This window comes from Phalacrocorax aristotelis, chromosome 6 (genome assembly GCF_949628215.1).
Source record: "Phalacrocorax aristotelis chromosome 6, bGulAri2.1, whole genome shotgun sequence".
Taxonomy (NCBI): domain Eukaryota; kingdom Metazoa; phylum Chordata; class Aves; order Suliformes; family Phalacrocoracidae; genus Phalacrocorax; species Phalacrocorax aristotelis.
The window spans coordinates 14,347,919-14,484,804 of record NC_134281.1 but is presented as its reverse complement, the minus strand read 5'-3'; the positions used below and the strand labels follow the sequence as shown (position 1 = coordinate 14,484,804).

At 52.5% G+C, this 136,886-nt stretch overlaps 5 protein-coding genes across 20 annotated transcripts in view; all 5 read left to right on the top strand.

The window, feature by feature from the left end:
- The window catches only part of IP6K2 (inositol hexakisphosphate kinase 2), a 24,213-nt gene extending 17,638 nt beyond the window's left edge, over positions 1-6,575 (top strand). For 6 of the 7 annotated variants that reach the window (XM_075096063.1, XM_075096065.1, XM_075096064.1 and 3 more), the window contains exons 3-6: positions 1,285-1,507; positions 2,283-2,458; positions 3,779-3,954; positions 5,792-6,575. In XM_075096063.1, the coding sequence (XP_074952164.1) occupies positions 1,285-1,507; positions 2,283-2,458; positions 3,779-3,954; positions 5,792-6,289 (1,073 nt within the window). In that variant the 3' untranslated portion in view covers positions 6,290-6,575. Of the gene's footprint in view, positions 1-352; positions 1,176-1,284; positions 1,508-2,282; positions 2,459-3,778; positions 3,955-5,791 lie in introns of those variants that run through there. The other variant, XM_075096069.1, reaches the window with a different exon arrangement.
- Positions 6,576-16,386: 9,811 nt separating this feature from the next.
- On the top strand, positions 16,387-70,736 carry NCKIPSD (NCK interacting protein with SH3 domain). Of its 3 annotated transcripts, XM_075096060.1 has the most exons (14): positions 16,398-16,639; positions 17,948-18,005; positions 38,702-38,814; positions 39,585-39,786; positions 44,156-44,243; positions 46,376-47,004; positions 54,724-54,894; positions 56,083-56,169; positions 57,840-57,978; positions 63,347-63,427; positions 64,697-64,825; positions 66,706-66,798; positions 68,286-68,458; positions 69,027-70,736. In XM_075096060.1, exons 3-14 carry the CDS (start codon positions 38,768-38,770, stop codon positions 69,228-69,230), a joined length of 2,043 nt encoding a protein of 680 aa, XP_074952161.1. In that variant the 5' UTR covers positions 16,398-16,639; positions 17,948-18,005; positions 38,702-38,767; the 3' UTR covers positions 69,231-70,736. The 3 variants fall into 3 exon arrangements, with proteins under 3 accessions (XP_074952160.1, XP_074952163.1, XP_074952161.1); XM_075096059.1 differs by lacking the exon at positions 17,948-18,005 and having other exon boundaries at positions 16,387-16,639; XM_075096062.1 differs by lacking the exons at positions 17,948-18,005; positions 44,156-44,243; positions 46,376-47,004 and having other exon boundaries at positions 16,390-16,639.
- Positions 70,737-75,679: 4,943 nt separating this feature from the next.
- Positions 75,680-110,693, top strand: CELSR3 (cadherin EGF LAG seven-pass G-type receptor 3). Of its 8 annotated transcripts, XR_012661037.1 has the most exons (37): positions 75,683-78,939; positions 86,949-87,581; positions 89,179-89,401; positions 89,850-89,965; positions 90,801-90,889; positions 91,308-91,465; positions 91,681-91,844; positions 92,301-92,426; positions 92,596-92,765; positions 93,004-93,189; positions 93,359-93,469; positions 93,739-93,907; positions 94,167-94,308; positions 94,499-94,619; positions 94,930-95,113; positions 95,207-95,308; positions 95,938-95,952; positions 97,584-97,678; positions 98,465-98,674; positions 99,166-99,349; positions 99,854-100,003; positions 100,205-100,382; positions 100,678-100,845; positions 101,171-101,297; positions 101,474-101,680; positions 101,787-101,961; positions 102,509-102,621; positions 102,926-103,005; positions 103,653-103,779; positions 104,440-104,553; positions 104,723-104,859; positions 104,954-105,060; positions 105,893-106,066; positions 106,214-106,414; positions 106,595-107,675; positions 108,338-110,280; positions 110,373-110,693. XR_012661037.1 is itself a non-coding variant. In XM_075096055.1 (36 exons), the coding sequence occupies exons 1-36, from the start codon at positions 75,822-75,824 to the stop codon at positions 108,363-108,365; spliced, it is 9,411 nt and encodes a 3,136-aa protein (XP_074952156.1). In that variant the 5' UTR covers positions 75,682-75,821; the 3' UTR covers positions 108,366-110,693. The 8 variants fall into 8 exon arrangements, 6 of the variants coding, with proteins under 6 accessions (XP_074952159.1, XP_074952156.1, XP_074952158.1 ...); XM_075096055.1 differs by having other exon boundaries at positions 75,682-78,939; positions 101,859-101,961; positions 108,338-110,693; XM_075096053.1 differs by having other exon boundaries at positions 108,338-110,693.
- A 2,558-nt stretch (positions 110,694-113,251) lies between these two features.
- SLC26A6 (solute carrier family 26 member 6) lies at positions 113,252-119,681 on the top strand. Its single transcript, XM_075095402.1, has 20 exons — positions 113,252-113,344; positions 113,736-113,893; positions 114,198-114,337; positions 114,435-114,545; positions 114,821-114,996; positions 115,094-115,258; positions 115,382-115,534; positions 115,717-115,799; positions 115,899-116,046; positions 116,154-116,267; positions 116,371-116,448; positions 116,595-116,690; positions 116,818-116,924; positions 117,010-117,079; positions 117,248-117,340; positions 117,443-117,547; positions 118,130-118,315; positions 118,442-118,496; positions 118,787-118,908; positions 118,990-119,681. Exons 1-20 carry the CDS (start codon positions 113,252-113,254, stop codon positions 119,011-119,013), a joined length of 2,277 nt encoding a protein of 758 aa, XP_074951503.1. The 3' UTR covers positions 119,014-119,681.
- Positions 119,682-119,765: 84 nt separating this feature from the next.
- On the top strand, positions 119,766-128,943 carry UQCRC1 (ubiquinol-cytochrome c reductase core protein 1). Its single transcript, XM_075096051.1, has 13 exons — positions 119,766-119,913; positions 120,318-120,458; positions 120,941-121,027; positions 122,025-122,154; positions 122,963-123,161; positions 123,758-123,837; positions 123,982-124,097; positions 124,509-124,652; positions 125,392-125,552; positions 126,580-126,665; positions 127,168-127,256; positions 127,796-127,871; positions 128,704-128,943. The coding sequence occupies exons 1-13, from the start codon at positions 119,842-119,844 to the stop codon at positions 128,766-128,768; spliced, it is 1,446 nt and encodes a 481-aa protein (XP_074952152.1). The 5' UTR covers positions 119,766-119,841; the 3' UTR covers positions 128,769-128,943.
- Positions 128,944-136,886: the final 7,943 nt, after the last annotated feature.

Sequence of the window (136,886 nt, the reverse complement as noted above, 5' to 3'; positions counted from 1 at the left end):
AAAGTTATGCTCCCTGCATGCTTACAAAGATTTTTTGACACTTCTAACTAAAGTTCTGTTGGACTGGAAGAAAATGTGATCTTTGAATGATACTTCTCAATGTAATAGAACAATTGTACTAGTGTATATGGATTTGTGGGGAGGGATATAGGGGTAAGGGCCTCACTTGGTCCATCTTCTGTTATTTTTTTCCAGGATAAAGCCAAAGGCCATTTGCTAGCTGGCTCCCCCCTTTTTTCCTGTTGTCCTTTCCTTTGTGGCAGCAAGACTGTCAGTCAGAGCTTCTGTGCTCCCTGCCCCAGCTACTGTAGGTCTCGGAGCCAACTGCCCAGCTCAGAAGTGCCAATCTCTCGCCGAGACCTCTCCCCTCTGGCCTAGTGATGAGCTGCAAGAAAGAGAGAGGACTGAAAAATAAGATTAAAAAACATTTCAGACAATTGTTACGGCTTCAGTAACTGCTGAAACTTGCTAATGTAGCACTGAGCGCATCTGTGTTAAAGCGTTCCACTAAGACTCTTAAAATGCAATGCAGTGCTCTAGAGACTATTGAGGGGAGGATGAGAAAGTGCTTTCAAGGTTCACCATGCTTCTGTACAACAAACGTATTTGTTTTGTATTGCATTTTTGTTACTTATTTCACAAGATTGCTGCATACCCAGTATCAATAAAATATATTCTGAAAAGGAGAAGAAAATGTATAATTAAACATGGTGATTAAGTGGAAGATTTTGGACTAGTTTCTATTGTAATGTGACATTTTCCTTGTTTTGCTCTACTTGCAAATCTTTTCTTTCCCCTGGGGATCTAATAACCAAATCTTGTTTCGATAAGTGCTTTTTGCTTTGCTGTCATGCAAAACTTAAAGCTTTTGGTGTCGGGGATTTTTTGTGCAGGTCATTCTTGACTGCAAGATGTTAACAAATGTTTTACATCTCGCTTAGGGTCAGACCAGTCAGGTTTCCTAAACTAATAAAAACTTCTATTAATTGAAATTGTCTCCTGTTATTATTTGATTATTTCTTGACTGCATCAGAGAAAATAACATTTTTGTATCGTTGTTTTGTCAATATGATAAATTGTCTTTTGTGAGGTGTCATTTTTGTCTAGATCTTTTGATATTTGTTAGGTTGGCAGATGAGGTTTGGCCTGTGGCAAGATAGAAACTAAGGACGAGGGTAAGAGAAAAAACCAAAAGTTGCTATATTCTTAGTGTAAAATCATGTATTCTAAAAGGCTCGCTTGTCACTTCAGCAATTCATAACTGTGTGTCCTTTCTCTCTTCAGGTGTGGTGTCAGTGAGCTTTGAAGAGGATGAAGATGGAAACTTATGTCTAATAGCATATCCATTAAATGGGGACCATGATAACTTAGAAAACTTAGATAATTCTGACTGTGAACCCAAAAGTAAACTATTGCGATGGACTAACAAAAAGACAATGTTGTTAGAAAATGAAAAGATATCTAAGGAATGGGTCCGACAGCACAGGAAAGAGGAAAAAATGAAAAGGTAAGTTTGGTAGGGGAACTGGAATCAGAGCATTGAAACATAACAGATTTTGCTGTCAGACCAGGATCTGGTCTCCAGAATTCCAGTGAATTCACTGGAATTCTGGACTTTCATTTTCTTGTTTTTTTGTTTTTTCCTCTTCAGTGCAGGCAGGTTCAGTAGCGAAACGAATATGTCCTCCCCCCAGTAGTGTGTTTGAATCTTTTCAGCATTTTTTTGCTGTGTTCAATTGAAAAAGGATTCCCAATGTTATTTTTGTCACTTCCACAAAAAAGAAAAAAAAATCCACCTGCAAAAGCACAATAGTTGTATAAAAACAAAACAAAAATATGGTATATTTCTGTAGGAGTCCTGCTTTATGCCTGTTATTGACATTTTTCCCCTTGTTCATCTGTGTTATTTGTGCCTGCTGTAAACTGAACTGTGATGTGCTAAAACCAATGATGTTAGCAAAGGATAAATCTTCCTTGCTACTTCTTGCATTACATCTATGGAAATAATTCACATAGATAAAGAATATAAAAATAGAATTACTGCACATTTTGTAACGTATTTGGCTATATGCTAATTTATATTAATGTGGAAGTGGCTTTATAAAAGTTGAAATATTACTGATGGGGCACTTGTACAGTTGTACAGAAAGCAAAATAAAGCTTATGCTAGCTGTTAGTGAAGATGAGCAAAATAGTTTGTAAAGTTAAATCCACTGACAACCCCTTTAAAGTGCTTATTTTTCTACTTGACCTCTAATTTATTGCTTTTTTCTGTTTTCTAGTCACAAACTGGAGGAGGAATTTGAGTGGCTGAAGAAATCTGAAGTCTTGTATTGTACTGTAGAGAAAAAAGGAAATGTCAGTTCACAGTTTAAACACCATAATCCTTGGAGCATGAAATGTCACCAGCAGCAGTTACAGCGGATGAAGGAAAATGCAAAACACCGGAATCAATATAGTATCCTTTCCTGACATTAACTCATAACAGTGGAATGAATAGGGTTCTGCTTTTTATTTCTTAAATATGCCAGATAGAAGTACAGTGCAGGCTTAACTGCAATCAAGTCTCCTGAAGCCATGACTTATTTGGTGACTTTGAAGGGCTTGCCAGCAATTTCCAGAGCACAGGCTTTCCAGCATGTAATAAAGTAGCTAGGCTAGGAAATTCAGATAACTTAATTCCAATCTACAAGCTGTGGGTTAGTGGAAAGGTTTTACAGCATACTGTGTTTGGGATCTTCCACAAAAACAATCTGCTAATGTAAGCTTTCAAAGGAGAAGAGTTTTGTTGCTTTTTGTTACTGTTCTGGTATTAGTGATCTTAAACTAGTGTCATCTTTTGCTCTTCAGCAACTTCTTAATGTTGCCTTAAATATAGAGACGATTCCAATAGCTGGATTTGTTGACTTCTAGTAGTCTGTATTCAGTGAGCCTTTTTGATAAAGAAAAGCTGAATGTAAACTCGTGTAGGATTGGAGTGTGAGAAACACAAAAACAGCGACCAAATCTCTGAATGCTGAAGCACACTGGTTTTGAGCTCTGGAACTGTAGGCAAACATCTCCACCCTATGCATTCTGTGGAAAAAAAGACCTTGCTGTATGCAGGCTTGGATGCAACCAATACATCCTGCAAAAATATTAATATCTATATACTTGGGTAAACAAATTCCTCATGTGTGAGGAGTTTTTAGTGAATGGATTACTAGAACATATCTGACTAATAAAATTGTTCAAAACAATGGCAAGCATTTCATGGCTGGTATCCTCACCACTTCACTGTAGAGGATTATTAAATCATCTAAGAAGTGTGTGGTATCTCTGGAGCAGTATTACTCCAGTATTACTGTTGTAGTATGGTGCAGATGTTCTGAAATGCTTTTTAAGTTCTCTGTTAGTGGTGTGAAAATGCTTCACTTTTTCTGAATGGCAAATGAAGCACACAAAACCTCTATTTCCCATAAGAAAATGTCTCTTGCTAGACAGGAAATACTTCATAATTCCAAGTCTGTGCCTCAGATGCCACAGTGTGTTTCTGTAGGACCCCAGTTGCCCCCCTCCCCAGATGTGGAAATTCACCTGTGCTCTCTAGAAACCAGTAAAACTGGAACTAGATACCTCCTCTGCTTTATGTCAAGTTTACGTAACTAATTTTTGATAGGCTGCTATATACCAGGCATGTTTTGGGTATGCTTAAAGTTAAGACTATGGCTATTAAACCTGTGATAATGGTTTAAAAACCTGTATTCCTCATTGTGAGGGTTGTTCCTTAACTAATCAGAATTCATTCTGCTGGAAAACCTAACGTCTCGCTATGAAGTACCATGTGTGTTGGACCTTAAGATGGGAACCCGACAGCATGGAGATGATGCATCAGAAGAGAAGAAGGCTAATCAGATTCGCAAGTGTCAGCAGAGTACATCAGCTGTTATTGGGGTCCGTGTTTGTGGCATGCAGGTGAGAAGAAAATTAATTATGAGTAGGGCAACAGACGCATTTCTGTTAGTGGGGTTTTTGGATTAGATAGTCATCCCACGTGATGCTATCCTTGAGGTCATAGGGTTGTTTAGGTTGGAAAAGACCTCTAAGATCAAGTCCAACTATTAATGTAGTGCTGCAACTCCACCACTAAACCATGTCCCTGAGTGCCATATCTACATGTTTTTTAAATACCTTCAGAGATGGTGACTCAACCACTTCCCTGGGCAGCCTGTTCCAGTACTTGACAACCCTTTTGGTGAAGAAACTTTCCTAATATCCAATGTAAACCTCCTGGTGCAACTTGAGGCCATTTCTTCTTGCCCTATTGCTTGTTACTTGGGAGAAGAGATTGACACCTACCTTGCTACAACCTCCTTTCAGGTAGTTGTAGAGAGTGATAAGGTCTCCCCACAGCCTCCTCTTCTCCAGACTAAACAAACCCAGTTCCCTCAGCCGTTCCTCATACGACTTGTGCTTCAGACCCTTCACCAGCTTAATTTCCTTCAGTGAGGGGAATGAGGTTTTTGAGTATCACTTACCAGTTGGAGGTGGCAGCATCTTCAGGAGTAACCTGCCGTGCATGTTCCACATCAGTGAGAGTGCTCTCTGAGCACAAAGTCTCCTGCACAATAGCAGCAATTCAAAAGTGTATAGTAAAATTACTGATTTGATTTAACATTTCAGGATAGTGTAGGAAACAATTAAAAGGAGGGTCTGCCAGTACATTAATTTTGAATAAAGCATGTGGAAAATTGCCAGAGTATTAAGAAGCAATCAGTTCTGTCTTGTTGACTTTGAAAAGCCATAGATCTTCCACTGCTTAAAGTAGACTTGTTGCGAAGTACAGACAAGAAGTGGCTTGGTAAATGTGGTAGGACTTGTGGTCAAATAAGGAGATAGAGTTGCATGGACTTTCACCTGAGGTTTTTGTTTACCTGTTTCTGTATTCCTAGAGTGACAGAACGGAAACAACTTGTTTGTATTTGAGGCTTTTCTGAAGCCTTTCTCCTGCCATCCATTATTATTCCAGGAATGCTAGCAGTGTTTGCTAGGACTTATTCCACAGCATGACTATTGGCATGTTTGGTGTTCATCTCACTATTTAACCTTGAAAAACACAAGGCAGAAATGGAAGTGTGGGAGCTACATTTTGAACTACAGTGTGCTGGGATTTGAGCGGGGCCTGCTTATTGTTCACTTTCTAGTATAGACCTGTGCTGAAAAACAAGGAACTTTGGAGGCACCTGCAATCCTTATTTCACCTAGATGTTCAGGCATTATTGAGCTGTGTGGTGTGTAGACTACTCTCCTATAGGAAGGAATCTTCCTGCAGGATAACCTCTGACTTCTTTAAATACTGAGGATTATGTGGCATTATATAGGAGCCTTTGCTGTCACTTAGAGCTCAGCATTGTGGGAATTGACTGGTATGCTTGTGAGCAGAGGCAGGTAACGGGCTGAATGAGTGGTTCAGTACAAACTGTAGCTTGACGTTGGAGATCTTGGCCGCAGATTTCCTCGTCTCACTTAAACTCTGCATTCTTACATTCCTGGTGGAAAAGCTCAAATCTAAACTGAAGGAATTTTCCATTTCCTCCCTGCCTCCGAGTTCCATAGGCACTGCTAGATCTGTTATTGTAACCATGTGAGAGCAATTCTGAGTAGTATGTCATCTTGTAAAAGCTTTCTGCAGCCTGTTGTTTTGGGTTTGTTTTGGGTTTTTTCCCCCTTTCCCCTTCAAGGCTTTGCGTCAGTATTACCAGCAATTTTAACTATGCCTTTTCTCTTGTCTTGTGTGTATTTGTATGTGCAGGTCTACCAGGCAGGCACTGGCCAGCTCATGTTCATGAACAAATACCATGGAAGAAAACTCTCAGTCCAAGGATTTAAAGAAGCACTTTACCAGTTCTTTCATAATGGCAAATACCTGCGCAGGGAACTCTTTGAATCTGTTATTAAAAAACTGACTGAACTCAAGTCTGTCCTAGAGAAACAGGAGTCTTACCGCTTCTATTCAAGTTCCTTGCTGATCATTTATGATGGAAAGGAAAGGCAGGAAGTTGCTGTTGACTCAGACCCAGAGGACTTAGAGGACCTTTCAGAGGAGTCTTCAGATGAGTCAGCAGGAGCATATGCCTACAAACTGACGGCTAGTACTGTTGATGTCCGTATGATAGACTTTGCCCACACGACCTGCAAGTACTATGGAGAAGATAGCGTGGTGCATGAGGGCCAAGACACGGGTTACGTTTTTGGACTTCAGAATTTAATAGATATTATTAAAGAAATAAGAGACGAAAGTAGTGAATAAACAGTGTGAATGCACATCAGTAGAAAGCACTATCGTGACTCTTTGTATTCCAAAATTATTGGCCACTTTCTGGTGGTAGGAATCTTTACAGGCTCTGCAGGGATGGTCCCGGCAGAGTCACACTTGTTCAGAGGGCATTTACTTAAATTGGTGCTGGACCTAGCACTGGCAAACTTGGTATTCTTATTTATTTTAACTTTCTTAAACATTCCGTATTTGATTACTCAGATACCTCTGTTACCCCTGTGTGTATACGTTCCAATAAAATTCTTTTCGTTCATTTTAAGTTATGCTTCTGTGGTTGCTCGTGACTGAGCAAGAGAAGCTCAGAGATCTTTCTGGGGGTGTAGTGCAAGAGCAGCATATAAACAGCAAGGCTTACCTGCGTTTTGAAATGGCGTGTGGCATAGCACATCTGTCCTGGGCCTCCCGTCAAGAGTGATGAGGAAGTCCAACAGAGCCACCAGGCTGGCCAGGGGCTGGAGCATCTGCCCTTTGAGGGGAGGCTGAGGCAACAGGGCCTACATAGACCAGGGAAAAGATGGCTCAGAAAGGCCAAATGGCAGAAGGTTGGCTGAGAGACCGCTGGAGGTCCCTTCCAACCAGAATGATGGTGTGACTTTAAGTGAGAACTTGTCTCTTAATCTCCAACAACCTACATCCTGTTTCAGGGTCTTGTAAATAGATCTCATGCTGTGTAACCCATTTCTAGAGAGCTATGACTTTTTTTAAATCTAAGCTGAGTCAAAACATGCATAAAACTACAGGATTAGCTGCAATGGCAGTGACAGTGACTAGGGGAGAGCTGCAGAGCCTGAAAGATATCCTAAGCAGCTTAAAATCTTTCTTTGGACAAATAGATGGGAAGGAAGTGTCAGAAAGTGAGAGGACAGTGAGTAACTGAAATAAAAATAGCAGAGTAACTCCAAACCGCTGGCTCTTGTTTTAAGAGGAACATTTGTTTATGTAACCATTTTCAGATAAATTATTTTTCCCCTTGAGAAGTTTGTAAGTCATTGTGACAGTGCAGAAGAACAGTGGGCGTGGAAGTGCTGAGGGAAGTGTGGGAATGTTGCTCCTAACAGTTGCCCAGGATAAAGCAGCAAGTTTATGTAGAAATGAAGAGTCAGGGGGGGTGGGGGGAGGTGATGCCAGGATCATCCTGCAGGCACGTGGAGGAGAGGTGGGGTGTACCAGGAAGGCTGCAGGTCCGCTGGTGGAAGGTCACCCTCTTCAGCTGGCTATGTAGCCCTGCAGCTTTGGTTTCATATTCCCCAGCTGTTGCTATCAAGTTCTCCTGATCAAAGTCTCCCTGATGGCTGTCCTGTGCTCTTTTGTACTTTTTGAAGAGGTTTTTTACCTTTGCTCTTATATTAGTGTTTGGTTGCTTTTTTTGTTTGTTCCATAGTGTTCAGGCACAAAGTGAGGTCAATGTTGAACAGGTGTTTTTACATCTTACAGTCACCTCACTATTTTATGCCTGCACATGGGGGATTTCCCCATGAAGCAGGTTTGTCCGTCCTTAACTTGCCATTTGTTGCTGCTTCTTGAGTCTCCGGTGCTGGGTGCAGTTGATGAGGGCCCCATGAGATGTCCCTGAGCTGCTCCTGGCAGTGGCTCTAAAAGGCCTTCCGGCAGAGGATGGGGCTGTTTATTCTTGGCACTTTCGATTGCAAAATGCTTTGGGCAGTGATCGGTGACACCTCCTGCCTGCTGTCCCTGATGTGCCGTAGGTGTGAGTCAGAGTGCCCGGAACACGGAGAGTGGTTGTGGCTGAAACGTGATGTTTCCTTTTCAGTTCTCCTGCTTAGGCTATGATGCCCTCTGCTAACAAGCTAATGACGAGCCTCTTAGCAGGCATGATGCTTGCCTGTCACTGGTGCTGCATATAAATGAGCCTGCCTTTGCAGATTCATCTGATGCATGGTTTGACTTTGTAGTCTGAAATTAGCAGGGATAAAGTCCTCTAATGTACTTGCGTTACATAGGAACTCTGGAGGGAATTAATAAAATCCGATGAGAACAATCGCATATGCTCTGATACAAGTTGCCTGCAGACAAGTCCTCTTTGTTTTGCTGGGCCCTGGGTACAGGTAGGGAGCTGCCCTCTCAGGAAGGTCCACTGCTAGCGGTGTAAGCTTGGGTCTAGACCTGATCTTAGACCAGTATGGTGTCGGCACTCAGACCCAGAGCAAGTAGGGGTGCATATGTAATAATAATAAAGCCCCAGGTGGAAGTGGTGCTGCTGCTGCAGGAAGGCTGGAGGACAAACCTTGCCCCTGTGGGCCCTGGCCTGTGCTGCTGAAATACTTTTTGCCAATATTGTCTGAGGATTACTGGAGGCTGTGCCAGGGCTGCAAAGCAACAAGGTGGTTGGGAGCTTCCTGGGCCTGCAGCAGTGGGAGAGGGGAAGCAGGACAGAGGTGACCTTTTTTTTATTTAGTTGTTTTAAAATGTGCAAGAGCAAAGTGTCAGGAGGAAAAAATTTCCCTCATCTGATGTGAACTGCAGGCATCCTGGCCCAGACTGTGTCCTTAAGGGTTAAAGAGGGGGCGACCCAGATGCCAAGTCACTCTGAATGACATACTATCTTGCAAAGTTCAAGAGCAGGTTTGTTTTCTTTCCATGCTGTTCTGCACAAATCCCTCTAAGCAATTCCTTGTGTTTCTGGAAAGGCAATTGTGTAACTGCCAGCCTGGGACACACTGGGGTGGGAGCTGGGCTCCCGTGGCCCCCCTGCCTGCGAACAGATGGCCATCACCCCTGCGCCTGGGCTTCTTGGAAAACAAGGCTGAGATGAGCAGGTTATAGGTCTTGGGGGGTGTGTAGCTGCCATGGGGCCAGGGGGTTGCCTGCCTCTTGGGGCATGGTGAAGGAGGGAGTGGCTGGATAATGGCAGAGCAGCAGCTGGGCTGGGGAAGAGACTGGAGGGCTTTTCTGTTCCTGGTTTTCCTCCGCCAGCACAGGGCCACTGCTGGCAGGCAGTGCTAGGCTGACCTTGGAGGCAGATGCTCTGGAGACGTCCCTCCTGGATGGGGTTGGCAGCAGGGCGGTGGCAAAGCAGCCTGGGCAGCAGCAGCGAGGATGGGAGAAAACCTCCTGCAGGCTCTGGGGTGTGTGTGCTGCTGGAGCTGGTGCTTCTGCCTCTGGGGAAAGTGCTTTCCCCTCTGGGGATGAATCCTGCCCTTGCTGTGCATGCCCTGAGCATGGCTCCCCATGTCTCTGTTCCTCCCTGTGCAGTAAGCTCCCCACTGGTACTGGCTGTGCCACCAGGAGCCCTGGGAAGGTGCACCTGAGCTGGCTCTTGCCAGTCTGTCCTGGGACACACTGAGCCCTGGCAGAGGCACCTCCAAAGGGCATCCCTGCAGCTAGGTTGGGGGGACAGGGACCTGGGGCAGCCTGCGCCCTGGCAGAGGCACCCCGCTCTGCAGCCGCTGCAGCCTCTGCTCCTTGGAGGATGATGCTGATCACGTCTCCCTTCCTCGTGGCTCCCCCATGTCTGGTCTCCTCCCTGGCCACTGCTTCCTGATACTCAGAGAGGACCCACCTTTTCCTGCCAGCCTGGCCCCAGCAAGGCCACCGCCCAAGGTGGCTGCAATGTGCTGGGCCTGGCCCTGCACTGGGGGCTGTGCAGAGGCTGGATGAGTGGCAGCGTGTGGTCCAGCCTGGTGGGCCCAGGAGCCCCCAGCCCTGCTTCTCTGCAGCCTCCCCTGCCGATGCTCTGCCCTCGCAGGGAGATCACCTTATGTAAATAGGTCATTTCTAGCCTAAAACTGGGGCGGCTGCCGGGAATCGCCACAGGTCAGCTGGCCAGAGATGAAATGCATTCCTGTGTCTGGTGCCAGCTTCTCCGGTGAATTGAGCTCCGTTTTGATGGCAAGGTGCTGGGAACCAGGGCAGAGGGCTGAGTGGGGGTCTGTGGACCTGCCATCGTGCTGCCCAGGGCAGAGCCTGCGAGGTGGCCAGGGTGCAGGCTTGTGCTCCTGGGGAGGTGAGAGGAGGTTCTGCCAGCACTGGCCCTGTGCATGGCATTGGGGCTGGCGTGGGGAAGGAGCCTGGGACCAGCTGGGGCTTGCCCCAGTGGCCAGGGTGTTTTGGCAGGTGGCTGTCCTGGCACTGGGGCTGGGCAGGGCAGGAGCAAGAAAAGGCCCACGGTCCCCCCAGAGGAGAGCACACTTGTCCCCATCCTGTGCTGCTGCCTCTTGAGTAGCTGCTGGATTTCTTCCCCTGAGCTGGGTTACTGCCAGTGGAGAGGGACACACAAATGGCTTTTGTTGAGTGAAAGCAAAATATTTCCTTGTGGCTGGGCAGCAGCATCCCCGCAGGGTAGTGGCACGTCGCTGTGACCCCTGCACAAGGGAGAGTGGTGTGCTCCCCATGGCCCCAGGCTGCAAAATCTTCTGGCCTCAGCAAGACACAGGGCATGTCCCACTGTCCCAAGCCTTGCTGGGGGCAGAGGCACCCTGTGCCCTCACAACTCTGTGGCGCCCACTGCCTCGGGGATGGCAGGTGCTGTGTGTGGCTGAGCAGCCATGCCTTCACTGTTTCTAACAAGTTTGTGTAACTGGACACTAATAAAACTGGTTTTAAGCTGTTTCTATGTTGATGCCATAGTAGGGCTGGAGGTGGGTGTCCGTCCATCCTGTGCATGGGTCCATCCCTGGCGCAGGGCGCCGAGGGTCCCAACTTCCACTTGGCCAGCTGCAGCAGTGGCCCAGCCTGGAGCCACAAAGGGCAGGGCAGAGGGGACTGGGAACAGCTTTTGTCCCCAGCTGGGAGCTGCTGGAGGGGCGAAGCCACCTTCCCTGAATTGTATGGAAATGAGGGTTGGCTAAGGGGCCTCCTGCAGCTGCCTGGCCTTCGCTTACAGCCTGCAACTCAGCCGCCTGCATGAGAGCAGAGCAAACCCCAGTGGGGTGCCTGGTGCCAGCCCCCGCCACGCTGAACATCTCACTCGTCCAGTGGGGATTCCCATCCTGGCACCCCTCGCCTGCCACAGCCACCCCCTGCCCAGGGTTCCCCCTCAGGCGAGGGATGCAAGCAGGGACGCTGTCCCTGGTCCTCCTTTCCCAATGGACAGTGTGGACAGGAAAGGGCGATGCTGGCAGGCAGCCTCACACAATGCAGGCTGATGTTTGCCATGCCGGGCTGCCAGCTCCAGATGGGGCCATGGGGTCTGTCATCTTTTATTTCTGGTATTTGCACCATAGCAATGTCCCCACTGGCTGAATGTGACAGGCTGTGCTGGCCCTGCAGGGTCTTTTCCATCTTTCCATTTTCCCCAGGGAAGTGGCTGACTCGGCCACATTGGACACACTTAAGATTTGGCTAGACAAGGTGCTGGACCATCTTGTCTAGTCTGTGCTCCTCCTAGAGAGGTTGGACTAGATAGATGATCCCTGAGGTCCCTTCCAACCTGGGATTCTGTGATCTCTCTTTGAAAGGGGAGCAGGGGAGCTCCTCCAGCCTGCAGGGCCAGGATCTGATGCTGCATCCCAGGCAGCCCCTTGCTTTGCAGCTCTTCCCCAGCTGACACATGTGCAACAGGGAAAGGATGTGAGAAGGGTGATGTTGGGCAATGCAGCATTGGCTTAGTTAGAGGTATGAATCCAAGAGCTGGTCTCCTTTGCCCTTGCAGCAGGAAGGACAGTGCTGGGAGCCCAGGTCACAGTGCTGCACCTTGCGATGCACCCTATGATCTTGCTGCCAAGCGCTTCACCCCAGGTCTCCCCCTCTCTTCTTTCACCATGCAAATGCCTTCTGCCTGCACCCAGGTTTTGCACCACAGGCAAGGTGCTTGGCTGCTGAGCTGATGGCAGAAAAAGCGGTATTACCCTGAAACGGCCATTCCCACAACGTGGTGTTGCAGCCTGCAGAGCTGCCCCAGCAGGGGAGAGCTGGGTAGGTGCTGTCCTGTGGCTGCTGGCCATACCAGCAGGCAGAGCGTACGAGCTGGCAAGGGACTCGCCAGATCAGGATGTGAGTGGAGAGCTTAACGAAGAACAGGGCACCGCTGCGCAAAGCTGAGGAGCTTGTTTTCCCAAACTGGAGCTGCAGCGCAGGCTGGGCTGTGTTGTTTGTCATGCAACCTGCAGCCTCAATCCTTCCCGCAGCATCCCCAGGCCCCCTCACTGCCATCCCTCAACTCGCTTGACCTTCTGTCTTCTTCGTTTCCAGGAAACGCAGCTGTTGGCAGTGACTGGCTGCTCCTTCCTCCCGGCCAGGAGGGGCCTGGGCCCCCGCCAGCCCCGCTATGGGCTTTGTCCGATGGGTTGCGCAAGAAGCCCTGCAGAAGCCCCAGCCCTTCAAGCAGGCAGAGTGGAGCAGGTCCCAGAGCCAGCCACCACTGCCTGAACAGCTTCGGCTCCTTCATGCTTTGGGCTCTGCAGAGAAACAGCTGCTGGCAGAACAGCCCCTCGCTGGTGTTTTTGGGCTGAGCACAGAATGCCATGTCCCAGTGAGATGCAGCAGTGAGGTTTGCCCCTGCCTGGCAGAGCACACTTCCCCACTGCTGGCAGGCAGCACTGCTTTTGGGGCTCCTCCCGTAAGGGAGCAGAAGTAGCTGTAGGGGTGAGATCCCCTGAAAGCGGTGCCAGTCTGTGCACTGCACAGGCTGGATATGGGGCTGCATTCCCAGCCGCCAGCCACCCCAGCTTGCTCGGGGCCGTGTACATGGCGCGGGGTGCAGAGCTCCCCAAACCTGTCCCTGCCTCCTGTGTGCGTGCCCAGCTCCCTGTCTCGCTCGGGGGCAGAGACATGCATGCATCCTGAGTGCCAGCCGCCATCGAACAGCCGACCAACCCTGTGCAGTGCCCAGCTGCAACATGTGCCACAGTACGGGTTGGCCTGGCTGTGGGCAAGTGAACACAGTGCAGTCCCATGCCTCGTGTAGCTCGCCCTCCTGCTCCCCTGCATGGCTACTTCTGGTCCATGGCAGCTTTGGCAGCTCTCCCACCTGCAAATCTCCTTCCTGAGAGGAGGTGGCCAGACCAGCTTCCAGCAGAGTCGCAGGAGCTGCTGGCAGCATCCCTGGAACAGGCGAGGGCACGTGGCACTGCCTGCAGAGGGGCTGGGGCTGTCCCACCCTGCCAGTTTTGTCCTGAGATTGGAAGAGCTAGGCAGGGTTGCCCCTCCTGCCTGTAATACTGGCAGGGCACTGTCCCCTCCCCAGGTGGCCCCACTTCCCTTGGCAGGGTGGCTGGGGCCAATGCTGGCAGGGGGGGTGTCTCAAGGTATCTGGGTGGTGGGGGGGGTCCCATACTACAGCCTTTTAATGAAGTTTTCCAGGAGGGAGAGCTGCCAGGACATCAGGAAATAGAGGTATGCCCAAGGCACATCCCAGTGCCTCCCCATCCCACTCACAAACAGCCCCAGTCCCTGTGGGGCACACTGGCATTGCTGTTCCCGGACCCATGGGCCCACAGCATCTCCCACCCCATATGACTTTTAGCCCAGAGAGGGCTGGCGAGAGTACAATAATATTTGTATACCTAAAAGTAGAACGATTGATCCCGCTGCTGTTTTGCAATGTGTTGACGACCAGGCGGTGAGAATTGTATAAGTGTACGTGGAGCTGGCAAGTTTGTGTTTCAATCATATGAGTGCTGTTGTGCAACACTTCCCCTCCATGGCCCCCAAGGAAAGTGGGTGCGTGGGGGCTGCTAGTGCTTCGGCAGAGGCTGCCCTGCACGTGCTGAGCCCTTCAGGTACTTATGGTGAGCCTCGTCCCCATGGCTCTGAGGGCAAGGGATGCAAGTGTTATTATCTGAGGTCTCAAGTTTGGCTTTAAAAGTGACCTGCAAATGATGCAGTGGGATCCTTGCTCATTGCTCCTCCCTGTCTAAGATAAATTGCCCCGCACTTGAAATTTGGAGCCAATTCCTCAGCAGCAGGAATCTGTCCTGGCCTCCCAGTGCCCTCAGAGGCTCTTTGCCCCCAGTGCACTGTACCCGGCTGCAGGAGGGTTTGCACGAGCCCTTGCAGAGGAAATCCAGGCCCCTTCCTGGCTGCTGGCTGGCAGAGCCGGCATGTTGTGCTGAGCAGAGGGAGAGGCCAGGGTGCTGCCACCGTGTGTGTGAGAGGTGGGTGCCTTCATCCCCCTCAGCTGCCTTTGCCTCCCAGCACAGCCTGTGCTGGTGACTTCATGGAAATAAAGCGCTGTTATCCCAGTGCAAACAGGAGCTGGGCTTGTGCCAGGGAGCGGCCAGGGCTCACTCACCTGGAGCGGGGATGTGCCTGAGAGTGGAGCCTGACACAGGGCAAACACTGCAGCCGAAACCAGGATGGGCTGTGGTGCTGCGGGCAGGGGATGGGCAGGCGGGGTGGATCCCAGCCCCACAGGGTCTGGGTAATACCAAGAGTAAAAACCCCACAAGTGGTAAGGTTTGCCCTCCTGAAGTGTTGCTCCCCAGCTGCCCACTCCTTGTCCACCATCAGACCATGCCCCCACCAAGCATATGGAAAGGACCATGACCAGGCATGAAGGCCAGACCCCGTAAGGCTCCCTGAAGGATTCAGCCCGGCTGCATCGCACAGTTCCCATTCAGAGCCCCCTGTCACCTTTTCAACCTGAATGTGCCCAGTTTCAGCTCACCGCAGCAATTCCCAGTATGCTGCTGGCAGCAGGGGGGCCTAGGCAGCCACTCACTCCTTGTCCATCCTCCATCCTCACGGCTGTAACCAGGCTCAGCCAGAATTACCTCAGCCAGCAGTACTGGGAAAACTGGGTTGTGGTGGGGCTGTGCTGAGAGCAGGCAGGGGATCGTGGGAGCTGCAAGCCTGGCTTTTATTGTATAACCACTGCCTGGTTTTGATTGTTGGTGTTTTCTGGATGAATTCATCTCCCCTGTTGCTAGAATATGGGGGGGGAGGTGTGGGGGTGTGTGGGGGGATGTGTCTGTGGGCTGATTCCACCTCTGCATCCCTTCATCCCCACATCTCAGCGGGATGCAGGGGAGGGCAAGGGCAGAGCAGGGCATCTCTGTGGTGGACTTGGCTGCAAGAGCATGTGCACCAGTCCTGCTGGGATGTCATAACGCGAGCCCTCCTGTCTTGCTGCCATCAGCCCTGTGCTGGGCTCTCGATGCTGGCTTTGCCAGGTGGAAAATTCCTCCTGTCCTTAGGGCAGCACAGAGAAAGCCCTGGCTAGGGAAGAGGGAGGGCTGCAGGGCTGCCACCCACCTCCCCAGGGTAGCAGGAGGGGCTTGGACCCCCGGCAAGGGCAGCAGGGGCCTGGTGGGAGCTGCTCATGTCTTGTGGGGGGAGCAGGGTCCTTGGGCTGCTTGGGGTGGTGGTCCAGAGAGTTGTTCTCCTGGAATGGGGCAACAAGTCGTAGAGGTGCACAGGACCGGGGGCAGCTGTGTCCCCTCCGAGGGCCCCTGGCCCGACAGGCAGCACACTCGCATCCCCGTGGCCACGCGCCAGGTCACCGTGTCCGCCACGGGGCACGGTTTGGGGCCAGGCCCCTGCTCTGGCTGCGCCCTATTTCCGGGCTGGGGGTCGAGGGCACGGCCGCTCTCCGCAGGGCGAAGGGACCGCCCCCGGGGACCTCGCCGTGGGTGAAGCCCCCCTGTGTGTCAGGAGCAGAGCTTGGGTGGGGGCTCGCCGCCCGCGGGGACTTCGGGGATTTAATGGCACCGACTGCTGAGGCGTGGGATCCCCACAGGATGGGCCTTCTGGGGCGCACCCGGCTGGGCGCGGCGGGGACGGAGGAGGGAGGGGAGGGGGAGCGATGCGCTTGTGGCAAGGGAGGACGTTCGGCCTGGAGGGGGGCGGTCGGACGGGCCGGTGCAACGGACGGACGGGCGGGCGGGAGGTGGGAGCAGCCCCGGCAGCGGCCCAGGCAGAGCCGTGACGGAGCACGGACACGGGGACACCGACGGACCTGGCCGAGGCGGGCGGGGCCGGCCTGTATCGGGCTCCGCCGCTGCCGCCCCGGCGGCGCCTCCGCTGCGCGAACCGCTGCTGCCCCCTGCCGCGCGGCGCTCGCGCTCCCGGGCGGCGCGGCGGGGCGCACTGAGCGAGGCGGGGCAGGGGGCGGGGCCGCCGCGCCGCTAGGGGGCGGTGCTGTGCTGGGCGGGTCTCTGCGGGGGCGTGGCGCGGCCGTGACGTCCTGGGGCGGGTCGGTGCCGGGCCGGGCCGAGCCGGGCCGCGGCGGTTGGGGGTGCCGGTACCGCCGCCATGTACCGGGCCCTGTACAGCTTCCGCTCGGCCGAGCCCAACTCGCTGCCCTTCGCCGCCGGGGAGACGTTCCTGCTGCTGGAGCGCAGCAACCAGCACTGGTGGCTCGTCACCCGCGCTGGCTCCGGCGAGACGGGCTACGCGCCGGCCTCCTACCTCCAGCGGCTGCAGGTGGGCCGGGCCGGGCGGGCCGCGGGGCCTAGCGCCGTCGGGGAGCGGGCCGTCCGGGTCGGCGGCTCTGCCGGCCCTCGGGTGCGCCGCCGGGGCGGGGGCTGCAGGCAGCGGTGAGGCAGCGGGGCTTTCCTGCTGGAGACCGGCTCCGACCCGGGTTTGTGCTGGGGTGGGCGGCGGAGCAGCAGCTGGGCAGTCCGGAGCTGCCGCGGCTGCTCGCCGTCCCCTCTCTGGCGCTCCTGGGAGCTGCTGGCCTAGGCTGGGAGGAGCGGGGTGCGGTGTCTTGCAGAGGTGGGTGCCCACCGCCGTGGGCTTCGGCACACAGGAGCCTTTTGGGGCTCCGTATTCCTGCCGGGGGAGAGCACTGAGAGTTCAAAGGGAAGCAGGAGACATCTTCTGTGGATGTCGGGTCTGGAGAGTGAGGTCTGGGGAGAGCCAGCCCTGTGGGTCAGGGGCAAAATGAAAGCTCAGCAGTTTCATGTGGAGGAGATGGTCTAGGTAGGGGTCCCCTGGGCACTGACTTGCAGGTTAGGAATTGAAGGGCTGGGTGTGCTGCCACAGAAGTGTGACAGCAAGACAGAAAAACATGTAAGTGATGCCCTGGAGAGATGGTGAGGGGCATCCTCCTCTCAGGAGTGTACGTGATGACTTAATAACCCTGGTGTCTGCCAACTAGGAGCCCCAGTTGGGGTAAGTAAGGAGCACTCATGGGGCTGTCTCTGTGCTAGCTGCTCAGCTGCAGGGGAGTCTACTTGTGCAGCACCCTGACACCACAAGGGCAGTGAGGGGGTGATCATCATCTGCCTGCTACCAACACACCATGACACCAGTAGCAGACCTGTACTGTCCTGGGGGCCAGTAGAAGCCATGGCAGCTGCCTGTGTCTGTGATGACAGTAATTACAGCTGAGTCAGCGATACTGGTAGTTACGGAAAGTCCAAGTGGGCTGCTGTGGCCCTAGCGGGGGTCAGAGGAGGAAGGGTACCCTTCGGGTACCACAGCTGCAGGTAGGAGCCCTGTGCCCATGCAGGTGTCATGGGAGAGAGGTTGCTTATGGCTTGTACAGTGCAGGGGGCTGTTGAGCAGAGGTTTCTGAGGGACAATATGGCTTCTGAAATTAAAATAGGCCTTTCAAATAAGGTTAATTCATGGCGTTTTTACACTTCTGGGCCTCGGGATAGCTGTGGGAATCACATGCTGAAAACTCTTTGTATCAGTGAATGGGTAACTGCACACAAATACACGTGAATGTTACAAATGGGCCTTTTAACGTCTGGCTGAAAATGGTGACAAACTCCTTTATTTCAGTGTGCTGCTGACACTCCTTCAGATGCCATTGAATTTCTGATTAGCAGTAACTCAGCATGTAAGTAAGCGTGGGTGTGTGCTTTGCAGAACACTTCAGTGAGATGAGTGTTACCTGGGGAGCCTGTATGTGTGTTAGGGCAACGCCAGGCCTCTCTGCCGGCTGCTTGGTTTGGGAGCTGGCCTCCCTGTGAGGCTGGGGCTTTTCTGCAGTCCAGCAGAATGGCCGGACAGGAGGGGACATTTTGTGTAACAATAAGGCCTTAAGCTAGTTATAGAGCAAAGACCTTATTAAACTACTAGATTTTAAAACCCCATGGTGGCATAGCTCCAGGCTGCTGCTCATGAGTTTTCTCTCTGCAGCCCCCTGCTTCATTTGCTTGTGTGGCATGACGTCTTCTCACTGCCGTGGGTGTGGGGGCCTTCTCCCAGGCTGCTTTCTGGAGCAGCCTTCCTGCATCTCTCAACCTCGCTCATACCAGTTTCAAAATCTTCCAGGAAAAGCATTTCTTTGCTGACTTTACATTCATTTTTCAGACTATATTTTGCTACAGCCTTAAGAAAGCTTGCAGCCTGCCAGGCTGACTCCTGACAGTCCATTAGAAATGCACTAATATTAAAGCAGTATTGCTGGTGACTTTGTGAGCACTCTCATCTGGTTCAGATGTAACTTTCCCAAATACCCTTAGGCTGGGTAGCAGGAAACAGAAGAGCCTTCCCTGCATCTGCTCCTTTTTTTTTTTTTTGCCATTAAGTTTCCAGCACCAGAACTTGCCTGATGATGCATGAGGCAGCAGGATATAATTTGCTGCTCTGCAGTTGCAGTAGTGCTCTGTGCCTGTGACTGACTTTCTGCTGTTGCATCCTGCCAGATCCAAAGAGCTGATTTGAAGTCACAACCTGCTTTTATTCATGGGAGAAGGCATCTGCTCACTGAAGGCTTGCTTGAGACTGTTTGGTGAATGTCTGCGATGAGGGTGCAAACAATTTGTCACCCAGTTTCGATTTAATAAGGGCACTGAGACTAATTAGTGACAGCAATTTAGGAGACAATTCATGCTGCCCCAATCACAACAGGGAGAAAAACACATCTAATGATTAGTGTTAGTGTGCTTAGCAGGGAGAGAGAGTAGCCAACAGGAGTCACCATTGTAAAAGTAAGCCTTGGCTTGGTTAGCAGTGCAGTCAGGTTCCAGGTGAGCAATAGGTTGCACAACAGTTGCAGCCAACAGCAAGAAATCTCCCAAAAGCCGCCCGCAGCAGGCTGCTGAGAGGATGCTCGTAGGAGATGCTTGGGCTGCTGTTGCTGCTGCTGTCCGCTATTAGGAACATTACCTTTCTTCTGAGCTCCTTTTGATTTTAACTTTTTTTTGCTCACCTTTCATAGATACAGGAAATTCATGCCTTGGCTTCTCTAGTCAAAAAAATAATTCCCATTTATTATTTAAAGCTTATTCTTTGCTGATGTCTTTTCATCACAAATGCGGCAGAATTTTGTATTGAAATCCTTGTGGCTCAGTGTTGCTATTAAAAGAGGTTAGCTGTAGGGAGGGGAAAAAAAAACCCCAACCAACAAATCCTTCTTAGAAACACATAATGCCTCTAAGAAGCAAGTTAGGGCTAAGCCAGGGCACCAGAAGGTGCAGATGATGTGAAGTTAGTTTGGGCCAGTGAGAAATGCCCAACTTCAGCTGATATTCCTGCTGATTTTACTCTTCTGTACTTCCCTTTTAGCTCTGTTGTGGGTGATTAAGAGTCATTTCAAGTCAAGTGCTGTTCAGGGGATAGATACTGAAGCCAGCAGTGAGAGGGAAGGACTGGGCCATGTGCTCCTGAACTGGGGGCAGCTTGTGAACCGCAAGGAGAGCGAGCTGCTTGCCGAATGGCCAGCCTTGCACACAGCTGAACCCTGGCTCTGCACGCCCACGGTGGAGGTCTTGAGTGGTGATGCTGGCAGGCATGGTGGTAGTGAGCAAAGCCGTAATGAACTTGGGGGCTGACAGGTGCTGCTGCTGCTGAGACAAGTGAAAATGTGTACCCAGTGCTGTGCCGGCTGGTAACAGTATGTAGGATAATTGCCTCCAGCTATTGACAGTGCAAGAGACAAATGCTAATATCTAATGCCAAGCAAATACTGCTGCAGCAAAGCTGTCAGCATTAGTGCTGTGGCTTCTGATTGAATGGGAAGGTGCCCATCGGCACAAGGTTGGTCTTTTGTCTCCAGCTGTGTGCTCTGATGCTTAAGGGATGTATGAGTAGCAGAAAAATGTGGAGGTTAAGTTGGAGCTTAGGGTGTCCTCTGGAGTCAGTCACTGCAGAAGGCAGGCTTTTCAAAGCTTTATATGGAGCTGTAAAAGGTTCAATTTAGAAAGCATCCTTAGGAGCAGGAGGTTTGCTCGGTGTGAGGAAGGGACAAATGCTGAGTCTAGCAAATAATAAGGGTCCTTCATTTGGATTAAATAGCTTGTATGTTGCTATCGTTACGAGGGTATGTGTAATTTTGTAACAGGAGTCTGGAGTTATTCCAGGTTTGGCTGGAGGCTTCATGCTGTACCACAGCAGCACAAGGAGTGCAAAGTGAACTGCTGTGCTTGAGGATGCCAAACTACGGGTGACACTTGGCCTGCGAGGAAGACTTATTTGCTCTGCTCCCGGGGGGGCAGGGAGCAGGGCAGTGGCTGGCCCCAGTGGTCTGCTGCTGGCTGTGGGACCCTTGTACAGGAGCACCAGGCACCATGATTGGTCTTGGCTTGTCTCTTGTCTGTGTTGACCCAGGCTGTATTCCACATCAAGTTTAATATTACACGCCAAGGAGGGGAATGGCAGCCATAAAATGCTGGACTGGTAAATATCAGGGGTGCAAAAATAAGTGCCAAGTTGCAGGGGGATGCTTATGCTGGCTGCTGCAAATCAGCTGCTCAGCTGTAATAAGCTGTTAGGAAATAGCTTTGAAATTACTATTAATAGCCTTTTCAAAATTAATTAACTTTTTTTTTTGAATAACTGAAAAATTGTTTGCGATGTGGGTTTAAATTCTCTGGTCAACTGAGGCCTTTTCTGGTTGGTCACACTTTCATGTGTCTCTGGAGGAGCAAGAAGGGGACCGTCTGGGTGTGAAGGTGCTTATGCTGATGGCCAAGAAGCTTTGGACTGTCTGGTGAGAAAATGGACCCAGCTGAGAGTATAACAAGCATTTTGAGGATGCCTTAGATTGCTATTTACTGTATCTTTTTCTACAAGAATAAACAGGCATGTGGTAAAAATAAGAGACTACTTTGTGCAGCCTAGCAACAACTTCAAATTCTCCTGCTTCGCCTCCCAAGCCACAGAGAGAAGAGAGGTTTCTGCAAAGGAGTAATTTTGAAACCCCTTCGTCCTGGTTTCTTTTGTAGCATCGACACGGGTTCAAGATTGGAGTGCGTTGTGCAGAGTGGGGTAGCGTAGGAGTGCAGACGGGGGCATGCCAGGGCTCAAAGCATGGGTCTAATAGCTTGTGGCTGTTCCTCGAGCCTGAGCCCACATCCTATACCTGCCCCCACTGTCTAGCCTTTCCCCATGCTGCCTCTGCTCCTTGGCCCTGCTCTCAATTAAGTTCGCTGGCTTGCTGGAAAACTCTTTGCTTCTAATCTGGTTTCTTTTCTGCCAGAATAGCAAATGTGTTGGTTCAGTGACAGAGCAGCACGTGCTGAGGCTGGTGCTGGTGTAGGACTGCTGGGGAAGCAGCGAGCAATCTGTTGTAGCTCAGGTACTGACAAACCTTTCACGCTAGTGTGGAGACGATGATGGTTGTGGAGCATGAAGCTGGTTGTGTGGTGTCAATAGCAAATCCCCAGTTGCTGGAAACTGAACTTTGGCGATTATGCTTAGCTGTAAGAGTTTCTCCCTCCATCAAGTCCAGCTTTAAACTCTGTTGTCCTGACCCCTGGCAGAGTTCCTCTTGTTGCTCCCAAACAGAAGGTGACAGTGGTGCAGGCTGTCGTACAGACCATGTCCTGTGCTGGAGCCTGCATAGTTATATGCTATCTGCAGATTTGACAGTGCTTACAATGGGTATAAGAGCTTAATCACAATACTCGCACAGATCCTGAACAAGCACTCTGTCCAAAAATAAAACTTTTATTTTTAGTCTATAAGCAGCTGTTAGCACTTTGCAGCTGAGGTTGCGTTTCTTGACACATGCAAGAAACTGAAAGAATGAAGCATTTTTCATTGAGTTCTTGCAATAAGAGATGCTATCGTGTCAGAGCTGCTAATGCTTTGTGATGAAGCTTTTAGTCTTGAGACTAAATTACACATACAGGGGAATTATGACCATTTCTAATTACTGTGGCTAAAGACTTGACATTTTAGCCAGAAGTTCTGCAGTCTTTCACAGTTCAGAATGATTACAGTAGAAATATGCTAATGATCTTTAGCCTCTGTTTTTGCTTGGCTATGAAGTCATGTTCTTCTCACTTTTACTCTGATTAAAAATAATTAGGCTTTTTGATATCAGATAAAATTTGCTTTTGTGACCTGGTCGCCCATGTATGAGCATTGTTGGCAGTCTGTGCCTATTGCTCCTGCAGCTGTGTAATGGCTGAGCGTGGGTGGGGTGGCACTGGTGTGTGCTTGGGTGGTCCCAGTGGGTTTGCTTTGGGCTGGAAGTGTTAAGCCAGTTTGAGGGTTGAACAACATAAAGGCTGTTTTGGTCAGAAGTGAGCAAGCAGTAGGGAGATGTCTGAGAGCCCATGACCACTCTTGAGTGATGTGGCTGTGGCTCTGTTTGCCTTGGAGGAAGGGCAAGGTGAGGGAGCAGACTGGAAAGAAGAAATGTGCTACTTTCTTCTATGGCTTTGGAGAGGCACTTGCCTGGAGATGATAGACACAGTCTGGTTTCTAGCTTCCTTGTGGGGTTGCAGTGTCTGCAAGGTCATTTGCGCCCCTGTACCTGGTGCTTGTCTGGCTGTGAGCATTTCACTGTGTTACATAGTGCTGTTGCCCTGCATTTTACCAATCAAATTTGTGACACTTGGGCTGCCTGCTGTATGGGTTTTGAATGCTCTTCATCAGGAGAAGGTGGCTAGACTTTCTTACCTGGCTTACATCTGGAAGATGATCAACTTCTCACTTCAAAGGGAAGAACTGCCAGTTTTGGACTAGGAGCATTCATTCAATATGGATAGCGAGGTGCTGACCCTGGAGGACAGCAAAGGCAGACACCTTTCCTCTTGCCCCATTTGCCAGAAGTGTAGTAGTGACTGAATTGTGAATATTTATTGAGCAACGTGCTTCCATAATTGACGTAAGGGAATCTGGATTCTGTTCAAATCTGCCACCAGCTATGGGACTCCATGCAAGCGGCTTTCTTCGCTGGACCTTGCGCCCCTTCCTGTAAGTGGGGATATGGTCAGGAGGCCACATAGGAGGGTTGTGGCTCAGCTGATTTTCTCATTAATGTTGAAATTTAGTGGATGCAAATTTAAGCTGATCAACACTGCTGTCAGCCCATGGGAAAGTTGTTGATGACCACTCAGCAGTGGTATGTACTACACAACAGGTCTGCTGAAAGGTGTCCCACCTTCAGCCACTGTTGTCTTGTGATGCTTCAGAAGATCAGTCTTATGCTGTCCTCACCTTGAGCAGGGCACCAACAGCTCAGCCTCGGCTGCTCTTTCTGAGCCAACGGGGATTGGCAGATGTCTTTGAGCGTGAAGTTTGAATGTGTCTGGGCTTGCTGAGTTGCACCTGCTCTGTGCTTGTGTTTGCGCATCTCATCTCATGATCCCACTCTTTTGTTTCCTTCCAGGATTTCCAGCATTTCATCAGATGAACTCAGTGGGGGGGGAGAGGGGGAAGCCAGCAGGGGAGATTGGTATTGAAACCAATAAACCAGAAGGTTCATAGAAATTTTTTTTTTGTTATTGTTGCTCTGTGTGAAGTACAGAGGGAGCAATACACTGAAGAGCAGAGAGAAGGAATTTGAATTGCTTGTCCTTGGAGAAAAATGTGCTGGTGTTAGTGATGATGGGAAAATTACGTAAAGGACTCTGCTTGCAAGAAAAGAGTAACCTCTGTGCTTTGAGCAGGCTGTACACTGGGAAAGGCTTTGGCAAAACCACACTATATTATGGTCACTGGCTGACCTGAGAAGACCCTTGCAAGTCTGGGGCTTATTAGTGCCTGTAGGGAAAGCCAAATCCCATATTGTAAAATGGTTATTTACATCCATCAGTGGCTGAAACATGGAAAACAGTTGAACCTGTCTGTTGAGGTCATTGTTAGGAGAGTTCCGATTCTGGAACAGAGGCAGCCTCCTCTTATTCTTCCCTTAATTGTATAGCCCAGATGTACATAAAAACAGAATTTTTAAGAGCATCCCAGCTTCACTCCCTCATGAAGGCTTTAAACTTTGTCATTCTCAGCCAGGATTATGTATTCAGCATATGAGCTGTCAGTCTGGGCACTGGCAAAAGGATAAATTCCAGGAGGGGTTTATAAGGATGGAAGTGCAAGCAGTCTTAGTGTGCAACTATAGCACTAGATAGTCTGCAAGAAAATTAGACTTCACAGATGCTGACATCCTTGATGGTCAATGCTATAACCAAAATTTTACAAACCACGGTATTAATAGAGCTTTGTGTGCAGAGATGTTTAAATTAAAATGCACGTGCATTGCATTTGTTCCAGAGAGAAAACCTTAAATTGAGACTTTCTGTTACTGCCATGGCCAAGAAGTTGGTTCAATTTATTTTACTGAAGAGGCACATTTGTATGTGGACTTGCAAGGGCTGTGAGGGTTGGAAGTGTCTGCTGTTGGCCTGGGAGATCAGCCCTGGTTCACAGGGTCTCGCAGACCTGCCCGGGTTTTTCAGATCTGATCTCTTTCTAATGATGTGCTGCCTGGTGCCTTGCTGAGGAGGATGGGACAGAGCTGCCTGTGCTGCTCACTGCCTGCACTAGCCGGTGTTTGGTGATGAGTAAATGTGGTGGAGACTGCTGCAGTGCCACTGGGGAGGGATGCTGGTCCAACGGGTCTGGTGATATGCTGCTACTCAGGCTTTGCTGTGGCTGCCTTTACTGAGGCTGTGTGTGCAGACTGTTGTGTTGATGGTCACTAGCCTCTGACAGGGAAGGAGGTACCATTTCCAGGACTGGCCTGGTGCCTGGACATGACCAAGCTGTGTCACAAGGCCCAGGAGAAATAATTGACCTTGCTGCTGGGGCCACTTCTGAGTGCTCCTGCTAATGGGGCACAAGAACCAGTTTGGTCCCTGTGCTGTGGCAGAGAGCTGGCCCTACGGGAGGACCCCAGTTGGTGCTTTCTCTGTGAGTTGGCATCTGGAGCTGCAAAATCCTTGTTGTATTTAGAGGAAAAGTTATAATTTGAAATGATAGTCTGTTTAGGTCCACTGGAAATTCTTTTTGTGGACCCTGACCACCCTCGTTGCCTCTGGTCTTGAGTTGCAGTGGGAATTGTGGTGGGTCCTGGTCCTGCTTCTGGAGGAGCATCACTTTGCTTTCCCAGCCAAATAAAGTTTTGACCTTTACTTGTCAGGCCTAATTTGTCTTGATTTTTATCACATGCCAAAACCTTTGATTTTTAAAAAAAGCTTCAAAACTTTTTTTTGTGAGAAGTGGAACAGAGGACATGATCCATGACTGCATCTGTTTCTCTCCACTCCCCTTCACCCCCATCCCCAGTGCCACAGGGGTGTTGAGCAGTATTCTGGGCAAAGCTCTGTTGACACTAACAGAGAAATAGAGTTGTACCAAAGATGACCCACCGCAGCAGGAGAGGAGCATTAGCTTCATTCCAGCTCTTCTGTGTTCATGCCCTGTGGTGCAGAGCTGACTTGGCAGAGCTGTTTGCTTCCCTTGCAAGGGAACAAAGTACTAACACTTGTTCTCTTTTAACATAAAGCTTAAGCAAGAAGAAGTAAAATTTTGGTAGTGTGGGCTTTTTAGAATTAGGTGGTGTCGTTTGGGAAGTTCATGGGTTTGTTTTTCCTGATTATTTGTTTGCCTCTTGAAGTTGTTAGAAGTCATCACTCCCTTCCTCCTTGGAAGCTGCTTACTTAATGACTGAGCTGTGAAGCTGGTGTCCTTCCTCCTGTCCATCTGGTACAGCTGAAGGGGCAGTGTCACCCAGTTGTGAGCACAGTGAGCCCATTCTTCCAGCTTATACTGCCTTTCATGCTGGCGAGATGTGCTTTTGAATAGGTGTCTATATGTGCTGTCCTCCTGATGGGTCCCATCTACACTGCTTCGTCCCCGTTTTCTGCTCAGACTGCCGAGGCTGGACTGTGTGTGAAGGTGGTCTGCAAGACAGTGGTTTTTGTGCCTGTGATCTGACATGCTAGCAGAGGCAGATATTTTAGTTTGTTCAGCTACTCAAGACGTTCAATTAAAAAAAAAAAATCAACCTGTTGGACTATGCGTGCTAGATAATTCCAGGCTGTGGATTGCTTCTTGCTAAATCATTGGTTCGAGGTTCAGATTAGATCTCTTCTAAGTAATAGCTATTAATTATTTCCTTTTTTTCTAGTACAAGTGGGGACAGTACCTTGTAGTATGGAAAACTGAGGGCAGGCCCCAGCTCCAAACCTTCTTGTATATTGAATAAAAACAAAGGGATGAGGGAGAAGGTGAGGCAAGAGCTGCAAAAATAGACACTTGCCCACAAGGAGGAGGGGAGCACCTGGAAGCGGGGATGATGTCTTGATGAAAAGGTCTTGAATTCTCATCCATGGGGTTTGTGCATGGGGTGCACAAACATGTGCATCCACAGCTGCTAATGTGGTCGGTTTATTTCCCACTGTTCTTGCCGCCTCCTCCAGCTCTACTGCCCTTGAGGTCCTCTGCCTGTCCGGCCAGCGACGGCTCAGCCTCTGAGTTGCGTCCTCCTTCTTTGGAGGTGGAAAGAAAGCCTTGATGGACCATGCAGGTGGCTTTCATCCACTTGCATGTGGAATATGGAAATGGTGGTGGACAGGTTGTCAGGGTAGAGGGCTCTCTGTCAGTTGAGTTCAGTGCAGTGTCTGTGTGCTGCAATGGTTGTACGGAGAACCATGGCAGCTCCTGTAAAAACCAGATGGCTGCCTAAAGAAATCAAGTTGAAGCTCCCCACCAAGCAGACAAATCCAAACCTCCGTGGCCTCTCAGTCTGATGTGGTGACAATTCCTTTTTGGGTAAACCTGGTGAATTGTGTAGTTTTCCAGGCTGCTTGAAGATACCCTTTTTTTCCTCTCTTCCTGAGGAAAGGATCTGTGTTTGCAGGGGGATGTAGGGGGAACCATGGTTTGAACATCAAGTGTGCTGTGTCCAGGTCATAAATCACACCTGAATGACATGCCAGAAGGCAGGTCTGTGGTCCCTTTCCCTCTGTTCCCAGGCTTGGCTGTCTGTGAGGAGTATGTGGGAAGAAACTCAAGTGTCAGGGAAGCCCATGTTTTTCAGCATGTAAAAAGAATAATTGTGTGAAAATCCAGTACCTCAAGTAAGAATGATGATCACAAAAATTCATTACCTACTTAATGCAGAAGCTTAGGGATTTTCCTGAGCCTGGCTGAATCAAAGCGTGTGTAGCTGAAGACTTCTTCATTTGACACAAAAAACCAATGTCCCTTGAAGTGCTGGCCTCTAAGTAATGATGTTTTTGTCCACCTTGGAGTCACCCTTTTTGACTTAAACTGGAAAAATGCATTTCCTTTAATTTGTTTTTTGAATTAATTTTGTGTCCATCTTTCTTTAGCTTGATGACAAGGGATAGCAGCAGCATTGCAATAATTGTGTGGTTATTATCAAGGGGCCTATACACTGTAATTCTTTACATCACTGATGGAAAGAAACCCCTTCAGCATCCAGTTTTAGGAAGCATCATCTTGTCTGTGGTCTCAGGCTCCCATAGAAGCATTGCCCAGTGATATGGTCCGGCATCTGAGACTCCTACATGCATGAATACATGTGAACTGGCTGTATTCTTGAGCTGCCATTCAGAAGCTCAAGATCTCAAAAGGATATCAAGCTCTGGTCACTTTAAAAGCTTTTAAATGCTATTAATACACTATTAATGGCTGAGCAAAGAAGTTCTCCCAACAAGACCACTGTTGGCAATGTCTGATCTCGTGTGACTCTTCAGATGTGGAGGACCACCCAAACCTCTCATAGCTGGGCTGTAGGGAGTTATGAGTGGTGAAGGGTGATTAGCCTCGACCTGGAGGAGTTTAAAGGGGGGTGAAAGCGGAGGGGAGAGACAGCACACACACGGGTTGTGCAAACCACACAGCTTGAGAGTTACTGCAGCCCCTTGCTTGCTGTCAGGCAGCTTCCACCACCTTCTCTGCCTTGTGGTGGCCTTGTGCACTGGAGGGACTACCTGCTGGGTTGAGTGGAGGTGATTTGAGTCCTGGTAGTCTCCTTTCCTGCGGGATTTGTCCCACTGGGCTAGGAAGATTTCCTGAAATACAGCAAATTAGCTCTTGCTGATGCAGCTAAGCAAGGTGGATGCTGACACAGGTGAATGTGGCATGTGAAGAGTGGAGGCAAGAAATCAATACAGTAATAAGGCATGAGAGCTGGGTGAAAGTTTTGTGCGTGAAAAGTGAACAGTCCAACAAATGTAGGTTTTGTTTGCTGCCTTGGGAAGTGAGGAAAATGGGATTATGGCTGTTCTGCTGCCTGTAGCACAATGTCCTAAGAGGACATTCCCCTCCTGTTCCCATTTCTTTGTTTTCTGGGGAGCCTGTGCCACTTGAAGCTGTGAAAGGAGATGGGTTTGTAACTTGCAGCTAGAGCAATAGGCTATTTTTTCCCTGCAGATAGTGTGGGACACTAATGAATTACTTTTCTTCATGACTCACCTCTTACTTCCTTATAGGTGAAATGTCAGCAAATCCAGTTCAACCCTTAATCTTTTTTTAAGGTAAAAAAGCCCAGTAGACAAACCCCAGAATTTGTTCTTGAACTGAATGTGGAGATAACAGCAAGTTAGCCTAATTCCTCTGATAAACGTAGCTAAACTTGCAGTTCTCAAGGTACTTTTTAGGTCAATGGAAACTGTCAGTCTGTGTAAGTTTTGCAGCAGAAAAACTCCATGTGCTGTCCCCTCCCACCTTCTGCCAGTCAAAAAGCAACTCAGGAGGCTGCAGGGTCTTTAGTTCACTTTTTTTAACTTGTGCTGTCTTTATGATCATGCATGTAACAGTTGTAGTTGTATGATACTGCTATAGATGTCAGTGGTATCTTAGTTTATTTTGGGGCATGAGTTAGCATTAGCGTTTTCATTGTCCCAATAAAGCTTGATTGCATTGGCTCCCTGGATTTGGTGAGTGTCTGGGTGCTGATTGCTTCAGCAGAAACATCCACTTTACCAGGAATAAATGTGCTTGCAGGAACAGCTCTGGGCTAACAAGCACATTGGCACACTTTGGTATTTCGTCTATGGCCAATTAGCATGATCTACCTCTTCACAGCGCAGCCTGTGTGGAGTATTTCAGCCCCTCTGATACCCACTGCCTTGCTGCCCTGCACCTGCACCCTTGACAGTCTTTAAATTACTTTGCTATAATTAGCCGGCACACAATGAATAGCATCCCTGGTTTGATAGCGCTGCTCTGAATATGTTGAAATATATAGCTACCAAAATCCATGGTAGTGGGGTGAGGGAGATGCCTTACCTCTTTCAGGAGGTGTTCCTTCTTGCCTTAGCTTTACAGTGCCCTACCTGAAAGCAAATGACCATTGGAGGGTTATCTTTTACTGGGAGCCCAGCTGTCATACTTCTTGTTTAAACCGCTTAAAGAAGAGTATTTTGTACCCAGGTTAAAGTCATGAAGGCTGCTGGCAGCTGGGGGGTCTGGGTGTGCTGTTCTACCTAAGTAGAAGACTTGTTTGGGATTCCCATTTTGGAAAGTACCTGCCCAGCACAGGGGAGCTGTGTTTCCGCTGCAGTAGTAGGAGCTGGTTATAGCTGGAGCTATACAGCCTGAAAATGTTGGGGAGGAGCTGGTTGGATATCCTGGGCTTTCCTAGTACTAGTATTTCAAATAGCTGTGCCTGTGACCTGGGGGGCTGTGGACAGAAGAGCAATTGCTGATGAAATCTGTATTATGGGAACATTATATAGATCTGAAGGGTGGTGTCAAGAGGATGGGACTGGAATCTTTTCAGTGGTGCCCAACAACAGGACAAGGGGCAACGGGCACAGGTTGGAACACAAAGTTTCACCTCAATATGAGGAAAAACTTCTTTACTGTGAGGGTGACAGAGCAGTGGAACAGGCTGCCCTGTTGTGGAGAGAGGTTGTGGAGTCTCCTTCCCTGTAAACATTCAAAACCCGCCTGGACACATTCCTGTGTCCCCACTCTAGGAGTACCTGCTCAAGCAGGGGGATTGGACAAGGTGATCTCCAGAGGTCCCTTCTAACCCCTACTGTTCTGTGAAATGAGGGGTTTTTTTTGGTGCCTACTTTGGAGAAACTTTAAGTGTGCTTGCTCTCTTGGGTCCCTGGCCTGAAACACCATTAGCGGGAGAAGTCCTCAAGGATATCAGTCTGCCTGAAGTACTTGGGAATTGTGTGAAGGGATGGTGGTAAAAGGACTGTTTAAGTGATCCCCTCACCTTGGAAGCAGCTTTGCTCTGTGGGAATGTGGAGCTGCTCTCTTTGAGCAGAGGGATGACATAAACCCAGCTTTTCTGGTTGCTGTTACTCTGCAGTTGCTTGGAGCAATTCTACTCCTGGTAACGAATACTCAAGGTTTTTCCATATGGTGGTTTGGGGGTCATTTTATTCCAGAGTAGGTCGCAGGTATGATCTGATCACATCACTGTGGTAAGCTGCGTTTCAGGTAGGATGTGCAAGTAACTTGAAAAAGATAAATGCTCATTACAGAGGAAAGCACTGGGTGTTCTGTATGAGTTAGTGTGGTTTCTGATCCTGCCCTGCTGGCTTTCTTTTCATTTTGGGGTGTGCAGGGGGAGTTTCATCCCTTTATGGCAGAAGAGGCAGTGTTTACTCCACATGAAGAGTCCAGGACACAGGAAAATTATTTTCTAGCCAGATTGTTAACTGATCCTGCAGCAAGCAAGCTGCCTTTGATCCTTCCCACTGGAATAATCTTTATTTGGGGAGAACTTTCCAAGGCCTGACTCAGGTTTGCTCATGGTAATGCAAGGCAGGTTTTTATCTTTGCAGTGACAGCTTTGTAGGAAGGAGCACCGGCTGTGTCGGGCCTGGCAGCTCTGATCCTGGCGCTGCTAAAAAGATCCTGGGGATTTGTGTCTGGTTTACAATTTTGTGCAATTTACATCTGTCTAGGAATAAAACTAGCTGATGACTTTCCTGTGTTTGTCTGTGAGGATGTAAGCTCTTTTCCCTCATTAGTGACTTTAATAAAAGTACATATGGCTGTTCATACAGTGGATACCAGAAAGTTGTACTTGTACTCTGCGTGGCAGACTCAAATCGTTCATGCCCAAACCCACAGGTTCTGCACTCCCTTGGATGGTGAGCTGCCCACCCTCCTTGCCCCTTCTCCTTCACGCCTGGCCTGAGTTCCTGGGTTGTATGCCTGTGCCCGCTGCCAGGACTGCTTTCCCGTGTTTACTGGGGCTGAGACAGTGGGTTGATTTTTCTTTTCCAGTCTCCCCTTTCCTGTTAAGTCAATAAGAGACACTTTACAATTTGTCTGTCATTTTGGGTAATTATGCCCAAAGAGGATCATAGTTTAGTTTGCTGCCTTCTGTCCCTTGCCAGAAGGTTGGTCACAGGAGAGGGAGGATTTTGGAAAAAAAAGCTGATAAATCATAGATTCCCTTGCAAGATGAATCATGAGTTATTACCTTTCTAAACACGTAACTGCATGCTGTTAAATAGGTGCCAGTCTGTGGCATGCAGGAGGAAAGTCCTTTTCAGTTAACAGGTATGTACCTGTTCTTGCACAGGTCTTCAGCCTACATCCATGTCTGTGCCAGTTCAAAACGAAGATGGGCTGAGACTAGCAGCTTGTAGGCTGCGCAGTGCTCTGGGCAGTTAGAAATTAGTTGTATTTTTGATCATATTTAATATAGGCGCTTTCTTATGCACTGTGCTAATTGCGTGCAAGGGATCCAGGAGCTGTAGTGAATCTCAGTGAGCAAAGGGCATCTGTAGCGGGTTTTTTGGCTACCAAAATGAAGACTGCAAAGACTGGCATGATCCCTTCTGTTGGGCTTTTTTTTTTTTAAACTTTTAATGCTAATATGTCAAAAGTCCTAGAATAACTGCTAGCACTTCACTGCAGTGTCTTTCCTTCCACCTTGATATATCCTGGTTTATAATCCTGAGCTTTCATCAAAGTAGAGGCTATCTGCAGTTTTGTTTTTCAGTGTAGATTGTAGCTCTAATATGTGTGTGTATAACTATATATACATGTATAGAAGTAGAAACATAAGTTTCCCCTACACAGATGCAATGTTGATCGTGTCTGATATTGAATTGGCTTGACAATTCTGTGCCAAAAGGATGCTAAACAGGTAGCCCTAAAGAGACTATGATGTCTGGTGGCTGCTCACCTGGGGTGGGCTGGGACAGAGAAGTCCCCTGAAGCACTGAGAGCAGTAAGAATTAAGGCAGCAGAGAATGGCAAGGTATACAAGTATGTGTTGACTGCTTTATTTTAAAAACTTCTGTCTCTGCTTTTATCCTCTTAGCGTGTGTTGGCTTAAGAGACGTGTTCTGGTTACTGGAGGGTGCAGAATTGCAAGGGGTTGATGGTTGATGGTTGATTGGTGGCTGATTCTGATTATCGTGGCCTGTAAACAGGGTCTGAGCATGGCTGGAGAGACCCAAGGAAGAAACATTCCCACCTTGGGAAGTACAAGTGTGCAGTGGAGGGTTACATGTGTTTCATTGTTCCTCAGCGTCTCTCTCCCCCCTCTGTCTGGCTCTAAAGCTGCCTGCTCCCAGGAGAGAAATCGGTTGAAGTTTGGTTGCTGTGCATCCCTCTGCTACCTTCAGGGGTTTGTTTATTCCAAATGCCCCCTGTGCCTGTACTGTCCCTAGACTTTTGCCAGGAGCTCTACCTTTTGCTTCAGCATGATTTGCACAACTTAAGCCCTCTCCCTGGCTATTCTTTCTCTCCATTTCTCATTTGTGCAGGCTGTCCGCTCGAGTGGCTGCTGTCAGCGCACAGCGGAAGACGACCGATCTGTTAGAAACCCACTATAGTGTATCAACAGGAATTCCAGATCTGTTTCTGGGCTGCCTCTTTGTCAGGAGAGCTCAGCCATGTCTTTGTTTGCTTGCTAGCGAGTCAGATGTTGCAGGTTTGTTTGGAGCTTTTCTCATCTTATTTGCTTGGTAACCAGGACAGTTGCCCATTGTTTCACTTGCATTTTTAAGTGCCACAAGGCATAATATCTTCATGCCAACAAGAAGAAATTAATGCATATCTCTTAGCCAACAGCCTGGGGACTAAAAATTTCTAACTGGGGCTGTATAAAGGGGAAGAGAAAGGAGCTGAATTTCCCATAGCAATGCAAAAACTAAAATTCAGCCCATTTGTTTGAGCTGTGTGGTTCGGAAAGGGGTACCCATATCTGGTACATCACTCTGCTGTGGACGAAGGCTAGTTGATTTTTGTAAATTGCTGCAGCAATCATTTATATCTGGAAGGAATACAGTGTGCAGACAGTCTGGCAGTGACTGGGGACGAATGGCATGTGACCTAAGAGGTGGCGTTTGTCTCTGATTTGAGTTAACAAAGAACCAGCCTGTGCCTGTGTACACCAGCGGGATAAATATCGTAATTTCAGCAGTGGTCCATGTCAGTGCAGCTGTGTGAAAACTGAGCTGTCACTGGAGACAAAACTTTGTCTGTCCTTTGTTGTCAAGTTGTGAGAGCCGGAGCAATGACACGAGGGTGAAAATCAGCAGCCATGCCTGGAAACCCCTATGGCTGCAAAAGCAGCTGCTGGAATGAGGGCACTGATTCCTGCACACGCAGAAGAGCAAATGTCCTTGATCACTAAAAACTGGGGAGGCAGGAGGGAAAAAATACCATGTTTTCTTGGATCAGCCCCCTGCGGAGGTAAAGAAAAGCCTGCCATACGTTAATGGGCCACTTTCATAAACGTGGGAGTCTTGAACACGCAGGGTGGCTCAGCCTGTCTGTTCTGATTCAGCTGTCAGCCTGTTTGTCTAGAAAATGCTTTTCTGAAAGGTATGATTATTCTAGACTGTTGAGCAAGTTCTTCTGTGTGAGTGCATTTAAACAACACCAGTGGTATGTGTGGAAGGACTTGACATGGAGAGGGAGGGGGGGGTGACATTTTTGATAGCCCCGGCAGAGCAGGAGAGGAGGCTGTGCTGCCTGTGCAGCCAGAACACTGGTAGTGTTTTCTGAAATGTTCGGGTCTCATCAGCCCAAACGTGGGGAAGCAGAGGTGTGCAACGTGTCCTGGGCACGTGTGCCGTCTTTGGGGAGACTGCTCTTAGGGCAGTGAAGATGAGAGCAATGTGATCTGTGGGGGTAAATGCATTCCTGCTTGTGCACAGCTGTGCTTTGTATTGGCTGCACTTAGGTACCTACGAGACATCCTGGAAAGATGCTTCTTAAATGCCTACCTTTGGCCCTGGGAAAGGCTTCCTTCCCTGCCTGCCTCGGGAGGGGGGACATATAGAGCACCCCAGGGCAGTGCTGAGGTCTGGCTCTGTCCCTCATCCTCTGTAGGGAGCCCCCTCCTGCAGATGGGGGCAGGAGGAAATTGGCAGTGAGCTCTGGGAAACCCTTTGTTTGCTTGTGCTATTAGCAAGGAGAGAGGAAGTAATGATTTATTGATGCTTCTGTGATTCTCCTACACTGGGCTATGAAGGAAGAGATTCTGTTTGCTGGCTGATATTCATTACTCTAATTGAGCTGTAACTTGTTCCTGCAGGGCAGCTCGCCTGCAGGGTGCTGATGGTGCCCTCAGTTCTCTGATATGGCGCCCCATCAGCCAGTCTAGCCCATGATCGTCAGGGGTCACTGCTCTGCTCTTCCCTGGCTCTTGGTACAGCCAGGCTGGTCATGACAGACTGTTTATAGAGTCCAGCATTTCTCTGCTGCAGTCTTTTATTTGATTAAACCAGAAATATCTGATAGAGGGGGTGGCAGCCACTCCTTTCTGGGGTGAGATGACATGTGAATGTGCATCAATACCTCACCAAAATACCCCTCTGTTATCACGGTATGTCGGGCAGAAGGTGGTGTCCTATTAATGCCTCTTGGCCGCAGCCTGGTGGTTGTGCCACCTCATGCCAACCAAGGAGACCCCTGCCGTCACCCCATAAGGGTGGGCACGCACAGCTGGTACCGTCCACCACCATCATTGCCCTATCCTTGCCACCTGCTCTGCATTTTCGGAGCTGCTGGCCTGGCTGTGCTACTGGTGAGCTGGTACCTGGTGAAGGATGTATTTAACAGCTGGTGTGCTGCAGTGGTTGCTTGGAGCTCTGCCAGCCCCCACCTGTGCCGTTGCTAGCACAGCTTCAGTAAATCCATCTGAATTCCTGGGCTTTACTTGGCATGTCTCCTCTGACAGCACGCTGCACAGTGGTGCCCTTTTCATGCGCTCCCCTGCTTCTGGGTGAGCTTTAGCTTAGCTCATGATGAGCAGAGTTTCATCTCTGTATCCTGGAGCGTGGGAGGGGGCAGAGGCTAGATTGTAGTGCAAGGCCCTGAGGGGGCAAGAGCAGACTTCTGAGCACCAATCTCTCCTGCCTGAGCTCAAAGGCTCTGCGCTGTTACCTTGGTGCTGGTTTTTGACCTCTCTTTTGCAGGCTGTAGAGCCCTGTGTGGCGAGGATTGCCTGCGAGTTTGTAAGAAGGTGTGGGCGTGTGCTGCCTGGATGTACTTCTCAGGATCCCTGCCTGCATCCCAGCTGCGATCATCCTTTGGAGTGAGTGCTGGGTGCAGGCAGGAATCCCCTGCCAGCGCTGCGGAGTAACTGGTCTCCCTAAACTGCATAGGGAGAATGGCAAAGCACATGCATTATCCTGAATTGCTGTGAGCAGGCCATCCCTTGAGTCCTAGGGAGAAGGAGATTGTAGGCGAGGCACTGGCAAACCTGACTTTTGCCCCCGGGCAACCCATGCTCCTTTTAACTGTAATGTGCTTTTTTTTTTTTGTCCCTCCTCTTCAAACAAAGCAGTGCCATTTAGGTTAATCCAAGAAGTGTGCAGATTCCTTCTAATCCCATGGTTTATCCAGGATACTGATTTGTGTGTTAAGTTTATGACTATAGCGCAAGGGATCCCCAATGCTGGGTGTCCTACAAACCCTGAATGCAAGGTGGCCCTTGTGCTGAAGCTCCTGCACCCTGCCCAGCTCTGCTGAGCAAGGGAGAAGGAGGTGATTTACGAGCAGCATCATCGGTGTCATAAAGTGCAAGTGGCAAGTTAATGCTTTTTTATTCCAGCCCTTTTGACAGGGCCCTGTTAATAGAGGGTTGGGGAGCAGAAACAAAGGAAAGAGTACAGCAGCTAAAAGCAGGTTGTCGCAGCACTGATGCATTAATGTGAAAGTACTGTGCTATATCAGAAAAGAAGCGTCCTCTCCATAATAAATGGCATTGCACAGCAAGTGTCAGCTCCGGCCTGTGGACTATGGATGACGACGACAGGCCCTCTGGGAGAGGGCAGAGATGCTGAGCCATTCACTAGGATTCAGTGCTGTGTACTGTGATCTTCCCTGGGAGGATCAGACTGAGAAAGGTGGAAACACACATGGGTGAAAGCCTGACAGGCTGGGGAGGATGAGAGAAGGCAGCGTGAAAGGGTGCATCTCATGGAAGGGGTGGCTTTGGAGGGGATAGTGGTGGATGTGGAGGAACAACAAGTGGGGGATAGGGGAGTGTGCTGGGCAGGGTGTTTAGAAGCTGTAGAAGGAGCTATGTGGAATTTTTGGATGGGAGCGGCAGGAGGGCAGGCAGGCTGTGTGGAAGGCAGGGGTCTCTGGCACTTGGAGTGGCACGGGCACTCCCCTGGGGACGGCAGCACTGGAGACTTCTGCGCTGCTCCCCTTTCACAGAGAAAGTGTGCAGCTTGATGTAACTTTCTCTTATTTTCTCAGAAAATGAGATGCATTCTCTGAAGTAATTTGCCTTTCCTTTCAATGCTCCTTTAAAGGTGTTCAAATGAGCTTTGCTCCATTTCTTTACTTAGATCTGTAGTTAGAGGTGGTAAAATGCTTCCTAGGCCATATGGGGCTGCTCGGAGGCATCATCCCAAAGTTGGGTTCTGAACATTGGGTTTGTCCTTGATCTGATACTTTAATGAATTTGGTAGACATATTTTAACATACCTGTTTTTATTTTCAAAGTTTTCCCTAGTTGCTTTCCTCCCTATCTCTCTTGGGAAAACAATTAAAAAACCCCCTCCTAAATCTTTCTTTTTCAAAGCTGAGTTTCACAGAGGGGGCCTCTCATTCCCACCTTGTTTGGAGGTTGGGTTTGTTTGGATATTTTTCTCCACAGTCTGCAGTAGCTGTTAATTCACATTTGGTTTAGTAATTAGGATATAAATAATACATAGCATGTTATCAGAAAACTGCATGCCAGTCCTAGGGAGGCAGGCACTATCAGACCTGGTGGGGAGGGCTTGCCTTCTGCTGCTTTTCAGCCCCCTAAGGCCAATTAAGGTGCATCCTTGGTGAGATTCCAGCCGCTCCTTAGTTGTTCAAATGGTTGCTCTGATGCAGGGAGGGGCGCAAAGCAAGCGAAGATGAAGAGGGTTTTAGTGTTCAAACAGCTGCAATGAGAGCTGGAGTCCAAGCATTCCCTCCTCTCCTGCTCCTCCCCTGCATGCACAGGCTGAGGCTGCCAGTGGTGGTACAGAATGGATGGTACAGCTTACAGGAGACCTGTGGGTCTGCTGGATCCAGGGCAAAGGCTTGGTGGCATGTCCTTTGCTTTCAACCTTAGTCTTGTTAACGGTCTTTTCTTCTGAAAGCATGTCAACCATTGATTTAAAAAAAAAAGCCTTGGAGAATGTCCCAAGTGTGGAAACCTGCTTTACCTTTCCGTGCCCCTTTGCCACAGCTCTCCCACCCTCTTGTGTAAGCCTGGGAAATGTCTTTGGTATTTCTTGGTATTTCTTGCTTCAAGGCTGCTGTTTATTTCAGCTGCAGTAATGAGTGCTAAACTGGCTGGCAGGAGGAATAAATGTTGCTATGACAGTTTGGGTGGAGATTTGGAAAAGACACTTCAAGTTGCAAAACAAGTATAAAAACCATCAAGAAAAAAGCGAGCAAAAATGCAAATCCAGAGCCAATAGGCTCTGAAGGCCACCAGATTTTGACTAGGTCTGTCACATTCACAGCTGTGTGTTTGCTCTATGGCAGTGGGACAGCAAGAGCGGAAAGAATTGAGCTTGGGATAAGCTGGGTGTTGCAGTGGGATCTTGAAAGCTCCCTGCAGTGGTCTGAATATTCAGGGGTGCTGCATGGTTCTGAAGCTCTGTCGCTGGTCTTGTAGCAATCGCTGGACTTTCCTTATAACTATGACTTTCTTTTCCATCTGTAAATCTTGAATGGGCAGACTAGAGTTGAAGCACAGCTTCAAATGTTTCATTTGGAGGAAGGAGGGAAAAGTGAGATGGTGCTCAGGTAGGGTTCTGGGTCTGGGAGCTGTTCACATGTTTGGCTCGTGCTGCACCTGCTCTGTGGGTTTTAGGTACTGCAGTCTCTCCTTTCGTAAGCTCTGGTGCAAAAGAACCGCAGCTGAAGCAGCGCAGTAATGTATGGGATGTTGTTTCTCAGGTGCTGGAGCAAGATGTGGTTCTCCAGTCTATTGACCGTGCCATTGAGGCTGTGCACAATGCGGCAATGAAGAACGGGGGAAAGTACAACCTGGAGCAGAGAGATGTCCTCCAGTAAGTATGATGGGTGTCTGGGAGAGATGGTGGATGGAGGATTGTCAGCGTGTGATGCTTGCGTCTTTTCTATTATTGGGGTTCAAGCTGATTGTCGTTGATTTGAGTCCCTGTGCTGCAAAATGCTGATGCACTCAGAGAGCTTCCCAGCGTTCAAGCTGGTAGCTGATGCTGCTCCTCCAATCAACTCAGTCCAGCAAAGCGGTGCTTTGGTTTCCCCCTCTACCTGCATGCATGTAAAGAAGGGAAAGCTCTCAGCTGCACTGTAGACCTGGAAGAGAAATCCAAAACCTTTCTGGATGCATTTTCTCCTCTCTACCATCCAGGAACTGTAGAGGTTGTTGGCATGTGACACAAGGTCCTTAATATGTTCTCAAATAATTGCTTATGAGAGAATTTTTGGTTTTCTCTGACACCTCACACTCTGTGCTGAGGCATGCTGGTTTATTCTCAGCTGAACAGTGATACTAAAGTGCAGGCAATTTCTGAGGCTTGCAGTGCAATAAGTGACTCTCCCCGAAAGAAGAGGCATTTTCTCCAGCAAACTGATGAATAAATCATGGGCTCTTGCAAAGCCTCTTCCTTCCTCCCCCAAAAGTGCTTCCTTATTTGTTAATGAAACATGAAAATGAGTTGGTGTTCAGAGTAATGTAACCCATTCTGGTATATATAGCCCAAATGCAGTAAATAATTTAAAATATCATTTAGATGTTGCAGCATAGTCACTCCCTTCCTTTAGCTTTGTTCCTGATGTCATCATTCTGTTTCAGAAAACTGATCCATCACCGGAAGGAGACTGTGTCCCGCAAAGGTCACTCTCCCACCCCTCAGGGGATGGTTATGACGCAGTCCTCCAGTGATCACCATTTGGATGTGGCACGGCAGCCCAATGGGGTGTGCCGGACAGGATACGAGCGACATCACAGTCTTCCAAACACCGAGTTTGAGGAGGAGGATGAAGGTCTCTATCAGGTAACAGCAGCCAGACACTTTCTAGGTTCCTCCTTTGGTGGTATGACGTTGCTTGTCCTGTTCAATAAAATGCTTTTGCAGCTGAAATCACAAATCAAGTGTTTGTGCTGCTTACCTGGATTTACTGCAATGTAAACTGATGCTGTCTCTATGTAAGAAGTCTGGAACAGTCCCTCTGCCATCTATATTTGTGATGCTTTTTGGGATCCTTGAGGGTCTGTGGTTTTATGGTGACGTGTGAGATCCGCTGTATATTTGTGACTGTCTCTTTTAAGAGTTGCAAGCTCCCCAGAGAATACTTTGAAAAACAGTCTTGATGTGAGCAGAGCTCCCTCTGAGTACACAGTACTGCTTTGTCTCCCTCTTGTTAAATCTGCACGACAAGATCTTGGGTCCTTGAGCATTTTATCTGCTGTGGCTGCCTATTTTTACTACTCAAAACATAAAAAAAGCCAAAGATCCTGCTTTGTCTGATTGTTGCTTGTCATGATGAATTAAAGGTAAATGGCAGGAAATATGATTCAGAGCAGATTTTTCTTTATCTTGGTGGCGTACAGTTCCAGGGTTACTGTGCGGTGCCAGCGAGGCTTCAAAGTAGCAGCCCAGGACGGATGCAGCAGTTGTTGGGGATGAATGATGTGGCTGATTACGCTGTGTAGGTATAGCTGGATGTTAGGGCTAAAAGGTGCCAAGCAAGGATGAGCACAGATTTTTTTTTTTCTCCTACAGATGAACATGTGCACTGTAGTTTTTCTTCTTCTATCTGGGATAAGAGTTTCGAGGCAGTGTTTATAAGGTACTGATACACTATCATTCCTAGCAGATGAGGCTTGTTTTACACTTGAAGAATCATGACTCTGCAGAGATGAAAGGTAGCTCTGGTTCATGCAGAACACAGCAATTCTTACAAACCCCATTTTTCTCCTTTGTATTTGTTTTCTCTTCCGAGCAGCCAAAGCAGCTCCATTTTCAAGTCTGTGCATTACGGGCCAAGCAAATGGAGCACCTTATGGCCCATTCTCCATGCAGATTCCCTGTCTTTATCTGGTCTGTGGTTTGGTCACTTGCCAAAAAGAAGCAAGACAGATTCCTTGGCTGACAAAGAACTGTTTCTGCCTGGGTGGCACTGAGGATGCAGTCAAAAGGGCTGAAAGGTCTCCTTGAGATTTTAACAGCTCAGTTGAGGGGTTTCCTGTGTGCTTTGAAAGTATGAAATGGAGGAAGCAGCATTACTTTCTTCCACTGGTTTTGCAGCTGCCTAGCAGGAGATCTGCTGAAATCTGAACTTTCTCACTAACTCTGGAGAAGCAGAGGCCTTGGGGATGTGCTTTTGACTGCTTGGGATTTTGGGGTGCATTCAATGTTTACATCTGAAAACATAAGCAAAATTTGAGGTGCAAATTTCTTGTCAGTGGCTTTGTTTCCAGGGCTGAACTGGCTGAAGTACTTGGTGATGGCACCTGTGCTGAGCCTCTCTTCAACTCTTCCATAGTTAGCATAAGTTGGGAAGCTGGGGCGGTTACATACCAGCTACCAAGGGAGGAGGTTGGTCTGTCAGAGAATTTTAGTCATGGTCTGCTGCATTTGCGCATGCTCAGTGGGTTTGTGATGCTTGTCTCCAAAAGCCTTTGCTGCAGACCAGTATGTCTGGCTTGGCAGAGTTTGCCAAGAGGAGGTGGTGGGTGCAGGATTGTTGGTTTGTTTTTTTTGGTGTTATTGTTTTGCTTTTTTTTGTTTGGTTTAAAAATTCCTACTGTACTAGCATTATTCCCAGGAGGTGAAGGAGTGCTGGTGGTCTCTGCCTGCCTGGCTGGGAATGGGATGGGAGTGTTGTGACTCAGTCTTGTCTCAAGTAGTGCAGGGAGCAGAGCTTCTGCTAGCAGTCCCAGCAAAATGGAAACGGAGAGGAAGCCCACTAAAATCTGTAGATTTGAGGAAGTTCACAGCCCCTTTGTAGAGGCCTGGGGAAAGGGAGGCTTTCAAAGCATGTGTAGGTGATTCTCTGTGGACCCACGGTAATGTCCCTCCTCCTTTCTGGACAGGAGGAATCTGAACTACAAGGGCTCCTGCACTGTCACCTTCCCCATGGCAGCTGGACAGATGTTTTCTCCCCTTTCCTCCCCTACCCTTGGGGATTTCGATGTCGTATATCCTCTACTCAGCCCCACGCAGTGGCTGGAAGATGGGGCGGAGGGAGGGGATGGCCATCGGTTACCCCTCACAACTGACCATGTGGCAGTTCACCCCTCAGGCAGGCACCAGCATGGGGAAATTAATCTGATGCTTCATGTCTAAATGAGGCTGGCAGGGCTCTGAGCTAACATTAGCTGTACGCCTATTAATTTAAGCACTAATCTGTAATAGCTGTGTTAAACTTGCACGGTAGATTTGGAAGGGCTAATGAAGCTATGGAAATACTCCAGAATGACCCAGCCCTAGCTGTCTCCAAATAATGTCATGCTGCTGCCCTGAGCCTGCCTGTCTGCTAAATCCCTCTGCTTTAGTAATCATGACTGTGCTGTGCCAAGCAGCTCTGACTCGTGCTGTTAGCTCCATCACTGCAGAGAGGACTGTTTTTAGCACAGATGAGCTTTCTAGATTTGGGACCGGCTTTCCAGCAATGTGATGCAGAGACCCTTCCTGTTTGGCCTCTCTCAGCTGTGCAGTCTCTTTTTGGACCAGCATAGATAATTTTTGAAGCTGTATGCAAGTATCATATAGCATTTTAGCCAGAGAACAATGTGGGATGGATTGACAAGAGCAGAAGAGCTCAGCCTGGGAGTCTGCAGCAGTATCTTGTACTAATCCACCAGCTAAAAGCACTTGTAAAGAAGCGACATGTTGTGTGACATAGTAAAAGGTTGGAGATACTAGGTGTTGGGGGGGAGAAAGGGACCGAGAGATCCCTTTTTAAAAGTCTTTGTAAGCTGTGCAAACTGCTGTGTCTTCATTTGTCTGGTGGCCTCCGGACATGGGCTGTGAGCACCATATTGTCAGCTTGTGGCATCGAGTCTTGAACATTTGAGGTGGGTCCTGAAGGTGTCTTATTTCCAGGAATATCTTTGCTCACATTCCAGAGGAAGTTTCTGTCCTTCCTGGATTCAGGGAAAAAAGTACATTTTTCATTCTCCTTGTTCTGAGCTATTTAAAATAGAGACCTTTCAGGGGCCTGTCTCAGTTTTCTGCTGTGGGGACTGGCAGTGCTTTGTGCCCTGTGTGGCATTATAGGGCTGTTCAGCACTGACAGGTCACAAAAAACTTCTCTTCCAGGGCTAAAGAAACCTGGGGAATTAGCACTGTGTGATAGTCTGGGTGTCACTATGGCAGGTAGGTTTCCAGCTGCCTTCAACCTGGGCTACCCGAGACACTCAGGCCATCACCTCCTTTCCCTTCCTGTGCTGCCTTGGGCGGTTTTGCCATAGGCAGAGATGGCAGTATCCCATAAAAAGAGGTGCGTTTCAGGCAGCAGGCTGTGAACTGCAGAAGACCTAAGAGACACCTAAAAGTGTCTAAGCGGCCCTGAGCCACTAGGATGTGAGGATGAGAGTATTGATGCAATATGCTCCCACCTAGCTTGGCGTTCAGCAGCATCCTACTGATCAGAGGTTAACCCTGACATTACACCGCGCTAGCATAATTCTGGGTGAAAGTGATGTCTGTGATTGCGGTGTCTGGATCTGACAGGAAAATGAGTGCTGGAATCTGGGTCTGTAGTTCGTACACCACTGGCTCAGTGTTCTTAGTGGAGGAGAGTTGCAGGAGAGATCCCAGATGTTGAGAGTTGATGCAACTCCCTGGCAAAAGCTTTTCCCAGCAGGTCATGCGATAGATAGTGTAGGATTGCACAGAGGGTCTGGCACTATTTTCTCCCTCCCTGCATGAGCAGAAATAGCTCTGAAAGCATGGAAAAGGCATTTACATGTTTCCAGTCCTTGGCTTTGTCTTTCTGCAGGGGTATTTGTAGCTGGTGTAATGGATCTCTCCAGAAGAGCGTCTATATACGCGCTCTGTTTGCAGCCTCTGTGGAGCTATTGAGAGTAATGTGGAGTCACGGTGAGTGTGTGGGATCACATCTGGAATAAAGGAAGAGTAAATGCTTGACAGGTCTACATGACATGTGTGCTGTGTGCTGCTGAACACAGAAATTAAACAAGGGCTGCTTTGCCTGTTACAGGGAGGGGATGAAGCTTGAGTCCTGCTTTGTTCGTCTAGGAAGCTGCCTATTAATATCTGTCCTCCTGAGAGAACTTTCCTGAATGATGAAAGATTTAAGGACAAATATGCACATGCACGTGAGAAAGAAGGTTTCATAACAGAGAATGTCTTTATCGTCAATGTCCTTTGATTGCTCTGAAATCTTTCCTTATAGGTCCCACCACAGCCCCGGCGTGCTGCTCCTATCACCCCACCACCTCCAGAGAAACGCAAGAACACACAGATTACTGCTCCCATTAAAAGTAAGGACAAACTACTCTCTAGATCTCAGGCATGAAACAGACATGGGGCAATATAAGTCATGGTGCCCAGGCACTTTTGCTTTGTGCTTAGAAGGGCATCCTTCTATATACTTATATCTTAAATTCCTATAGGTTTTAATGCTAACAATCATGAGCTAGTGGCCAGTGCTCTGTTGTGTCCTGTCTGATCCAGGAGGGTCTGGGCAGCCTGGCACCTGTGGATGGATGCCAGCTACAACATCCTTCTGTCCTCTGGTGCCTGTGGCACTGGGAAGTGTGGTGGGCTCCCAGGAGCAAAGTCTCTGCCTGCTTATGTGGCTAATCTGGCCAGCACACAACCTTGGTTTAAGATCCTTGTGGGTCATTTACTCCCACATACACCGTGGCAGTCTACCAGCAAAAAGGAGGTAGTTTTCTCTGGCAGTGCAGAATGCAGTAGTTCATGAGGAGTAGTTACTGGTAACACTTCTAGGACAGGTCCAAGTCTGCTTTTGGCTCCCTGTCAGTTGTACAGTGCACAGATGAGATTTCCATAAAATTGGAGCTGGTGTCTGTCAGGAGCAGAAATAATACCAGGGGCACAGCCGTGTATATGCCACCCACAGGCAAGGGAGCTGCTGGCTGTGAGCACTTCAGGATAGAGCAGGACCATGGGGTCAAGGCAGGAGCTTCTCAATCTTCATTGTGGTTGGGCTGGTAGAGGCAGTGGTTATCCTGCTGAGTTGCTGTCAGCTTGCCTAAGTGCTCTCCTGTGCTGTGACGTTCATGCTATTAGTGACACACAGCCTGTCTCAAGCCCACTCGTGTCTCCTTGTGAGGAGCAGGGCAGAGCTGTTGATTTGCAGGTAGTTAATTGAAACTTGGGGCTGGCACCAGTGTACTTGATGGTATTAAGCTGTTTTTCACTGTGGTAGTGGGAATTCACAAAGGTCAGTTTCCTTCAATTCCTTATCTTGATTTAATGAAACATGGTGGGAGCTGTGATTTTGTGAATGCTACTCTGAGGAGGAGGAAAAAAGAGGAATGCTGAACACCTGTGGGAGGGAAGGACCCTGTTTTTCTGCCTAGCTTGTGCTTGTCTTGGGATGGAGTGGTGAATGGAGTAGCATATAGCTCCCAGAACCACTGGGACAGGAGGGGTTGGAGTTGCCTGCAGAGGTGCAGCAAAGGCATTTCACATATTTGTCCCACTGGTCCTCCCTTTGGTGTGGGAGAAACTGCCTTCCCTGAGAGCTGGGCTCCCTGTGGGGTGTGCTCCTTCTCTTCTAGCACCAACATCAGCTGCTGTTATGAAGCTCTAGACAAAGGTAGCCCAGTGTTTGCCCTAGTAACTGTTTTCATAGTCAGGGAGGGACTTGCATACATTTTTCCCCCCTAGAAATGAATGGATAAGGTTTACCAAAAATATATTAGACCAAATTAAAGGAGAGAAAAATCTTAACATCTCTCTGCTTGTAGTGGATTTTTTCCTTGGAAGGTGGGACAGCTACCACTGCTAGAGCTAGTCAAAACTAGAGGCAGGGGAGAAATACAGTAGGGCAGATAACGTGGAGGCTTCTGAAAGCAGTGGATACTAGCAGGGCTGTGGGACTCGTGAGCAAATGTGGGAGGGTGCTGAAAGAGAGAGACTAGAGGTGCTGTCAGCCAAATGTTTCCTTCACCGTTGGGGCTAACCATGGTGTGCAGTTGGTGAGGTTCGTGCAGGAGGGAGGTGTGGGCTGGTGTGTGAAACCTTCAGTGTCTTGCAATTCTTGGATGCCATCATTCAAAAGTGAGGGTTTAGAACCTGAATGCAGACAAAGGCCCTCACTAAGCCAGGGGGAAAAGACACTTCTGTCCCTTAGTCCTCTCCCTCCCTCCCTTCCTTCCCCTGCATAAAACACTAAGCCCTTTGAAGGGTATTCATCTCAATAGAGTAGTTTTCCCCTTTCTAAAGAGGTGATTGTGCGGGAATGCTCCAGAGAGAACTGGTACAATTTTGCTTTGAGATAAGTGAGGCAGGAAGAGGAGTTAAACTGCTCTGGTCGCATGCACAATGAGCCTTTTAATGGACTGCACTGTAGCAATTTGGTGGTTTTTTTCTTTTTTCCTTTGATGCTGTTGCTAAGGCATTTTTAATTGCTCCCTTTCAGATGCTATTGAAATTATCCCTGGGTCAGCTTCTAGCACCTCCTCTATAAGCATGACATCCCTGGATACCTTGTACACTGCTTCTTCTGTGTCAGAGGCTGCTCTCCCAACGGCCACCTCCAGTCCTGCCAACACCCCACCCCCTGTCCCGAGCCGGAGTGTCCACACCACGATAACACGTAATTTGGATGCCAGCTCTGTGACGCACTCCCGTTATGGGTCTTCCCCAAAGGATGGGGCCAGCAAATCTCCCCAGACCAAGAGAGCTGCCCCAGCACCACCAGCTGAAGGGGGGCCCCAGAGGTCCCACACTGTGGATGGGGAGAAGACTTCTCAGGTGAAGAAAGCTGCCCCGCCACCCCCTGCAAGCCTAGATGCCTTCAACTCCCTCTGCCTGGAGGATAAGAAGGCGGCTGTAGTAGAGCCGGTGCCACCAGAACCCAGTGGTCTGGTGGCATCTGTGCCCAAGACAATAGGTGCCGAACTGATCGAGCTGGTGCGCAGAAACACCCACCTCAGCTACGAGCTGTCCCGTGTGGCCATCGGCATTGTCATCGGCCATATCCAGACGTCCATTCCGGCAACTAGCAGCATCATGGAGCAGATTCTCATCTCCGTGGTAGAAAGTAAGGTAATGTGTGTGGGGCTGGGCTGGGGGGCTGGTGCAAACCACCTCCTAGCATCAGGCAGCCAGTGTTACAAGCTCAGTGAGTACTGCTAACATTTGGGATGAGAAGTGCAGGGGAGAGATGCTAGATGGGGTAAATGTCTAGCGAAGGGAACCAGGGGTTTGAACCAGGTCCAAGAACTGGATAGCAGGAAAGTGGAAAACAGGTGAGATTATTTCCTGAGTGAGCTGCAGATATACGGCATAACCTTGAGTTTGGAGCTGGGGGTGAGAGGCAAAACTAGCTGAGAGGGCCCTTGGTGCTGGGAATCACTGGTAGGCTGTGGTGGAGGGGTGAGTGTCTCAGATAAGACTGTGGTTTGGGGAGAGGATGGTGAGATGGATGTCAGTGAATTGAACCACAGGAGGTTTCAGTGAATTGAACCACATCAGGTGGGAGGTGACAGCCTTCCAGGTCCCAGGGACAGCACTGGTGACAAAGCAGTGGTGGGAATGGATGCAGCAGGACTTGAGGCATGCTGAGTAATCTCTGACATTAATTGTTGACCACTGATTGTGAAGGCTCACAGAAAACCATTGTGACAGCATAGAATCAGAGAAAGAAATTAATAGTGACTTTTTAAAGAGGTGTTTTCCGTTATGAACATGACAAATAGAAGCTGAGGAAAATGAAGCCTTCATAGTAAGTACTTCTTTATAGAGACCCTTTATAAAATAATGCATTGTGTAAACTTGTCTTCTCCTACAGTTCTGCATGTCCTTTGTGTAGGTTCAGCATGTCTATGCATACTATAAATATGCGTGGATTCTTGTCTCTTTTGATGATGGAGCACCCAAAACTTCTATGTGTCTGGCCTGGTCTTTCATCAAAGTGATGAAAACTAACTTTCCTTGGATGCAAACCTCTATTATTCCATAACACATGCCTCAGCCCTGCTTTAAAAAAACAAACTTATGCCAAAACAATTGTATATTCTTCCTTCCTCTGCTGCAGATACACAAGGAGGGAAGTAAAAGGATGCTTCTTGCAACAGTCATTGAAATGGTGAAGTACACCTGGGCAGTCCCCTGCTTTAGAGGGATAATAACATTTCAGCTATTTCAGCTCCCATTTGCTGAATACAGCCCTGAGGAGTACTTTTCATATAATCATCTAAGATTGGAGTTCCATTGCTTATGGCAAGATTATAATGAACTGTTCAGAAGCATTTGAATATGGAAAATGAACAGCATTCAAATTTTAGATCAAATCGTAATCTGGTTACCTGTCTGTGCTGAATAGAAGGTCCTATAGCAATCATCAGCTCTCAGTTTGTGGCCATAACTCAACAGTTAATTGCTTCCTCCTTCAGTAACAATACTGTGCCAACATGCAATCTAGAATCAGCAAGAAAAATTTAGCTGTTTCAAGCAAATGTTCTGTCTCTGACTTGCACCCTAAGAAGTGCAGTTTTCTGTTGCTTGGACCTTGGATGGGATTAGAATATTATTTTTATCTTTAATACCTGTTCTCAGGAAACAATAAGCTTAATTCCACAGAAGTCATTTAGTGCCAGGTTTCTGCAGAAGGGATTTGAAAACCTCAATTTTATGGCCATTGCTGCAGACCAGTGTGAAAAAGATGGGAAGAAATTCTGATGCTGGTGCAGGGGTAAGTATGGATCGACCCGTAGTGGATAAGGTATCTGTCCTCTAGGACATTCATGGGACTTAAAAATGCCCGGTACAGTATGGAGACTCACACAAAGGTCCTGTCCTGTCTCATAATACCTCATCATTACCTATCTTGAGTCGTACTGCTTTCAGAAGGAGAGGCTGGGTTGGACTGTTCTCCAGGAGAGACTGGACTTGCACAGTGCTCAGGTGTAGGTTTTGTGATTGTGGTGTGCATTTTTCCTGAATGTCCCACACAGACTATGTAGCTCTGCTAATATGTGGGTGCCTGGTCCCAGATGAGGTTGTTCACCTGGTGTAGACAACCGGCTCTAACAGTTAAAGGGGCAGTCACGTATAGTTGTAGGGTGGCTGTACTGCCATAGCTTCACGGGCGTAGTTTAATGGTACAAATTATTATTGTTGACTTTGTGTTGCTCATTATACCAAGTTGTTGCACAGTCTCAGGGGTTTCTGTGTGGAATTGTTGCTGAGTTGTCAATTCTAGGTCAAGGGCTTTTTCTTCTTTAATTTATAATTTCTGAAATCCCTCTATACCCCAATCCATGCAAATACATGGTCAGTTTTTCTTATGCACATTTTTCAAGGTATTTCTTCCACCCCCTAAAACAGAGTGAGAGATCAGCTTTGATTTAAAAGCTTTGGTCTGGTCATAGTAGATATATGTTTCAATCTTTTGTATCATGTTCTTTAGTTATATCCTTTCTATTCCTATTTCAGTTTTAATTTGAAGTCAGATCACCAGTTTACAAAATCAATTCCAGAATCCATTACCTCGCTCCTATTCCCAGTGCCTTCTGAAGGCTGACTTGTGTTGTCACTTCCCTCTTATTTGCCTTGCTGCTGCTCCAGTGTGGAGTCTGCCTAGGCACATGTTTTCAAGAGAACAGAAGATGCTTCTGCTGGGACAGCATCATGCTTCTGCTTTTAGAGAGGTAACTTAAGGCTGTGCTGGGGGAATAGCAAAGACAAGGAGGGTGCTGAGGTGCTCACACTTTAGGAAGGAAGCTTCAGGGGTACTGTAGTACTTGGGCAAGCCTGAGCTGTAGGAGCAAAGGTGCTGAGTTGGTTTCCCCATGTCATGATTTGGCCTGGCCTTGGAAATGGCCCCTCTTCTTGTCCTTGAGCCAGTTCCTGATAAGGGGCATGGTGACTGGGCAAGATGCACAAAGGGAAACAAAACCTCTTTTCAAAGGCATTGCTGCAATGACCGTATAACTAGAGCTGGCTTTCGTGGAAACTCATTTGAAACTGGGAGATAACTAAAGATAATATAGATGCTGCCTAGTTTTCAGGCGTCTATATTAGTACATATTGGTGATATGTGATTGCCTTTAGCTCTGAATTATCACCTGTCTGAGGGGAGGGGGTAGCACCAAAAATGTCTTGTCTAGGAAGGTCAATTTGAGCATTTATTAAACTGAGGCAAGAAAAATTGCCTAATACACAAGCTAGCTAGCTACCTAGCTAGCTTGAGAGGGAGCGCTTAGAAATATCTTATCTGCTTTTTATTAAATTAGCATTGCTGTGTTCCACTTGTGACTCAGACACATCTCTGGTTGCCTTTAAATTTAACTTGAAAGCTGCTGACGGAGGTCTAATCCAGTTCAGTCTTACAGATCAGCCCAGGCTGCTGGGTGGGGTCGAACTGTTCTTGGATGTATTGGAGACAGAGGAACAAGTTAGGAAGTTGGTGTGGGAGGTAATGTATTTCTGGAAGGGGTTTCCCCCTGTAGTGCTGGGCTGTGACCTGCTCCCAGCTGCCCATCACCACTGCCTGGTGGCTGCCTGTCATTGCCACTGACAGGCTGCAATGCGCGCTGACAAACCTTGTGGCTAACATAGCCAGTCTCCCTCTGCTTCCCCTGAATCCACACAGGCTGCCTCTCACATGCAGTTCCCATTCATTAACTGATTCAGCTCTGCTTTTGACAAGAGACAAATGCTCCTCTGGGGCTTGGCTTTTCCCTGTGGGAGTTTTGTCCCTCTGCTCACCTGGGACAATGGGAAGGTCAGCAGGGTAAGTGCTTTCAAGGCTGACTCCTTTGACTGGGCTGTTAGCATGCCTACATAGGTCTCCTCCTTAGTGAAATATTGCAAATGTGAATCTGGAGGCAGGGAGGAATGAATTAGTGCTTAGGCAAGTCCTTTGCTCGCTAATTGCTTGAGGAACCTTTATGAAGGTCTGTGCCAGAGTCTTCATGCACAGCCATCTCAGTGCAGCTGTAAATGGGCCACACTGATCCAGAGAGCCACTGCTGAGTACATCTGTGAAGCAAACATGCATTGGGCTGCAGATGGCTGGGACACCTGGAAGGAGAAGGCTGCAGAGACCTTACTGAAGCATAGCTAACATGGTGGTTGAAAGCTAAGTGCTCTTCTCTCCCTGTGACACCCCACAGGTCTGTGCACGGCAGGCATTGCCTCCCTGCAGATCTGACCTGCCCTGTGATGTGGCTGTGTCCCTGGGGAGCTTGGTTCGGCTGAAGTAAGGCATCTCTCTTGCACCATGTTTAATCTGGTTTAGCGGCTGCCAAGGTGCCTTGAAGTCTGTGTGGGAGAGCAGCATTAGCCACTTGTTTTTTATAGATGGTGCTGCAGTGGGAACTGTTTGCTGCCCCAGAGGAGGGGGGAATTCCCCCTGAAATGTGTGTAAAAACCTGCTATATGGTTTACCGAAAGAGGATATGGGCTCATCTAGAGGGAGGCTGCTGGTAGATGTGTATACCCATGGCACTGGTGATCTGCCGCAATGCTGGTATAGTCGTGGGGAGGGAGGCATGGGAAGGGGGCAAGGAAGAAATAGAAGAGCCTGGCAGGACGGCAGCTGGGTTTGCATTACAGACAGGACAACCTCTAAGCAGTGTCAGTGTGAGAGGTTCCCAAAATGTTTTTGGGCTGCTCAGGAGGAACAAAATCCCTGCAGCAGTTCTGCTGGGCTGGGGGGAAGGAACTATTTGAAGCAGCAAGATAATGCAGAGTGCCATTTCTAGAAATACTGAAACATCCTTCTGCTTATGGGCTCTCCAGGAGATTCGTGGAAATGACCATATGGTGAGGTTGCAGGTAGAAGTAGCTGCCCAAGGTGTTTAATAAGCAGAGACCTGACCCGGGTTGTGGGAGGGCCGAGAATGGTGCTGAGAGTGCATTGAGACAGTGGGCAGTGTAGTTACACGGGTTGGACTGAAGAGCTTGTTAATGGATTGATCTCATCCAAGTCCATTAGGAGCTTGATGCTCAGTGGAGTCCTAAGGCTTGCATATGAAGGACTGGAGGAAGCAGATTAGTGATAAGAGGCTGAATACAGAGATCATTAAAATGAGTACACATTAAAATGCTCATCCAAAAAGATGTCCTAGCAGTGGACTGAGGTAGGACCAGCCCTGCACTGCTCTGGTCAGGAGGGTGTGAGGTACGTAAGTGGAGAACCCTCTCCCAAGCAGCTGGGACACATGAGGACAGACAGGTGATGCTGTAGTGTTGTAGGCCCTCCTAAAGAGGGGAGGAGATGGTGAGACCAAGTGAATCTCTTCACTAACATGATAAATCACCATTCAGCGGGAGATTCTCCTGCATTTGTGCTCAGCTCGTGAAAGCTGCCATCCTCGCTCACAGCTGGTTACCTGGTTTTCTGCTCGGCCATTGACAGCTTCCCAAAATTTTAGGAGCATACAGAGGCTTGTGTTAAACCAGCACACTCCTTCGTAACCTGTGTGACATAATCTTTGGATTATGTAATGAGTAGCGACAACAAGGATACCTTTTTTAATTATATAATTGAAGCACTGAGTTGAAATACTAATTAGTTCACACCGCAAATACCCTGAAGCAAATTGCTAACAGTTCTGTCTCTAATAAAGCAGGTGAGATGTTACTGGTAAACCTGCAGTGGTTTTCCAAGAAAGGGGGGGCGGGTAGAGGACGGGCAGGGAGGGTGCTGCTCCTGCACTCGGCAGCTTCATGTGCTGGTGTTGTGGGTGTCCGACTGGGTGCATTGCTAATGACACAAAAGTTGGGCTTGTGTCTCCGTACAAAATCATTCTGCTCTGCTTGTAATGTGAAGGTCTGCTTACAGGCATACTGCCCCTGGCCACACAGCTGGCCAGCTGGAAGTCCAGGACAGAACTAAGTCTTCCCTAGGATTCCAGGAGGAGAAGACACTGTGCAGTAGCAGGATGTCGTGGCTGGTAGTGATAAAGGCCTTTTCACACTGAATGATCACGACTTGTAACTGCACACTGCAAGGCAACATCCAAAAACCTGTTATGGGCTTGGTCTCAGTGGGTTTTCCCTGTTTGAATTTCTCAGCTCTCTTCTTCCACCTTGCTGATCTCCTGTTGCTTGTTGTCACTGCTGCCAAACCCTTGTGTATAAAACTTAAGTTCTTCTGCAAACTGGTCCTTAGCTCTCTTAATGGTGCCTGGGCTCGTCACCTGTAATAAGTGTGGTTCCATGTGCTGGTCTGTCCTCCTGCCTTGATCTCAGGAAACAAGGTAGTTCATGTGATGTACTTAGGTCCTAGAGGGTTATCCTAAATCACAGACCACAGTAGCTATTGGAGCAGGTTAACTGCTGCCTGACTACTCCCCTCTCTTGAAGGCGAGGAAAAGTGTAGGAAAGACAACTGAAGAGTGAAGCCGCCTTAACAAGGGTTATGTATGAGGTGGAAGTGGTGGGACGCAGATGATGGCAATTTGAGAAAGGAGCATGTGCAATAAGACTTGCTAAGTTAGTCTGCATTGTACCTACAAGCTTCAGAGCTGCTGTGAACAGTGTTTGCACTCTGTTTGGAAGAAAGCAGAACCAAAGCAGCCAAAGTTGAATTGTTTCCCATCCTTGCTGCAGAAGATGGCAGACCTAGTATTGAGCAATTGGTATGTAGAGTACCATGCAAGCGTTTACTCCCAAGTCAAGGATTAAAGGAAGAACTGTCCATTTCAGACTGGAAGAAGGGGACAGTGAAGGGAACTTCTTCTCTGAGGCAGTTGTGTGGTGTGGTGGTTTTGGGATGGGGTCACATCTATGTTACTGGGGGTGAGCCTGGAGCTGGGCTCAGCTGCTGCCTGTCCGTGGTCCTGGACCATGCCGGGCTCATTTGGTTTTCCTCATTCTCAGGATGATTTTCAGTCTCTACAGTGTGCCCTCTGAAGGGCTTCTGAATGCCTGCCTGATGCCCCCACCCAGAAGGAAGGCAGTGTTTTACTTGTTCTGTGGGGAGGTAATAGAGTACTTTGGGCTCACTGAGGTTGGGCTGCCCCATACTCTTGGCACACTGGACTGCTTCAGTGAAAGATGTGCATGTTTGGCTGCCCTGTGGGAAGGGTGAATGAGGCTTTAGCTGGCACTGAGCATAGTACTCTGGCCAAGCACTCTGGATTCTCCTTTAAGTGTGTTGCCGTGTGTAGAGGGCTGTGGTCATCTGAGTCGGCTTCTTGCCTTCAGTTCCTCACTTGCAGGAAATGGTCATTCCCCTCACTGCAACGTTTGCCCTCCCCAGGGCAGGCAGGTAGCCAGTGGTGTTCTGAAAACACCCTCTGGTTTGCTGCGAAGGGAAGTGGGGAAGTTTGTGGTGTGCATATACACTAAGCAGTTACAGTTATGTGATCTAGGAGAGACTCGGGTACAAATTCCCATGGCTTCAGGAATGTTGGTTTGCCTGGATTATTCTTAGGTTACTAAAAGCAGTAACAAAAAAGGGGTGTAGCTTTGTTTGAGTGAGGTTTCTTGGATTCTTTGACATCCTCAGAAAACAGCTGATGCTCCAGCAGGATGGTGGCAGCTTGGGTTTAAAGACTTTCTGACCACGCACCAGTTCTGGCACCTCTTTTGATTCATTCATTGCATTAGCTGTGCAAGGAAAGGAGGTGGGTAGAGGCCCCAAAAGTATGAAAGCTGAAATAATACATATGTCTTAAACTTGCTGTCTTTTTGCTGCCAGCTCTTGACTGAATGAGATCAACTGCCAGCCCTGGTACATACAAAGGAAACAGGCACCCAAACAACAGCTAGCTGTCAGGGTCCACTAACCAGTGGTTTGCTGTTGTGCAGAATCTGAGTGCGGGGCTGCCCTCGGGACAGATCTGCCACGATGAGCAGCGGCTGGAGGTGATCTTCGCAGATCTGGCCAGGCACAAGGATGATGCTCAGCAGCGCAGCTGGGCACTCTATGAGGATGAAAATGTCATCTGCTGCTACCTGGAGGAGCTGCTTCGCATCCTGGTGAGTAAATTTCTCTCTTTATAGGCAGAAAAAACAGTACCAGTGAAGTTCCTTTTTTTTCTGACCTCCTTTACCCGTGTTGCCATCAGTTCTGCTGTTTTGGAGGACATATGTTTCTTGTGCATCCCTTACCATTGGTGTGAAGCCCTGCCTTCCTGTGTGGGGTCTGCAATGCTCTTGAACTGCCTTCCACTCCACCCTACAAAGCTGTTCTGAAAAGAATTCTAGAAATGTTCTTCATGGTAGCTGTAGTATTTACCTATCACAGGAGAATATAAACCCTGACCTCCAAAACTAAAAACTGTCATCCTGCAACAAACCTAGAAGTTTGCCATGTTGTTGCACTCCTAGGCCTGTATAAAATGTCTTCCATTTAAAACATACTCTGTGGCTGGGAAGTACCTGTGGGGTGAGGGCCGTTAAACGCAGAGAAAAGTATGGTTTTCTTAAAAGTGAGCTTCAAAGCTATTTATGTGAGCAAGTATAAAGTATCTCACCACATCTGTGCATATAGGAGGGGTACATCCGCATAGTGAGCAGCAGTGGGAAATACTGTCCCAGTGCTGTCACTAGCACATAAATCCTATACATGTACAGGGAGTGTGATGGTATGGAAGCTGCCACTCAGCACAGTGACATGGTCTGTGTTATGAGTGCTGGTGTGGGGTTTGCTCTGGCACCTGCTTCATATTCCTCTCCAGCTCTTACAAGAGCGGAACAGATATTTTTTTGCCTTATAAATGCCAGTGTCTTTGTCACTCAACATATGGCCTGCCACCTCACTGTGGGCCTGCAGGGCAAGGCAGGGGGGATTTTGTGCAACCATTCCCTTGTAGTTAAGGTGTGGGAGGAGACGTACAATATTTCTCAGGGTGGGAACAGCGCTGGAGAGGCTGTGTGCATCTGCATGGTGCATTCATCTAGCTGCTGCTCAAGTCATGGGTTGTTTAGATGTTTTCAGCCAAGACATGCTGTATGGCAGAGATGTTTCTCCAGAATTCACTTTGATGCAGAATCTGAAGGGTAGCAGTTCTTGAGCTGTCTTTGTGCTCTGCCTTCAGTTTCTTTGAGATGTTTGGGCTGGGGCTACTGAGTTCTGAAAGTAGCTGGCCTCCCTTGAGGTCCCTGCAGCAGGCATCTTCCTGCATTGATGTGCCACTGGGCTGACCTGTTCATTCCTGCTTCCAGACAGATGCAGACCCTGAAGTTTGCAAGAAAATGTGCAAGAAGAATGAGTTTGAATCTGTCCTGTCCCTTGTGGCGTATTATCAGATGGTAAGGTGGCGGAATACATCAAATCTCTCTTTGAGGTTTCCATGAAGGCGTAAAAGAGCAGGATTGCTATGATGAATATATGTAAGACGTTCCCACTGGATAGGGCAGTTCTGTGAACTAGATGGCGTTGAAGCACATCCCTTTTGCATGCTGTCTAATGTCAGTGCTATGCATGCAAGCTGTATGGAAGAGCAGAGGATGCTATAGTCTTCGAAGCGGTAGCTAGTGCTGTGAAGGGTAAAGCTTGCGGCTTTTATTAGCTCCATTGAGGGACAGAATTGGCATCACTAATGTCTAGAGGAAGGATTTCTGAGGATGCCTTGGGAAAGCTGACAGGCTGTGACTGCTCCTCTTTTAATTGATGCTCTCCTGTGCATTAGTAAATAGCTTTGCTTAGGAAAGTAGGTTGTGAGTAGAAGCCCTGGGACTGAGGAAGAAAATCAGTATTCAGAGGAAGAAATGGCAACACAGGAAGTTCCACACGAATATGAGGAAAAACTACTTTACCGTGGGGGTGACAGAGCAGTGGAACAGGCTGCCCAGAGTGGTTGTGGTGTCTCTCTGGATATATTCTGCCTGGATGCAGTCGTGTGCTCCTGCTCTAGGTGTACCTGCTCAAGCAAGGGGGTTGGACGAGATGATCTCCAGAGGTCCCTTCCAACCCCTACCATTCTGTGATTCTGTGAAATGGAAGTTTTGCCTTCAATGCCTATGCAGTGGTGCTTTTCCCCTCTCCTTCCTTGGAACTTCCCGTTAATAGGACTCTGCAGGGGTTGGAAACTTGTTCCCATCTTGTCCCTAAGTCCCCAGTTACAGCACATCAAGCCTTGTGGCATTTAGTTTTCATCTGGCACTTGTGTGTCTGAACCCAGAGCTCAGCATCAGGGTACTGTAGCATATTTGAGAGCAGTGGGAAGGCAGGCTTAATGTAGCCTGCTGGCTTTCACTGCCTGCTCTTCTCTGACCAGCATTTCAAGGAAGCCTGGCCAGGGGAACAGTAGTTGGGTCTCCTGTCCTGGCTGGTCATGCCCCGTGTCAGGGCTTGGTTCACTCCTGTTCCTTGAACTCTGGGGTTGTTGGCTGAGGCTAAAGTATGAAGGTTACCCCAGCACCAGAGCTCCTGCGTGGGAGCGGCAGGTTGAGCATCTTTGCTGGAATCCCTGCATGTCCCAAAACTTTCTGGTTATACCCTCTGCTCTCAGCACAAACCCAACAGCTTCACAGTGGAGGAGCTGATCCCATCCTGTTCGTTAACCATCACATGCTGAAGAGGGTTTGCAAATATTGTGTTGTCAGGAAACATCCTTCAGAGCAGTGTTTGCAAAACCTCAGTGTGCTCAAAGAATCCTGGCTACCCAGCAAATTAAATCCCTGTTTGCTGGGGATGGGTATATGTCGTTGATTTGTGTCATATTAAGCAGGGCATTTCAGACCTGAGCTCTGGCTGCTGCCTACCATCTGACTGTATGTGCTAACAGACTGTAGTTAGCAGTTGTGAAGTTATTGTAAAAGGACTCTTACGCTGTTGTTAAAAGCTAGTAGAGCTTCTGGGTTCACTGTCATCCTGGGAGGGTCTATAGCTTCCCAACAGCAGGAACTTCTAGCCAGTTATGTCTCTGCCTTAGATCAAGCCCTCATCTGGGACATCATCTATTAAATTGTTTTTGCAGGAACACAGGGTGCCATTACGGCTGCTGCTGTTGAAGTGCTTTGGAGCCATGTGCAACTTGGATGCTGCAGTCATTTCAACACTTGTAAACTCTGTGCTGCCAATGGAGCTGGCCCGGGACATGCAGACTCACACACAAGGTGAGCCAAGGCTGCTGGACCCAGGTCCCCAGGGGTGTGTTTCTCCGTTAGATGATTTACAGCAGCACTGGTGGCCCCTTATTGCCTGACTGTTCTATGTGCCCAGTGCTCTGGGGAGAAGGGTGCTCTTTTTAAAATTATTCAGGTTATTACAGCGGTAAGTGAAGAATGCATGGGAGGGGATGTTTCAGTCCAACAATGCAAGGCCCTCTAGCTCTTGAACATGCCATTAGTGATCTGCATTGCTGCTTGTAGATGTCTTAAAGCACATTTTGAACTGTTCCAGATTCTTTCATGATGTGACAGAAGATACCTGCAGATCTCAAGATCTCTGCAACCTCTTATAGGCAGTTTTTCTTGGTACTTTACACCAGATCTTTGCAGTGTTTGTTGCTGGTAAATGAGATGTGTGCTGGTTAAAGGAAAGGACCTTCTCTCCACCACTGTACCAAGGTACAGTGCTGTTAACAAAGTTGCAGTGCTGGTCCTCTGCAGGATAGTGCCACAGCCTTGCTTTCCCCAGCTCTTTGCTTTCCATATCCAGGCTTTGCTCTCACATTTCTTCTACCTCATGCCCCTGTCCTCTTTTGTTAGGATGACCTGTCCCTGCTATTAACAGGAATATACTTCCTGCCCGTTGAGCTCCTTATGCTCAAAAGCTATCCCCTGGAGCTCATGCTTAGCCCTGTGTCCTTTAATTCAGCATCTCCTCCTGGCTGCTAGGAGGAAGAACCCAAGAACAAAGGTGAATATGTATTATCGCTCCCCTGACATTACCTTCCAGCTGCCTATGCCTGCCTTGCCCTGGGCAGTCACAGCTTTGCTTCCCATTTTGAAGTCAGCCTGTAGGCCGCCAGCACTGGTAGTGGCATATGCTACACTTTAAGAGAAAGTGATATTCAAAATCCATTGTTTTGTGCTAATCCCTAGCCAACAATTAAAATAGCTGTTGGGTGACCATGTGGATCAAATCCCAGTATTTAGAGCCTTGCTTCCCTGATTGCAGTCTGTAGCCTGTTGGTTTGCTGTGAGTGTCACGGAGCTGTGGAGAAGCTTAATTTGGTGATGAGATTGAGTAGGGATTGAGAAGTCTGTGCAGAACAGGGGCCATCGCATCCATTTCATGTGAGCCAAGTAAATGTCCAAGACAACAACCTTGGATGTGCATAATAGTTGTCCCTGTCCCCAGCATCTCACCACAGACTATGCCAACCTGTGTGGTGGACAGGACTAATGGGGCTAATGTGGTGTCTGGAAAGGGGTGAGAGAGGTGAAATCAAACCTGTTGCAAAAGCCTTTGTGCTTGTCTTTGCTTAGATGCTTTGAAGTGTGGGCATTTCAAAATTTTAGGAGTACCTGAAAAATAATGCTTGAGCTCAGGACAGGGCAAAGCACTGGTGGTGCAGAGAGGGAATGAGATCGTTATGCCCGTGTTGGCTATGCTTTCTTTTTGTGCTACCACTGCTTATCAATTCCATGCAATTAACTTCTCATGCTGTTGGTGTTTCATCTGGCTATGCATGAGAAGCCTCTTCTCTAGGCCAAGGTTTTACTGCCCAAGAAGCAAATAATACTTGGTTATGGAACTATGACTGTGCTTCTGTGACAACATTACTCCTGATTTTGTGCTGCCAAAAATAAACTTTATCATACATCCATCACTAATTCACAAAGATTGTATTCTGGTGAGTGTTTTCTGCACCACACTCTAACGGCCTTCAGTCTCCTGCTCTGTTCCCTGAGCTGTCTTTGTGCAGGCAGGGTGAGCTGGTGCTGAGCTCTCGTGGAGCGCCTTGTCACTCCCTGCCTGTTGCAGTGTTACTGTCCAGGGCATTTTCCCAGGGGCTGCATTGTCCCAGATAGCACAGCTAATTTGGCCTCTTGCTTGTGGTGGGGCATCGAGCTCTGGCTTAGGTGACTTCAGCACACCTTTGCTGATCTCTATGTAGCTCTACTGGTTGAAGCAGACCTATCTGCCAGCAAGTGCCAGCTCTGCTTTGGGGTCCTGAAAAGCATTGCAGTGGAAGTGGGTGAAAACTGGCTCTGCTACCTCCTCTGAATGGCCAACTTGCAGCTCTGCAATGTCCCCTCCCTTCCTTTCGTCTCAAGGTGAAGGGCTTTTTTCCCCTCCTTGCTGTAATACATAGGCAGTGCAGTTGAAGGGTGAAGAGCTGCTCTTCTGTTGCTGATGGATTGCTTTTTGTTACAGGAGCCTTCCAAATCCATGTCCTGATCGCAGGCTGCCTGCCTTGTGCTAAGCTTATAGCAGGGGCTTGCGCAAATGTCATCTGAGCAGCATCCAGTCCCTTCGGCCTTTGCAGCGGGGCTGCAGAGAAGTAACCATCCTTGACCCAAACATGTCTGTCCTTCAGAGGTGTTTTAGGGCATTAGTAGTTCCCTCCTGCCATTCTGGTGCTTACTGCTCCATGTCCCGCTGGCAAGTGGTACCTTGAGTGAAAACACGACCTTGAATCCTAGAATGACTTGAGCTTATTTTAGTACTAGAAATTGGGGAATAGCAGCTGATCCGTGACATACCATGGAATAGCTAATCCCTTCTGTGGATGGCAGGGGCCAGAGCAATTGGTGCCAGCACTAAGCAACTGGGGAGTGTTGAACTGGCTGCAGCAACTCTGTAGGATCCCTCCTAGCTTGATATTGAAGAGCAGCCGAAGCGGAAGCTCTGTGTGTGGATCCTGGGTGCCTTTGATGAGAAGGCACTTTACCCTGGGGCTGATGTAGGCATGTTGGCTGCTGGCCAGTTCCTCTGCCAGATGCTTGGGTCTTATTGCTTCTGGACAGCCACTTCCCTCTGCTGTGGCTGGCTTGCACATCTATCAGTGTTAGAAGAGCTTATAATAAGCCACAGTGAGGCAGAATTAGCCAGAACAATTCCAAAGAAAACAGACGGGGATAATCCTCTCCATAATCATGACTTTCTCCCTTGTTGCAGCTCAGTGTACATGCAAGTCAGCTGTCAGGCCCTTCTTACTTGAGTTGTAGACAGTTGTGTCTGCTCCCAGGGCCCACTTTTTGCATTGCTGTGTTTAGAGGTTGGAAGCAAGGTCTTTGAAGGCCTCTGTGAAATACCTTTCATACATAATAGCAGCTCTCTTACCAGTAGCTCAGCAGGCTTTGGAAATGCAGGCTGGTGACCAAACAGCCACCTCTCTCCTGCCCTTCACGGCCACTTGAGCGATGCTTATCAGCCTGTTGTCAACAGAGTCTCTCTGCTTCAGGAGAGTTGTATTAATGCTATTTACTTTCTTGCAGCCGCTGGTGCTGCTCTGGAAGGAAAAAATGCTGTGCTTTGACTGGCAATTATTCTGTTCTTCAGTATGGTGAGTCTTGGATGGGTCTGGCTGCAGCCGGCACACTCTAAAAACTTCTAGAGTCTGTGCTGAGCGAGTGCACTGAGTTAATCTGGATTTTCCCCAAGTTCAGCTTTTTGACTGGTTTCAGCATCCTTTGATATGGCATCCTTAGGCAAATCTTGTCAGATTTGCCTCCTAGTGGTGGAGTCTTCTGTCAACCAAGATGAATGGACATTAGTTTATGGCAGATGTGCCAAGGATGTGTATAACTACCTTCCTCCCTCCCATCTCTAATCTCTTCCTCTATATTTGCTACAACCATATGTTTCTCACTGGCTTCTGGTTCTCAGACCATTATTTCATTGTTCCTGATGTGATGAGAGAAAAGTTTTGTTCACAAACGCCTTACTGGGAACATGGGAACAGTAGGTCCCTTTGTCTACCTACTGCAGTACCCTGCCTCTGATACCCAACTCCTGAAGCTGTGGAGGAAAGAATGAAGAAACTGTGTGGTGAACAGTTTGTCGGATCCTTTTTCTGTTACAGTGAGCTTTGGCATCACTGACATCTTATAGCTGAGAGCTTCTTATATAAGTGTAAATTCTATTTAAGTCACTGTATATCCTCACTCTTTGTTTACCAAGAGTAAACAGCAGTTTCCAGCTTTCCTTTGCTGCCACATGGTCTAAGTGTTCTTCTACAAACTCTGGTATCTCTGGTTAAGCCCCAAATGATCTATTTTTACTCTAAGTTTTTTGCTGTTTGAAAACTCAGGAATTCTTTGGAGTTCTGACAAAGTCTGCATGTTCTTTATATATAGAGGCTTTGCTCAAAGAGCTGACTTTCCAGGGCCATGAGGCTGCAATGATTCTCTAGCATTTTCCCTCCTATGCTAACAGTAAATCTGAGAGCTGCCAAGTGTTGCAAGTCCTTTGGCCAAGTCCAGGAGTATGTGGTGACAGCAGAGGCATCAGCCTGTGCAGTGAAAACAAACTGCAGGGTGCAGGTGCTTAGAGATGGATCAATTTGTGCATAGAGAAGTGAAACACCTTAAAGGATTGGAGGGGGAACTAGAACCAGCATGTATTGTCCAGGGAAGCAGTGCTGTTGGGAGTAGCCGCATATGTTGAAAGGGACTTTCTCCTCTAATGAGTTTTGGTCAGTTTTCTATAAATGTAACCTCAGTTTTCTTGTAACAAGTGCCCCAGGCTCTTTCCAGCAGATGTAGCTGAACTTTATTTAGCCAGTATGTGTGGTAATCTACTTTATAAAAATAATACTCCTTTTCCTGGTGTCTTCAGACTTGCTGAACTGGGCTGAGGCTACATTTTATTATGTTGTAGATCCTATTCCATTACTTTTTTTCCTTCTGCAAATATCTACTGGGGTGTATCCATTAATTAGAATTCAGGAAAGGCACTGGCTGTGCTTCTATGGAGTATTCATGTATAGCTGCTGCCAGCAAAAATTGTGTTGGACTAGCAGGCTGTGGGGTGTATTAATGCTGGAGACGTGTGGCCTGGGAGGTGGGCAGATGCACAGCCTGAGTCATGAGCAGTGATCTGGTCTCCTCAGAGACCTCTTATACTTCCAGGCAGAGCTGAAGTAGTGAAAGTAGAGCAGTGCAGAGACAGTAACAACCAGCAAAACTGTCCGGGGGTGGTGTTGGTTGGAACAGGCAGTATTTCAAGGTGGCCAGATGGATGCTTTTTCTGGGTTCAGTAATTACATAACTATGGGATGTGTCCTGGGACTGTGCAGGGGAGGCTTTTAATTATTCAGATCAAGTTTGCCCAGATTCTCTTAAGTGGAAGGGAAAAAAATTGAGAATTCTTGTCATTATTTTTAAATTGCTTTGGAAATGCATGGTGCAGAAGCAGTGTGGTATGCTTAAACAGGGGGAAAAACACTCTTTATAGCTCAGTAAATACAGGAACAAGAAGCAGTCTAATCAGTGGTAAATGTCTGTATTAAATGTGTGACTTCCCAGCTGCAGCTGGGCAATAGTCTTTTGTGTCCTCAGAAGAACTAATGGCAGGACTTCCATCTTGCAGATCATCAAAAGATGTGCTACTCTGCACTGGTGCTGGCAATGATATTCTCCATGGGGGAGCCCCTGCCATATCATCACTATGGTAAGAGCAGCTTATGCTTATGGCTTGGTAGGACAGCAGACATGATGGTGTGACTTCCCTGGCAGGCACAGGAAAGGGCCTTTCCTGGTGGCCAAGGTGGGGACAGGGGAAAGCCCAGCAGGAGCGGGGCAAGAGTAAAGTCTGCTCTTTATCAACAGAGCCTGGCTGCTGAAACACTGGGTTGAGATGCCAGGTTTCCAGAGAGCAGCACATATCTGAGTTAGAGCAGTGGAGGACTGATGCCATGCTGCAGAAGAGGTGGATTTGGCCATCACTGTGACTAAGCAGCACTTTGTTTTACCTCTGCCCTGTGTGGAAGCATGCACCTCTTACTTGCCTCAGACGTTCTGTCTGCTGATGAGGCTGAGAGCCCAGATAACTGCATGAACAACCACTAAAGCTGTCAACTGCATAATGTGGCCTTTTCCTGGTCTCACTTCTAAAGGGATGGTGCAGCCCTGTGTTTTTAAGCTCTTGGGGAAGGTGGAGAAGGTATTGCAGTCAATAGGGAAGTGCAAATGTGCCAGACCTGCCTGTGTTATCCTTTGTCCTCTCATTCCAACCTTCAGCCAGAAAGCATTGCCTGCCTGCTTCTTCCCTGGCCATGTTGTGTTCCTGTATTTGGGAAACTCTGGGCTCACTTTTCCTAGAAATGCAGTAGAGATTATTATAAGCATCTTCTCAGCAGCTTCACCTTAACGCCCTGGTAAATACACACAAGATTTAAACCGGTGGAGTAGAGGCTGTGGAATGAGCCTCCACACCTCCTTTTCTCTCCTTGTGTAACCCTGGCAATTATTTCCTGCAGGCGGACTTATTTGAATGAGCTCCTGAGCTTTCCTAATAGCCAAATTGAGAAATTGGTTATTACTAATGATCTGGATGGTTACTTTTTTAAATAGATGGGTTAAACCAGCGGTCAAGAATACAAATATCTTCCTACCTGAAGCCTTCATTGGCAGCAGTGATGCTGGAACAACAGCTAGAGCAGGATTTGGTGTGTGTTTACTCCAGAAAAAATTGCCAGGGGGACACCAACCTTCAGTGTTCCCCTGCACTGTGGATAGTTCTCTGAGCCACTTGTCTCTCGCACAGACACTTCAGTGGTCTGTCTAGCCCGCTTGCAGGATTGTTAATTCCCTGGAGGCTGACACTGGCACTCCACTAATGGTTTTTAAGCATAAAAGCATGGAGAAGTGGCTTGTGTGGTCCCTTGTTGCTCGGCTTATTTTCACTGTGCTGTAAATGCCCCCCTTTCTCCTTGCGCAGAACATCTCAACTCTCAGTTTGTGCAGTTCCTGCTGGATGTGATTGAGGATGGACTGCCCTCTGACACAACTGACCAGTTGCCTGACTTATTTGTCAATGTCCTTCTGGCCTTCAATCTCCACATTCCAGGTTGGTTTGGTGCTGCTCTGCCTTGGCAGGATTTCAGTGGTCTGGAGCAGTGAGTATGTGAAGAATGGGGAGGCAGAATCTCCCTGGAACTTCATGGTGCTGTGATAACCTCTCCAGCTCCCCTGGCCTCTGGCCATACACTGTGTTTAATTACTGTGCAAAAGCCTAGAGGAAAAAGAGTCTGAGAGCCCATGTCCAACCAACTGACCCTCTGGGGCACAGCAGCTCTGTGAAGCCCAGCAAATTTCTTTCCACTTCCACACTGCCTGGATCAAAGCAGTTGCTGGGCTGCACTTGCAGAACATGAGTGGGGTTAACTCATAGTCACAAATTATTTGGGAGAGAAAATGCTTTAGCAGGCATTTCCTAGTACCAGTCCATAAGGAAAGTCCTCTGCCTTCTGTAGGCCTTGACAAACCTTCTGCTTACCCAGCTGCACCACTTGAAGCTCATTCAATGCCTGTGTGTTGGGGCCAGGCTCTTCAATGTTAGCCTGAGCTGTGCTCTCTCCTGAGTGCCCTTGTTCTCTGTTCTCCCCTGCTGAGCTCCATGAGAAGAGACAATGCATCTGGTCCCTAGAGAAGGACATTTGCCCTCTCACTGCCTGTGAGTTTTGAAGCCTGTTGCTGGAAGATTGGAGAGTAGTTCCAGGTCCTGCTAAGAGGCCACTCCTTAACCCAAAATCTCATGTTGCTCCAATTGTCTTTAGTTAATACTTCCTCCTGTTCTGCTTCATGGCTTTATCCTTGACATCATGGAGAGAGGGGAGGATAAAGCAATGAGGAGGTGTCCAGTAATTTACCTGTTACTTTGAGTAGCGCTTCATTAAAATTTATGTGAAAGTTTCTAATTTCATTTGAAAGTTGATTGCACAGAGACTGATTAAGTGTGGTCTCTGCTGCTTTCATTCATTACCCCTTCTCACAGTTACCCAAATACTTCCTGGCTGTAGTAATTAGGCAATAATACATGACAGGCAGCGTGTTTCTGGGGGATTGTTGCCCACCTGGGGTGCAGCCAAGAGCAGTGACTTGTTCTCTGGTGCTAAGAACATGTTAAATGATGTTCAGGTTGCTTATTAGTGGATTGAATTTTTATTCCTCTGCAAAATTCATCTATTGCACAGTTCAGTGATGCAGTGTTAGTTCAAAAACTCCTAAAAGCATATTATATTGATGCATTTCAATGTGAAGGATCGTAAAGCACTTCCCAGCCTGTGAAATATTATAGGGTTGCCAATCCTATGCCATAGAAATAGCCGCACTGTGCTGACCAGATGCTTCTGAGCGCACACACTCACGTGCATAAAGTCTGCTAGGGTGAACATATTTTAATTACAAGAAATCACCCCAAAGCAGGAAGGGGACACTTCCTAGAAGTCTTCAGCACCTGCTTTTGCACAGCCCTGTGCTGAGTGCTAGGAACAACTTTTTCCCCTTCTGGCATACCCCTGGGACCTGGCTGTCCCTACTTATGAGAAGGTAATAAATGCCAGGAGGACACTGCTGGTACGAAGTAAGAAGATACTAGAGAGTGGAGCCATTGGCTTCAGAGGGTTGTGAGCAGAGGTAATATTTCACACCATAAAGCTTTTGTAAGGTGTTTCACAGCATTTGACTGGCTGGACCGGGTGCCACATATGAATCAGATGCACGTAGAAAGCATGATGTCTCAAGTGTTTCATGTGTTGTTTCCAGATTTTTCACCTTCCTTCTTTCTGCCTTCCCACTCTTATAGGGCTGCAACTTTTCATAGCCCGGATAGACTGTAGTTCCCCCAAACCCCGCAAAGCACTGCTGCAAAATAGGAGCCCTCTATTTTTTTTCATTACCGTGGTCTTCGGGAAACAAAGGGATATTCTGAACAGGTTTCTTCCTTAGTTCCAGAACACAGTGTGATCATGACTACAATAAGCAAGCACTCAAATGTCAAGACTTTCACAGAAAAGCTGCTGCTGCTGCTGAACAGGGGAGGTGAGTGTTTGTACCACTACTACATGCCTGGCAGGGGGTGCAGCTAATGGTGACTCTGGGAATTAAGGGGTGGGATATGTCAGGGATACAGGTAGCTGAGGAGCTGTCTGCTCAGGCAGGATGTGCTGCTTCCTGGTGCGTTTGTGAGGGTGACAGGCTGCATTGCTAAGGATGGAGCTGCACAAAGAATAGGAAGAGACAAGGGGCTTCTGGGTTGGAATTTCCGTGCAAGCTGGTCCGCTCGTACTTCTGGGTCAGGTCAGCCCCATCTCATGGTGTGGCCGACTGCAATGTAGGCAAGCTCTTGTCTGGGAGGAAAGGTGGTCTTGGGCCGCTCTGTCCTTGGACAGGTAGGGCTCCAACAGCACTGGCACACAAACCTCAGCCCATACTGGTGATCATCTGCCCCAGGGGAAAGATCGGGAGGGAGGTTTTGCCTTCTGAAATGCTGCTTAAAGTGGAATTTCCCACTTCAGAATTGCTGGCGGGGGTTAGCTTTGTGTCTGCGCCAGGCGTAGAGTGAAATACACTGTGTGTATAGAGCTTTTGCAAAGCAGATTGCTAGAAAGCTGGAGATCTCTGCAGGAAGAGCTGTGCCAGGTATTTCTGCCTGTGCTGCATGCCACTATTGTGCTTTCTAATACCTTCTGGAGCACAGGGGCTTTGCTGCCTGAGATTCACTTTGTTGATTTGCTGGTAAATAGCTCATCTTACTCTGGCTTTAGTTCTCTTTGGGGTTGCAAATCACTGTCTCCACACTATATCAGTTTGAGGGCAGCCGGCATCTCAGTGCTCTTCTGTCTGGCCTCCTCCCAAAGCCTTTGTTTAGCCCTTTCTCTGCCAGATTCCCAGCAGGGATCACCTTACTGCAAGGGGCTGGGGGAAGAAACATCTAATGAAGATGCTTCTCTTTTGCCTGCCTTCCTGTCAACTGCTGGTGGGGGGTGCTGCAGTGTCCCAGGGCCCCTCTTGGAGACTGCAGGGACATATTTTGGAAGAGAACAGGATGCGATGGCTCGTTTAAACTTGAAGGTGTTTCTTTTCTTGCTTCTGGGATGGCTCTGGCTGGTCTCTGTATTGAAAGTGCATTTCTGGTACAGGCTGTAGTGGGCTTTTCAGAGGGGTCATTGGACCAGACTTACTAAAAGAGGCAGAAAATGAGTGGTAGCTGTTGAGTGAAAAGGGGATGCTAATGAGATCTCACCTGGGGTAGAAGGTGAAACATAAACAGTGATTAATGCTAATGCTAATGAGTTTGGTCTCTGCTTGGTACCCCACAGAGCTGCCATCCTGATTACGCAGCTTTGTGCAAGGCACTAAGGTCTGCCAACACATAAAGCTAGCCACAAGCAGGGAACAGCTGGCCAAGGCCATGGGCAACCTCCTCTCCAAAGCCTGTAGGGTCTAATGAAGGGATGTGCACTGAAGATGGAGGAGGTGAGCAACAGGGAGCATGTGGCTTAGCACGGTCTCTTTGCCTCCCCCAGATGATCCAGTTTGTATCTTCAAGCATCAGCCTCAACCGCCGCACTCAGTGCTGAAGTTTCTGCAGGACATCTTTGCCAGCAAGGATACAGCCAGCATCTTCTACCACACAGACATGATGGTCCTGATAGACATCCTGGTGCGGCAGATTGCTGATCTCTCCCCAGGAGATAAGGTGCTCACAGTAACCTATAGGCACTGGGGAGCACAGTCCCAAAGCAACAGTGGTTCCCCATGCCCTCTGTTGGGCTTGCTGGTGCAGGCAAGAGTAGAGTCCTGGGGTGAGCGTGACATTTCTGAGTGCTCAAGTCAACATTGGGGGCTGAGGAAGAAGGGGAGGGATTTATCCTGCCTGGCACACAGCAGTAGAAAGGTGTGTTTTGAAGAAAAATCTGCCAGCCTTCTGGTGGTCTGCACTCTTATGTTGAGGGACCTTTGGGAACAGGGACCCTCTGTGAGTAGTAGAAGTAGGAGGAATCTCTGATTTGGTTTTGCAAGAGGCAGGGGATGTGTGCATGTTTGAGAGCAGGTGAAAAGCAGCACTGGGTTGCTGAGGGAAAAGTACAGTTTTCATAGCTACTAATGAGCCTTAAGGAAAAGCAGGTGCCTCTGGAGTTGCTCTCTGGCTGGTGGTGCAGCAGCAGCTGTTCCTGGGCTCCTGCTGTAATGGAGGCTGGCATGCTTGTTTATCTCACTTTAAATCTTTCATTGTGCTCTGTTTTGTCTCCCCTCCCACTTGGCAGCTGAGGATGGAGTATCTATCTCTGATGCACGCCATCATCCGCTCCACGCCCTATCTGCAGCACCAGCACCGCCTCTCCGACCTGCAGGGCATCTTGCAGCGCATCCTGGGGGAGGAGGAGGAGGGCCAGCAGTGCCAGATGGACAAACTGATCATCCTGGAGATTTATAAGGAGTTCCCAGAAATTTCTCCCAGTACTAGCTAACCACTCTTTGGCTTGGACTGGAGTTTGAACCGCTTGGATCAACGATGTCTCTTGTTGACACTTTCTTCCTATTCCCTTCCAGTACAGCTCATACCTTATATCCCTCTATGCGAGGCCTAAGGTTGGGACAGCATTCACTGGCCCTTCAGAGATGCCAGCAGCAGGAAGGGCAGGGGGTGTCCCCAGGGCCTGGTGCTCGGGAAAGGTCAGAGTGGGGTGGGTGCTGGTGTGTGGTTTGCCTGCAGGACTCAGGTGGGAGGTATTTAGGCAGCGGGAAGGGCAGAGAGCTTGCGAGGGACTTAGCGGGTGTCGGGGGTGTTTAGCTGTGCTGGTGTCCCAAGGTCCCAAAGCGAAAGGCCTTTGCCTTAGAGTATCACTTCTTTTCCATGTGCATATCTCTCCCCGCAGTGACCAAGTAGAATCTGCTGGTGCTTGGAAGAAGCTTTTGTAACATCTGTTTTGTTTTCTGCTGCTAGTGCCAATGTGATCCAGCCCTGCTAAGGGGAGGTAGCTCGCTCGCTGTCTAACGCCTCGTCTAGTGAGCCTTTCACTCCTTCCTGGCCCCTCAGCTTTGCCTCTCGGTAGCAGCTCACCTGGGGTCATAAAGGTCTTATCACAACAGCTGCTTTTTTCAGTCTGCTTTCTATAGTGATGTTTAAATCTGAATTTCTTGCACTGTGGCAGCCTAGAAGTAATGACCATGTGGGTGATGCTACCCTTAGGAAGCCTTTGGCCCTGGACACAGCGCAAAGACGGGTCCTGCCAAGCGAAAGCTGCTGCTTGCCATCTCTCTTGCAGTGTTGCCCTGGGGGGCCCGAAGCTGAGGGGCTGTGTGTGGGCAGGCACGCCCTGTTTGTGAAGCGTGTGGATTTCTTACCTTGAGCTTCATAGTAGCTCTGTCTCGCTGCCCACCCTCTCCACGTGGCAGTGGTCAGAGGCAGTGTGAGTCTGGTGTCCAGTAGCTTTTGTGACTATGCACGAGTGTGGGGAACCCTTATTTCTTTTTCCTCTAGGTTTCTAGCAAATGGGATTAACCTGTTTCCCTGTTACAGATAGTCACACACACTAATGTGGGTCTCAAATATTCTTGTGCGCAGTCTGGTCACTCCCTGTCCTCAGCTCTTCCTTTGCAGTATCCAGTGTAGGAGCTATTGGAAAGTGGAACTGGAAATACTGAGCACTGTTTTTTGTGGTTTTTTGTTTGTTTGTTTGGGGGGGATTTTTTTGGTTTTTTTTTTTGTAGCTTGAGGCGATGACACAAACTCTGCTCTGCAGGCCTGGACTCTGGGTACTGGGGCAGTGATGCTTAGGAACAGAGGGGGTTGGCCTGGCAGCCAAGGGGGACAAGGACCCCCTGAAGTCAGCCTGGGAACACCCAAAGCTTGATAACCACCCTCAGAGAAACCTATTTTTCCCCTGTAAAAATGTATGAATGTCAAAAGGGATCCTGTATTTTCTTAAACACTAAGTGTAACATGCAGAAGAATAAAAATGTCTTAAACTGGACTTCTGTGAACATAGCCCTGCCTGCCCTGTCCTGTTGTGGGGGGACCAAAGGGGTGGGTGCAGCTCAGGTGCCTGCAGCCCATGAAGGCAAAGCTCACCCCCAAATGGGATCAATGCAGCAGTTTTTGCACACTCAGCTTATTGCATTGTGTTTTCCTACCACACTGCTGGCAGAGGAGGAGTGGTGGAGGCCAGCAGCCCCTGCAAGGGGCACAGCCATCGCCCTGTGGGCCTGCCCAGCATCCCTGCTGCAGATTAAGGGTTTGGCAGAGCAGTTTGCTTCCTGCAAGATATGCACAGCCTCAGCTGGCTCCCAGCAGAGCTGCCGAGGCAGCAAGCCCCATGGCAAGGGTTTAATGGTCTGTATCGAGTGCTAATGAATCACACTTTGGCTGCGGATGTCTGTTCCCAAACCTCAGTGCCATGCCTGCTGCTTTGGGGGTTGCCCTGGATGGTGGAGGGTGCATGTGGTGGGAGGGCAGCGGGTACTTGGTAAAGCGAGTTGGCAGCAGGCAAGTCAGTCTCTGCTCCTGGCTGTGTGCTGAGGGTCAGCCAGCCAGGTGGTGGGCTACAGCCCTGGCCCAGAGCAGGGGTGTAAATGCCAAGTGCAGGCTCTGCTCCCCTCCCTGCCCCCCCCCCACCTGGGGGCTGCATTAAACACAGCTGTCTGCAGAAATGGGGCCAGGGCTGTGTCCCAGCTCTTGCTGCTTTGGCCAGTGACTCCCAGGGACCCTCCTTGTGGCCCTGTGGTGTGTCAAGCTGCATACCTTGGGGAAATCATGATACATGAGGGCTGCCAGCGCTCACAGGTGCCCACCCTGCAGTGGCTCTCCTGTGCCCCTTGCTCTGGGCAGCGTATGGTTACATATCCCTGGAGCCAATCTCAGTTTGCCTCTGTGTGCCGCCTGGGCTTGTTTTCAGCTTGTGCCCTACTGCAGCAGTGGGATCTTCCTCTGGCATTTGTTCTCAGTGGCACAGCCCAGGCTTAGCTGTGCTAGGCTCTGCTAGACAGGAGCACAACCCAGGCAAAGCCTTTTGTGACAGTATCCTGCCTGCCACAGGGGGATGGCAGAGCTCTGCCTGGACTGAGACTGAACTGGGAGCTGAAGGGAGCTGGTGGCTCCCTTCAGCACCCTGAAGCCATTGGTGTCCCTGGGGTTGCTCACCCCATGTACCAGCTACACAGTGAGCATCACCCCCATGCTGGCACGGCTGGAAGAGCTGGGGGGCAGCCTGCTGTGGGGGATCACAGGGGAGAGCTGCACTTGCTGCCCGGGAACAGCCTTTGCACATCGCAGGGAATCAAATCACAGCATGTAACCTCATTATCCCCAAGCCCGCTCAGCGGTTCCCGCTCTGCACACGGGTGACAGGCACAGATAATGCGCTTGCATTGCCGTTAGCTGTAATGGGCCTCTATTAGAGTGGTATCTCCCTGTATCGGTGTGTGTTTATTGCGGTGCAGCAGTTGGGGTGTTTGGGGGGCTGGTGCAGGGGGAGGGATGTGCTGCCTGTGACCTGTGCCTCTGCTTTATTGTCTGGAATGATTCAATTACAACTATTTTGTGGCAGTAGTACCCTGATGATTTTCTCTTCCTCCTCTGAGCTGTCAGCTGCACAATTAGAACAAATAAACTTGAAAGTCTTTGTAATTTTTTAAAAGCATCACCTCTCCTGATTGGGCTTCTTGATGGCAAATCCCCAGTTTGAGGAGGTGCGATATATAATCCAGCCAGCGGCAGGGGCTCGTGCAAAGTCAGCGCGTTCCTTTCACATGCAGATGCTGCTCTGCCTGTTATTAGATGGTTTCTTGGGTGAGCTGCGCGTGGGGCTGGGGTGACTCGGCTAGTTGGTGTTAGGCTAATGGTGCCAGGAGGGCTCAGGTGGGTGCACAAGGGCCTGGACAGGGAGAACATAAATCCCTGCAGGCACAGCTGGCATGGCCACAGCCCCATCGGTGCTGGTGCTGGACCGGCCGAGCCAGAGACATTTTGTGGTGGCTGAGGAGTTAATCATAGCAAATTATCGATGTTCAGGAATCCTACAGAATTTGTAAATTAACACACCAGCTTCTCCAGAGGCTTAGAAATCCACACCCACGAGGGGTTGTGTCAGCCCTCAGCATTGTGTAAGCACCATGGGAACTTGTCTCCAGCATGTGCTGAGCTGCACTTTAGGACCTGCTTGGTATTTCCCATGGTGGTGCTGAGATGTGTGCTCAGCCTGGGTACTGAGGCAAGGATGAGCCCTGCCTGCTCTGCGCACCCTGCCGCTGTGCAGGTGGTGACCAGGCCTCAGCTCCTGCACAGGTGATGGTGGTGGAAGGGAGGCGCTGGCCATGAGGATGGTGCAAGGTGGTTTGGGGACCTGTTGTCTGCATTTGCACACACTGTGCTTGGACTTCGTGTTTGCTTAGTTTCCATGGGAGTGGGAGCTTGCTTGCAGTTAAACCCTAAATCAGTGGGCAGCGTGTGCTCTCCCTACCCCTTCACTTACACTAATGACGATTGATAGGAGATCGTCTGTCACCACCAGTGGAACTGAAGCCAAGTGAGAGATGGTGGTGGTCGTGGTTGGTGGGGGAGCACAGGAATACAGGGCACTGGGCAGAGGCAAAGCGCCGGTGATGCCAGGATTCAGTGCTGCAGCAGCAGCATGTGGGATGCCATGGCCCCATCCGCAGCTGGTGCAGAGGTCACCACCACGGTAGTGCTGGATGGACCCCCTTGAGGTCCTCAGACCTGCTGTGCCAAGGGGTCAGTGCATCTCCTCTGACGTCGTCCTTGCTGCGCAGATGGCCTATGCTGTCCAAAGCAGCCACTCAAATTTCTGCCAAGGGACCACAGGACCTTGCACAGCCTCTTTAGGTTTCCCACGGGGTGGGAGCATGTTTGGCTCCCCAGGAGTGTTGGAGAGTGCATGTGGCTTCTGTGGTGCTGGGAGCAAGGACTGAGTGAGCAGAGGAGCCCCATCTCTGGTGTGAATCCATCCCACTGTTAACTCGTGCATGTTTTGGCGAGCTATGCAGGGGCTGCGCAAAGGGTGCTGGCAGCATTGGCACAGGGGTTGCCCTGCTCTCCAGCCCACCCACCCTGAACTGCAGCCCCTCCAGCACAGCAGCATGTGGGGCTCTTACAGCCCCCTTGGAGGTGGGGGATGTGCATAGAGGCACTGTGTGTCCTGTGTAGTCCCGGCCTTTCCCTACCTCATCCTAAATTCCCCCATCTCCCAAATTTACTCTATTCCCCTCCCCAACACAGCTCATCCTTCCCTAGCACACGGCCCAGGTGCCATGCCTCCAACTCCCCTCTTCTTCAACAGGATGCAGGCAAGGATGTTTACCCTGCCGTGGTGCACTGAACGCTAATGAGAACATAAACCCCTGTTATTCCTAAGCCTATTACAAGCTTCAGTGGATTAGGCTGTGATATTAGTTGATTGAGATCAAACCAACAGCTAAGTTGCAAGGCTGATACACTAATGAACCATCCCAATGCAAGGGCTCCAAACTAAATTTTCCTTGGAAAATTGGGGGGGTTTCATGGGTGCTGGAAGAAAAACCTGCAACTTTCTCCCCAGTGTTGATGCCTCAGCTGGTGCGTGGGGGCAGCTGAGGTCTGCATCAGGTCTGCACAGGAGCAGGTCAGCTAAATCCCTGCCATGCACTTGGGTGCCCATAGGTGGCACAGACGAGTGGCAGAGGCTGTGATGCTGCTGCAGGTGCCTGGGCACTGCCTGGGGAGCAACCGCCCTGTGCTGCAGGACAATGGGAAGCCCTATCTCATGCACGCAGTAAAATAACCATTGCTGAAGTTGTCATACTTGGTGCCGCTTGCAGATGGATACAAGCAGGCAGAGGGAGTCGTTAGGGCTGCAAAGCATTAGCAGTGCCTCTTGCCAAAACGCTGGTGCTCTCCTGCCTCTCACTTTCTGCTAGCAGCAGGGTGGCTAACCCCACAGTCTCTTGTTGGTGCCTTGGAGAAGCAGCCTGGCCCTGGGGTTACTAGCAGTGGCACAAAGATTCTGCTTGCCACCTGGCACGCCAGTGGTGCCACCGTACGGGTGTTGGCAGGCATAAGCAGAGGTGTGTGCGAGGACCTGGTGTCCAGAGGCTGTGGGACCTCTGCCTGAGGCATGGACCCGTGTCCCTGCAGCACCAGGCAGGACTAGGGGCTGGGTAGAATGCAGCCCCTCATCACATCCCAGCGGACAAGCACCAGCCTGCGCCACGGCGCGCCAGGGCAAGGGGAGGCTGGGCTATACCACCAGCAGCCATCACCAGAGCTGGCACCGCTGGGCTCTGTGTCCCTGGAAGGGCGGCCACGGAGGGGGGTCATGAGCTGCCTGGAGGAGGTGGGTTGTGCCAGCAGGCATCTTGCCCACTGCCCCTTGGATGGGGGCTGGCACGCCCTGCCTGGCAGCACCTGTGCCTTGTGCAATGGCTTGGTGTGCCTTCCGTAAGGGCCGGCACAATGCACTCTGCACAACGGCCAGCACATCTCACGTGAGGGTGGGCACGCCTGGCACCAGGGCAACCCCCACACAGTGCCTGGCACGGCTGACCCGTCGGTCCCTCGTAAGAGGGGACCCGACTCTCACGCGGGGACGGGATCGTCCCTCACACGAGGCGACATACCCCTCACATGGGGACAGGCCTGTCCCTCTCAAGGGGACACATCCCAATACACGGGGATTGGCAAGTTCCTCACACGTGGACGGGTATGGCCCTCACATGGTGCCCGTCACCCCTCTCACCGGGGCTGCGCGCAGGGCCCGGCCGGCGGCCCCCGGGGCCCGGGGAGGCGGCACCACCACAGCGGGGCAGAGGAGCGGGGCGGCCGCAGGGTGCCCGCCCTCCCACAAGATGGCGGCGGCGGGGCGGGCGGGGGCGAGCGGCGGGGGCGGGGCGGGGCGGCGGGAGCCATGTTGGGGCTGCGGGAGGAGCCACCGCCGCCGCCACTCCCGGCTGCAGCAGCAGCGGCGGCGCGGCGCGGAGTGGGGGGCGGCCATCGCCGCCGCTAGGCGGGGGGCGGCGCCGAGCTCAGCCGCCGTGCGCCGGGGCCGGGCGGCGGCCGCCGAGGCACCATGGCGGCGGAGGAGCCGGTGGCCGCCCCGAGCCGTCGCTGCCGCCGCCGCTGCTGCCACCACCGGGGGCCGCCTCCGCTGCTGCTGCCGCTGCTGCTGCTCCCTTTGTTCCCCCCCGGGCTGGGGGCCGCCGCGCCGCCGCCGGCGGGCTGGGGGCCGCCGGCCCGCGGGGGCTGCCCCGCCGCCGTGCCGTGCTGGGCGGTGGCGACGCCCCCGGAGCTGCGCGCCGTGCCGCGCCGCCGGTCCCCGTCGCGCTGCCCACCCCGCGCCGCCCTGCCGCCGCACCCGCTCCCCTTCCCGTCTCCATCCCCCGAGCGGCGGGGTCGGCGCGCAGCCCCCAACCGCCACCCGTTGTTCCCCCAGTACAACTACCAGGCGGAGGTGGCGGAGAACCAGCCGGCGGGGACAGCGGTCGTGGCGGTGGCGGCCCAGGACCCCGACGGGGGCGAGGCGGGGCGCCTGGTGTACTCCATGGATGCCCTGATGAACAGCCGCTCGCGGGAGCTCTTCAGCATTGACCCACGGGCTGGGCTCATCACTACCACGCAGGCCCTCGACCGCGAGAGCATGGAGCTGCACTACTTCCGCGTGACGGCCACCGACCACGGAGTACCCCGGCTCTCTGCCACCACCATGGTGGCCATCGCTGTGGCCGACCGCAATGACCACGACCCTGTCTTCGAGCAGGGCGAGTACCGGGAGACCATCCGGGAGAACGTGGAGGAGGGGTATCCCATCCTACAGCTGCGGGCCACCGACGTTGACTCCCCGCCCAACGCCAACATCCGCTACCGCTTCGTCAATGAGCGGGCCGCCCACGCTGTCTTTGAGATCGACCCCCGCTCTGGCCTTATCACCACCAGTGGGCCGGTAGACAGGGAGAAGATGGAGAGGTACTCCTTGGTGGTGGAGGCCAACGACCAGGGGAGGGAGCCAGGTCCCCGCTCTGCCACGGTCAAGGTCTACATCACGGTCCTTGACGAGAACGACAACACTCCTCAGTTCAGCGAGAAGCGCTACATCGTCCAGGTGAGGGAGGACATACGGCCCCATACTGAGATCCTGCGTGTCACTGCCACGGACCTTGACAAGGACAACAACGCACTGGTCCACTACAATATCATCAGTGGGAACAGCCGGGGCCAGTTCTCCATTGACAGTGTCACTGGGGAGATACAGGTGGTGGCCCCGCTGGATTTTGAGGTGGAGCGGGAGTATGCCCTGAGGATCCGGGCTCAGGACGCGGGGCGCCCTCCTCTCTCTAACAACACCGGCATGGCCAGCATCCAGGTGGTGGACATCAATGACCATGCCCCCATCTTTGTCAGCACCCCATTCCAAATCTCTGTCCTGGAGAATGCTCCCCTCGGCCACTCCGTCATCCACATCCAGGCCGTAGACGCAGACTATGGTGAGAACTCACGCCTGGAGTACAAACTGATGGGGGTCTCAGCTGACACACCCTTCGTGGTGAACAGTGCCACAGGGTGGATCACAGTCAGCGGGCCCTTGGACCGGGAGTCAGTCGAGCACTACTTTTTTGGGGTAGAGGCTCGGGACCATGGCTCTCCGTCTTTATCTGCTTCCGCCAGTGTCACCATTACTGTCATGGATGTCAACGACAACCGTCCTGAGTTCACCCAGAAAGAGTATTTCATCCGCCTGAATGAGGACGCAGCCGTGGGGACCAGTGTCCTCAGTGTCACGGCAATTGACCGGGATGTGAACAGTGCCATCACCTACCAGATCACAGGAGGCAACACACGGAACCGCTTTTCCATCAGCACGCAAGGTGGGGTAGGGCTCATCACTCTGTCTCTGCCGCTGGACTACAAGCAGGAGAGGCGCTATGTGCTCACCGTGACAGCCTCCGACCGCACCCTCCGTGACAACTGCCACGTTCACATCAACATCACTGATGCCAACACACACCGGCCCGTGTTCCAGAGTGCCCACTACTCTGTGAGCATCAATGAGGACCGTCCTGCGGGCAGCACTGTGGTGGTGATCAGTGCCACAGATGATGATGTGGGGGAAAACGCCCGGATCACATACTACCTAGAAGACAACGTCCCTCAGTTTCGCATCGATCCAGACTCTGGGGCCATCACTCTCCAGGCAGAACTGGACTATGAGGACCAGGTCACCTACACGTTGGCTATCACTGCCAAGGACAATGGGATCCCCCAGAAAGCGGACACTACCTATGTTGAAATCATGGTGAATGATGTTAATGACAATGCTCCACAGTTTGTCAGCCCTCATTACCAGGGCATGATCTCTGAGGATGCACCTCCCTTCACCAGTGTGCTCCAGATCTCTGCCACTGACCGGGATGCCCACACCAACGGGCGAGTGCAGTACACCTTCCAGAATGGGGAGGATGGGGATGGAGACTTCACTATAGAGCCCACCTCAGGGATCATTCGCACTGTCCGCAGGCTGGACCGTGAGAACGTTCCTGTCTATGAGCTGACTGCGTACGCTGTGGACAGGGGCATCCCTCCTCAGCGAACTCCTGTTCATATCCAGGTTACCATTCAGGATGTGAATGACAATGCCCCTGTCTTTCCCGCTGAAGAGTTTGAGGTCTTGGTAAAGGAGAACAGCATCGTAGGCTCTGTCGTGGCCCAAATCACAGCTGTCGACCCGGATGAGGGACCCAATGCCCAGATCATGTACCAAATTGTGGAAGGCAACATCCCCGAGATATTCCAGATGGACATCTTTTCTGGGGAGCTTACAGCCTTGATAGACCTGGATTATGAGACAAAACCCGAGTACGTGATTGTAGTGCAGGCCACCTCTGCCCCTCTGGTCAGCAGAGCCACGGTCCACATCAAACTCATTGACCAGAACGACAACAGCCCTGTTCTCAAGAACTTCCAGATCCTGTTCAATAACTACGTGTCCAATAAGTCCAACACCTTTCCCTCAGGGGTCATAGGGAAGGTCCCAGCTTATGACCCAGATGTGTCTGACCGCCTCTTCTACACCTTTGAGCGGGGAAATGAACTGCACTTGTTGATTGTAAATCAATCGAGCGGGGAGCTGAGGCTGAGCCGTAAACTTGACAACAACCGTCCACTCGTGGCCTCCATGCTGGTGACTGTCACAGGTAGGGTGTGAAAATCGTTAAACCTTTAGTGCAGTACCTTTGGGGGACTCTGTGTGGTCCCCCTCGGGGAGCGCGTTCTGTATTGGGGGGGCAGGTTGGGGACTGGCAGCAAGATTTGGATTGGGAGTCCCTTCCAATCCGGGAATACTGGAGGGACTGGGAAGGGTGGCAGTGGGGGCATGCTGCAGGGAAGTGCTCTGTAAGGGGGCCGAGGCCAGAGGTGGTCTGCAAGAACAAAGCATCGTTACTTAGCTGTGAGGATCGCTTGTAGCTGCTAGCAAGATACCTTTGGAGGTGCTGTCACCAGCGAGGCTGAGATGTGCAGCATAGGGTGCTGGCCGTACAAGCAGCTGGTTCCCAGGGTGGCCAAGCTGACAGCGCAGGGGCTGGCATGCCACTTTGCTCCCAAGCCCGGGTGCCTCTTCTCCCTGCTGGGACCAAGCACTTGCCCGGCTGTGCTCAGGAGGGAGGGAGGGATTCAACTCAGCATGGAGGGAGCCCTCTTAAAAATACCCCTCTGCTGGTAGCAAACGGTTCAGTCTGGATTCTGTCTGTAGCACCTTCAAACACTTGTGCTTTCTGGTGCAGGTTCTAAAACCTGGTACCACCTTTCTGTAGCCAACTTAGTGTTGCAAGGGACAGCTGTGACAAACCTCAGAGCTCGGTGCTTAAAACTCTCTCATCGTGTGTGTTGCCGGAGTATCCAAATGCAGATGCTAGTGGTAGCTGCTGGGTTGGCTTTGGAGAGTGTTGGGCTCGTCTCTGGCCAAGCTAAGGGTAGGGCAAAGATGGGCCTAGGGGCTTGTCTATGAGCAAGCAGGGTTTGGACCTAGAGCTCCTCACTGCCTGAGCTTTGCCTTCACCATCAGCCTTTCTTTGCTTGTGGATGCGTGATCTGAAATGGAGGCATCCGTCCATTGCTGAACCAAGGAGCAGCTCTGGGGGAGGGAGGGCAAGAGCCCTTTTTGGAGGGGCCAAGTGCCAAATTACCAAGAGTGCCTGGGGAGCCATATGTTAAATCATGATGCTCCCTGACCCTTGGCTACTAGCTGCCTCTCCCTCTCTCTATCTGGTTTATTCAGTGAGGGGAGGATTTCTTTCAAAAGATGGAGTGAGAGCTTTTAGAGGAGACCTATTCAAGGCAATCCTGCATGGTCAGCACCAGCCCATCGGTGAACTGGGCCTCTTTATAACTGCAGGGCTGGCTGAGAGCGGATGCAGGCACACACATGCCCATTGCTGGAGATGGGGGACTGTTTTTGACCTTTCCAGCTTCTGCCCGAGTGTGTTTATGCAAGCCCTGCCTCTTTGCACACTTAACCCTGCACAAAGGCAGGAGACAATCACGTCCCAAAGTCCTGTGTTGTCAATCCGCCTCGCGGCGAGGGGGCCTTTGCAATTAGAGTGTCGTCATCTTCCAGTGGGAAGGGAGACTGGGAGAGGTGCACTCGCAAAGGAGGGGAGAAGATGGAAGGGGAAGAGCTGTACCAGAGAGGGAGGCAAGACACTGGAAAACAGGCCTTTTGTTGGCTTTGATATTAGCTACAGAGGTGGAGGTCTGGTTTGGTTTTTCCTTCTTTATTGTTTGAAGCCCCCCGCCCAGCTGGCAGTCCTGTCGGCCCCATGCTGTCGCTGTGTTCAGGGGGAGGGTGGGTGGATGGGTTTGCAGGGCTGGCGGCCAGGACATTCAGACCCGGCTGCATTGTTTGCCTGGGTGCAGTGCTGCGCCAGAGCACCTTCCTTCTGCAGAAGGGCAACAATAGCACCTAGGTGGATAGCCCGAGGGTCAGCATCCAAGGAGGGAGCAGCTTCCCTGCCTGTCTGTGAGCTTTATGGTCCCTTTGAGGGAGGCTGGATCCCCCTAAATCACAGGGCAAGGGAACCTTCTACCTGCCTGTGAGCTGTGTGTGTTCTCAGCTCAGCTCCTTGTAGGAGGCAGGGAAGACTTGAGCCATCGCAAACCAGTGCCTTTCCAGGGGGACTGACAGCCTCAAGACTGACCCCAGCATTTCGCAGATGTGTGGGCACCTATGGCTGCTAAAAACGGCTCTTGGCCACTGCAGGTACAAGACAGTGGGGTGGTGGGGGTGTGTCTGTGGCCAGCAGCACAGTGTGAGATGGGAGCATTGTAGGAGACTGACGTCATGTTGGCTTTAAACCATTCCAGACTGGTTTCACTGGGCCCAGGCTGCTGGGCTGGTGGGAAGAGTAGCGGCTCAGCTGCACTCAGTTGTGGCTGCTGTGTTGCCCCTGTTCCCCTCGAGCTCTTTGTGCACAGCTCCCCTTGGCCTGCAGCCCGGGAGCTTGTCCTGGTGAGGGGACCCATCTGTCCAAGGTGTCTCACCTAAAATCCCAGCCTGGCAGGGAAGACCCCCCCTAGAGCACATTTGTCCTGACTCCTATGTCTGAACACATCAGACCCATCTTTCCAAGCCGGGTAAGGGTCCCAGGGCTGCCCTGGCCTTTCACAACTTACATGCCTCTCCTCTCCTGAGGAGCCCTTGCACAGGAACTTCCTCCCCTGTTAGATCCATCACAACTGGAGGTGCTGACCACAAAGTTAGGGTGGGAGACTTAAGGATTTCTGTTTCTGGTTAGGGAGCAGTTTTGGAGTCTTCTTGGTTATTATATTTTAATCCCTGTCTTTAGAGTTACTGGGAGAGTAACATACATACTCTGTGCTGGGTGAGTGGAGTCTGATCTACTTCTGAGATCTCTTAACATGTCAGTATCATCAGAATCTTAAGAGGTCTGCCAACGCCCTTCAGAAGTGGTGAGGAATGTTCACTTTACCCATACCTGTCTCCTCCTTTCCTGGCTTCTCCATATGGAGGTGTTATACAGCTCCTCAGCTGCAAATGTGAAAGCTATTCCTGTCTGTCCCCAGACCAACCTCTCCGCCTCTGCGGTGGCTGCTCAGGGTGTTGCAGTCAGAGTGGTGGCTTTTGCTCTTTCAGACACTGGCTCTGCTGCTCAGAAGAGGACAGGTGGTGGTGCACTGGAGCCTATTTCTGAGCTCCTGGTCCTCCCAACTGAGGAAGAGGGGTGCATCCCCTCCTGGGTCAGGGAGGCTGTTTGAGCTGAGCTGCCTTCTTTCCCATCCCTGGAGCTCCCTGGGAGGTTGAAAGCCAAAATGTTTGCTGTAGGGGAAGAGGAACCCTCTGCTAGCAACTCTGAGGCTCTTGAGGTGGGGATGTTGGCTGAAGCCCATGCCTTGTGCCGCATGGTGGGCTGGAGTGATCCCATGGGTTCTGGAGAGCATGTGGCAGCATGGGGGGACAGGAGAGATGGGCTCTTGCCCTGGCAAACCTAGGAGACCGTTGGGCAGCAGTCAGCAGCCCTGCTCCCCACCAAGAGGTTTCCAGCGCAGGCCTGTCATTCCCAGGCTGACAGCGCAGCCCCCAGGGGAGTCTGCTGCCCAGCCCACTCCCCCAGCTGGAGCTCTTTTTTCTGTAGCTTTGCTGCTTTTGAAGCTGGTAATTGTCACTCTTGGAAGTGCAAATGTGATGACCCGGTGCTGTCCAGCACGGGGGTTAGAGCCCCTGGAGTCCCTTCTTCCTGCACCTTTCCCTGTAGGAATGTGCTGTCCAGCATGGGGGTTAGAGACTCTGGAGTCCCTTATTCCTGCTCCTTTCCCTATAGGCATGTTTCCAGGGCCCCTTGCTCTGCTGCATGAATATTCACCAGGCACCAGCCCTCAGCCACAGGATTTAATCAGAAAGGCTGAGCATTCGTGATTAAAATGCTTCCCAGGGGGGTCAGTGCTTTCAGCCAGCTTTGGGCTTTCTCTTGGTAGCTGGTTTTTTTCCCCCCCATTTGCAGTGGGTCATTCTCTTAACCATCTGCTTCCCCTTGCACGGAGCTGAGGGGGAAGGCAGTCCTGGGTGTGGTGTTGGGGTGGGTCAGTGTGTTGTGGGGGAGCTTACCAAGGAGGGCTGTGGGACCAGGGCTGGCTCCGCATTGCTGCTGGGAGCCACGAAAGGGGCACTTGGGTTTTCCTGCTGTGGGCTGGGCAATGCCAAAGGTGTCCGGCATCCTGCAGCCCACATTCTTCCCCGGCTACAGCTTCCTTGCTCCTGGGAGGTATTGCTGGCCTCCGGCCTGCCCCAGGACTCAGCATCACATCAACCAAGGCCTAATAACAGCCATAAATCAGGCAGACGTCTGCCTGCCTATCGCTGGGCACTGAACAGCCCTTGGGGAGAGCGAGAGCTGTCACCCAGGCCTCACGGCTGCTTCTGGGTGAACCATGAGCCAGAGAGAGGGGAGTGGGGGGCAGCTGGGCTTGAACTGCAAGGAGGGGACAAAGGGAGAGGAGAGGGAGCGGGGACACAGCGCAGCAATGGGCTGGGGCCATCCTGCTTTATTCCCACTGAGAAGGGAGCTGGTGTCAAAGCAGTGGCTTTCGAGGGTGCTGCCTCACCAGGCAGTCCCTCGGGGAGGGATGCCAGACTGCTGGTGGCTTTGGGAGCATCTTACGTGAAGCACGGCTGAGCCATGCTTGTGGCTTTCCCCTCACTCCTGCCTCCCCAGGGCTGAGTGCTCTCGGCAGCCTGTGAGCCGCTTGCAGAGAGAGGTGCCTTGGGGGACACAGGTGACGATGCCAGTTCCTTGCGCTGAGCCCAGGCAGGTCTAAATTCCCTGGCACATCCAGCCAGGTGCTGGACAGAGCTGTTCGGTAACCACTGCTCATGCTGTCCCCATGTCAGAGCCAGCAGGTTGTCACACCGGAGTGGTTTCTCACCTTGCTTCCATATGGGGCAGGAGCAGTTTGATTTCAAAGAGCAACCCCCTTCCTCCAGGAGATTAGCTCCTGGGTGACTGTACTGTCACTGCTGCTCCCCCAGCCTGATGCGAGCCTTATCTCCAGAGCACCAACCCCAGCGCAGGCTGGTGCTTGTGTGGAAATTTGCAGGGTCGCCAGAAAGCTTTCACCTTCTGAAGAGACAGTGGAAAAAAGGGAGACATTTCAATCTTTAAATCCTCCTGCACTGCAAAACTTCAAAGGGGGCTGAGGAAATCAAATGGCTTTGCAGCACGGCAGCCATGGGGAGAGGAACAGTAAAGGTAGCTTTGCACGCGAGGCTTGGAGCTGGGGCATGGGCAGGGGATGTGGGGCTGGTGTTTATACCCCCTGGCCCTCAGCGGGGCTCTGGCTACCAGGGTGCCAGGAAACCTGCTGCTACTCCTGCCACATTGCGTTCAGTTGCAGGAGATGGAGCATTGCTGAGCAGGGTCTGGCTGAGTCTGCCAGGCTCGTTTCATGTGTGGTCTCGGCATGATCTGACCAGGGCTGCATGGGGGTGACAGCCTGGTCTGTCAACCTGTCCTACACGCCCTGGTAGTGGTGCTTATTTGGGCCTGGGTTACATCTATGCACAGGAGATGTTGCCACAGTGTTATGTCCCACTTCGAAGGGTGGGCACAGGAGATGTGGTGGCATGGGGCTGTCCTGTGCCTTCGCACAGCTGAGGATGGGGTCACCCTGAAGATTGTGGGTCCCCTCCCTGCCCTGCGCAACACAAGGTGGTGTTGCACCTGGGCTGAGAGAGGGACAGAGATTGCAGCATGTGAGCGACCAAGCAGCTCTCCTGTGTTCACACTGGTAAGGCACTGTGGTCCCTCCAGGGCCACCACAGGCAAGATGGAACCATGGCACCTTTGGTGCAGGGTCCTGCTAATGGGGTGGTCACACCAGTGTGCTTGGTTGTAACCTGCATGGCTGTCCCTGGGGCTGTGAACAGCCAGAGCCACTGAGGGCTCGTCCTTCAGCTTTCTGGCTGCGAGGTGAAGGGGCAGAGCATGAGCAGCCTGGCACCGGGCACCACACCAGCATGTGCTGGGGATCAGATGAGGGCTGGGGCAAGGCAGAGGGGGGCCTGCCCTCAGCGGTGCTGGGAGATCTTTGCCTGAGCTGCTCTTCCTCCTGAAATGAGCTCAACCCTCCTGCCTGCCTTTCACAAGCCCATCTCCCATGACAGCATTTAAACTGGAGGCAGATGCCCAGGAGAGGATGCACAAGGCTGTCTCTGTGGAGCTGGTTTACCTGCCAGGGGTCAGTGTGGCAGACAGGGAAAGGGGAATGTCCCAGAAAACCCTTCGCTCATCATTCAGGTGTCCATGCCTTTGGGGTTGCACGGGTGGCTGAACCCACTGTCCCTAGAGGAAGGGGGCAGCTTGCATTTGCCACTCGTCAGTCATGTGTGTGGGATGTTACAGCCCAAGGATAGTCGTCTCCACTGAGATGTACTGATGTAAATGTCTCAGGATGATGATGGAGAGCTGGGTTTCCAAGGAAACACTGAGGGATTTGAGGCTGTCTGGTGGATGTGTGGTGGGAAATGGGAACTGTAGGCAACAGCCATGTGCTGCAGACACCCACAGGGCATTAGGAATGGGGTGCTGGCAATGGCCTGGAGGATGGATTGCCCCATTTCACCATGAGCAGTGAGGCTCTTGATGAGCCTCATCAGGCATTCCTGAGGCCACAGATGTAGGCACAGTCCTTGCCTCGTGATCCTGAAGGCTGGCTCTGCCTGCATGGGGTGGAGGGCCCAGAGAAGGGGGTCTGGGGAGAGATGAGGTGTCCTGGAGCAGCAGGCAGGCTTCTCCCCTTCCTGGGTGCCCCAGCCAAAGCTGCTAGCACAGGTGCATGGGATGGCCTGAGTGAGGGGGACCTTGGCAGGCTGCTTTGTGGGATTTCTCCTGGCAAAGCCACTGTCTGGGGTCACATGGAAAGGAGAGTTAATAACTGAACCACTGCACAAACTTCTGCCTGGGCAGAGAGGGGGAAGAGCGACAGGCCCAGCAAAGGGCCAGGCAGGTTGCATTTGAGCAGTGTAAAGTGGAGAGGCTGGAGAATGGGCTGGGGCGCTTGTGCCCTGGAATGGACCAGTGGGAGTTTTATCTGAGCAGGGTATGGAGCTTTCTGTCTGGCAGGTCCCCAGCTGGGGTAACTACGGTCTGCATCTCACTTGGAGGGTTGCTTTGTGCCTGCCTGTGCTTGTAACAGGGTTTCCTGGAAGACTTAGGAATGTGGTCACATCTGTCTGTCCAGCTCCCATCTCGGCCAGTATTTCCTAATTTGCAGCAGGGTATGACCTTCCAAGGTAGAGGGATTTGTTGGGTTTCTGGGAGCTGAGGTGAGGCAGGGGGCCCCAAGTTGCATAGCTGCTGGGGTGGGTGCTATGGTGGGAGCTATGCCATTGCCTGTCCGGGCTGGTGCTGCATTGCCTGCGTCCCTGCAGCCTGAGCTGCTGGCGGCACGTGAGCTTATCTAACATGGGGTTGAGATGCTGCTAACACCAGGTCCTGGGAGAGAGCAGGTGAGCATACTGGCACGCTCCAAGTGTGCGTCCACGCTCTTGCATTTGTGCCTGGGAGATTGCTTGTGTGGTGCAGGGTCCCAAGGGGAGAGAGTTTGTTTTCAAGAAAAATAAAGATTAAAGAGAATTAAACAAACCGGAGATGGGCTGAGGGAGGAAGGGATGTGGAGCAGATGGTGAGAAGGGGAAAGCAGGGAGACCAGCACAAAAGCCTTGGAGACCCTGGAGGAGAGAGGAAGGAAACGGCAGGAGGAGAGTGCAGGGAAAGGCAGCATGGGGGAGGCAGACAGGGTGCAGTGGGGAAGCAAAACACCCCAGGCCCTGGCATTGGCTCCTGTGTTTGGCCAGTCTCCTGCTGGGACTTAATTCTGCCCAAATCTCACTAGCATCTTTGTTCCTGAGAGCTCAGTTTGCTGCAGAGATCCAGAACAGGGAGGAAACCTGAGAGTTATCTCAGTGGAGAGCCTGAAGGGAGGGAGAAAGTGCAGCCATGCCAACTGCTGCCCCTCTAGCTGAAGTGGCACCCTGCTAGCCCCTGGCGCTGTGGCTCCAAGATTTTTTAGCCAAGGACTCTGGCCTTCTGGGGTCTGCACTGAGGAGCAGGACTCTGCCCTGGGGTGGGAGGGAGGAGGCCCTCCAAGCAGCAGGCAAAGACCTACAGTGTGTCCCTGTTCCCTCCCACAGATGGGATTCACAGTGTGACAGCCCAGTGTGTCCTGCGGGTGATCATCATCACGGAGGACATGTTGGCTAACAGCATCACGGTGCGGCTGGAGAACATGTGGCAGGAGCGCTTCCTCTCCCCACTGCTGTCCACCTTCCTGGAAGGGGTGGCCACAGTGCTCGCGACACCCAAGGAGGACATCTTCATCTTCAACATCCAGAACGACACAGACGTGGGTGGCACGGTGCTCAATGTCAGCTTCTCAGCCCTGGCACCGCGGGGCGGGCGCTACTTCAGCTCAGAGGAGCTGCAGGAGCAGCTGTACATGAAGCGCATGGCGCTGACAGGTGCCTCCATGCTAGAGGTGCTGCCCTTCGATGACAATGTCTGCCTGCGGGAGCCCTGCCAGAACTACATGAAGTGCATCTCTGTCCTCAAGTTCGACAGCTCGGCCCCCTTCATCGCCTCCCCCTCCACCCTCTTTCGACCCATCCACCCCATCACTGGCTTGCGGTGCCGCTGCCCACAGGGCTTCACTGGGGACTACTGTGAAACGGAGATCAACCTCTGCTACTCCAACCCCTGCCTGAATGGTGGGATCTGCACCCGTAAGGAGGGGGGATATACGTGCATTTGCCGCCAGCACTTCAGTGGTGAGTGCCCAGAGCTGGGGGCTGCAGGGGGATGGATGAGTGGGTCCCTTGGCCTTGCTGTCACCATGGTAGGGTTCTTTTCCTGGCAGGGCAGTGGGTGGCGGAGCCCCTCTTTGCCTCCAGAGGTCCAGCTCTGTTCCTGGCTCTCCGTGTTTCCATGGTGCTGGATACACAGGGCTGAGGTTGCCATAGAAATCTGTCTTTTAGGGAGGTGGCATGGAGGGCTTATGGGGGCCCTGGCTGTCACCTCCCAGCCTTTTTCATTGAGCAGGAAGACCACATTGGACCATGCCAGGCTGGGGCACAGGAGGCTCCTTGGCCCTGCCCCATGCCAGTGGGGTGATGGGCTGTGGGGCCATTGGAGATGCTGGTTTCAACCCGTGCCAGTCTTCAGCTGGTCTAGCAGAGGTGTAGAGCCCACACGTGGTGGGTGAGCTGCTGCCCACTGAAAATGGAAGGGGAGGCTGGGCCTAGCTGCCCTGCTGGCAGGATCCAATCCAGGCAGATCTGATCCTACCCATGGGGGGAGTCCCTAGGCTGGCCAGTGTCTGGTTGCCCCAAGTCCTCAACAGGCTGTGGAGTCCTATGCCCAGAGACGGGCATTTTGGGGGTGAGGGAAGGTGGCCTGTGGCTACTGGGGAGGGAGACCCTGCTTTGCCCTCCCCACCAGGAGGGAGCATGACAGCAGATGGCTGCCTTGGAGCCCCTCTCCTGTCTGTGGCTTCTGGTGAGATAAGCAGAGTCCATTGTAATTAAGCCCCAGCATTTGAAGCATGAACAACCATTAGCAGAAGGGTTAATGAGCTCTTTTCCCTCTCACTTCATGCTGTCTCCTCATCCTCCTTGCGTGCCACAGAGCAAGTAATGGGAGCAGGGCCCGGAGCGCAGAATTGCAGCTGATCAGTTCCCTGTGTGCTGTGGGGATAGCACAGGAAAAGTGGCTGGCCAGATCCCCTGCACTGCACTGCTGAGCTGGCTTGGGGCATCCCTGTTAGCAATGCCAGCAAGGTGCAAGGGTATTTGGTCTCCCTCATCTGCCTGGTTTCCACTTGGCTTTTGCTCCTGCTTCAGAGCCTGCCTGCAGGGTTAGGAGGCTTCTGGTGCTGTGGGTGAGACAGCCATTGGCGGGGGAGCTCAGTGGTGCTACGCTGTCCCCACACCCCGGAGCCGGGACTGTGATGCCTGTCCCAGGCTTGTGGAGTGACAGCGCTCAAGGAGACTCAGCATCACCAGGACTTTCCTGGCTTGTCCTTGCCTCTTCATCCTTAGAACCATGCAGCCCAGCTGTGGCCAGTCTCCTCCCATCCCATTCCCATGCTATCCCGGGTCCAGACTTGCTCCTTCAGCTGGAGCTGACATCCCATCCAACCCAGGGGCTCGGGCTGCAGGGCTGGCAGTGGTAGCTAGCTTGCTGGCTATTCTGGGGAACACCTGGGTGACACCTGGGTTGTCACATCCTTCACCTGCCCCCAGCTGCCGCCTTGCCCCAAATCTGGGTTGAGCTCTGCACCTCTGGGGCAAAGAGTGGATGGGTGGCTGTTGTGTGCGTGCCCCCAACCAGGATGTGTCCCAAGCCTCCTGTCTCACTCCTCCCCAGGTGAGAACTGTGAAGTAGACAGCCGTGCAGGGCGCTGCATGCCTGGCGTGTGCCGCAACGGCGGCACCTGCACCAATGGTGCCGACGGGGGCTTTCGCTGCCAGTGCCCGGCAGGTGGCTTCGAGACGCCCTTCTGTGAGGTGTCCACGCGCTCCTTCCCACCGCGATCCTTCGTCATGTTCCGGGGCCTGCGCCAGCGCTTCCACCTCACCCTCGCCCTCTCGTGAGTCCTCTCCCTCCTCCAATGGACACTGTACCCAGTCCCCGTTCTGGTGGCTCTTGTGCACCCTGGAGCTGTCCAGGGACTCACTGGTGCTCTCCAGATCCCTGTGTTACTGGCTTTACCTCACCAGCAGGTTGCCCTGCTGCCTTTAGCCAAAGGGCTCTGCATCTACACTGGCATGTCTCTCCTGGCATCAGCTCATCCCTTCCTCCAATGCCTCTGCCCTTCCCTGTTGCCAGTTCTCTGCCTCCATGCCAGGCCCTCCCATGCTCCCAAAGCATCCGCTGGATCAAGCTCCCATTCCATTCCTACCTGGGCTTGCAACCAGGGCCAGGGCCATGTCTCACCGTGTCCCTGTGCTGGGATGCTGTTGTGTTCCATGGGAGAGCAGGGATCTCCACGTGCTTCTTGCACACACCCTGCCCTCCCACTTCCTCCCTTGCCCCAGGTTCAGCACCGTGGAGCCCAGCGGCCTCCTGCTCTACAATGGGCGCCTGAATGAGAGGCATGACTTCCTGGCTGTGGAGATCATCCAGGGGCAGGTCCAGCTCAAATACTCCACAGGTAGGCTCGGCCCTGTCTGTCGTGGGATTTGTGACGTGGGAGCTGCGAGAAGGCCTGCGCTGAGCAGGGAGAGCAGGGTGCTGCCCTGGATGGAGCCCACGCTAAGGGAGACAGGGTTGAGAGAGGTGTTGGTGAGCGTCAGTGGATGGCACAGAGGATGGGTGTGTGTTTCAGGACCCTCCCTAGGCTTAGAAGTGCAACTGCAGCAGAGGGGTTGTGAGCACAAACCCTTTTGAGGTCTGCCCTGCCTTTCTGCCCCATTATATCATCAGGAGCTTCATCTACTGCCTTGCCATGAGCCAGCTGGGAGAAGAGGAGCCTCTTGGGAGGATGTTCACTATCCTGTCGGTCTCATCCCTGCTGTCTTGTGCCATTGCTGTGCCCATCCTGCCTGCCCTGGGGGGTGCCAGGATCAGCTGCCAGGGGAACTGGGCACTCATGTTAACCACTGGGCCTTCCCTCATGTCATGTGTCCAGCGGTTCTCCCCTCTCCCCTGCAAGCAGTGCTTGGTGGCCATCCTGCTGCTGCTCTGGCTGCACTGGTCTCCTCAGGGCAAGGCCTGCCAGAGGGTGGCTTGAAAGGGGCTGGCCACATGGTGCCAGAGCACGCCAGCAGTCAGCCTGGACAGAGGAGCTCTTCCAGAGTGCTGGCTGCTGGTCCCTGGGCTGTGATTCCCCCACCCTGCTCCTGCCGCAGGAGCTGGTGTGTCAAGCTTGTCTCTCTGAAGCCCTTCTCCATCCGTGTGAGGCTGTCAGCAGTGCGGAGGGCTTGGTTGCAGGTGCGTCCAAGGGCTGTCTGGCTTCCCTCAGCATGCCGTCATCCCTATTCCTGCAGGAGAATCCAGCACAGTGGTGAGCCCGTACCTGCCGGGGGGCGTGAGTGATGGCCAGTGGCACACGCTGCAGCTCCGCTACTACAACAAGGTATGTGCGCCCCAACTCTCCCCCATGCACGTGGGTCTCCCTCCCCATGAGGCATGAGCAAGCTGCTCCGGCTTTCCTGTTCTCCAGCTCTGCCCCATGAGGGAGGCTGTGGAGAGAAGGTAGAGGTGGTTTTCAGCTCTTGGGAATGGGTGGAGTGATGCTGACAGCCAGGTGCAGGGGGAGATCGACCCTCAGGCCACACCTGGAGGCAGTAGAAATGTGCTCCGTGCAGTGTCCTCACCTGTATCCATCTCTGGTGCTGCTTGCTGGGCTTGGCTGGAGATGTCCCTCCTGCTTCGCTCATGCTCCAGCAGCACAGCGTGGGCTGTGCCCAGGCCCTTTCCTTGCTGTCGTGCAAGCTGTTGGGTGCCTGGCTCTGGGGGCACGTGTGCTGCTAATGCCCTGCGTTTGGTTTCAGCCCAAGGTCAGCGCGCTGGGGGTGGTGCAGGGCCCTTCCAAGGATAAGGTGGCCATCTTGACAGTGGACGAATGTGATGCCTCAGTGGCCCTGCAGTTTGGCAGTGAAATTGGGAACTACTCCTGCGCGGCAGAGGGTGTGCAGACCAGCTCAAAGAAGTGAGTTCCTCAAGGACTGTGTGGGGAGAGGAGCAGGGCATCTGGGTCCCCTGCAGAGTCAGCCCTTCACATCTGAGACCGCTGTAGTTCCAGGCACCTTGGCTGTGTGTGCCTGTCCCTGGGGATTTCTGCTTCCCAGCCCCGTGTGCTGGGGAGCCAGCTGTCTGGCCTAAGGTTGCTGTGGCTCTTAAAGCCCTGGGCTTCTGTCTTTGCAGGTCCCTGGACCTCACAGGTCCCTTGCTCCTTGGAGGGGTACCCAACCTGCCAGAAAACTTCCCCCTCACACACCGGGACTTTGTGGGATGCATGAGAGACCTGTATATTGACAGCAAACGCATTGACCTGGCCTCCTACATTGCCAACAATGGAACTGCTGCAGGTACTGGTGCCTCTGCTCTTGCCAGACCCTGCCCTGGGAACTGCCCCTCCTGCTCACACAGTAGCACTGCCGGGCTGTAACAGTGGTGTGGTAGCACAGCTGAAGCTGAACAGCCTCCCGTTGGGGAAGGGGGCCTCCAGATCCCTCTAAATGAGCCAGTCCCCATCCCAGCTAATGTTCTGGGAACGTCCCCTGATCCCAAGTGCAGAGCCTGCAGAGCTGGCCTGTCTGGGAGATCTAGGTGGTAAGTCAAGCTCCACAGTGTCTTTCTTGTGGCATAAGGAGCAGCGACAGCCTTGATCCTCACTCCTGAGCAGGCAGGATCTGTGCTGAGAGGCTGAGCATCTAGGCTTGCCCCTCGGCAGCCAGGCTGGGGTGCAGCGGTGTCTCCCTATATGGGCTGGAGGGAGGCGGTAAGCAGGTCAAGGCTTATGTGGGTGACTTTGATACCTCCAGGCTGTCATGCCAAGCACACATTCTGTGACTCCAACCCCTGCAAGAACGGTGGCACCTGCTCTGTCAGCTGGGGGACCTACTCCTGCCTCTGTCCTGTTGGCTTTGGGGGCAAAGACTGCCGCCACCGTGAGTGAGAGGGCGCTGCTGGGTGTGGGCAGGGTGGGTATGGGCAAGACTGTGCTGGGTTTGCTGTCGAAGCAGGGTAAGGGGTCCGTGTGAGATGAACTCTGTTGTCCCTGCATCTAGTGCTCCCTATGTAGTGCCCTTCCCTTCTCACCTCCACTTTTCTTTCCAGCCATGCACCATGCCCACTATTTTCAGGGCAACAGTGTCCTGACCTGGGACTTCAAGACAGATGTGAAGATCTCAGTGCCATGGTACCTGGGGCTGGCATTTCGGACGCGCCAGCCAGATGGGGTGCTTCTGCAGGCCCATGCCGGCCAGTATACCACCCTGCTCTGCCAGGTAGGGCTATAGCCTCAGCCTCAGCACTGTGCCCCAGCCTCTACTGCCATCCGCCCCAGGAGAGCAGGAAGATCCTGCTCTCCATGTTGACCCTAGCCTGGGCAGAGAGTGGTTGCAGGGAGAGGTGTTTAGCAGGGCTGGGTTTCCCTCCTCATGCTCATAGGGAGGGTAGGCTGGAGGCAACCAGGGTTGGCAAGGCCTTGGCTCACTGCTGCTGTTGCTGGCTCCCTCTCTGCAGCTGGCTGGGGGCCTGCTCTCCTTCATGGTGAGCAGGGGGTCTGGCCGCAGCACCAGCCTCCTCTTGGACCAGCTGCGGCTCAGTGATGGGAGATGGCATGACCTCCAGCTGGAGCTGCGGGATGTCCGCAATGGGCGAGACTCACGCTATGTCATCACCCTCACCCTGGACTTTGGGCTCTACCAGGTAAGTGCTGCTTGAGACCCCGGCACCAGGACAGAAACTGTGGGGGATGCTTGGCATACATGGGCTGGGCTGGGTCTCTGCACCCTCAGAGAGGGCTAGGGCAGGAGAGGGACAGGGCTGGGGCAGGGCTGATGCCAGTTCCCCCGTGTTACTCCCTGTCCTTCTACAGGATACAGTGGTTGTTGGAAATGAACTGCATGGCCTGAAGGTGAAACACCTGCACGTGGGGGGAGTCCTGGGATCTGGCGAGGTGCAGAATGGGCTGAGGGGCTGCATACAGGTGAGTCTATTGCTCTGAGCCTTCCCTTTCCAGCGGGTCTGTTATATGGAGGGGTGGAAACACAGGCCAGGCAGCTGCTCCCAGCATCCATCCTGCTGGTGACACTCTCCCTCTGAGCATTCAGCACTCCAGGATGCCATGGAGCAGCCATAAATTGATGAGCAGAGGTGACGGGGGGTGGCTGCCCCTGGGTGTTTGTGGAGGGCAGTAGGGCTGGAGCCTGGCATGTGTCTCCTGGCTTCACTGTGAATTTGTCACCTGCGTTGCAGGGTGTGCGACTGGGTGACAGCATCACTGGGACTGCACTGCCCAAGCCCAGCCATGCCCTGCGGGTGGAGGCTGGCTGCAGTGTGCCAAGCCTCTGCGATTCCAGCCCCTGCCCGGCCAACAGCATCTGCAAGGACGAGTGGCAGAGCTACTCCTGCATCTGCCAGCCAGGTAGGGCCTGCAGCGCCCTGCTACCCCTTTGCTCTCCATTTCTCTCTGTCTTCTCCCTTCCCCCTGTGACTGCTCTCCTGGCCTGTGACTGCTCTCCTGCCCATCCCTTGGGCAAGTCCTGGGCCCAGAAATCCCCACCAGACTCATTCGTTTTTGTGAGGAACAAAATCCCTCCTGAGCCCCCTGAATCCACTCCTTGATGCTCTGGCTCCTCTCAGGGGGAAGGTGCTTTACACAGTGCTCTCTGTCCATGCCTCAGGTTACTATGGAGGGGACTGCGTGGATGTATGTCGCCTCAATCCCTGCAAGAACAAGTCAGCGTGTCGCCGCAAGCCAGGCTCACCCCTGGGCTATGAGTGTGAGTGCGGAGGGAACTTTTTCGGGCAGTACTGTGAGCACAGGTGAGATACAGAGCACAGGACAGGGCCATGGCCTCCGTGCCTGGCTCTGTGCTGCCCTCTCATTCCAGCTATGTGACCAGGGACCTCTCAGTGCCACCCGCCTCCTTGGAGCTGCTGAGCAGCTGGGCTGGTGGGAGGAGAAGGCCTGGGGGATTTGGTTGTTGTAACAGTGGAGGATTTCTCTCCCTAGGATGGACCAGCAGTGTCCGAAGGGTTGGTGGGGGAACCCCACCTGCGGGCCCTGTAACTGTGATGTGAACAAGGGCTTTGATCCCGACTGCAATAAAACCAACGGGCAGTGCCACTGCAAGGTGAGGGGCAGCTGTGCCCATGGGGACGTCGCCCGTGGCTTGCCTGGATCCCTGCTCATCCTTGATGCTGTTCCTTGTCCCCTCCAAAGACCTGGCAGCTGCCCAGGCCCTGCTTTGTGTGCCCACCTCTGGGATGGACCCCTGCTCAGCTCTTCTGTGTGGCCCTCCTGCCCCAACACGGTGATGATGGGGGTGCTTGAAAATCAGGAGATCCTGGCCCTTCTCGGCCATGGCTCCAGTGGTTCCCCGGGTGCCAGCCTCAGCTGCTGTCCTGATGGGCTGTCTGACGGCTGTCCCTGTCTCCCCGCAGGACTTCCACTACCACCCCAAAGGCAGCGACACCTGCCTGCCTTGTGACTGTTACCCTGTGGGCTCCACCTCACGCTCTTGCGACAAGGAGACAGGCCGGTGCCACTGCCGGCCCGGGGTCATTGGGCGCCAGTGCAATAGCTGTGACAGCCCTTTTGCTGAGGTGACGCCCAGTGGCTGCAAGGGTGAGTGTGGGCACGGCGGGGAGCTCGTGCCATGGGGCTTGGCATCAGTGGCCTCTCCCTGTGACCGACCCCTCGGGGTGCATGTCTCCACAGTGCTCTATGATGGCTGCCCCAAAAGCCTGAAGGCAGGTGTGTGGTGGCCCCAGACCAAGTTTGGCTTGTCAGCTGCAGTGCTATGTCCCAAAGGCTCCTTAGGTGAGTGGGGGATGCGATGGGGAGGGGAGGGGCCAGCCTGGCTGTCCTGCCAGGGGCTGTAGCAGCCCCAGCAATATCACTCTGTTCTCATGCTGTCCCAGTCCTGTTTAGCTGGGCTTGAGGGCTGGGTGAATGAAGTTGGAGGAGGAAATGCCACAGCCTAGGGGAGAGCAGAGGGGGCTGGCCACAGGACTGGGAACAGGCTGTAGGGTCTAGGCCCATCACCCAGCTCTGGGGCTGTACTCTTCCCTTGGCCTTGGTCCCCAACTTCCTGCTGCTTTTTGGTTTCAGCAGGCTTGAGGCTGAGGTCAGGTCTGGCACAGCAGCTTGGCACCTGTAGCACCTTGCTGTAGCTCCGCTGGTGCCATCCTTGGTGTGTGCTGCACGGTGAGCAGGACATAGCATGCCATTAAGTGAGTGCCTGGGATAGGAGTCATGTCCCAAGCTGGAGGAGGCTGTCCTCAGTAATGGCAAAGGTGTGAGCAGGGTGTCTGGGACTGTAGGGCAGTGTGAACCCCAGGGGACAATACAAACCCTGTCCTTCTCCAGCCATTCACCCCAGGAGGAGGCAGGTTCAGCTCCTAACTGTTGTCACTTCTCTCCCTGGTTCTCTTGCCCTCCGTGCTCAGGCTTGAGGGGTGCAGGTAAGGTTGCTCCCATCTCCTTCCCCCTGTGCTGTAAAGGCTATGCCACACGGCTTTCCCTCCCTGCTCCCTGCCTGGCACCCTGCACACCCCTGCGCTTTACCTGCTGCTTCTGGAGCTGCTGAGTGTCTTCCCAATGCTTTGCCTGGCCTCACCATGCCGCTTCCCTGCTCCCAGTGCCCTAATCAGCACAAAATCAGCTGCAGCTGCATGCAGCCCCTGCCATCTGCTGTCCTGAGCCTGCAGCTTTGGCTCTGGGCAGGTCTGCGCTCTGCTCCCTGGCTGGGATGGATGCTGGCTCTCCCATGCTGGTACCTACTTGCTTAGGCTGGGAGGGGAAGGAGCTAGTGATGAGCAATAGGTAGGGAGGCCATGGAGACCATGGAGGAATGGCGTGGGGTGGAGGAAGGGGGAGCTGTTTGAGCAGGGGACAGTAGCATGGGGGTAGAAACTGATGGGCATGCTCAGCACAAGGTCCTGTTCCCTCTGCCCAGTTGGCAGGGGGAGGCAGAGGAATCTGGGGGCCAGATCCTGCCCAGGTCTGCAGCTGAGCCAATCTGTGTTCTCTGCTAGTGGAAAGCCAGCAGTGTGGAGGGTTTCCTTGTTCTCCCTGCTCCCAGCTACAATGGCACTGGTCCCTGTGCTTCTGCAGCTGGGGGAAAGGTGGTTGGGGAGGACAGCAGGGAGCTGGAGCTGGAGTGCCACACTAGTCGCTGGGGCTTTTGTGAGCAGCAGCTGGAGTCTGCTCCAGGCTCCGTCTCCCTGCCCCGGCCACACTGCTGCCCTTTCCCAGCCATGGGCACCTGAGTGGGCTCCTGTGCCCTGGTGCCTTCCCCAGGTGGGCCTGGTCCACAGTCCTGCCAGGTACACCAGGGTCGCCTGGGTTCCTTTTGCTCGAAGTGTGCACAGTGACACTCTCAGACCAGGACACTGCTCTCCATGTCGGCTTTAGCTGCTCTTTTTGTGGTGGTTAATAGCTGATCCCATTCATGCTGGTATCTCCATTGCTGTGCAGTGGTGCTTGGGCCCCAGCCAGGGACTGGGGTCTTGTGCTGCATACTGAACCCACACTGCTGGATGGGTCCTTCTCCATCCCATTCCTCATCCCACTCGGCTGCAGGGGCTTGTCTTTGGGGTGGGTTTGCCAGCCCCACAGCAGGGGTGTTGTCCTCCTGGGGTGACTTTGCCCGGTAGAGAGAGGCAGGACCTTAGCAGGCATTGCAGGCTGTCAGCTAGGGGATGCCTAGATCTGCATGGGCTTCAGTAATTTGAGATCAGATATGTCCTGAGGACGCGGACATGTCCTCACCAGGAATGAGGGGCTTCTCCAGCCTGAGCTTTGCTGAGTCACTACAATTCTGGTGATGGCACCTGGTGTGATGCAGCCCAGAAGCACACATAGGAACCCAGCTCCTGGAGGGAGGGGATGGCAGCAGCTTGCCAAGGTGATGTAGACCAAGGGTGGAATGGGTTGCACTGGTGCAAAGCAGGACAACGGCCCTGGGGTGTTACAGGCCCTCCCCATCACTTGCCAGTGCTGCTTTTTACGGATAGCTGGGGCAGAGGGTCCCTGCTGGGGGGACTATGTATCCTGTGCTGAATTTCAGACATGCTCTTCCTCCTGGTTTTAGGTGCAGCCATCAGACACTGTGATGAGGAGAAGGGCTGGCTGGAGCCAGATCTCTTCAACTGCACTTCACCTGCCTTCAAGGAGCTCTCCATGCTGGTAATCCCCTCTCAGTTCTGCAGCCCTGACAGAGCAGAAGCCATACAAGCAAGGGCTCACAGCCAGGTTTCAAAGACCTCAGCTGTCCCTGGGCACCTAGAGTAGGAGCGGGCCTTGCCACAGTGCTCAGCACCTTTCCCTTCCCATCTCCTGCCTCCAAACCCATCCTGTGGGCACATTAGACTGAGCTGGAGTTGGCTTTGATTTCACCTCATCTCTTGAGTGTCCCCATCAGAAATGACCTGTGTCCTACCCCGGTATTTAAGAGGAAAACAAATAACCCTGAGCAGGGATGAACCATTTGAAGCTGGTGGGATGTCTGCCCCATGGGACATCTGTAGCCCCCAGACCCTTCAGTGACAAATCCCTTTGAAGTATCCAGGCAAATTTATTAAACAATTGCATTCTGCCAAGGCTAAGCTGTAACCAAAGCCAGAAGAGTTTCCAGGAAAGTATTGCTAGATGCTTGCCCCGTCCTTTCATCTCCTTAGCCTTTGTCACGTATGGTACTGGATTAGCTGGGTAGTGCAACCCCTGATCTGTTGCTGAAGGCTGTTTGTCTGCCAGAGATGCTCCCTGTTCTATTGACTACCACTGTGAGTGTCCCTGGCTTGTGCCATGGTTTCAAAAATAATCACAGAATCGCACAGAATCACAGGTTGGAAGGGACCTCAGGGATCATCTAGTCCAACCTTGATATCTGGGCCAAGCAGAGCCTGCAGCATCCCAGTTACCCAGGGAGGAACTGCTTAATTGTTTAATCCCCTCCTTTCTCTCCACTGGCAGCTCGAGGGCTTGGAGAGGAACGAGACTGAGCTCAACACAATTGAAGCCAAGAAGCTGGCCCACCGGCTCCGGGCTGTGACAGACCACATGGACCACTACTTTGGCAATGACGTGCACATCACTTTCCGCCTGCTATCCCGGCTCATGGCCTTTGAGAGCCGACAGCGTGGCTTTGGCCTGACAGCTACGCAGGATGCCCACTTCAATGAGGCGAGTCCTTCTCCCAGATCAGGGTGGCTTCTGATGCTGCTTCTCTTTATCAGCCACTCTGAGTCTGGGTCTCTGAGGGGATCAAGGATGTTGTGAGAACGAGTCAGGAGCACTAGGCTCCCTAGTGCCACAAACATTGACCCACTGGAGCAGAATCCGTGAAGGCCACCAGTGTGGTCAGGGCTGGAGCTCAGGGTGGATGAGGAGAGGCAGAGAGCTGGGTTTGCTCAGCCTGGGAAAGGAAAGGCAAAGGGAGGTCTTATTGCTGCTTGCAAGTCCCTCATGGCAGGGGTGCAGGGAAGATGTCTCTGCAGGACACTGGCTGATGAGCATTGAGGATGGGGGCCCTTCGTAGCAGAAAGTACCTCTCTTCCCCAAGCCCTTGTGCAGCAACTGGGCAGAGAGCACAGTGCTGCAGCCTGGTGGTGGTCAGGATGAGGCCCAAATGCAGTGCTTCCTTCATCCCCTGCCCCCATGTCTCTCCCATGCAGAACCTGCTGCATGCAGGCAGCTCTGTGCTGGCGCCTGAGAACCAGGAGCACTGGGCCATGCTGCCACACAATGAGCACGGCAGTGCCAGCCTCATGGAGCAGCTGCGGGACTACTCGGGGACACTGGCCAGCAACATGAAACTCACCTACCTCAATCCTGTCGGTGTCGTCACCCCCAACATCAGTGAGTAGGAGCTGGCTGGTAGAGGGGCCTGGCTGTGGTGGTGCAGAGCCACTCCTCCATCACACCCTGTCCACTTCGCCTCGTCTCACTTCACCTCAGCGAGGGTGCTGATAACCCTCTTGGTGGCTCTCTCAAACATGGGGAGGTGTTTGCGAGAGACGTCCTGATCCCATTCCTGCCTGGAGTAGGTGGCACACGACCGAGAGCCAGCAGAGCCAGGAGCATGCTGCCCACTCCCAGTTACCTCCCAGTCTCTGGTGAAAAAGCTGCTGGCCTCAATGGCAAATGCAGCCTGCCTTAAGGCAGAGCGAGGATCTGAGCTGGGAAGGAGCACTGTGGGTGCTGGGATCTCATGTCATGCCCAAACGCGGGACATATCCACAACCCAGCCTGTGGCTTGCACAGTCCCTTTGCCAGTGACTTCAAACCTGAGGTGCCCTGGAGCATGGTTGCTCTCCCAGTGGCCATCCTAGAGCTCACTTTCACTCCCTTGTTCCTCTGCAGTGCTGAGCATTGATCGCATGGAGAACCACTCCCATATCCGCCGGCGCTACCCTCGCTACCACAGCAGTCTCTTCCGGGGCCAGCCTGTCTGGGACCCCCACACCCATATTGTGCTCCCACTGTCAGTGCTGAGCCCTCCGAAAGCTGAAGGTGAGCATGTGAGCATCACTTGGGAGACAGCCTGGGAGGGCATGGAAGGGAAGATGTGTACATGCTGAGTCAGAGGACCAAAACTGACCCTTGAGAGCTCAGAGCTTTTGACTTCACCACATGCCAAGGGCTCCTGGTGGGCTCACAAACTGCCTTCAGAACAGCACGTGTGTGTTCTCACCATCCTCTTGTGTGCCTCAGCTGCCCCCACAGTGGTGCCCACACTGGCTGGGAGCGAAAGGAACTACACTGTGGAGAACTCCCCGAAGCAGGCGCTGCCAGAGCCCGAGCCCGCTCTCACTGTGATCATCCTCATCATGTACCGCACCCTGGGGGCGCTGCTGCCTGCACGCTACCAGGTGGATCGCCGCAGCATCAGGTACGTCCTCCTCCCCTTTGCCCACCAGAAGCACCAGTGGAGAGAGACTGGATGGACTCTGCTCTACCCCCTCCACCAGTTACTGAGTCTGTCTGCAGTGCCTAGGGTTTGTTTCCCAGACAGACGGTCCTGCGGTGCTCTGCCTGTTCCCCACCTTTGCATTTCTCTGCCCCATGTTTCCTGACGCCATGGCAGAGCTGTTCCTTCTGAGATGTCAGTGCAGGATGTCTGGGAAGTCCCCAGAGGGCTGCAGCTGCCAGGCATGGTGATGGTAGAGCTCTGTTGCTCCTTGCAGGCTCCCCAAGAATCCTGTGATGAACTCCCCCATCGTGAGCGTGTCTGTGTTCAGCAATCACACCTTCCTGCGGGGGCCCCTGGACACCCCTCTCGTGCTGGAATTTCACCTGCTGGAGACAGCCAACAGGAGCAAACCTCTGTGCGTCCAGTGGAACCACTCCAACCCGTGAGTCAAGCACAGCTAGGCCACTCACTTTGAACTGCTTTCCCCAGGCACCTCCTTGTTCTCCAAATCTCCCTGGCCATGACAGGCTGCATGCCTGGGCAGCACTGGGACATGGGGGTTTCTGCCCACTCACAAGGGGTTTGCTCCTGCTGGGAGGGCACGGCAGGGTCTCGGCTGGGCTCTAGCTCCAGTGCTTCAGCTGTAGGAGTGCAGTTGTATCTGCTGCTAGAAAAGCCTTGCCAATCCCCTCTCTGCAGTTCCTTCTCCACACACCACACTCATCTGTGTTCTGTGCTATGTGCACTCTGCTTTTTGGTGACCGCAGGACCAACCCCTCTGGCTTCTGGACAGCCAGGGACTGTGAGCTCGTGTACCGAAACACCACACACGTCCACTGCCAGTGCTCCCAGTTTGGCACCTTTGGGGTTCTGATGGACAGCTCGCACCGAGAGGTAACCTCAGCCTGTGGGGCTGTGGGCAGTGGTGGGGGCTGTTAGCCACTGGGTCGGAGAATAAGTAGGCACATGCAGAAAATTCCCTGTGGGACACAAGTAGAGTTGGAGAGCTCAGCAGGCTTCCCACATCTCCCCTAATACCACCCTTTGCCTTTGGTTCTCTGCTGCTGCAGCAACTGGAAGGTGACCTGGAGACATTGGCAATTGTCACCTATTCCTTGGTATCTCTCTCCTTGGTGGCTCTGCTGCTGACCTTCTCCTTCCTGACCTGCCTCAAAGGACTCAAGTCCAACACACGTAGCATCCACTCTAACATATCAGTCACCCTCTTCTTCTCTGAGCTTCTCTTTCTCCTGGGCATCAACCGCACCGAGAACCAGGTCTGTGGGCTTGAACAAACACACCATGGGGGTGGGAGGAAGGTGTGGATGATGCAGCTAGCTTTGGCACAGTGGGACCATCTCTGAGTGGCTTTTGTCTCCCCAGTTTCTTTGCACTGTGATTGCCATCCTCCTCCACTGCTTCTTCCTCTCCACCTTTGCCTGGCTCTTCATCCAGGGCCTCCACATCTACCGCATGCAGACCGAAGCCCGCAATGTCAACTTCGGGGCCATGCGTTTCTACTATGCCATCGGCTGGGGAGTGCCTGCCATCATCACCGGTAAGAGCTGCTTGTCCTACAGCCATGCCAAAAGCACCAGGTCTCAGCAGCCTCCTGATCCCTTGGTGCTGCCCAGCTCACTTACCCAGTGGGGAGAGCAGTGGGTTGGCTTGCCATGGCCAGCAGTGCTGGCAGCAAGCAGTGCTGTGGTGGTCAGCTGGGGACCATGTATCAAGGGCTGTCATCTTGCCTCCTGGGGAGAAGTAATTCCTCAGCCCACGTCTTGTTCGATGGGCACTGCTGTCCCAGGGCTTGTGGTTAAGGTCTCCTGGTTTCCCAAGCCTGTATTCTTGGGTGGTCTGTTGCTGGCAGTGATTGACTGCTGGGCTGGGCTGGGCTGTGTCAGGGTTGCCTGGAGAAAAGGAAAGGCCCTGATGCTGGGGCTTGCAGTCCTGGTTCTTCCCCCTATGGCAGGGAAGTCTATGCACAAGGCAAGGAGCAGCGAGAGAGCCCTGTCACGGCCTTTGGTGCTGGGATGGGATCAACATGGCTTGGGCAAGTTCCAGGCTGCTGGGTTTGGGGCCTGACCTCTTTCTTCCTCCCGCAGGGCTGGCTGTTGGCCTGGATCCCGACGGCTATGGGAACCCTGACTTCTGCTGGATTTCCATTCATGATAAGCTGGTCTGGAGCTTTGCAGGCCCCATTACTGTCGTCATTGTGGTAAAACCCTGTCCTGTTTCACCCACAGCCTTCTCCTGCCTCCCTTCTCCGCACCATGGGCACTTGCCCCTTCCTCAGCTGTCCACTGCCTGTCCCCTTCTCTGTATTCTTCGGCTAGAAGCCCTCTCTCTGTCCTTCCTCGCTCCAGCCAAACCTGGGGGAGGCCATGGCTCAGGCATGAAGGGGAAAGGAGGGGAAGTTCACATGGGCCTGGCAGACCTGGAGTCTGCCCACGCTCTGTGCTGGGGATGTCAGGTCAGAGCCAGCCCTTGGCACAATTTCTAATCAGTGCCAACACTTTCAGATGAATGGGGTCATGTTCCTGCTTGTGGCCAAGATGTCCTGTACCCCAGGCCAAAAGGAGACCAAGAAGAAATCGGTTCTGTGAGTATTAGTGGCCAGACTCCCAGCAGAGCTTCTGTGGCTCATGTTTTTTAGCATTTTCAGTGATCATCCTCTCTCTTCCACCATTGCAGTGTCCCTCTGTGCATCAGCGTCAGCCTTGCAGCCGCTCTCCTCTCCCACACCTGCTGGCCACATTAACCCTTCCTAAATTTTGTCCTTTCCTCTTGTTCCTACAACCCCATCTCCATACTGTCTCACCAGCCTGTCCTCCTTCACCACCTGGCTTCACAGCCACCCCTTGTGTCTGCTTGGATTAAACACTCTGCCCTTGTCAACTCTCAGCACCTGCTTTTTATTCTCCTACATGCTTGTTCTGAGAGCTTTCCCTGCTCCCTCCTGGGCCAGCCGTGGAGCTTGGCTCAGCTCTCTGTGGCTCCAAATGACCTGTGTCATCTGGGGCCCTGTGTTTGCCATGTGTGATCCAGAAGGGAAGGCCCGGGAGTTGGGAGGAGCTGAACTGCTGCACAGAGATGAGCCTGCAGTGCTGGGCACTGCAGGGAGGGCTGGGCAGGAGTGCGCTTTCCCCTCTGGATCTCTGTCTGTGAGCACTAGACTGTAGATTAACAACACGCACTAACCTCTCGGTGTGTGTCTGTGTGCCTGTCTGTCTGTCTCTCTCTCTCCAGCATGACGTTACGGAGCTCCTTTGTTCTGCTTCTAGTTATTAGCACTACCTGGCTTTTTGGCCTCTTGGCTGTCAACAACAGTGTCCTGGCTTTCCACTACCTCTACACTGTCCTCTGCAGCCTCCAGGTAACTGCCCGGCCTCTGCCAGGGAGGGCACAGGTCAGCCCAGGAGAGTGTCCCTGCGGTCCCCACAGCCATCTGTGGAGAGTGGGCACCCCACGCTGAGTCCCTAGCATCCCGCTGGGTGCCTTGTCCCTTCCTTGTCACTGCTGCGGCAGCAAGTGGCTCCTGCCAGTCCTCGCTGCTGTGCCTGTGGTGAGTGGTGACATGGAGCAGGAGCAGGAGGTAGCTGCAAGGTGCTTGGTTCAGCGTTGACATCCAAGGGGCAGTGAGGACCGTCTTTGGAGGGAAGGGGTGCCCCTGCTCTCCGCAGAGCAAGACAGTGGCCTGCAGCAGCGGTGTCAGACACCCCAAATGTGACCCACGGCAGCACCCTGCAGACCTCCTTCCACCACAATGGCTGATGTTGCTGCTGGGGACCCTGCCAGCCCCTCGTTGGTTGCTGCCAGCCAGGGGGACACCCCACCCTTTCCTCCCACACCTGTGGCCACCATGAGGGTTAGCACTGATCAGTGTCAAGGGGGTCATTGCAAAATCCCTGTCCTGGTGGCAACCAGGGCCAACACGCTGGGCTCTGGTGAGCCAGGGAGTGGCTAGGATCCAGTGCTGTGGGCGAGCAGGTGGCCAGCAGCAAGGGGCTGTTTCTCATGCCATCTCTCCCTGCAGGGCCTGGCTGTGCTGGTCTTGTTCTGCGTGCTGAATGAGGAGGTACGGGAAGCCTGGAAGCTGGCCTGCCTTGGAAAGAAGGGGCAGAGCGAGGAGGCCACGAGGAGCACACAGGTGGGCGAGAGCAGGAGCAGCCCAGGGGTCTGGGGACAGGCTGCCTGCCTGAGACAGGAGCTAATGGGGACATCAGGTGGGGGGATGGCAGGTGCGGGCGGGAAGGCCATCCCCTGGGCTGCCGTGGCACTTCCTTACCAGGGCACATGCCTCTCTCCCCACCTCACAGGGCCCCAATGCCTATAACAACACAGCATTGTTTGAGGAGAGTGGGCTCATCCGCATCACCCTGGGGGCCTCCACCATCTCATCAGTGAGCAGCGTGCGCTCTGCCCGCACCCACTCCAGCCAGCGGGCTTACCTCAGGTAGGAAGCAGTGTGAGGCTCCGGCATGCTGGGAGCACCCAGGCAGAGCCAAGGGCTCCTGCCACCGTGACCATTTGGGCCTCCTGTCTTTCAGAGACAATGTGACTGTGCGTCAGGGCTCGGCCCTGGATCACAGCCTGCTGGCTCACGCCGGCCCCACGGACATCGACGTGGCCATGTTCCACCGTGATGCTGGGGGAGGTAAGGCTCAGCCTGGTGCCTGGGTTTGAGGCTGACCAAGCATGTCCTGAATTAACTCCTGACTTAAGGAAATCCTTCATGGTGCAGGCTCTGGCTGTACAGCTACATCCTCCACCCCGTGTTCAGCTGTGACTCCCAAACATGCTGTGGATATGAAGGAGAGGCAGCAGCTGTGTCGCATAGCACAGCCTCCTCCTGGACAGAGAGCAAAGGGCATAGCCATTCTTCAAGGAGCTAGAAACAGAGGAGGCAAAGCGGGAGGGATAGGCTGTCACGGGGTCCATGGGGACACTGGGCTCCCCAGTACAGCACAGGCACTGACCCACTGGGGTGAGACTGGTGGGTGCCACCCTCCTGGCCGGGCCTGGGGTGTGGGACAGGAGAGCAGAGGCTGAGGGAAGTGGGTTTGCTCAGCCTGGAGGAAGAGGAGACAAAGGGGATCTTACAGCTATTTGCAACTACCTTACAGGGAGGTGTAGCGAGATGGAGCCAGGCTCCTCTCATGAGCACCTGATGAAAGGGCAGGTGGAGCAGGTGCAGGCTGCTGCCAAGGGAAGGGCAATCAGGGGTAAGGCAGGCTGTTGTCCTCATGAGGGCAGTCAGCCCTGGGGTCGTTCTGCCTTCCTGGATGCAGTCAGAGCCTGGCTGGCCCTGCCCTGGGCAGGGGTCAGAGCAGAGACTTCTGGGTCCCTCCCTGCCTCTGTTATGTGGTGATTTGGTCATTTAACTAGCAGAGGCTCACAGGCATGAGTCTGTCCTTCCCCATTTGGGCTGAAAAGCTGCGCCCACCTTCATTCCAAATGTCTCCCCAACACATGCTGTTTCCCTGCAGACCAGGACTCGGACTCAGACAGTGATCTGTCTCTGGATGAAGAGCGCAGCCTCTCCATCCCATCCTCAGAGAGTGAGGAGAACGTGCGCCTGCGGGGCCGATTCCAGCGCCAGTTCAAGCGGGCAGCACACAGTGAGCGTCTCCTCACTAACCCCGCCAACACCACTCCCAAAGGCAAGTCCCAGGGGCTCTGTCAGGGGAAAGGGTGAGCTCAGGTCCTGAGCTCAGGGCCAGGCTGTGCCTTGTGATGGCTTCAATTGCTGCTCACAGAAATACTTTCTCCCTCTTCCCTGGGGCCTGTTTTGCTGTGTCCTTCACTAGATGTGGATGGCAATGACCTCATGTCCTACTGGCCGGCTCTGGGTGAGTGCGAGGTTCACCCCTGCTCCCTGCAGAAGTGGGGCTCTGAGCGGAAGCTGGGATTTGACATCAACAAGGATGCGGCCAACAATAATCAGCCAGACCTGGCCTTGACCAGCGGGGACGAGAACTCCCTCACCCAGACCCAACGGCAAAGAAAAGGTAATGACCTGGAGCAAGCAGGCAAGGGTGGCCTGGCCTGTCTCAGGTTGGCATGGCCCTGAAGGCTCAGCATCAGATCCATCTTGTAGTGTCCTTAGGGATGTATGGCTTTTTGCCCCCAGCTTTCGTGCTCTTCTCACTGTTATGCAAAGGTTTGACTTCTCTTTCTGTCTGGTGCAGGGATTTTGAAGAACCGCCTTCAGTACCCTCCGACTCTCCAAGGTTTGCCATCCGTTGGTAGGATGACCAACGAGCTGACATGGTACAAGACCTCCACATTGGGTCACAGGGCTGTCCCTGCTGCCTCCTATGGCAGGATTTACTCTGGGGCAGGCAGTCTGTCACAGCCAGCCAGCCGGTACTCATCACGGGAGCAGCTTGACATGCTGATGAGGAGACAGATGTCCCGGGAGCAGCTGAGCAGACACAACTCAGGAGAGTGCTTGGAAGCTGTGCCCAGCCAGCATGGGTCTAGGGAGGAGCTGGACGCTATCCCCAGTAGGCATGGGTCTATTGAACACCTGGAAAGTATCCCAAGCAGACATGGGTCTAGGGAAAACTTGGATCTACTGGCTGCTAGGCCCAGTCAGAGAGATCATGGGAACACGCTACCCCGGAGGCAGGGCTCCAGAGACCATCTTGACACTTTACCCTGCAGATTTGGGTCAAGAGAGCAGCTAGACTGTGGGCCAGTAAGAGAGGTCTCTAGAGAGTGGCTAAATACATTGTCAAGTAGGCAAGTGTCCAGAGACCGAATAGACACGTTGCCAAGTCGAGATACTTCTCGAGAACAATTGAATTTGCTTTCTAGAAGACAGCCTTCCAGGGACCAGCTAGCATCAGCTAGACAAACTTCAAGGGAGCAGCTGGACTTTCTCTCCAGAAGATCTAATTCCAGAGAGCCTCTGGACACAGTGCCTAGCAGGCATCCCTCACAGGACAACCTGGGGAGTCTCAGTAGGAGGCAGCTGTCTGGGGAAAGCCTAGAGCCGTTGTCAAGGAGGCAGCCTTCTAGGGAGAACCTGGAGGCCGTTCCCAGCCGACATCCTTCCACTGAACAGTTAGATATCCTTTCTTCCATCCTTGCTTCTTTTAACTCCTCCGTCCTGTCCTCGGTGCAAACTTCCAGCACACCTTCAGGCCCTCAAACCACCACCACCCCCTCTGCTGTGCAGACCTCCTCGATGCCCTCCGCAATGTGCCCCTCGACACCTCGTTCTGCCACCTCCCACAGCATTTCGGAGCTGTCACCAGACTCAGAGTAAGTGTGTCCCTTCCTCAGCTAGGCCTTGTTCAGCTGGTCTTGTGTATTGTCCACCTGCCTGGCTTCTTCCCAAAGGTGTTTCAGTTTGGGGGGAGAGGGCTGTCTAAGAGTGAGCCCCTGGGGTGAGTGGCAGGTGTCTCCTGGTCCTGAATAGCGACTGCGCAGGGAGAACCCTCAGATGTGGCAGCTCCAGGCACTTGCAGTGCAGCACAAGCAGAAACATCAGTGTATCTGAGTCTGCTTGCTCTGCCAGAAGTGATGGCCCACACTTGTGGCCTGTGGGGGCTCAGGGAAAACGCTTTGTCAGGCTAGGCTGACCTCATGGCTGGTCCCCTTGCTCAGTGCCAGCTGTAAGTCCCAGCAAGCGGATATGTGTGAGGGCCAGGCTGGCTGGAGAGGAGGGGGGCCAGCCACATTTCTCGCCAGGGACCCTGTCCCGGTCTCTCATTTCTTCCCCTCCAGCTCTGCTCCCTGCTGGTACTGCTCCCATCCCATTCCTCCTTCCCTCTTCCCTGAACTCAGGGACTTGGAGACAATTGTTCCTTCCTTGACACAGGAGCGTGTTTCTGCCCTGTCCCCATCTGGCATAGCTGGGGGGAGGCAGCTGGAGCCCAGGAGAGATGCCACAGCTTAACACTGTTTTTCTTTCCTCCCTGAAGAATAATGAGAAATGAGGGCCATTCCTGAGGGGCCAAAGCTGTCGACAAGAGAGACAGAAGAAGCAGGGCCCTTCGCCTAGCCAGGCGCTGCCAGCTGAGGTTTGGTGTCCCCAGGGGGCAGGGGCCAGAACTGATGATGGTCAGAGGCCCAAAACTGACCCTGCCTTCCCCTGCCCTCCGGGCTGAGGGCCGGCAGCCTGCACCACCAACTGCGGGGAGCCTCCGGGCTCTTGGCTGCCGCCATGCTCCCCATTGCCTGCCTGGTGTGACAGGTACGGCAGGAGCCTGCTCGGGCGAGGGTGGCTTCTCCAATTCCCTGGGGCCGAGCTCTTCCTCTGCAACCCGTTTGTAGGCAGGGAGGGTGTGTGTGCGTGTGTGTGGGCAGGGGCAGGGGCAGGGGCAGGGGGATGGAAATGGAGCCCAGGATGTGAGGGCAGGGGAGGGTTTTCTAGCTTTTTGTATCTTTGTAATCAGAGAGAAGAGAAATTTCTATAGTTATTTTTACGGATGGTCTGTTCCCAGGACCTGGAGCATTTGTCTCACCAACAGCCCTTTGCCAGCTTCCCTGGGTGTACCAGGAACCATGATTCCAGTAGGCTGGAGGGACAGTGCCAGGCAGCCCTCATGGCTTTGCCAGCACTGCTCTGTCCCATCCCCATTGCAGGGCAGCTGGGCCCCCTGCCCCTCTCACCCACCCACTGTGCAGCTCCACACGTGTCTCTGCCATCCTCCTGCCTCCATCCGTGAGCCGGGACTGGGCGCTAGCGAGAGCACAAGCGAATAGGGTGGCAAATTCAGCACTAGGAACCCACCGGGGAGGAAACAAGCTTTGCTGTTCAGTCCCATCCTGTACCAGGATGGTCCCACTCCTATAAGTGCTGGTTTCCTCTGCTCAGCAAATGAGCACTATGTTTTTACCCACTGTATGTTGTGCTCTTTAACCTGTGTGTTATAGAGCAAACCTCTTTTGGTTTGTGGGTCCATGCAAGGAGCTGGATGACCCTAGCCCTGCTCAGCAGCAGGCCAGGCTGTTCCCAGAGTCAGTGCTTGCTCTGTGGAGTATTAGCATCTGCAGGAACATGATGTGGCTCCAGGCTCATGGTCCAGCATTGCCCACAAAATTTCTATCTAGCTGGTTCCCTGCAGGCTCTGTGTACATACACACATGTCCCTGTGCTCTCTGGCTGGCAGAGGACCCCAGCTCAGAGTAGTCTGGAGTTTGGGAGACAGATATAAATAGCACTTTGCCCTCTCTGGAAATTCAGGCTACCCTGATGGTTTCTCTGCTTGGCCGGGGGCCTGGCCTGGGACTCCTGGTGGCTCTGCTGTGAGGTGACATTCCTCTGTGCCTATCCCAGCCTTGGGCCAGGGGCAGCCGGCTCGGGGGGCCGGCATGTTCCCTTTCACCTGCCAAGCGCAGTGCCTCTGCTTGGCTGCCCCCGTGGTGCTCTCGGGGCTGCCTGACAGCATGCTCCTTACTGCCTTACTACCACACTGCTGTAGCTTCATACTGCAGCCCAGCCTGACGTGTTTACAGGAGGGGACTTGTGCTGCTGTCCTCCAGGCCTCTGGGGAGACCAAGGCCTCTTGGCTATGTCCCTGAGTCAGCGGGGAGGACGTGGAGGGGACAGAGGGGTTGGGTGATGAGGGTGCCATGGTTCAGGCAGGGCTGCCTGCCCCCAGCACAACCCCGACGAGGCAGGCTCACTGCCACCCTTCTCCCAGGGATGGGGAGGGAAGGGCTTGCTGAAATGTTTACATGCCATTTTGGACGAGTGCACAGGGGGAAGGCCTGCTGGCCCCACGTGTTGGGAACAGCTGGGCCCCTCCGTGCTGCCCGCCTTCGCGAACAAAAGCTCGTTTACATGTTCCTCTTCAGCTGTGTGGCACCGGCGCCCTGGGCTGTGCTTCAGCCAGTGCCATATGACCCCCTTGGCACCCTGGTGGGTATCCATGTCATGTGCCTGCCATGCCATAGGGCCCACTTTTCTGCCAGGTTGGGCATAAGTGGGTGCTTTGTGTCGGTGCCAAACAGAGAGCAAGTGACAAGTGCCAAAAAAGAAGAGAGCAGCGGAGCCAGTGGCTGTCCCCGCAGAGCTGAGCTGGTCAAGAAGCAGGAGTCAGTCTGTGGCTTGGTCCCTGATTGTAGTGCTGTGGCCTGGGCTCTGGGGAGCATCCCCCTTGGATTTGGGTTTGGGTTTGTTTCTTTGCGGGGTTTGGTTGGGTTTTTTTTTCCCCTCTCTCCATCTCCTGATTCTGTGAGCAGGGAGCAGGGAGATGCCCACACCTCCCCACCCGGCTGTGTAAAAGTGTATCATGGAAGCGCTGGATTTGGAAATAAAAATCTATAAAATGGCACTGGTCTCTCTGCTGTCTCTCCCTGTGCTTGGGATCCATGGCTGGGGCTGCAGGTGCGGTGCCTGGGCTTCAGGCGATGCTGGGAGGGGGCTTGGGCAGGAGCTTACAGCCAACTCCTGGCCTGAAGGGAAGTTGCTGTGGCCTGGGGTGAGGTGACCAGGTGACAGAGACTTCAGGTGCTGCCAGTTGCTTGAACTTGACTATGTCCAGGCCGGTTTACCCAGAGGTGGGGTCAGCTGTGGTGGTGCCCAGTGGCCCTGGCCCCGGCTGGCAGGTCTGCAGTGGCTGTGGTTAGCTGTGGAGCCCATGCCTGGCAGCAGCCAGCATCCCTGGCCAGCAGCCTGGGCAAGGCCAAGGGGAGAACATCCACCGTCCAAAGGCAACATGGCCTCAGCGGGGCCAATCTGGGCTGCAGGGAAGGAGAGGGAAGCAGGAGGAGGAGGAAAGGCCCAGTGTGATTCCAGTGCCCTCCATCCCTCCCTTTCTTGCTGTTGGAGGGGAAAGAGCAGGTGAGCAAAGGGCAATATTGATCCAGGGCACCCTGAGCAAGGGTCGCCATCGATGAGTGTGGAGCCTTGGTCCCTCACGGGCTCCCTCCTTAGTGCTGGCCTGAGCTTGACCCAGCCCAGGTCGGCCCCTGAGCACCAGGGGGCTGGGCTCATGATGGCCCCTGGGGAGTCCTGCTTTGGTGGTGCTGGGAGCTGCAGTCCTGTCCTGCAGCCCTTCCTAAGGCTGGCCTGTGGGTGAGGGGGAGGGCTCCTGGGAGGCTAGGGTGGCTGAGGGGGACCCACAGGCAGAGCAGCTGAGCCGGGTTCTCGGTGGGGGGCGTTGGAGGCTGGGGTGCAGGAAGCAGCAGTGCAGGAAGCAGCAGTGCAGGGTGGGGGCCGGGAGCAGTGATAAGGAGGTAGTAAATGGCACCCATGCTATCAGCTGCTACCAAGCAGGAGCCCTGTGACGGCCTCCACTTCAGTGCCAGGTAAGTGGATAAACAATGGGGAGTCACGTGTATGGGTGCATGTGCTGGCATTGGCGTGCCGCTACCTGGCCATGGTGGGGCTGATGGGCATGGAGGTGGGACAGTGCGGGGCTGGGGATGTAGTGGAGATTGAGGGGAGCAGTCTCAGCCCCACACCTGGAAGGCAGATGAGGAGTCCGTGTGTGGTTGCTATGGGACCCAGGTTGGCCCAACTCCGGGGAGAGCCAGGGTGGCCACAGGCTGTCCCCCAGCCAGCCAGCCAGGATGGGAATGAGTCTCTCCAACACCAGAGAGCATGGTCCTGGGTGTCACCACTCATGTCACGCACCAGCCCCATCCCACCACACAGGGTACCTAGGGCTCCCTGGCACCTGCCCTGCCCTGCCTTGCCCACTGGCTTTTCCCTGCACCCTGGCACGAGTCAGCCCAGCCCATGGGTGCCTGCATTTCCACTGCTGTGTCCGTGTGGGCTTGGGCCAAGCATGACTCAGAAATGCTCCAAACCCAATGGTGGTACCAGATCATGGTGGAGCCCAGGAAGGTGTGATAGGTTCAGCAGGGCTCCAGTGCCCGCTGGGGACCTTTGGAACAAGATAACGGCTGGGTCTGTGCGCTGGGGTAGAGCAGGGCAGTCCACACGGCACAGCACACCCGTATCTAGCAGGTAAGCAGGGGTCGGAGCCCATGGAAAATACCCTGGATGCCACAGCTGAAGGTTGCAGGTAACCCACCTTGCCCCAGGCACAGCTCCTTCTCCAGGATGTGGGAAAGCAGGGGGACACCTGTGGGTGTGGGGGCACAGGAGGGTGATGGCAGGATGCCAAGCAGCACCCCAGCTCACCCCAAGGTGAGCACTAGCAGCCCTTGGCAGAAGGTTGACACCAGGATGTGCCCAGTGGTAAGAAGACCCCTCCCCTATGCCTGGCATGGGCACTGGGGCACAGCGGCACCCCAGGCACGGCTGTGGGCCGGTGGCTGAGGCTGGCCAGGACAGTCCCCAGGATGGGATGGCCCAAGAAGCAGCAGTGACAGCCCTGGGCCTGCCATAGCTAGGGCACCCGGCACAACAGGGTACTGGGGGAGCATGGCGGGTGCAACACAGCAGTGGGGCTGGGAAGCAGGTAGCTCATCGGGACGGCAGGAGGCAGGGACTGGTGTCTCAAAGATCACAGGCAGATATTAAGAGGGAGCAGAGCATGCGCCCAGCTGGCAGCACCCGACCAACTTGGGCACAACAGGTAGGAGGGCTGGGGGTAAAACAGGCACCCCATGAGTGGCTCATGGGTCTGGTCGCAAGTGGGTGAGCACCTCAGGACTAGCTGGGTCCTCTAGCTGGGTGAGCCTGGTGGGATGGTGGCACCTCTCAGCTTGAGTCCTGAGCAAGATCAGACTGCAGATCCATATAGAGACATCTTGGTCCCACTGTCCCAGCCTTAGAAAGGGAGAGATCCCCATCACAGCCCTGCTCCTCCCTGCTCGTGGCCTCAGCCCACTCTGCAGCGCACATGACCAGAGAGGGCACAGGCAGAGAGACGGCAAGCCTGTGATGCTCGTCAGGGCTTGACATTCCTGCTCCCCTCATGTGTAAAGGGACAAAGTCTGCGGACGGGGCTGTGGGGTGGCTGGGGCTTTGCTCGGTGGCTGTGCTAGCCCATTGCCCTGGCTGCACCGCGGTACGTGAAGGAGAAAGGTGGTTGGTACCAAGGGGGGGTTCTGCATGGACAGGCGGAGGGGGAGCTCCCCAGGGGCAGCCTCCAGCTATGCACCTGGTGGGGCAGATGGGGCTGGTGTGGGACAGGAGCAGGCAGTGCTAATTGCGGAGGCCTTGGCTCCCTCCCTGCTCACACGCTGGCCGCCTGCCGCTCTCCACTGCGAGCTCTGCCACTGCTTCAGGATTCTCAAAACTTGGCTCGCCCTTGGCCTTGGGGCTGATCCTGCACTCCTGGCTGGGATGGGATGGCTCCACGGGGCAAGCAGGACTGCAGGAGGGGCTGCAGGGTAGGTAGGGTGCTGGGTACCCCCAGCCATGGCAACGCGCCTTAGCTGTCCCTTATCTACCTGCAGTGGGCTGGCACGTGGGAGGGCTGGGCGGCCATAGCAGCAGAGATGGCACTGAGCCACCGCGTACCCCGCGAGGTGCTGAGCGAGGCTGACCTGGAGGAGGTGGCACAGCGGAAACTTCCCACCAAGCCCTCACTGCGCAGCTATCTCCACAAGATCAGGTAGGACCGTGACAGCTGGAGGGGTGTGCCTGGACCCGGCCAGGCACCATGTGCCTCAGCCCCACTGCCATGGGCAGCCTGGCTCTGGCTGTCCCAGCCCCTGCGGTAGACACGGTTGGTTCTCCCAAGCCCAAACACCCATGTTCCCACTCTGTCCTCCTGCCTGGATGGATACCTGGCTCCAGTGGATGGAGCTGGGAGTCCCACAGGACCCACTGCTTCACATGGGGCCCCGTCCATCCCTGCTGATGTCCCCAAGCCCCTGCACTTGTGCTCAGCCCAGTTCCTGCTCCTTCCCCACCAGATGCTCCACCTCCACTGCCAAGTCCCTGCTCTTCCAATTCCTGCCCTTCCTGCGCTGGCTGCCTCGCTACCCCGTCAAGGAGTGGCTCCTGGGGGACATCACCTCAGGCTTCAGTGTGGGCATCATGCACCTGCCCCAGGGTAAGCGATGCCATGCCCAGGCAGCCGGTTGCTCCCCACAGGCAAGGGGGCTGGGGCTCGGCCAACCGTGATGTTTCTTCCTGTTCCCCATGTCCAGGCCTCGCCTATGCACTGCTGGCCGGGCTGCCGCCTGTCACTGGTCTCTATTCCTCCTTTTACCCTGTCTTCCTCTACTTCTTCTTCGGGACGTCCAGGCACAACTCTGTGGGTAAGCTGAGGGACCATGTGCTCCCAAGGGTATGGTGGGGAGGGAGCCAGGAAGAAGGGGGCAAGCCTTCATCCATGGCACAGCATTGCCACATCAACAGCTGGGGGAACCTTTCTTGCCTTTAATTTGCCCCACCAAGAAGGTGGTTGGCCATACCAGAGCGAAAGCACAGTGGGTGCACTTTGAGCCTGGCCCAGGGGGACAGGTTCCTGTGGACTTCAAAAAGGTCCTGGTGCTGACCTTGGGCTCCCTGCCCACACCCTGCCTGTCCCCAGGCCCCTTTGCTGTCATCTCTGTCATGATTGGGAGTGTGACAGAGTCCCTGGTGCCCAGTGAGAACTTCCTAGAGTCCGTCAATGGCACCAATGTCACGATGGTCAATGAGGAACGGCGCGATGCTGCCAGGGTGGAGCTGGTGGCCACCATCACTGTCCTGACAGGCATCTTCCAGGTAAGGGGGCCTCAGCCCAGCCTGGCAGGCAGCAGGGGGCTGTGCTGCCCCATGGCTGCAAGCAGCGGGGAACTCCTCCTGCTACCTCTCCTTCCAGGTGGTCCTGGGCCTCCTGCAGTTTGGCTTCGTGGTGACCTACCTCTCAGACCCGCTGGTGCGTGGCTACACGACTGCTGCCTCTGTGCATGTCCTCGTCTCCCAGCTCAAGAACGTCTTTGGGGTCTCCCTGGGTGAGCACTCAGGGCCACTCTCAATGTTCATGGTGAGTGGGAGTTTGCTGCTGCCCTGGGACCACCAGGCACTCACCTGTGGGGCACACAGAGGCCCCCATAAACCTGCTGGAGAGTCATCTGCTTTCCTGAGCCTGTTTCCTCCTGTCCTGTAGACCTTCATTGAGATCTGCCAGAAGCTGCCAGAGACCAACGTGGGCACTCTGGTGACAGCCATCATTGCCATGGTGGCCATCTTCATCGTGAAAGAGCTCAACCACAAGTTCGCCGCCAAGCTGCCCATGCCCATCCCCATAGAGCTTATCACGGTACCCAGACCTGCCCCAGTTCCCTGTGGAGATGCAGCCATGGGTGACCCTATCCCCTCCAGGGTGGGAAGGGGTAGTATGGGGTGCCTTGGCAAGTGCAGCTCCAGGGCATGCGTCTCTTCCTCCTCCACCACGGTCCCTGTGCAGGAAGACCCTGCCTCACTCCAGCCATCCTCCCCCAGATCATCATCTCCACCGGCATCTCCTATGGCATGAACCTGAAGACCAAGTTTGGCATCTCTGTGGTGGGCAACATCCCCAGTGGGTGAGCAGGGCTGGGCAGCGAGAGTGACTGGTGGTGCCAGGGCACCACGCTGCACACAGGACCCCCCTTTTGAGCCCCATCTCCCTGTCTTGGCTGTAGGTTGAAGCCGCCTGTGGTCCCTAACTTCAGCTACTTTGGACAGGTGGTGGGCAATGCCTTCGCCATTGCTGTGGTGGGCTACGCCATCTGCATCTCTCTGGGCAAGATCTTTGCCCTTAAGCACGGCTACAAAGTGGACAGCAACCAGGTGATGCTCTGATGTGCAGGGCCCTTTCCTTGGGTGAAAACCAAGCTTGTACTTCTTGCAGCTGGGGGAAGGCATGGTGTTCCCCCAACACTGCTCTGTCCCTGCAGGAGCTGATCGCACTGGGCTTCTGCAACTTCCTGGGGGGCTTCTTCCAGTGTTTTGCCATCAGCTGCTCCATGTCACGGAGCCTGGTGCAGGAGAGCACCGGGGGCAACAGCCAGGTGGGTCTGGGCAGCATTGCCTCCCTCCATGGGGCTGGACCAGGGGCAAGGAGCACAGCAAGCGGTGGGGGACTCACCTGTCACTGCCTGCTCTTCCCTGCAGGTAGCTGGTGTCATTGCATCCCTGGTCATCCTGGTGACCATCGTGAAGATTGGAGAGCTCTTCCGTGACCTGCCCAAGGTACATCTGGTCCCACAGACACTGCGTCACATCCCACCCCTGTGCCTGCCCCATGGCAAGGTGGTGTGGCAGGGGAACAGCCAAGGCCACTCTCCCTCCCCAACCTGCCCTCAGCATCCTTATAGTTGCAGGGACTTCTCTCCTAGGCCATCTTGGCTGCCATCATCATCATCAACCTCAAGGGCATGTTCAAGCAGTTCAGTGACATCCGCACGCTCTGGAAATCTAACCGGGTGGATCTGGTAAGGTGCTGACTGGCCCCAGGGCTTTGCTCTTGTTCCTGGAGAGGGTTTCTCCACCCTTCCTGAGGTTTGCAGGTGCCAGCGGGGGGGGGCTATGCCACAGCTGACCATTCCTCCCCCCTTCCAGATGGTCTGGATTGTGACATTTGTGGCCACCCTCTTGCTGAACTTGGACATTGGCCTGGGGGTGTCAGTGGCCTTCGGGCTGCTCACTGTCATCTTCCGCACCCAGCTGTGAGTACCCCAGGGCTGGGACCGGTGCCATGTCCTGAGGGCAGAAGCCCGTGGTGACCTCAGCTCCTTGCTCTTCTCCCCACAGCCCCCACTACTCTATCCTGGGGCGCATCTCTGACACCGATATCTACAGGGATGTGGCTGAATACCAGATGGTAACAACACCAGGGAGTGGGAGAATAGCCACCTGCAATGTGGGGGGCAGTTCAAAGCAGCCCCAGGGCTGTTTGCTGGGGAAAGGAGTGGGGGGCATTTAGGGAGAAGGAGGGGAGGGGAGCAGTGGGCTCCATCCCTGGGGTAGCACCCTCCCCATCTGCCCCCAGGCACAGGAGGTCCCCGGGGTGAAGATCTTCCGCTCCTCCTCCACCCTGTATTTTGCCAACGTGGAGCTGTATGCTGAGGCCCTGAAGAAGAAGGTAGGAGAACCACCAGCCCCCTGGTGCTCCCCATGCCTCCCACCTGCTGGCACCAGAGTGGCCGTGGGGTGTGCAGGGACACAGGGCTGCATTGCCTTACAGAGCGGCATCAACGTGGACCGCCTCATCGAGAAGAAGAAGAAGGCCCTCAAGAAGCTGAAGAAACAGCAGAAGAAAGCAGAGAAGGAGAAGGCAAAGAGGAAAAAGGTGATTCCCTGGCACAGGGCACCCCTCTGGTGCCATCTGCACCGCCTCCCTGCCTGGCTGTGGCCTTCCTGTCTGTGCATTCGCTAGGCTTGGTGGCCCGTAGGGCCGCCTGCTCGGTCTGGGGCCACTGGGTGAAAAGAGGTACTGGGGCAGATCTGGGCCATGGCGTCACACCCAAGGTCGGTGGGGAAAGCCAGGCCGTTAATGATTAGGTGGTGGAGCCAGTGAGTCATTAGCCATTTGTCAAGTTAATCAGAATTAAGAGCAAGAGCAAAGGCTGACCTGGCGCCAGCTAATGAGCCCAGCTCTGGAGAGGGTCCCTGCGGAAAGGGATGGGTCCCAGGCACACACAGACAGAGTCCAAAAGTGGATGGAGGTGCAAGCGAGGCACCAACTCTCGAGGCCACCCACTGCCCATGCCCTAACACAGGCCAAAAAGCCTCACCAGGCCCCACTGCACCACAGGGCAGGGCAAGCCCGGGGGTGGTATGCTGCCAGGTCGGGGGTGTGTGTGTGTGTGAGTGTGTCTGTGTGTGCCACCAGCATCTGTGCAGTGAGGCCTGGTCTCCTTCCCTCCCCCAGGATGCAGAGGACAGGCTTAATGGGCCAGGTGTGGCAGTGATCGAGCTGAGCGGGGCCGAGGGCAGCGCACCCCCCAAGCCCACCCTGCGCACCCTAGGGCTGCCCCAGCCCAGCTTCCATGCTGTCATCTTGGACTTCAGCCCTGTCAGCTTCATGGACACTGTCTCCATCAAGATCCTGAAGAACGTAAGGGGCTGGGGGAGCAGGTGGGATGGCAGCCTCGCCAAGGGTGTCCCAGGTGCCCTGTGAGGTGGCATGATGGCCACTCCCTGTCCATGTTCCCTGGCAAAACATGTTTCCTGCCATTTGCAGATCTTCAGGGATTTCCATGAGATAGAAGTGGACGTCTTTGTTGCTGGCTGCCCAGGTGAGGAGGCTCTGCAGAGCCATCATCCCCTGCTCTGCATGCCTACCCCTTCGGGACAGAGCTGCTGGCCTGGGGTTCCCTCCATGGTGTCCCCATCCCCAGGGTTTACCCAGGGGACAGGTGCTGCAGGTTGTCCCAGGGATCCAGCCTGAGCCCCACAGCCCCCAGTGAGGCAGCTGGAACCCTGGTGATGGCCCCAGTGCCCCTGCAGTGCAGGGGAGGCTGCTCTGGGTGGGGGGTGCTGGGCTCCGCTGGGTACCATAGCTTCAGATGTTTCTCCTTCCACACAGTGCCTGTCCTGGCCCAGCTGGAGCGGAGCAACTTCTTCAGCTCGGCCATCACCAAGCACTCCTTCTTCCCCTCGGTGCACGATGCCGTGGTCCACATTGGTGCAGAGCAGCACCAAGCCTCAGTAAGCACCAGCCTTGCCATCCCTGTCACCGTGATGGAGGGGAGGCAGCCAAGCAAACCCCTCCCTGCCTGTCTCCCTTAGGTGGACCTCAGCACCAGAATGTAGCCCTGTGAGAGGAAGATCTCTCCCCAGAGAGCTGGGCAGCCGAGGTGGAGCTTTGCTGCCCCAACGGCACCAACCCACCCACCCCGGCGCCCGCAGACCTTGTACCCTCACCAGCCCCTCTGGACTCCGGCAGCTGGGGCCCTGCCCCGCCTGTGACCTCCCACTGCATTGAAGCCGCCGCCGGCCGAGGGCCCCATGCCCCGCTCCGGCACAGGGAGGTCACGCCAAGGTGCCGGCCAGGAGCCCCTGCTCAGCCCCAGCAATGGGCTGGGCCCTGGTTTGCGGTGTGGTGGAAGGACCCTCCGGACCCAGCCGAGGGGGGCCACCTCCCGGCGGCAGGTTGGCGTCGCGGATAAAACCGTGTAGCGTTTCTCAGGCTTCGTTTTAATGCACTTTCCTCAATAAAGGTAACCCCAGGCCAGGCCTCCCAGCTGCCCCCTGGCACCGGCAGGCACTGCCCCGGCCTGGGCCGCCCTGCCGGCAGGCTGGCCCGCCACCCCGCTCCCTCCGGCCTCTTTCCGCCACTTTTCCCCCCGGGGCCGCGGCCTAGGGCTCGGTACGGCTGAGGTTCCGACCCCACCCCCCACCTCGGGACCCTCCCGTCCGCGGGGCCTGTCGCCGCCGCGCCCTCCCGCCACCAGGGGGCGCCGCTACGCGCACATCCCTTTGCGCATGCTCTCCCTCCGCCCTCGCCCTCTCTTCGTGCGCATGCGCATCTCCGACCCACCGACGTCGCCAGGCTTCGTGCGCATGCGCCTCCACCGCCCACAAGCCCCGCCTTCCTGCGCAGGTGCGCTGCAGCTCGGCCGGCGGCGGCGGTAGGACAAGATGGCGGCTTCTTCTGTGTGCCGGGCGGGGAGTGTAGTTGGGCGGGCCCTGCTGCGGGGCCCTCGCCCCTCCGTGAGTTACTGCGGCCGGCGGCGGGGGAGGCGCCGAGGTGGGCCGGGGGGAAGCCGGTCAGGGGAGCGGGAGGCCCTGCGGTGTAGCAGGACTGCCAGGCCCACACCGCCGGCCGGCCGGGAAGGTCACGGGGACACCGCGGCCGGTGCGGGCGGGTGGCGGTCGCCGTGGGAAGCCCCCGCCACTAGAGCGGGGTGGGGTTGGGTGGGGTGGGGCCCGGCGGGGGCCAGCGGCGGCCTGCGTCCCTTCGTGGGGCTTGCCGGGTACCGCTCTCTGCTCTCCTACGGCCCGGTGCCGGGTCGCACCGGTTCGCGGAGCTCCTCGCTGGGGTTTTTCAGCAGCCTGTGGTCTGCCCTGCAGGGGCGAGCTGCTAGTTAGGGGTGATTTATTTATTTTTTATTTAGGCAGCTTTATTGACTTTGACAAGGAACCGAGGTGCTGCCACCTATGCCCAGACACTCCATAATATCCCTGAGACCCAAGTCACCACTCTGGACAATGGTCTCCGTGTAGCTTCAGAGGAGTCCAATCAGCCTACATGTACGGTATGTTTAAGATAGCCTAAGAGCATACTTGAAACAGTCAGCCGTGCCTAGTCTGTAGCTGGTCTTCCAGAAGTGACAAACCCCTATTTGAACCAAATATTTTGGCAGAGACCCTACTGCTTCTCCTTGTTAACCAGTGGGATTCATGTAGCAGTAGAAGGCCTAACCTGGCTTTGTATAAGTCTGTAGTCAAGCTTTTGTGCTCTGTGAGTGTTCTCAGCCTTACAGCTTTTGTGTAAGCAGTAAGTAGCCGGTAGTAGTTATATCGCTGGCAAAACTAGCAAAGGCTTTTGCGAAGCTGCTGGATAAAAAGCCAAAATGTGTATGGGAAATAGCTGATGGTGCTTGTTCTTATGTTGGTGCTACTAGTGCAATGTCTGTGAAGGAGACTTCTTGTCCCAGCTGTTATATTTGTGGCATGAGGCTTGAGCATGCAGTTTGTTTTCTTTTCTAATATGTGTACTTGATGCTTTTGCTGTTAGGTGGGTGTGTGGATTGGGGTGGGGAGCCGCCACGAAAATGAGAACAACAACGGTGCTGGTTACTTCCTGGAACATCTGGCCTTTAAGGTAAGGAAGTATGCGAAGTTTGGCACAGGACTGCATGGAGAGCTATTCTAAATGTTCACTTACATGTTGTGTTTTTGCTTCAGAGGCTGTAGCTGTTAAAAGACAGTGCAAGTCAGGTCATCTGAGTCCCAGAGACAGCACATAGTATAAAAATAAACTTCAAAAGGCGCCTAGCCTATATGGTGATCTTTGTTTTAATATGTGGCAGATTGCAATCATGCACAAATCAAGGCAACTCTTATTTACTAGTTGGTATTTCCTGTCTTAGAGGAAAAAGAAGTTGTAAGTAACAAGCGAGACTGAGTCTCTGATGCTGTGGTTGCAATTCTTGACCATCCTGGCCACTGCATAGCGCACATATCGGACCATGTTATGAAGCATGTTTCTTCAGGTTAGCCGGCAGAGCTCAAAGCAGCATTTGCTGTAGCCATTTATTTTCCTTCGGTTTTCTTAGTGGACTAGCAAAGTTTAGAGGCTAAAGCTCTTTAATAATAATGTGTCTGCTGAACAGCCCTAGGGCAGGAGGCATCTAAGCTTGGGACTTGCTGACTCCAGTTCAGCCTATGCTATCACATGCAACTGCAGCATCTGGCTTGCTCCTTAAGAGATGAGCTCTGTATTAGAAGTAGTTTTCTGCTCCTATTCTGGCTGCTTCTGAATATTGCTGCTTGGATAGCTAGAAGCCTGCTTATTTTTGGTTTAGACTTGTTCTTGGTTTACTTCCACTGATGTGATCTGCAGCCACTGTTGTCTCTTAGTGTAGGTCTTCTCCTTCTCTGCTAGGTTTTTACTGACCTTTCAAAATACACCTCAACCATCCTTTAACTAGAGTAAACAAGCCAAGTTTTAAATCTGTTGCTTTCTGCACTTGCTCTTGGCTTTTATGAATCACCACAGGTTTTATTGGTTTAGGTCTTTATTGCTGTTTTCCTTGCTTTAGCTCTGCCCAAGAGGGAAGTGTGTTCATTTAGTAGTTGTGTTTATCTGTTTTCTTCAGGGCACAAAGAAGCGTCCTTGTGCTGCCTTTGAGAAGGAAGTGGAGAGTATGGGCGCTCACCTGAATGGGTACACCTCGCGGGAGCAGACTGCCTATTACATAAAAGCCTTGTCGAAGGACATGCCCAAAGGTAGGATGACCAGTGGGCAAAGTCTGATTTGGAGGTTAAGGATGAAGCAAGCGCATGTGCTTGTGTTTCTGTCCCGCTAGCAACATTTCTAACAACAGACCAGGGAATGAAGTTATAGCTGTGTGGTAAATTGGAGGTTCTAGTTGGTAGTTGAAGAGAACAGTGCCATGATATGGTACTTCAAGGCTGCAAGTTCCCATGTTCCTAAAACCAATTTTGCAAAATGCTTGTTATGTCAGGCTGCGCTATATTGCCAGGAGGGAGACGGGGGATTCAGTAGTCTGTTGTTGTCTTTGGAGCTGAGAAACTGAAGTCAGTGACAGCTGCTGTGTCAGGAGTGCTCAGCGTAGCTCTTGCAGGTGTTGCTTGTGCTTTGTACTACCATGTGCAGACTCCTCTTTGGGTCCATTTTGTCCAGAGGCAGTGACTTGAGTCAGAGCTATGGGCCCTACTGTAGATGTGAGCTATGCTGTAGATGTTGCAAGCTCTCCGTAAGTTTTCAGTGTGTTTCTGCAACAGTACTCTGCTTGTGACATGCTTCAGCACCTGCAGTTGTTGCCTGCTTTCTGCTGGCAGTGATGCTTGGCAAGCTGACTTGGAGGCTTCGAGTAAAAACAGTGTTGTTTGTCCCTCTCTGATGCTGTGGGAGTGGGTCATACTCATCTCTCTTATGTTGCATCACCCCCCCAGCATGGTTTGTTGCTCATTCCTCTTGCAGTGCCTCTGCTGCCTGTGTGTCTTTTCTCTTTTCAGCTACACTGGGTAGCAGTCAGGCAGCAGGACTGCTAACATTGGAAATGTGTTGTAGTTGTAGAGCTTCTGGCTGACATTGTGCAGAACTGTGCCCTAGAGGAGTCTCAGATTGAGAAGGAGCGTGGCGTTATCCTTCAGGAGTTGAAGGAAATCGACAGCAACTTGACGGATGTTACCTTTGATTACCTTCATGCCACTGCATTCCAGGGGACTGCACTGGCCCGCACTGTCGAGGGGACCACAGAGAACATCAAGTGAGTAACAGGCTGAATGTGGTACACAGCCCGTGGGCTCAGTCCTTGGGGTGCACGACTGCTGCTTCTCAGTAGTGGTGACTGCACAAGGAAACAGTCTATATATGCACATGATCTGTGCCCGTGGCCTCCTCATTGTGTTTTGACTGTTTTCCCCATTGGTGCTAGTGAAAACAATGCTGCACACATTTTTCTCTAGAATCCCCCTCACACAAGATATGAGATTGGTAGGGCCAAGTTGAAAGTTCTCCCATACTTGTTAGAGAAATAAGAGCTAGGGGTGATCATTAAAGCAGTGGCCTTGAGCATTCACACCTGTTAGGGTACTGGTAGCTTGGTGACCAGGGTCAGTACTCTCTAGTCTGTATTGAAGTCTGTAACTCTCCATCTTGGCCACTGTTTTTGGTTCTCTGTGCTCTGGATTTAGAGCACAGGGAAAGCGCAGACAGTGCAATTTTGCTTCTAGAAAATATTGTTACCCTACAGCTAAGAGAACAATGTCACTGCTGTCTCTGCACTGTGAACTTGCTTCTCCTAAGCCTCTCATCCCTCCAAATCAGAGATGCTGATGTACTCGGTCTCTGTGTTCTTTCTAGGCATCTGACTCGAGCAGATCTCATTTCATATGTTGATACTCACTTCAAGGCACCTCGTATGGTCCTGGCAGCTGCTGGAGGTAAATTCTAGATCCTCGTGACTCTGGGAAGCCTGGCTGTTCTCAGGCTGGCGATCAAACCCATCATACATCTCTAATGTAATATCAGATTATTTTGTCAAATCAAGGTGTTTGAGACTACAAATCTCTCTTTCCTGTTGCCAGGCTTTTCCCACAAAGAGCTGGTAGATGTAGCTAGGCAACACTTCAGTGGAGTTCCTTTTACATACAAAGAGGATGCTGTGCCTGTTGTCCCGCCCTGTCGCTTCACAGGGAGTGAGGTAAAGTTGTTCTGGTCCCAGGCGAAACAAGCAGCTGTTGCCACTGTTGAATGAATGTGAACTCAGTTACAGCTGCTTCTGAGAGAGAAAAAAATCTGTTCATGTAGCTCAGAGAGATTGATGATGCAGCATCTTGGTAGTGCCCCCATGATCTGTTCTCAGGACTTATTGCCACAACATGTTGGGTTTTAGATAGGACCTAAATGTATTGGGAAAGTGAAGCTGTTGCTTACATCATCTGCTGGAAAACTCATACCGGAACGGCTGGTTTCTGTGCAGTAGTGCCTGAGACTGTTTCATTTTGCTGGGGTAATACAAAGTCCTCTAGTTTGTCAACCTGGCATTGCAGCAGGCTGCAGACAAAGCCACAGCGCTTATGCCGTTCTCCCCTGCTCCCTGATGGTTTTCTAGATCCGTGCCAGAGATGATGCTCTGCCTGTTGCCCATATTGCTCTTGCTGTGGAGGGGCCAGGATGGGCCGATCCAGATAACGTTGTCCTCAATGTGGCTAATGCTATCATTGGACGCTACGACCGCACGTTTGGAGGTGGTAAGGTAAGAGGCTTGTGAGTGTGATAGGGAGAGTCTGGAGCCTTATAATATGAAATGCTATGGAGACCTTGGGTGATTGTGCTTTATGGAAGGCTGTTGTGTTTAGCTTCCAACTGCAAAGTGGTCAGGAGTCTGGAAAGTAGAATAGCCTTGGTTACACTTCTATTCCAGGACACTTCTTCAGAGGTGATGCTGGGAGATGAACTGAGCCTTCTCTGCTAACTTTGAAAGAGGTTTAGCTGATGAATTTTCAGCAGTTTATTCCTACCATCCTGAACTAACCACTAAGTGGGGTGGTGATGGAAGCAGAACAGAGCAGTCTACAGTTTCCTGATGCAAGCTTGTCTTAAAACTGCAAAGCAGGTGGAACTTGTTTAAAATCCCAATGTTACATCCATTCTCGTCTGAAATCTGGCCTGTATAAATGTGCTAACCCCCTGCTACTGGGAGACCTCGCACTTCCCATATTCTCCCACTCGTGTGGTGGTATGCATACCAGCTCCTCATGTGCAGCTGGGAAAGGAAATGGTTTTTCTGGATGGACTCTTAGGCCATTGTCTGAGGCTTTTCCACCAGTGAATCTCATCTGTTGACCACATGAAGGGCCTAAATTAAGCTCTCATTCAGCAGTGTTCCACGCTGTCTTGTCTGTGGTCTTTGTGAAAACAGCTCAGTTGGAAAGAATTTGAGCTGTGAGGAAGCTGTAAGACTGAAATGGCTGATGGTATCTCCTTATTTACAGAATCAGTCCAGCAGGCTGGCTACGCTTGCTGTCGAGCATAATCTCTGCCACAGTTTCCAGACGTTCAACACTTCTTACTCTGATACGGGCCTGTTTGGTTTCCATTTTGTTTCTGATCCTCTGTCTATAGATGATATGCTGTATTGTGCTCAGCGGGAGTGGTAAGTACAACTTTGGCAAAAGTTCCTGTTTAAGATCTGAGCCTCTCATGGGACACTGAGCTGGTGGGCAGTGTAATAGGTCTTCAGAGAGCTGTGTCCCTGTGTGAATTCTCCGTAACTTGCATTCTGGTTAAGAGATCCTGTAAGTGGTTTCTGTAAATGTCCTCGGATGTGGTTTTTGAGGAGCTATTTTAATCCCTTAGGGTTCTTTGGGTCTTTTGTTTGTGCTTCCAAGTATTAGCACTGAGGCTTTGGTTTTTTTTATATACAAGTGAGATCATTCCTTAGAGACAAGGCTTTCCCAGGTGCCCAAGAGACTTATCTCCATATCTCAAGTCTTGTTAAACTTGAGCAAAGCAGGCAGAGTTCCTGCCTGTTGTGTTGTGGCTGATAAATGCCCTGCTGCTAGAGTCATGCCAGTGTTTGGAGGCCTTCCGTCCTTCCATCTTATTGTATACATGTATATCCCAGTAATGGTTCAAGGCTGCATCTGAGATTCAGAGCCAAGCTGTGCTGTGTATGGAGCAGACGGAGTTAGTCCTTGCCCTAGAGATGTTGCAGTTGGCAGGGGAGGAAGGGATTTAGCAGCTGGAGTCCAAACAGACTCTGTAGAACTGTCTTGCTCTTTTAGCATCAGTTTCCATAGCAGCTTGCCATGTGTGGGAATAGCTGACATGCCTGCCTTCTCTTGTGATAGCATACCACAGACTGTTTGCTACTGTGCCTGATGGGCAAGCTAGAGCTGGCACCAGGGCTGCTTGGACCTTTGTGAGTGTAACAGAGTGTGTAACCTGTGGGCTGATATACCCTGCCTGTAAGCTTGAGCTCTTTCTCTTGCCTCCTGCTGTTCAGTGCTCCCCAGTTCTTAGCTACTATGCAGCGATGAAGAATGAATCTCAAGCCTGCAAGACAAGTAATGTTGATAATAGATTATTTTTGCAGAGGCTTGGAAAAGGGCGGAAATCACTTCTGTCTGAGCAGACAAACATCTTTAAGAGCTTTAGTGGTCTTTCCATCTCCTCTCCAGGATGCGTCTGTGCACTAGTACCACAGAGTCAGAGGTGAAGAGAGCCAAGAACTATCTCCGAAATGCCATGGTGGCGCAACTGGATGGTATGTTCTGGTTTATGGATTGACCACTGTGCAGCTTTCAGAGGGTTACCGCTTATGTCTCTCCAGGGAGTGAGAGCTCTGTTAGACACTGCAGTACTACTGGCAGGCACTGGGCAAAACTTCCTTTCTTCTGCTCTGCATTCCTTCTGCCATGTTGTCAAAGCAGCTGACCCCAGCCTGCTCTGCTCCAGGCTAGCTGTGACTCTGTAAACTTCTAGTCATTCTGTTGCTGAGGGTGAATAACATGTTGCTTGGAGAAGTTAGAGCTGAGACCCTCAAACTGGTCTGCTTCAGCTGTAACACTTTCGAGACTGATGAAGCAATCTTTTTTTATATTGCTTAACTCCTGCCAGAGCTGCTTAGGGTGGTAACTGCAACTGGTACTTCATTAGAAGCTGCTTTAATGTCTAGAGTTGCTTCTGTCTGCTTTTACTGATAATCAGGCTATGCAATTCTGGAAGGCTTTCTGCTGCGCTGACCATGTGATATCTTCAACATCTAGGTACTACACCAGTGTGTGAGAATATTGGAAGCCATCTCTTAAACTATGGACGCCGTATCCCTCTGGAGGAATGGGATGCCAGGATCGCTGTACGTATCTGTTTTGGTTGGGGTAACCAAACATGGTGGTTGTCAGCATTTTCTGGCCTTAGTTTGCTGCAGTAACATGAGACTTACTAATCCCTTAGTCAAGCTGTCTGGAGTACAGGTGGTCAGCACACATCACTCATATAAATGTCAAAATCTCTGGCACAGGTTGTGTGTCCCTGTGGCTGGATTCAGTCCATCCTGGAAAGAGGGCATATGCCTGCATTAACAGCTCAACTTGAAATTCCTTTAGCAGTTTTCCTAGAGGTGGCCAGCATCTAGTTTGTGTAATTCTGCAGCCACCATACCCCTTGGAGGGCTTCAGATTTTGGACTGTCATGTCTTCTGTACCCTCACAAAAATGCGCCGTGTAGAACATTAGCTATCCCTGCAGACAAGAGCTGTACAGTTGGTGCAGATGGCCCCCAAGGATCTGGCTATCTTTTTAATGATCCTGATATGTAATGGCAACAGTGACTTCCAACTCTGAGAAATGCAGGTCTGCTAGAAGGGTCATTAATTGCTTGTTTGATATTTATTAGGCTGTTGATGCACGGATGGTGAGAGAGGTCTGCAGTAAATACATTTATGACAAATGCCCGGCAATTGCAGCAGTTGGTAAGTAGTATGTGGCAATAAGTACCTGGTAGCTCAAAAACCAGAAAGGGGTCAAGAGCTGAGTGGAAGTGAGCTGCAGGCACTTTGTGCGTGGCTGTTCTGGCCTCCTAACCACTCTGGTTCTTTGCTGGTATCCTACCTCTGCACATTAGATGTGCCAAGGCACATTTGCCAGGAGAGCAAACCTGCAGGTGATGGAGATGCAGTGGCAGTGAGCTGCTGGCTGTTCTTCCACCTCTCTACTTGCTGTGGAGCTGTGACTAAGTTTGGGAGTCCCATAGCTGGGTGCGGGCCCAGCGGCATCTGCCAGGTATCCTTGCCCTGGGGTCATGGTGGTTTATGCAAGGGAAGTGAAGGGACCCGATTCTCTTGTGCTGCTCTGGCATGTCTGTCTGGCCAAGGGCAAACCTGCCTGAGCAGCTCAGATCTGCTCTGCTGCCTCCTTCTTGTGTGTTGTGGATTCCCCTCCTCCATGCAGCTGTTTCCTCTGCCCTTCAAAGCAGAGAAGCTTGGAAAGGGAAAGAGTTTTTGAACAGGAAGTTGGAATGAACTAGCCAAAATCTCTGTGACTTGGTAGCTCCCTGTATTTCATATCTGTATGTGGAGCTGTACTGAGCATTGTGGAGCAGTGCAAGAAAACTTAGTTTGAGGAAACAAGTTTCTCTCTCAGGATGTGGTGTCTGCAGGTTTGAGCTGTAGTTGTCTAGTTTTGTGCATAACTGCTCTGGATTGTGAGCAGTCTGCTCTACCACCATCTGCTTTAAGACCATGGGAAACTGTGCAGGGATTTTAACTGTGTCTCCAGTGACTAACTTTTGTTCTGTTCACTCAGGTCCCATCGAACAACTTCTGGATTACAACCGTATACGCAGTGCCATGTACTGGATCCGTTTCTAGGACATGTCCCTGCAGGTTGGAAATAGTGAAGCTTTGGACTGTGACAGGTTCCCTCTGGCTCAGAAAGTCTTGTGCACCAGGGGCAAAATGACTCCCATCAAAATGGCTGTCTTCTCAGTGTTCAATGTATAAAAGTAAAAATAAATGTCCTATATGGAGTTGGTTCTGCTGGGAATCAACTGTCTCTTGCTGGGTCATGTATGTAGACATCGTTAATATTGGCAAATTGGTGAGATATTGGACCTATCAATCTTGATTTCACAGGGCTCATGCTAGAATCTTGTCTGTGTGTATGTCTGCAGCCCGTGCCGCCTCTGTCCTGAGCTGGCAGTGTCCTGGTTCAGAGGCCTTGTCTTCAGGCTGGTGGAAGGAAGACTTTCCACTGGTATGAGGCTGCCAGGGTAGCTCTAGCGACTTCCACTGTGCCCTTTTGTGTGGGCAGTAGCACGGTCAATCTCGGGCTGTAGCATTGCTGCTTGTGCAGACCGAAGAACAAAGGGCCCTTCTCTGAGGGGACCTCCCTGCTCATCAAGGAGATCAAAATGTATTTATGGGAAATTGGTCCTCATTGGTCCTGTCCCTTGGGTGTGGTGTTAGTGTTTCTGGCCTGGCTGTTTGTGACCCTCTCATAGGAGTAACTGCCTCTGTGGTAGATGCAGTCTGTGCAACCCCTCTCCCTAATCAAGTATAGATAAAACTGCTTGGCCGAGTTCCCACCACCTACTGAAGCTGGTGACGGTGATTGGCCTGGCCTTGCCCGATGCTGCCTTGGTACGGTTGAGGCAGTTGTCTCTAACAGAGTTAGGTGTGAGGAGCTGGAGCTGTTGCTAGACAAACATCTTTCCAGATATGTTACCTTTCATCTTAAGCTTCCTGGTTATCTGTAAACCAGCTCAGTAACAAGCAGAGATTGCTGTGGAGTATGTTGGTGTTAGTCTACGCATCTCTCTTGCAGATGGGCCTCCGTCTATCTAGTCAGCCTCAGCTATGCAATAGCTGAGAAGCTGTGACCTGGCCTGTACCTGGAAGATAATCTCTAGGTCTGAATAGTTAAAAGACCTTCCCCGCCCTTTCTGCTTTTTCTGCTATTAATCTGGTTGTTGCTCCCAAGTCTTGTCTCTGGGAAGCTGGAACATGGAACAGTAAAGGATGAAACTGAGCAAGGGGAATGGAGGAAAGGTTCCCACCAGGTGGCACTAGCCTGTCACAGGTACCCTTGGAAGCTGTGAGGTACTCATGTTTAATTTTTGTCTTTGGGATAAATCTCTCTGGGGTTCTCATTTAATTTCCAGGTGGTGCCCTGACAAGTGGGATTTAAAAATAGTGTAAAAGTTTCTAAGAATTAGTCATTACATTTGAGACTAATCCAGTGTTCTAAATCATTTGTGCTGAATCTGGATTCTTGATGAGAGAGTCAGTGTGTCTGAACTCATTGTGTATACTAGGCAAGTTTGAAACTGTTAAGTGTTCTTGATGCAATTTGGGTTTAACTTATTGCAAGCTCTGGCTCGTTACAAGTGCGCTGAGGGCTGAAAAACTGAACAAGCTCACTTACGCCTCAAGCCTGGGGAAACCGGTAAATGATTGTCTTGGTTTTGTGACTGCACTCAGACTCTTTTGTCTTACATTGCTATATATTTTCCCTCCCCAGGTGAGCTTCCAGGGTGTTTTGCAGTTGGTGAGAAGTACAAGGAAAGGGAGATGTAGGAAATGCTAGAGCAAGGATGTACAAGTTTTCCTCTCTGGAGGTGTCTGCCTCTGCTTGGAAACGGTTGTTTTCCATGAGTAATTTCCCAGGCCCTCCTGCACTACTTTGTATTAGGAACAGATTCAAACCTTGCTGCAACTGCTGCTCTCCAAATTGCTGGTTCTCTGCAAAAGCAGCAGGCTGGCTGTGCTGAGCAGCATGCACCCAGCACTTCAGGGAGGACTGATGCCCACTCCTTCCTGACCAAGAGGCTGCAGCTCTACAAGGGTGGCTGGCTTATACAGTGTCAGAAGGTATTTTGTAGATGCTTTTATCCATGTAGAAATCTGAGTATCTGGGCTGGTCTGGAGTAGGAGCTGTGCCCTGGTGAGTGGCATTGGGTAAAGTGCTGTTAGGTGCCTGATAGCAGCTAGGAGTCGAGGCTGAGCCGTGCCCAAGATGATGGCATCTTCTGGCTGCAGTTACAATGGCACTCTGCCTTGTTGTGCCTCCTGTGTTTGGGTGCTGTGGCAGTCCGTGCTTCCAGAAACACGGCGTCTCACCAGCTCTAATGATTGAGAGATTTGCGGTACCATTTTTCCTTGGTAAACACCAAGCAGCCAGATTGGGGATCTAAAAGGTGGGGAGGGGGAACCCATTTAGGAGTCGAGAGCATTATTTCTTGGCAAAGACCCACCCATACTCTGAGCCTTAGTGAGGGGCTTGGGAAGCATAACCTGGAATTAGTGCAGAGTTGTCAGGCATTTGGCAGCCAAATCCCTCAGTGCTGGAGGAACCAAAGCTCTAATCTTGTTGGCAGGCCTCTTGTTGTTTGAGCCGTAGGGGTATGTTTCTATTCCTCCATGGGATCAGCCTCAGACCAAGGGAATCTAAACTGGGAAATGTCTGGCACAATGGAAGTGTCCTACCTCAGTGCTTTTCCTGAACCTTGAAAAGGTGAGGTCTTTCTTTGGACCTGACCCCTCCTCTTCCTGCAGTTTCTGCTGCCCAGTGAAGGACAGTGGCAGTGACAGAGCCAGAGGAGGGAGCTGGAACAATCCCTACAATAGGGCAATTTCACTGAAACTGGAGATGGCCTGGGTGACCTAATAAATCTGTTTCCTGGCTCCCTGGACAATGCAGGATTGTTCAGCGGGGCTCTTTGACCAGTCTAGTTTTCAATGGCTGAAGTGTTTTATTTTGCTACTTCACTTGGAAGGTTACTTGGGATTCCATTAGACTGTGCTGATAAATTTAGCCTGCATGAATTGGCCTTTGCTCCCTCCCCTCCCACACGGTGCTGTCTTATCCTCTCCCAGTAGAGTTCCTTTGAAGCTTGCAACTTCCACCTACGTCTAGGCAACCGCTTTCCTTCCCTGACACCTTGGCCCTCTGTCTCTTGACTGGAAGAGAGGATACTGTGCATCGTTGTGTGCACTCTATGCAAGGCTCTGTAATGCCACCTGCACAGCGCTTCACCGACTCTTCTACCATACAGAGCTGTTCCGGATATGTAAAAGTCTAGCAGTGAAAACAGGGAGTGATTGCTAGTGACCTGTGCTTCAGGTTTCCCTGCTTTCTAGCAGGAAAAGCTGTTGGTACCCCCAACATGGGGCTGTGGGGCCAGGACAGATGTGCAGGGTGGATCTGCTTGTGGAGCTGGCAGCCCCTTTGATATGTGAGCTGCTTGTTTGGGGTTTGGGTGCTTGCCAAGAGAGAGGCCACAGCAGCCAACTGTCAGTAGTTGCCTCACCTGAACTAATTAACCCCCCTGGAAAGTACAGTTGATACTAATCATAGGTGCTGAGCCAAGCTTGTCCTCAGGGAAGCGGGGAGCTGCAGAGAGGCTTTCAGAGAAATGAGAGGCTTGGAGCTGTGCTATTCTTCAGTGCCAGAGAGCTTTTGGGAGGAGAGCCTGCAGCCCTCTGGGCATGCTTCTCTACCAGCTCTCCTGCCAAGGCTGGTGAAAAATGGCAGTGGGAGCAATAGGTGAGCAGGGTTTAGAAGACAGGGCAGGAGAAATGCAGCTCTGCTGGTGTCTAATGTTGCTGGAGCCTTGCACTGCTTAGACCCCTTGGTGCAGGGATTGACCGAGGCATCCGTGTGGCCACAACTGGGGATCTTTTCCCTGGCCAGCCCCTACATAGTGTGGTTTGCTCAGAGGAGAGCTGCGTTCTCCCTTTGAAGTGTCACCCAGCAGGGCTGCAGGATTGCTAGGGCGAGGGTGGTACCTGATGCCTGGCAGACTCACACGCTTGCCCTGCCCAGGCCTCCTGCACTTCACCTTGCCCCTCACCACGGGGACTTTGTACACCAGGAGAGGGGAATGGTGAGCAGCAGTATCCGGATGCCTATCCAGAACTCATGTTTCCTGTTTGGAAAAGGAAATGGCTCATCTAAAGCTTTACTGTATTCATTGCATGGAAAAGCAATGGACAAAGGGCCCATCCAGGCCTGACTGCCAGCTACAGCCATCCGGGCTGCCCTGAGACACAAGGCTGAGCAGGGCATGGCAGCAGGGCTTGTCATCTTTGTTTCAGCTCTTTCTTCAATAGCGTGTCTGGAAGGGGGCAAATCTGAGCCCTGAACACCCTCATTAAAAGCTGCTTTAACCCATGCACCATCCAAAGAGGATCAGTGGTTCTCACTTCTCCATGCGTATCTCTTCTTTCCAGTTGCTTCTCCTTACACATTTTCTTTCGTTAGGCCTCTGAAGTTTAAGCGTGGGGCTGCCAAGCTTTGGCCTTGCTTTCCATTGAGCCTATTGCTGGGGAAGCCCAGAAAAGCTACTAGAAGCATGGTGCTTGGAGGAAGATCTGCCCAGGTACTTCACCCACCCAGCTATGGAAAATGGAGCTGCTGGCCCAGCACTAGGCTGCTGGGGGTGGCAGTCTGGGGAGGTCCCAGCTCTGGTCTGGGAGAGCAGGAGGGATTTTTTTTTTGTACAAAGATGTGTACAAATGGAAGTAGCACCTGTGCTGGATCACCACCCAGGTGCTCTGGAGACACTGCTCCCACTCGGTGCCCCACCATCCACTGCTGAGCCTCAGACACACTCTGGGATTATTTAAGTCTCTGTACACTGCCTTGGTGTGAGAACTGCGTAGCACAGACAGCACGAGGACAGCGAATGAAGCTGGATCAAATGCCACATGACCTGATTTGAGCGAGGCTAATTATGCATTTAAGATATTGAAACAGGAGCCTGAATATCTGAGTGGTCTTCCTAGTTTTGCCCAGAGCCTGCAGTGGGGCATTGCACATCTAGCTTTTTCTGGGTGTTGTATTACCCTGCTGTCAATATGGGTACTGACACTCAGTGCGGTATGCAGAACAAAACTGCTCTGCATGCACTGCCCTCGGCACATGGTCACTCAGGTGTGCAAAGTGTTCTGTAAAATAGCCGCAGTACTGTCCACTCGTTTCTACTTTGTGTGTAACTTGGACAAAGCTGCAATCAGAACATACTGCTTATCTCTTATTTGTTATATTTACGGAAGAGTGAGCTGACTCTGGGGGATTTTTTTTCGTCCTTATTTTAATGTTTAATCTATGTGTTAAAGTTGTGTTGCTTTGAGATTTAGGATTTGGTATGTATTCAGCTTCAGCAAACTATTCTGAGCTTCACCAGGTACAGTTTAGCATTGTACAGATTCACATAGACCAAAGCCATGACCTCTCCTTTGATACTGCATCATTCCTGAGTAGTGTTTGTAGCAGTTGAGAAACAGACTTGGTGCTACCGATGAAGCTTGGAGAATGTGATTTCCAGATTGGGGTCTGTGAAGCAATAATTGCCCATGGACATGGTGAGTGTGGCTGGAGCCTCTCATAGGAGGCTTGGAGAGCAGCAGCTCTAGGGACCAGAGCACCAGGCAGTATGTCCATGGCAAGTTCCAGCCTCCACTCACCTGATGCAGAGGATGCCCTGGCGTGGCAAGGGGCTTCCAGGAAGAGGCAGCAGGTGAAAATGCTTGAGCGCTAGGCGTCTGGGTTCCACGTGGCGGTTCTGCGTTTATTTCCAGCCCTTCCCTGCCTGCCTGTCTGCTGCGAGGTTGGAGGTCTCCACTGCCCCCAGCTGCTCCCTGCCGTGCCTCTCTGGCTTCCCCTGCTTTGTTTACAGCTGTTACAGCTGTGCAGCACTTGGCTGGAGCCCCTACAATATGGGAACATATCTCCTGTTTCTGCCTTGCACACATGGGGTGACTCACAGGTGACCGTGCCTGCTGAGGAAGATGGAGAGGAATGAGGTCCCCACGGTCCAAGGCTGGTGACTCCCGAAGGTAGGGGGAGGCCAGAGACCAGGATCCTGCACTCCTCCCACCTCTGTGGCATTGATGGTGGGTACAGAGATGCTGCAGACGTGTTTTCTGCAAGGAGCTGGAGCTCTGAGAGTCTTCCCCTATCGTTGTTCCTGTGGGGCTACAGTGTGTGGGTGCAGACTGTACCCCCATCCTCTGCAGGACCCTCACCTGGGCTGCTCATCCTTCCCCCTGGAGCTCTGCAGCATCCTGCCCTGTGTCTGCCACGGCAGCTGCAGAAGTCCTGGTGTGAGATGTATGTGGCCACCCACCCCGTGCCATCCTGGTGACGCAGCCCTCCTGCTTGATGGAGATATGAAGTCATCCTTGGGGGGGGGGGGGGGGGTCTGGGCAGGGAGGAGTTCCCATGGTGACAGACAGCAATTCACCCGATGGGGCAGGGTGGGTGCTTCATCATTTTTATTCTTTTCTTCTGGAGTCAGGCACACAGCCAAAGAGCTGAAGGGAGCAATGGCACAGCCTCGTGGGGGAGAGCTGTGAAGACAAGTCAGGTCTCGTGAACTGCTCAAATCCCCCTGCACCCTGGCTGCTGCTCCACAGATAGGGGTGCTCCTGGCCCCTCCTGCATCCTTGGTCCCCTGGGTGCTGGGCTCCCACCCTGGTCTTCCTCACTAGCCAGGCAGACTGATGGCCAAACCTTTATCATCCTTCCCACAGGCAGTGGCTGCTGCATGAAACACTCAGGGCAGTATCCTACAGCTGCTGGAGATCCAGTGCTGTTAGCCGGCATACCCCTGGTAGGGGAAGGCACGATGGCATCCTTCAAGTAAAGGAGCATGTGCCTTCTGCATGCCTTTACCAGTACCCAAGACTTGCAAAAGGCCCTTCCCCAGAGGATGCAGCATGGCCCTGGCTCTCCAGCGGTATGTACCCCTTCCTGCGCCCCTGCCTGTCCTGGGCAGGGCCCCCTGCCACACCTCGGTGCAAGCTGTGCAGTCCCCTCCCTGGCAGAGCATGTGCCAGCGGCTGCCTGCTGGGCTGCAGTGCCACCGTGCACGTCTGCCACCAGCCCTTGAGCTGTGGGCGATGCTCCCCACGGCTCTGTCAAGCACCCCTTGCGCAAGGAGCGGCCAAGCCCCATGAAGAGTGGGATGGGTGCTCTTTCATGAGCCCTGCCAGAAATTTATATTAAGCTGCAGGTAGTTTTTAGGGGGTGTTGGTGCCGATTGTGAAACACTTAAATAGAGGCAGAGAGGAAGGATTGAGCAACCACCCTGTCCTCCCAGCTGCCAGAGCTGCATCCCAGACGCAAAAGTGGGGAAGTCAGAGCAGGATCGGCTGAAAGGGGAGTTAGCAAGGAGTGGCCTTTTCCTGGCACAGGAGCTGCAGGAAAGCTGAGGTGGGCAAACTCCCTCTTGCGCAGCTCCAGAGTGGGTCCCTATTGCCAGTCGCTTGTGTGCTTTGCCAGTGCTGGCTGTGCCTCTGCCCGTGGCTTGGCAGCAGGAGGGCTTGTGCACAAGCTATTAGTGACTTTACTTCCATCTCTTGGGAAGAAAATGACCATCCACTGCGAGCCCTTGTGCAGCAGCACAGTCCTAGGACAGCAGTCCAGTGTGTCCTAACTCCCATCCTCCAGGACTGGGATAGGGGCCCCTGAAGACCGGCTTCTCCGACTCACAGCTATTCTTCTTGGCAACACTCCTCCCCTGGGAATATAGCTGCCCTGAGCTGCTGCAGCCATGGAGGCATCTGCTGTTGCCGTTGGAGGGAGGAACAAATACTCCCAGCCCCATCAAGCCGTGTGAACCCCCCCTGCGAGGAGCAGCTTCCCAGGCCTGCACGCTGCCTGCCTGCCATTCCACCTCCCTGCCTGGCGTGTGATTGCTGTGTGCCCCTGCCACTGCAGTCCTCCCTGCGACAACCCCTGCCATGCTGCTGCTGCTCCTGCAGTGTCCGTAGCTGGCTTAGCCCGCCGCTGGTCTCATGGTCCTGGGTGCCATGCTGGGAGCCAGGCAGCTGCTGTTTCCCAGCCCTGGGAGGGGGAAAAGCTTTGGTGTTGGGCAGCAGGGCAGCTCCTGTGTATGGGGAAGGTGGCAGTGCCTTGCCAATCTGCCCCTGCACTGGGTACTCCCAGCTCTGGGGCTGAGGGTGGAGGGATGGGGCAGCCAC

What these genes read in the sequence shown, in the direction of transcription:
- UQCRC1 (XM_075096051.1), top strand. Translation starts at nt 119,842, where the DNA reads ATGGCGGCTTCTTCTGTGTGCCGGGCGGGGAGTGTAGTTGGGCGGGCC. An exon ending in CCAATCAGCCTACATGTACG is followed by an intron (nt 120,459 to 120,940) that starts GTATGTTTAAGA and finishes TTTTGCTGTTAG; the next exon opens with GTGGGTGTGTGGATTGGGGT. An exon ending in TATTGTGCTCAGCGGGAGTG is followed by an intron (nt 125,553 to 126,579) that starts GTAAGTACAACT and finishes TCTCCTCTCCAG; the next exon opens with GATGCGTCTGTGCACTAGTA.
- SLC26A6 (XM_075095402.1), top strand. Translation starts at nt 113,252, where the DNA reads ATGTGTAAAGGGACAAAGTCTGCGGACGGGGCTGTGGGGTGGCTGGGG. An exon ending in TCCTGACAGGCATCTTCCAG is followed by an intron (nt 114,997 to 115,093) that starts GTAAGGGGGCCT and finishes CTCTCCTTCCAG; the next exon opens with GTGGTCCTGGGCCTCCTGCA. An exon ending in TCTTCCGTGACCTGCCCAAG is followed by an intron (nt 116,449 to 116,594) that starts GTACATCTGGTC and finishes CTTCTCTCCTAG; the next exon opens with GCCATCTTGGCTGCCATCAT.
- NCKIPSD (XM_075096059.1), top strand. Translation starts at nt 16,469, where the DNA reads ATGTACCGGGCCCTGTACAGCTTCCGCTCGGCCGAGCCCAACTCGCTG. An exon ending in CATGCAGACTCACACACAAG is followed by an intron (nt 57,979 to 63,346) that starts GTGAGCCAAGGC and finishes TCCATCTTGCAG; the next exon opens with ATCATCAAAAGATGTGCTAC. An exon ending in CCTGCCATATCATCACTATG is followed by an intron (nt 63,428 to 64,696) that starts GTAAGAGCAGCT and finishes CTCCTTGCGCAG; the next exon opens with AACATCTCAACTCTCAGTTT.
- CELSR3 (XM_075096053.1), top strand. Translation starts at nt 75,822, where the DNA reads ATGGCGGCGGAGGAGCCGGTGGCCGCCCCGAGCCGTCGCTGCCGCCGC. An exon ending in AGCCAGCGGGCTTACCTCAG is followed by an intron (nt 104,860 to 104,953) that starts GTAGGAAGCAGT and finishes CCTGTCTTTCAG; the next exon opens with AGACAATGTGACTGTGCGTC. An exon ending in CGCCAACACCACTCCCAAAG is followed by an intron (nt 106,067 to 106,213) that starts GCAAGTCCCAGG and finishes GTCCTTCACTAG; the next exon opens with ATGTGGATGGCAATGACCTC.